This window comes from Heteronotia binoei, chromosome 15 (assembly GCF_032191835.1).
Source record: "Heteronotia binoei isolate CCM8104 ecotype False Entrance Well chromosome 15, APGP_CSIRO_Hbin_v1, whole genome shotgun sequence".
Taxonomy (NCBI): Eukaryota; Metazoa; Chordata; class Lepidosauria; order Squamata; family Gekkonidae; genus Heteronotia; species Heteronotia binoei.
The window spans coordinates 39331381-39475559 of record NC_083237.1 but is presented as its reverse complement, the minus strand read 5'-3'; the positions used below and the strand labels follow the sequence as shown (position 1 = coordinate 39475559).

The 144179-nt window shown below is 44.5% G+C and overlaps 7 protein-coding genes and 1 pseudogene across 7 annotated transcripts; 5 read left to right on the top strand and 3 right to left on the bottom strand.

The window, feature by feature from the left end:
* Positions 1–4293: 4293 nt before the first annotated feature.
* On the bottom strand, positions 4294–5227 carry LOC132584193 (olfactory receptor 13H1-like). The gene has a single exon (XM_060256003.1). The coding sequence runs from the start codon at positions 5173–5175 to the stop codon at positions 4315–4317; it is 861 nt and encodes a 286-aa protein (XP_060111986.1). The 5' UTR covers positions 5176–5227; the 3' UTR covers positions 4294–4314.
* Positions 5228–24954: 19727 nt separating this feature from the next.
* On the bottom strand, positions 24955–25943 carry LOC132584356 (olfactory receptor 13H1-like). The gene has a single exon (XM_060256222.1). It carries the CDS (start codon positions 25926–25928, stop codon positions 24990–24992), a length of 939 nt encoding a protein of 312 aa, XP_060112205.1. The 5' UTR covers positions 25929–25943; the 3' UTR covers positions 24955–24989.
* Positions 25944–75301: 49358 nt separating this feature from the next.
* Positions 75302–81959, bottom strand: LOC132584199 (olfactory receptor 6F1-like). The gene is made up of 2 exons (XM_060256009.1): positions 81948–81959; positions 75302–76210 (listed from the first exon to the last, which is right to left on the bottom strand). Exons 1-2 carry the CDS (start codon positions 81957–81959, stop codon positions 75302–75304), a joined length of 921 nt encoding a protein of 306 aa, XP_060111992.1.
* Positions 81960–90549: 8590 nt separating this feature from the next.
* Positions 90550–91570, top strand: LOC132583488 (olfactory receptor 5AP2-like; annotated as a pseudogene).
* A 9070-nt stretch (positions 91571–100640) lies between these two features.
* On the top strand, positions 100641–101618 carry LOC132583487 (olfactory receptor 10A2-like). The gene has a single exon (XM_060255118.1). It carries the CDS (start codon positions 100641–100643, stop codon positions 101616–101618), a length of 978 nt encoding a protein of 325 aa, XP_060111101.1.
* Positions 101619–107824: 6206 nt separating this feature from the next.
* On the top strand, positions 107825–112421 carry LOC132584485 (olfactory receptor 6F1-like). The gene is made up of 2 exons (XM_060256376.1): positions 107825–108604; positions 112260–112421. The coding sequence occupies exons 1-2, from the start codon at positions 107825–107827 to the stop codon at positions 112419–112421; spliced, it is 942 nt and encodes a 313-aa protein (XP_060112359.1).
* An 18774-nt stretch (positions 112422–131195) lies between these two features.
* On the top strand, positions 131196–132257 carry LOC132583486 (olfactory receptor 6F1-like). Its single transcript, XM_060255117.1, has one exon. It carries the CDS (start codon positions 131196–131198, stop codon positions 132255–132257), a length of 1062 nt encoding a protein of 353 aa, XP_060111100.1.
* A 5991-nt stretch (positions 132258–138248) lies between these two features.
* Positions 138249–139190, top strand: LOC132583485 (olfactory receptor 6F1-like). Its single transcript, XM_060255116.1, has one exon. The coding sequence runs from the start codon at positions 138249–138251 to the stop codon at positions 139188–139190; it is 942 nt and encodes a 313-aa protein (XP_060111099.1).
* Positions 139191–144179: the final 4989 nt, after the last annotated feature.

Here is a 144179-nt window from a genome sequence, read left to right as displayed (position 1 = left end):
GAGTTTGACCGCCTGTCTCTCAGTGACGTGCCGCGCCGGAGACCCCGGAATGTCGATCGGTTCTGAAGGATCTCGGTCTCCGGGTGCCCTTTCAGCCATTCGCTACAAAGCTACCTGTGCTGATAAGCCTTCTGCGGGATCAGTTCCAAAATGTCAGGCATGGGTTCATTGAAGCTCACAAGTAAGCAGACTTTGGTATTTTGAAACAAAGTTGTCTTTATTGGATACTTCGGAGTTACTTCAGCATGGCGGTTATTGGAACTGATGGAGATCAGCTCAGACTATTGGCATTTAAACTTCTACATCAAAGCAATTGTTTCTACCCCCTGATTCCCAAAACAAAAGGTTGCTTTGCATGTGAGACTTTTCCCAACACTTCCCCCCCTTATCTTGTCCATTGGTGGTTACAATTCCCAGAGGCAATGTCCTTGGGCCTCCGGAGAGGAGGTGAGAATTTGGCACATACTATATGCTTCAAAGGGATCTTGGCAACCTTTGATATTCATGGGAAGCGGCCTCTACTCTTCTATGCAGCATTGAATATGGTTAGTAGCAGCATTTCTTAATATTATAAATGAATAGAGCCTGACACCAAATTTGGACCGTCACTAGCCGAGCTTTGGTGCAGCTAGAGCTTGGGGGAGTTCCCCTTCAGGATCCCTTCAGGATTGGAGCTGCTTCCATGGCTGCAGCGCTGGGTTATGGGGGTGAGGACATTCATCATGTGGGGCATTGGATGTCCGAGGCTTATCGATCTTATATTCGGCCGTTACGGCCTTGAAGCCGGGGTCTCCCCACGTTGGCGGTAACCCCCCCCCCCTGCTTAGTGGTGGGGTTTAAGGTTCAATTTTGCTGTTCAATAGTTTTAATTGCTTTTTTCTTCTAGGTGCTGTGGCTGGCGTTGAAAGGAAAAGGATCCTTATATGTGGCCACAGTATCAGGCCCGATGGACGCCAGTTGGTTCGCAGCTGGGCCTGAGTGACAGAGCCGTCATTGAGTGGCAGGGCCGCCAGGGTATGAGGTGGTTGGGGCTCCTGCCACTGCTGTTTGGGGTGGTAGGTCCCCTCCTCTGCAGATTATGGTGATTCATCTGGGAGAGAATGATTTGGGCTTGATGAAGGGGAATGCCCTTTCGATTCAGGCCCTAGCAGATATTGCCTTGATTGGCAAGAAGTGGCTGGGCGTCCTTATCTTGTGGTTGGCCATGTTGCCGCGCTGGGTTTGGCGGACAGCTTGGGACCTAGCAGGTTTGGAGTGAGCTCGGATCAAGGCCAATAGGGCCTTGCGAAAAGCCCTAGGTAGGGGACGGAGTTTATGTGCCTCATCCTTCCATTCATGCTAGCCTTCCGGACTTGTATAGGGAGGACAGGGTTCACCTTTCAGTAAAGGGCAACGAGGCCGTTTTGGCCAACTTATGGCAGGTGCTGGTGCAGGTTTTGAAGTGTTAGTTTGCGGGACAGCGGCCTAAGCAGAGACTTGGCACTGTCAGTGGCTGTTTATTGTTGGGGATATGTTTTGGGGATTGGTGAGCTCCCATAGCACTGCACCATTTGTGGTGAATGGCCTCCCTGGGGGACCGTTAAGCGGTACGGCCCAAGGTCGTCTCCAGGGAGCCTGGGGATCCCGTCACATGGTGACTGTCCACATTCCAGGCTGTACGGCTTTGGGGATGGTGGAACCTTGGTGAGTGGTGATCATTTTGCTGGGCCGGCCAAGTCTGAGCCATTGGTTTGGCTCATACCCGGGGCTTTGGGGCTAGCCTATTTCTTGGGTCAAGGAGGTGGCCTGGCTTGACCCCTGGCTTGATCTGTCCCCATGTTTTGCCCTTGCTGTTAAGTTAATAAAGTGGCCCTTTATTCCACTTCTGTGTCTGTCTCATTATTCCGACTGGGGAGGCAATCCGGCCCCCTCCCAGCCGAGCGGCGAACGCTGCTAAGGCTGGGGGCCGTCCATTGCCTCCCCAGAAGGATCAGAGGCAGTGGACCACCCAATATCCAGGTGGGGGTGAGGCGTGGCTTTAAAAGGCCGCCCCCGCCCCCAGTGGCGCAGTTTAGAACTTGCTCTCAGCCCACCTGCCCGTCATGTAGTGCAGGCAAAGGCTGGTCGCCTATTTCAAGGGGCCAGGTAGAATTTTTTTGCCCCCCGACAAATTGGCCGGTTGGGGAGTGTTTTTGCCTACCTTGTACTGCGGGAAAGGGGTGCTGGCAATTGGATTGGTGGTGCCGTTATATAGGTTGGTCACTGGCTGTTTATTGTTGGGAATATGTTTTGGGGATTGGTGAGCTCCTGTAGCACTGCACCATTTGTGGTGAATGGCCTCCCTGGGGGACCGTTAAGCTGTACAGCCCAAGGTCGGCTCCAGGGAGCCTGGGGATCCAGTCACATGGTGAGTGTCCACATTCCAGGCTGTACGGCTTTGGGGATGGTGGAACCTTGGTGAGCGGCGATCATTTTGCTGGGCTGGCCGGGTCTGAGCCGTTGGTTTGGCTCATACCCAGGGCTTTGGGGTTTGCCCATTTCTCCGGTCAAGGAGGTGGTCTGGCTTGACCCCTGACTTGATCTGTCCCCATGTTTTTCCTTTGCCGTTTAAGTTAATAAAGTGGCCCTTTATTCCACTTCTGTGTCTGCCTCATTATTCCGACTGGGGAGGCAATGGTTCCTGTGTTTAGGAAAGAAACAATAGCTCTGCAAAATGCAAATATTCCACTGAGATGTGGATCCAACTTCTGGCCCTCTTTCAAGGAAGAGAGAAAAAGATTGGACCTTGAGCAGTGGTTCTGCTGGTCATCCAAAAAGCTTGATTTTCCTGCCTTCCCTCCTGTGGCAGCCCAAAATGACCCCTGAAATATTGTCCCTAGGGGTTCTTTCTACCACAGTGATGGAAATTTTGTGATTGTATGAGAGAGGTAGCTGGAAAAATCATGCTCTGTAGGTAGGAGTTTTTTGCCTCTGTGGAAGTGTATAGTCTGGATCCGAACATAGGAAAATATTAAGATACTATAAAGTTGTGGCATTGGATTTTACTAGCATTTGTCCACCCACCCCTTGAATGAAACAGTACACATATTTTGGGTTAAACTGGGAATTTTATTTACACATAAGCTGATCTGCACCAGTACATGAATCCTAAAGCATGGGTTGCATTGAGCTTGCAACGCAAGCTTCCTAACAGGGCAAAAACAGGTCCAGAAGCTTCCCGACCCTGCCCGGCATGGACCACACACCAGTGCATAGAGGGGACAGGAGACCATACCCCTGACCATGACTACAAAGCCTAAAGACTGTTCATATGCTCCACTGACCATGAAGAGTCTTCCAACCAGGCCCCTTGAATTGCCAAGCTTCCAGGGTGCTTGCCAGCTCAAAACCCCTTCAACCCATGCTCTTCCCAATATCTCAGATAGGGCCTAATGTGTGATACCAGGACTATTTATGCCTCACCTCTGTTGACCACATGGAGCAGACAAAAAGCACCCCATGGCCAATCCAAGCAAGGCCTGAAAAATTCCTGCTCAACTCCATAACAGGCAATTAGCTTATCCCACATGGATTTAACAAGAGGGTGGGTGGATGGGGAGCTCACACTGAACGAGAATAATCAAGGGATGGCAGCTGCTGCCAGATGTGGCCAACCCCTTAATGGTTAGTTCTCCCACACTGAGCCTGCATAGGCCCTCTCCACCCCCTGTAATTCCATCCAAGGGAATGGGAGAGGGCAACTGTGGCGGCTGCTCAATCACCCCCACAGGTTTTTCACTGGTAAAAGAGGGAGGAGGAATTACTTTTCATTACCAAAGGCAATAGTGAGTTTGGATCATAAACAAATGATACATTTACATAAACTAAAGACCCACAGAAAGGACTCTACATGAAGGAAGAGATGCTGCATGAGTGGATCCAACCCAGGGTTTGGTAACAAGACTTTCTTGTCTGGAGAGGAGATAAAATAAAATGCGTAGTAAATCACAGCTTGTCTAAAGCCAGTTGGTGTAGTGGCTAAGTGTGTGGACTCTTATCTGGGAGAACCGGGTTTGATTACCCACCTGCTGGAATGGCCTTGCGTCAGCCATAGCTCTGGCAGAGGTTGTCCTTGAAAGGGCAGCTGCTGTGAGAGCCCTCTCAACCCCACCCACCTCACAGGGTGTCTGTTGTGGGGGGAGAAGATATAGGAGATTGTAAGCTCTCTGATTCAGGGAGAAGGGCGAAGTATAAAACTGCAATTCTTCTTCTAAAAAGATTAAAAAAATTGTTCAACAGGAAAACCAGCAACTGAATGTCGCTACCCATCATTTACCTACTGACATACATCACACTTTAAGTGACGACCTTTTTATTTATCAATCTCTTCAATGCTCCCGTGACTTCTTGATTTCTGAGGGTATAAATTAAAGGGTTCACCATGGGTGTCACCACTCCATAAAATACAGATACTATTTTTTCAATGTCACTTGTGCTCTTTGTCTGAGGAAGAAGATAGGTGAAGATACAAGTGCCATAGTACATGGACACCACTGCAAGATGAGATCCACAGGTAGAAAAAGCCTTCATCCTGCCTCCTTCTGAATGCATCCTCAGGATGGCCACTAGAATGCGCAAATAGGAAAAAAGAATGAAGCTTACGGGGAAAACTAATGTAAAGCTGCTAGTAAAGTAAATGCTTATTTGGCTCAAAGATGTATCTGTACAAATGAGCTTAAATACAGATTTAAATTCACATGCCAAACCTTCAACTTCATTGTTCCCACAGAATCTAGCTGGTTTAGCAAGACAGGGCACAACAGTAAGCATAAAGGCTGTAATCCACGTCATGGTGGCTAACACAATACAAACCCTCATATTCATGATGAGTGTGTAGCGCAGTGGGTTGGAGATAGCAACATAACGATCATAAGCCATGACAGCCAGGAGTAAACATTCAGTTGCTCCAAAGCATAAACCAACATAGATTTGGGTGTAGCATAAAGAAAGAGACATAATAGGGCGGTCCACTAAACAGTTAGCTATAGATTGTGGTACCCCATTTGTTATGAGGCAGAGATCAATGATGGACAAATTACAGAGGAAGAAATACATGGGGTTGTGGAGTCGTGGATCGAATACAACCACTAACACGATGAGACCATTTCCAACAATGGTTACTGGATAAGCAATGATCAAGAAGACCATTAAAGCCATTCTTTCCTTGGGTCGCCCTGACCAGCCAATGAGGATAAATTCAGTCACTGCTGTTTCATTTTCTCCCGCTTCCTGCATCAATGTTGACCTGAAGTAAAGGACCTAAACAAAAACAAATATAATGCATTTCTATTTGTGAATTTTGCCCTTGGCACTTTTTTTTGGGGGGGGGGGGTGGCTTTTGGAGCCAGCTCCAAACACAACAGGCAGACTTATGTCTTAAGCTTTAGGATTTGCATTTTAAAGACCATATTTTCTCATTATTATTATCTCAAAAATTTATTAAAGCTCTAACAAAAGTATTGCAGTAAATAGATAAGTATGAGGTAATCCTGGTTGTCATTGCAATAGCAAATACTTAACCGCTAGTCCTAACCTAACTTCTCTCCAATTTATCATAATTTTATTATAACTTTAAAATACTGTTTTTAATTGAATTTTACAACTAGTATACAAAGCAACTAGTTAAGAAATGAATTTATCTGCCACAATTGAATTATATATATATACACCAGCACTTATAAGACCTTCATGTCTATGGATTTGTACATAGTACAACTAAATATATTCTGATGTGAAATGATAAATAACCTTTGTACTTAGGATCACACTACAATAAAATCATTTTTGAAAATACTAGGCAATATTATGAAATTTCTAGCTACCGTTATGCTTTGGTTCCTGAGACTTGTCATGCTGTGCATTATGTAATATCTCAGGGTGCAATTATTTAATAGCTGAAATATACTTGGGCATATTAGACAAAATACACTTGGATGCATGTGTGTGTGGACTTCTCTCACAGGCAGGTGTAGTATATACAAGGGGGGAGGGTAATAGATAGATAGATAAATTTATTGTCATTGTTCTCAAGAAAATGAGAGCAACGAAATGAGGTGCTCTTCCACAAACATACCAACACATCAACACCCACAATAGGACATATACATAGACCATTTAAATGCATCTAAAAACACATAACCATTCATAACCCTGCATTTAGCTTAACCACGGCACTTGGATAGAAGCTGCCCTTGAATCTATTTGTCTAATACAATTGTCAAATATTTCCATTTATACCAAGATATTGCATTGGACCATGCCGTCTTTTCCACTCAATATATTCCAGTTTTTCATTTTATTCCCACCCCCATCCCACATGACTTTTTTCATGCAGGCCCCACAATCTCTGACATCAACTTTTTGGTGGTGTTAAGGGGCTTCCTCCTCTCTTCTTCACAAGCAGAAAATCTGGCAGGTTCCAACCTACTTGACAGATGTAACAACAAACATGCTGGTGGCAGAAAAAAAGGAGCCCGAGTTGTCTTCTAGGTTCCCAGTACAAATCTTTAGTCATTTACTAGCAAATTTACTAGCCTCAGGCAAGCAAAACACACTTTCTGTACCTATTCTCTCAGGTCCCCATCTACAGTGTTGGAACAAAAATGCTGTCCAATATTAAAGACTTGTTGATATGAATACAGAAAGAAAATGTATTTTGAATATCAAATACCTTCACACAGGGCCGGATCTAGGGGGGGCAGAGGGGGGTGCTTGCCCTGAGTGCTGATGGAGGGGGGAGGCGCTAAATTGGGTTTGGAGTCCATTGTATTTTATTGGACCATAAGATAGAATGGTCCATAAGGGGGCATCATTTTTTAATTTTGCCCCCCTCAAAAAACATGTAGATCAGGTCTTGCCTTCACAAATGATACATGAGGTAGATTCTGTTATAAACCTTGCTGTGCAATAGTATAAAACTGAATGTGCTCCAGAATTGTCAGGGGTCACACAATTGATTTTCAAAACTGCTGTCCTTAGTGCTTGTTCATATGCCTGATAATGCACAATAGAATGAATCCCTGTGTCAATCTATTGGGTTGAATTCAATCAGTAGTTACACTTGTGAAGAAGGGAAGAAAAAAGCCCTTTGTCCAACAAAAAGCTATGTGGAGGATCATGAGGCTTGCATGGACAAAAATTTGGTGGCCTGTGGCTGTAATAAGGAAAGCTCCGAGAATGAATAATAATTAAAAAAATGTCTGGAGCCATTGAAATTCACAGGTATGTAAATGATTCCTGATCTAGCAAATGATACAGATGCCTAAGGAATCTGCTCCGAAGTGTGGCTCTCTTAGCCAGATAGGATTGAAAAAAATGTGTTGTTGAGAGGAAGACTAAAGAAAGGGAGGGGGAACCCTTGCCCATCTGTCTCTCTCTCTCTCCTTGGAATCCTATTGGTTTACAATATTAACTTTCCATATTCTGTTGAATTAAAGTGGTGTTTTTTTTTTCTTTTAAAATAAATTTTGCCATGAAAGATTTCTGAGATAGAATATGGACATTGAATCAATACATTTTGCAAGAACACAGTAGTCAAGAATTTACATTGATGCCTCTGGGGATGTTAGATGTACTATGGGATAAAACAATCAAGCCTGTCTCCCTTTTTTTGTTTATACCAATCTGACTAGTGAGCAAATTTAAACTTTTATGTACATAGCTGATACAAATGTAAATGGAGAAGAAAGTCAGGCTCTTATAGTAAATACACTTAAAAAATCACCCTGGTACCTAAGCACATAATAGACTTGTTTTTGTAAGAGGTCTATGCTGATTTTTTTTAAAAAAAAATCTAAAATCTGTGATACTTTTTATTATAGGGAAGGCTATTGGCTTAAGCTAAGACAGAAACATTAAAACTTAGTATATTGTGCCCAGGACAAAATAAATGAAAATGTATAAAATCAGACGTTACTTCTTGACAGCTTATCATTAAATAGAGAGAAAAATAATTAGTAAATGCATTACTTGCCTTTTTAAACCTTTGTAAAATCAGGAAAAAATCATCGTCCTTATCAAAGTAATCCTGATATATTACAGATTCATTGCACTATTGATAATATATCTACTTTGTGTAAACCAAATTACATACAATTGTAAAACTGTAAAATGAGAACCATTGATTTATCTAAATATAATAAACCTTCCAAATAAATACAGCAGCTCCTCCAGAACAACATAGTGAAAGGGCCTCCAGTAGCTTAGTTGTTCACAACTCGGTTGCCATGCTAGAAGAGTTCACAATGGAAGTTCATAAAAATAAATGACTAAATAAAAAAGATAATTGCCCCCCATAGAATTCACTGACTGACATCAGAATAACTTGATGGAGATATTAATATTTTATCTCCAGTGTGGATTTTTTTCAAAATAACAATGGACTCAGTTTAAAAAAAAAATCAAAACCCTTGTATTTTAAAATTCTTTTAGCACATCCCCAAGTGCCTTGTTAACTTCTGAAGTAATTCCATTGACTTCAATAGTCTTTGAAAAGTGTAATTCTTCCTGTAGCATTGCACTTTGATAGTGCAGTCTTCAGAACAATTTCCTGGGAGTTAGTCCCATTGAGTAGACCAGAGTAGAATTCTGGGTGTAATTGTTTTATTGCTCTCAAAAAGACCCAAGACAAAAACACATTCATACAAAATGTTTTGGAATAAAATGAGGAATAGAATGGCCAGAACTTTATTGGTTACAGCTGTAAGAAGACTTGGCACAGCAGGTTCCACTGGATCCTGGCACTGACTGAGTCACCTCCTGGTTGATGTATCCCAGCCAAACTACTAGCAAGGGGTAGAACCATGGGATTTCAGGTTGATGGATTCCACAAGGACGGTCACTACTGAATGGTCTTCCCTGCCTCTGAAGTGTGAAGGTAACTCATTGGCAACCCCCAAGCTGGGCATGCCCTTTAAAAGCCCTCAACCCAAGATCCCTTAACGGGATCTCCATATGATGGGAAAATGAGCATTTAGACCAGTTTTCCTAAAATGGACCTGGCCCCATTCTAATACAGCCCTAAGGTTGTGACAGATATATGCAGCAGAAAAAATTGTAAAACAGAACATAATCCATGCTTCCCCATAATGTAATATCCCCTCCCATGGGGGGCTACCTGCAATACCCCATAAAACTTCTTCCTCTCAAGCACTAACACATAAGGAAGGCTGGATGGGCAAGTGATCCCAATGACCAGGTGAAGTACCCAGGTAGTGCTGTGTGCTTTTTCTGCTCCAGTGGTCCTGCCCCTTTGTCAAGCATGAGATTTCAAAATAACCAGTCCTTGGATTTTGAAACAAAGTGTGGTTTATTGATAATCCATGTGGCTCAGATGAGCTGAGTATTGAGACTGATACTCTGTAACACTAAAATACATGTTTTAAGATGGCACATCAAAGGTTCTATAAACAGTTCAAAGGTTCTATAAACCATTCTACATTCACTTGTTAAATTCACACACTGACTCCCTTATCTCTATAGTGGCCAATGCATCCTGGGTCCAGGCCTGAGAACTGGTCCCAGGAGGTCTTATCTTCAAAGAGTACATTCCTGCATTTGTTAGTAAAAGTGAAAGGAAAAAAGGTGGGGGCTGCTGCTTTGATGTGCCTAAATTTAATTCATGGTTAGTAACAATTCTATATACTAAATACTTAAATAGAAAATAAAGGCAGAAAGATACGATGCTTGACACCCTTCCCCTGGGTCTAATTCATATCCCATCATAGGCCCCCTTCCTACATGCCCAGTTCAAGTCCCATCATAGACCCACCACTGTTGCCACCTGGTGCTGCCATTTTCAGAACCACTTGATGTTTGAAATGCAGAAGGCCTACTACAATCTTGCCCTGCTCTGTTTCCTAGCCTCACAGGAACATCTGCCTGAGTCTTTGTCAGTCTTTGCTAACCTAGCTAACCTGGGTCTTTGCCAGGCCTTGAATTCAGCAGGACCTCACAGGAGCAAAGCTCCTGAACCTTTCTGATGCCCCCCCTCCTCCCCACCTACCTACCTTGTCCATGCAGTTCAGTTCATAGTTTGTGATGGGCAACAAGGCAAACCATGAACCACACTGCCCATTCATGAACCGAACCAATTGTTTTGTTCGTGGTCTGACAAACCCCCTTGAAAGAGACTGCAATCCATTTAAATGGGGTTTGCAGAAAGCCTGAAAAACAGCTGAACACCAATCAGCTATTTTGGGCTATTGTCTGCAGTATGTTTAAACTTCAAAGGGACTGCAGAAGACAGCATGAAACAGCTGATGAGCTAGGAGGCACTCCCCACTGATCAACTGTTTTGGGCTGTCTTCTGTACTACCTTTAAACTTTAAAAGGGCTAGCAGAAGAGAGCATGGAACATTCTCAGAACCACTTGATGTTTGCAATGGAGAAGACCTACTACAATCCTGCCCTGCTCTGTTTCCTAGTGTCATGAGCCCTGATGAGGAGGAGCTGGAAGGATTAACAGACCTGGAAGAGTTGCCAGCCAGTTCCTCAGCTGAACAAACAGCAGCTGCCCATCAATCATTCTCCAGGCACCAGTGTCAGCTGTTGACGATCAATCTCCTCCAAACTCTCCTCCTCCCATCTCAAGAGTTCGAAGCAGGCTCCAGAAAGAACTTTCAGAGAGAAAACATGAGGCATGCTGAGGCTTCAGATCTCTCAGCCCTGAGTTCTAGCAGAGTCACTGCCACCTAGGCAGCAGGCTGATTGAGACTCCCATATAGCTCCCACCCTTGGTAACCTTGTGAAAGCAACAAGTCTATTCTCTGGCTTGCATCTGCACTTCTTCCTGATCCTGACCTGCTTGATTTCCTTGGCACCCTGACCTTTGCCTTTTGGACATTGACTTCTGATTCCAGTTTGTGATTCTGCATTGGTGACTTGGCTCCTGCTTCACTTCCTGGACTTTGACCTTGGACTGGCTTTGGACTCCTGCCTGCCTGCACCCTGAGAACATGACACCTAGCATTATAGGAACATCTGCCTGGGTCTTTGTCAGAGTCTTTGCTAACCTAGCTAACCTGGGTCTTTGCCAGGCCTTGAATTCAACAGGAGCTCACAAGAACAAACCTCCTGAACCTTTCTGACGCCCCCCTCCTCCCCACATACCTATCCTGTCCATTGAAAAGTAGGTGCAGCTGCATAACAATCCCTGGATGAGCACCACCACCTATTTTTCTACAAAACAACCCCTGGTCTTTGCTCAACTAGCAGCAAAATCAGTCTCTAACACTGTCATTATGAAGGAGAACTGACATAGAGTCTAGTAAAAATATAATAGCACTTATGTTTAAGAATGCTGTGAATAGACTACAAACTACAAATCTTCCAGTGAGCTGTGAATGCATACAAGACACAGGGCAGGAGGAAAAATAAAACAATTTGTTGCTTAATAAAGTACTGGTTTAAGGGAAAAACAATTTATGAATAAGTTGTTCAATATAATGAACATAAATGCTATGTCTGGTACACTGGGTTGGGTTCAACAAGCTTTCCCATTCAGTCTTGCCCTATTTTATTCCCTACTACAGCACCTTTCTCAAATGGATTTTGTTCAAGGAGATCCCACAATCCCCAGCACATCCATTTGGAATGGTCAAAGAAGATCCATTATATGGGACCAGCATATCTATAGGACCATCTCTTCCCTTGTGCTACTAGTAGTCCCTGGCTCAAAGGATGTCTGCTTAGTCTCAGCTAGGGCCAGCACTCACCATTGGGGCTTCTGTTGAATGGCTGAGGTGTTGGGGTTTGAGGTTGTCTGGCCTTATCCCACTGTTATTCGAGGGGAGTCCTTTGCCTCATGTGTTGTTGAATCACTTGGTTGAAAATTATCTTAGCCTCATGCAAAGGAAGGCCTTGATGATTCAGACAAAGGCTGAGTTGGAGCTCATTAGGAGCAGACCATGGTGTGCAGACCATGTGGTATACTAAATTGCCCCGCTGGATGTGGTGCAGTGTGGGGGATCTCAGATGTTCAGACAGGGCCTGCTGGAAGGTGAACTGGAACTGAAGAATGCTATGGAGGGTGGTTTGGGCCAATTCCTGCCTCACACCAGGATATGGGACCTGTACAGGGGTGATGGGATACATCTCTCCAAAAAGGAACATTTGTGGCAAGGGCTGCAGGCTGCTTCAGACTGCCTGGTGGTTGCATGATCCTCAGCAGATGCTTTGCCTTGGCAGTGGCAAGTTCATGGAGGTAAGGTAAAGGGGATCCAGTGAACATCATATGACACATCTCTTTGGGGGGTTAAGGAGTCTGTCAGGATCTGTCTTTGTTTTTTTCAGCCCAGAGTGAGGAATGAGGATTACCTTTGGGACCACCTTGGCTAGGCTCCTCCCTCATAAGTTTCATGGCTTGGGAAGAGGAGGGTGACTCACTCTTGGGGTAAAGGTGGGTCATACAATATATGGTAAGGAGGAGGCCTTGGCCTATCCTGCATTCAGTGTTGCCGTTGCTTCAATAGGTGTAAATATTAATAAAGTGGCCTTTTGTTAAACCCAGTCTTGTGTCTGTGTCTTTCTTCTGACCAGGAGATAGGAAATGGATTCAAAGAGGTGTAAGCTAACAAATTGTTTCCTCTTTTTCTTGAATTCTGAGAAGAGAGGCAGAGGGATTCTTTTTCCCCCTTTTTTTCTTTTTTTACAAAAATGGACTACATGTGTGTGCAGGGACCTAAACACTGGCCACTCTCATGCCTTACTTCTCTGTGCTTTCTTACTTCAGACACATTTGCTCCTAGCCCAATTTTCATCTTGTGTCAGAGCCTGGCCAGGTGAAACTGTGGAACACCGCAAAATGGTGTGAAGGTGAAGTAAGAAAGGGGTGACTTTCCTCATGTTTTGTTTAGAAATAGACTCCTCCTCAATTACTGGGAATGAAACTGCGTGCCAAAATATCATTCTTAAAACTTTGATGCAGTCATGAAATTAATAATTCAGAGTCAGATGATCATTCATTTTATAGTTTTTTCTGTGCAGCACATGTATACAAAGAAATCTACAAAAGACTTCTGGTACACAGTCAAAAGATATTATGGCAGAGATCACCAGAGATTTCTGTGAAAATAATGCACATGACATTAAATGGCACAAGTCCCATTCATTGAAAAGGGAATGGTATACCCAAATGATGTTTCATCAACCAGCCAGTTGCTTGCACTGGTGTAAATGAACAGTTTCATTTCAGATTGATAGCCTTGAAGAATTCTGTCACAGAAATTTGTCATTTCTGCTTGCTACATATATTCTACATGATTAATTGATAACTCTATAATTCATTGCTCTTGGTTACCCTAATCCAGAGGAATCACATGCATAGTGAAATAGGTTTCTACATATGCCACAAATTTCTGATATGGAATTTTCAGCATAATTTCAAGTGTTGAAACATACATACAATGGAGCTGTCTAAATTTTCAGTTCTGTTTCCAGTGTGATCATGATACTATTTTTAGACTTCTGGTTCATTCTAGAAGCCTAATCCTATTGCATTGCTTACTGAATGTCCCATTCATCAGTTGTACTGACCCATTCTATATAATCTACCTTGAGTCCAGGTGAGAAAGGCAGACAAAAATAAAACAAATAAAACTGCAGGAATCTGTGAAATTATCTGTGATTAATTCAAACTTGAAATTATGGTTTCATCTTATTTTTCCATATAATATGAGGATTTTTAAAGTGACATTTCACCTATTAAAAGATTTTGAGGGATGTTACATAGGCTGATAAAATTATTGATTTTTTTTCTGAGGGCTTATGTATACTCTTTCAATTAAAAAGTAAATAACTCTGAGTCATGGGGAAGAATATCATTTTGTTTTTAATGATCCATGTTACAAATGGATGACAGATATTTGAAAGTGATGTCCTAAAAAAGTAGGCAGTCAATTACTGTCTTTATGTCCGGCGGGGCGGTGCGGCAGCGTTCTGAGAGAGCTCCTCAGGGCGTGCCGAAATTCCAACCATTAGGGGGGCCCTAGGGTCTGCACGACCTCCAGTCGGAGGAGGGGGTGCGTAAGAAGAGCGTGGTGAATAGTGGGGGCTCGAACGGGTAGCCTCCAAGTGTTCTACCCCTTCTTCAAACACCGAGGTTGGAAACGCGTGAGGCGAATTAGCCCCAGCCACCGGATTAAGGAGGTGAACTGTGGGCGGCGACTGAGGAGAGACTATTGGAGTCAGACACTATCGGGTTTTTTTGTTTGTTTGTTTGTTTGTTTGTTTGCTGCTGCGCTCTGTTTGTTTCGGCGTGTTGGAGGCAGGCTGGTTGGCGGAAAGACCACAAGAGGCGAGTCGGAGAGCCAAGCCTGAGCGAGGCGACGAGGACGCTAAGGTGAAAGGGGCGGAGGTGCCCAAGCCGACCGGCTGGCGGCCAGAGAGAAAGTGCGGCTGAAGCGGCCAGAGAAAAAGTGCGGCTGAAGCTCAAAAGGGTTGAATTCTACGAGGAGTAGAACACGACCGGTTAAAAATTCTTTGCTCCGCGTTCAGAATTGCTGGGGGGCAATGTTTGCCTAATGTGGGAACCCTCGAGGAGGCGAGACTACGGAAAGTAAGGAGTTAAAAAGAGTGGGGCGGAGAAGAGATTTTCTACGCGTTACGCATATACGTGCTACGCTGTGCTGCGCTGACACACTCTACGCCGGGGGCCAAAATAGTAGACTTAAAAACGGGGCAGAACAGTAATGTGGCTGTGCTAAACCCGACGGTCGAACGTTAGAGACCTGAAAGAGATACCAGGCAAATTCGGCTGTACTCGAGGAAAGACAGCTATTGACCCGGAAGTGTCGAAGACGCGGAGGCTCGAAGAACTACTTGAGTTTGGCGTACTGTTTTTTGCGCGGTTTGGCTTGTATGGCTAACTGTTTCTGACATGATAGCTTGAGCAGAGCTGAAAAAGGGAAAGAAGGGGTGGGCAAGCTCGGGGTTTTTTGTTTTCACTGTGGGGGGGGGAGTGGTTATTGTCTATATAGATCTCCTAACAGTTTTTGAGATAATTTCACAAGGGGTACATTAGCTAAAGCTTAATCCTCTGGAAGATCTGTATAATGCTTTTGAATATATGTCTGCTATAAGAAATAAGATAGAAGAGAACAAGGAAAGTTAGTTAGTGAACTGTACAAAGATAATGTCTCAGGCAGGGAAGGTAAAATTTTCGCCTGGTCAACCCAAGGCGGTTGGTGCTGCTTTATCCCAGGATGCTTTAAAAGATATTCAAGTGAACTTCCTAGAGGCATTAAATCAAATGAAGGAGACTTTAACAAAACAGATGGAAGGAGTGGTAGCTAAAATGGAGAGTCTTGATGAGAAATTTGGAGAAACAAGGAAGGATATAACAGAAGTTGTTAAAGTAACTAAATCGATAGATGGTAAACTTAAATTGTTGGAAGGTAAAATAGAAGAACTTGAAGGAAACCAGGACAAATTAGAGATAAAGACTATGCAAATGGAAATGGGGCAAGCTGAATATGTTTTAAGGTTTTTAAATATACCGGAGGAAAAGAATGAAAACTTGGTATTATTACTGACTGAGGCACTCGCAGAACTTTTGTCGATGGAACAGACCAAAACAGAAAAAGAAATAGATTGGGCTTACAGAGTGAGTACCACTCATGCAAGAAGGAATGGTCTTAGCAGAGAAGTTCATGTGAGATTTGTTCGTAGGATGCTAAAGGAAAGGGTTTGGCGGGAAGCCAGAGATCAGCAGTTAACTATAAAAGGAATCAAGATAAAGGTGATGAAAGATATTCCATGGTTGATCAGATTAAAGAGAAAAGGTTATAGGCATTTGGCTCAGGCATTACAGAGAAAAGGAATCTCTTACAGATGGTTGGTGCCTGAGGGCATGATATTTACCTATCTAAATAATAGATTCAGGATAGATTCGACTGCTAGATTGGAGGAGTTTCTTAAAAAGCATAGTTATAATTGGCAAAAAGGGAATTTAAGGGGGGACCAGTCCGAGACCCAGGTAGTATTAATAGACCCACAAAAAGAACATCAGCTATTAGATTTAGAAGAAAGGGAAGAGGGAGAGGTCCCACAAACCAAAGACTTAAAAAGGGAGACTAGGTTGCAGAAAAAGAACCCAAGAGATTAAGTAAGATAACAGTATGTCACTCAACTTAAAGATTATCTCGGTTAATGTGAATGGTCTAAACTCGCCCAGAAAAAGGAGACGAATTTTTTTACAATTAACTAAATTCAAGGCAGACATTGTGTGTGTCCAAGAGACTCACATGAGGAAAAAAGATGACTTCCTTTTACAAAATAAAAAACTTGGTAAAGCAATAATCACCTCGGAGGTGGATAAGAGAAAGAGAGGGCTTGTGACTTATGTTAAGGAAGGTGTGCATGCGGAATTAATTTTTGAGGCTAAAGAGGCCAGAATACAAGGTGTTGAAATAATAAAGGACTCAAAAAAATTCCTTTTGGTTAATCTGTATGCACCCAATGAGAATCAAAGGTCGTTTTTTAAAGAATTATACTCAAAAGTAAGTAATGTTCAATATGAGAATGTTTGCATTATAGGAGATTTTAACGCTGTGGAAAACCCAGATCTAGATCGAAGCTCCGGAAGTAATAGAAAGAAATCTAAGAAAAACAGGAGTAATATTTTACCCGAAAGTTTTCTAAGATTAGCGGACGAATTCACATTAGTAGATGTTTGGCGCACTCTTAACCCTAAGAAAAGAGACTATACGTTCTTTTCAAGCAGACATGCATCCTGGTCGAGGATTGATTCAATTTGGATGTCAACAGGGTTAATGAAATTGGTACGGGAAACAGATATCCTCCCCTCCACTATAGCAGATCACTCCCCTGTTATGTTAGTTTTAAATTCTGGTAAGAAGAGTACGGGCTGGAGAATGAGCTTAAATTTGTTGAAGGAGAAGAATTTTATCCGATATATAGGGGAGGAAATGAAGTTTTTTTTTTAAATAAATACACAGAAGGATGTCTCGCAGATAACAACTTGGGAAGCTAGCAAAGCCTACTTTAGGGGGCTGGTTATTAGTTATAATGTAAAAAAACGGCGCGAGGAGAAGTATAACGCACAAAAATGGACAGACCTAATTAAAAGTCAAGAAGCATTATTAAAGGTAAACCCTTCATTGAAGGAGCTTAGATCGGAGATCAGAAATTTACAACATAAGGTACATCTACTATATTTAGAACAGATGGAGGCAAAGATAGCGTATTCTAAAGCATACTTTTTTGACAACGCAAATAAACCGGGTAAGTGGTTAGCTTACAGGGTCAGGAAGGAGAGGGAAAAGAAACTGATTAAAACTTTAAAGGATAAAAATGGACAGAATATCTCAGAATTGCAGACAATGAAAGATATAGTACAAGAGTTTTACAAAAAATTATACAGCAAAGAGGAAAGAAATGAAGAAGATCAAAGAGATTATATTTTGAACAAAAATAAGACAAAATTAACAGGTGAACAGAGAGATCTGTTGTCGGGTCCGATAGCAATGGCTGAAATCGTAGAGGCTTGGAATAAAATTAAAGGTAACAAGGCAGCGGGTCCCGACGGCATTCTTCCGGAATATTATATAACTTTCAAGGAAATTTTGATAGATGCATTTAAAGGTTTATTAGAGGAGGTATGGAGTAAGGACACAATTCCAGAATCATGGCGGCACAGTAACGTGGTGCTTATCCCAAAACCCGGTAAAGAAACGGATGATATTGGGAACTACCGTCCTATATCATTATTAAATATAGACTACAAAATATTTGCTACAATCCTCGCAAACAGACTTAAATTGATTATGAGGGAGATTATACACCCTGACCAAACAGGGTTTTTACCCGGAAGATATCTCCGGACAAACACTAGAATGTTATTTAATTTTTTGGAGTATGCTGAGTTTAATAATCACAAACCTTTGGCTTTTTTATTTCTCGACGCGGAGAAAGCATTTGATAATGCAGATTGGAGTTTTATGTTGGAATTATTAGAGAAATCTAATTTCGGAGATGTATTTGTAAACAATGTTAGGAAGATATATGACAAACAGTATGCAAGGATAATAATCAACGGAGATTTGACGGAGGAAATATGTTTAAGAAAAGGAACAAGACAAGGATGTCCCCTGTCTCCACTATTATTTATTTTTATTTTGGAATTATTATTACAGATTATAAGGCAAGATGAGAGAGTTAAAGGCATAAAAATCAGAAAGGAAAACTATAAAGTGTTAAGTTATGCGGATGATATGGTCTTCGTTTTGCAAAACCCTTTGGATTCGATGGAGCAGCTTCTAAATCATTTAGCAGAATATGGTCGGGTAGCCGGCCTAAAAATTAATATAAATAAGTCAAAATTCTTATCCAAAAATATGTCGGATCATGAAATTTTAGAGTTGGAAAGGAGATCAGGATTTCAGAGGGTCAGGAAAATAAGATACTTGGGTCTGACAATATCGGAAAAATGTAGTACGTTTTATGAAGATAACTTTGAACCTCTTTTGAAAGAGATAGCTATTTTATTTAAAAAATGGGAAAATCTAAAAATATCATTTATGGGTCGTGCGGCGCTGATGAAAATGATAATTCTCCCTAAGGTACTATTTTTGTTTCAAACGGCAAATTTTGCCGTAAAGGATATTTTTTTTGCAAGGTTGAATTATCTATCTAAAAATTTCGTATGGCGGGGGAAAAAACCAAGAATTTGTTGGAAAAACTTAATAGATAGAAAAGAAAATGGAGGTCTTGGGATCCCGGATTTTGAAACTTATCATGCGGCCTGTGCAGCAGTATGGTTAAAGGACTGGGTGATCCTTGAAGATACACGTTTGTTAACAATTGAAGGCGTTGACCTACAAGCTGGTTGGCACGCCAACCTGTGGTACACCCAAAAGCCACAAAGTTATTTTCAAAGACACTTAGTACGTAAAACCTTACTGAAAACTTGGTTGAAAATAAAAAGGAAAATTTATGATAAAACACCGAGGTGGATATCGCCGGTGGAGGCTACTTTACGACCGCAATTGTGGTCTTCAGAGAAAATATTAAGATATTCGGATATTTTAGACGAAAGTGATAGAATCAGAAAGAAGGAGGATATAGAAGCTAGAGGGTTTTCTCTAGATTGGTGGACGATGACTCAAGTGTTGGCAAAGTTCAATAAGGACAAAACAAAGGGTTTTACAAAATCAAATTTTGACTTTGATACAATTATAACAGCTAGAACTGGAAGAACGATTAAGAAAGTGTATAATTATCTCCTGCATATAAAACTGGAGGAGGAGACTGTTAAGAAGGTAATGATAAAATGGGCAGAGAATCTAGGATTCAGTATTACATTAGATCAATGGGAGATTCTATGGAAGAATAATTTCAAGATAATAAAACCAGTAAATCTGTGAGAAAATTTTATTAAGCTTTTTTATAGATGGCATATCACCCCGTTTTTACTTAATAAAATTAATAAAGTAATTCCACCCACTTGTTGGAAATGTGATGTATCAGTAGGAACGTATTTTCATTTATGGTGGTCATGCAATGAAGCTAAAAAATATTGGAAGGAAATTCATAAAATTCTAGTGGACATACTTAAGGTAAACTTCCCGCTTAAGCCAGAGTTCATGCTGCTGTCTTTAGTGAGAGATTTGATACCAAGGGAGGATGAATTTATCACAATATATATAATAACGGTGGCTAGAATTTTATTTGCTCAGTACTGGAAATCTAAACTTTTACCGGATAGAGATGAAATTTCGCAAAAAATTATAAATGTGGCAGAAATGGATATCTTAGCTAACATGATTAAAGGTAACACGAAGGAAAAAGCAAAGGGAAGATGGAAAAAGGTTTATCTATGGTTAGATTATAATTAAAAAGAAGTTGATAATATTATTTTAGTAATTTATAAGTTATAGTTTGTAAAGGTTTAAATGCTTGTAAAGGAGGACAATTGTTGAATTTTGGTTTATTTACCACAGTTTCACTTCAAAACCTGAAATTTGAATGGGAAATCATAAGAACCTAGCAACGTTTGAGTGTTTAGTTTAAAATTGTTAAAAATGTTTTAAAAATGTTTTGTTTGTATTCAAATATATGTTTCTTTTAGAACTGTATGAAATTATGGGCTAAATAAACTGTGAAATACAAAAAAAAAAATTACTGTCTTTATGAAATAAAGCCTCTGCCTTCAAAATAAGCAAAATTCTGAAATAAATATTTTGACCAGTAAGTCCCACTTGCAGGCCTCCCTAAAACATCTACCAAAATGCCATCAATGAACACAACGCTGGGCTGGATTAAAAAAAAACAACCTGTTATTAAAATCCATTCTTAGAAACAAGATCCATTGTTAATTATTTTCCCATTTCAGATCAAAATGTTGAGCAAATTCAATGTTGATGATGCTTTAGAAGAGTACAAGAACTATGTATGATTGGCATCTCAGATGAATCATGGATTCAGCCAATGATATCTCCACAAGTAAGATAAACCCAAGCAAGAATATTATACAAAGGGAAAATCAGGTGAATACTACTGTACTAGCAGTGTGCACTCAGATATCACTGAACCAACACAATGCCCAAAATGTCTGGGTTAATTTTGGATTGGAAATACCTGCAATGTCCCAACCCATTAAAAAAAAAAAACCCTGGAGAGTGTTTCATATTGTTTGGCTTACAAACTGGTGGGGAAGCGAGAAGAATCAGTTTGTGGCAGCTGCCCTGGATGTGGGCTCCTGCATTCCCTTGCAAACAGCATGAAAAGTAGTAGAAAAAAAGTGCATCCAGTTGACCTGTGGTGTCAATGGTTCTCTGGACCTGTGGAGGATCTTTAAAATAATTTAAATCTTGCAGTTCCACTATTGTGCTGCTGAGATAGTTACCATTGTCTCCATTGATAAAGTTCTTATTGAAGAAACACTACGGTGGAATCTTGGCCAAATACAATGGTTCCTGTGTTTAGAAAAGAAACAACAGTTCTGCAAAATGCAAATATTTCACTGAAATGTGGATCCAGCCTCTGACCTTATTTCAAGGAAGAGAGAAAGGGTTGGATCTTGACCACTGGTCCTGCTGGTCATCCAAAAAGCTTGTTTTTCCTGCCTTCTCTCCTGTGGCAGCCCAAAATGACCCCTGAAATATTGGAAATATTATGATTGTATGAGGGAGGGAGTTGGAAAAATCATGCTCTGTACGTAGGAGTTTTTGCCTCCATGGAAGCGTATAGTCTGGATCCAAACACAGGGAAATATTAGTGTCACAAAGATATTGTAAAGTTATGGGATTAGATTCTACCAGCAGTTCCACTGGTAAAAGGAGGGAGATCAATTTCATCATTGAAGACTATGGTGAGTATAGATCATAGGCTCTACATAGACAAAAGCCACACACAAAAAAGCCCTGTGCAACAGTATGCACTAATGGATGTTGCTTATGCACTAATGGATGTTGCACATTCACCTGCTTTCATATCAGCCTCCATGAAGGCTATTGCCATACAGAGAGACCCTTGCTTAAAGCTCTACAGTGGTTTTTGCTAGTATTAGACCTTTCAAAGTCATCACCCTGCAGTTTTGTTTTCTTGATTACTGGGCAAAATCTCTTCCCATTTCCTGCAGACAAGAACCTACTATTTTAAAAATGTTGTTATAGGAGTTAGCCCAGTCATTTAGTTCTGCTTTTCCCATTTTGATAATTTTGATTGCAATTCATTTCTTGATTCATTGGATTGTATGTTTCATGCTATTGAATTCTGTTCTTTTGAACTATGTTACATACTTTATTATAATTGAGGTTCACCAGTTTGAAAGCATCCTTGAAACATACTGTGTAATTCTGGGGAAGGGGAAAAAAGCTACAAGATGTTATGGCACTCCTAAAAGTCATTTTCTCTGCTTCTCAAAGGTAATACCAGATCAGCCGGTATCTGCCATCTGGAGAGCAGTTGTAATTCTGAGTGATCTTGAGCCCTCACCTGGAGATTGGCAGACAAAATTTGATGTGGTCACAAAGGTCTTGAAATTATGCTTAAAGTGGTGGTTTAAATTCAAGCCTGGAAAGTTATCAGCCTCAATAAAATTATTTTTAAAAAAAAAAAAAGAAATTCCAGATTCTTCTAGTCTAGGCTCAAAGTTTTACTTTACTAACATAACATCATAGAAGGTGTGAGTAAAAGTTACAAAGACTACAGTGACTTTCTAAGTTCCCCTTGTTTTTAAAGGTTTTTTTTTGTTCTTCAATGGCTGTTTTTATAGAGGAAACTTACAAGTTTGGATCTCTAGCATGAGGGCTACTCATGAACCATTTTCATGGTATCAGTAACACAGTGACAAGCTGAGTGCATTAGTTTTCTCTCCCCGCCCCCCCATATGGTAAGCTCCCTATGGAGTAATTTGTTTGAAAGCCCTTAAGCAAGATCTATAGGTATTAAATGCATGATCTATAGCTATTAAGTGGATGAACACAACTTCCTTTAAAAAAACAAAACCGCTGGTCCATTGAATGTTTTGGAATAATGACTTCAAGAACTGTTGTGATTTTATTTTATTTTAAGGGGGGGGGGGCTTTATGAGATGCAGCTGAAAATGTACATTTGAAAACACATTTGACTACCCATAAAACCTCCTTAGAAGTTTCAATTGAGGATACATGTAAGCAGTTATAATCTCCCATCACAACTAGGATATTTCCTCTAAAATTTGAGTAAGATAGAAAAGAGCATTTATGAAGCACACTCTCTGCTTCCCTCCCTCAGATTTTTCCTCCATTTGTCTCTTGGAACAGACTTGGTAAGATGATTTCTTTTCCCTTGAAGAAACTTTAAATGTTCCACCCTGTCCAGCCCAGGAGTCTGAATGAAGATTAACTTAATGAAGATTAACTTAATGATTAATTAACTGAATGAAGATTAACTTAAACCCTTAAAAATGGCACTTGAGAAACTTAAATTTTAAAAAATAGCAAAAAGTTTTTATATAGGGTTGCCTGGCCAGTGGAGGTCTCCTGACATCCTTCCAGGAGACCAGAATTGATGTTGGGCATTTTTGGGCCTACTTCTAGTTTCAGGCTTACTTCTGGTTGGGGGGTGACACTCTTGTTTTTGGCAAAACTCTATGGTAAACTCTGATTCAAACCATGAAGTGTCACCCACATAGGCTTGCCGATCCCCAGGTCCCAGTGGGGGTTCTTCCGCTTTCCCAGGCTTCTTCCCACCCCCAGTCAGCTGGCCAGTGGAGGGAAGTCCTGCCCCCAGAGGACCATTTGCCTTTCCGCCTCTGGAGGCTTCAGTCTCCAATTGAAAGGTTTCCTCTTGGGATGGAAACCTGTGTTACTTTGAAGAAGTTGGCAGCAACTTGTGAGTAGAGAGGCCAATCCCTCACTTCAGAGTTGCCAGAAATGGGGGGAGGGGGGAGGGAGGGAAACATCTGCTGAGCACTTCATTATTCCCTATGTGAAGATCGATTCTCATAGGGTATAATGGGGAATCAATCTGGAGGTTTCGGGGGCTCTGGGGGAGCTGTTTTTTGAGATAGAGGCACCACATTTTCAGTATAGTATCTAGTGCCTCTCCCCAAAGTATCCCCCAAGTTTCAAAGTGATTGGTCTAGGGGGTCCAATTCTATGAGCCCCAAAAGAAGGTGCCCCTATCCTTCATTATTTCCTATGGAAGGAAGACATTTAAAAAGGTGTGCTGTCCCTTTAAATGTGATGGCCAGAACTCCCTTGGAGTTCAATTATGCTTGTCATACCCTTGTTCCTGGCTCCACCCTCAATGTCTCCTGGGTCCACCTCCAAAGTCCCCAGATATTTCTTGAATTGGACTTGGCAACCCTACACCCACAACCAGAAGAAAACCTGAAATCCAGTGTAGGACCAAAATATGTCAGTTGGGGGTGGGACTTACCCTTGCTGACAAGCTAGCTGGTGGTGGGCAAGAACTTGCAAAAGTGTGGGTTCCCCTGCTACCACTGGGGATCTGACAACCCTAGTTTTATTTAACATCAAATCAGGGGTTAGGGGTTGAAATTATGAAGGTAAAACCAGTACAAGCACAGACTTTTGTTCTTATATATCAGACTAATGAGAGGTCCTTAAATTATTCACATTTACTTAGATCTTTATATTGAGAGGCTTTTGTTCCAGTTTTTAACCAGACACTCTAATACACTTTATTTGAGTAATTTCTGATCTTTTTGGTGCCCAGGAGACCGTTACTGTCTTCTTTGTACCCCAACCCCAGTAGTCATTTTGAGTTGCTCACTGACTTTTAATGTCTCTACATGAAGTTTCTAATTAGACCAGGGAATTCTATATTCCTCAAGGATAACTCTTCCTGTTTGATTGGGTAGGAAACCTCCATCTCTCCCTAGAACATTTATCCCCTTCCCCTTGGCTTGAATGGGAATGTCCTCTACTACCCAAACTTCCTTGCCATGTGTCTATATATTCCTTGAAATGTGTCTATATATGTGCTCCTCACTTTAGGTGATTGTATATAATATTCAAAATTTTGGCACAGCCCTAACTCAAATTCTACCTTTTAAGTCCTTTATATATCCCTGATTGTTGCATGATGCAGGTTGATTTTGGGTTTTTTTATATAAAATTGCAAAAAAATCTTTTTTTAAAAAAAACTAGACTTTGAAGTTCCATTATTATTCTGATTCAATTACCAGTTCACTTTTTCCCAGTGATAAAGTTCTTAATGAAGAGACACTATGGTGAGTATGGATCATAGGACCTACAGAGACAAAAGTCACACAAAAAGGAGAAAGGAGTTAATTGGTCAAGACTGATGAAAAAGTCTATGTAGATCCAACCCAGGGTTTGGCAACAAAACTTTTTGTTTTCTGAACAAGAGGTAAAATGGAATACGTGATAAATAACAGCTTGTCTTAGCAGAGGGGGAAAAAAATTGCATAACAGGAAAAACAACTGAATGTTGCTATCCATCATTAAGGAAAGCATATAGCTACTGATATGCATCACATGTTATGTGACACCTTTTTTATTCAGCAGTCTTTTTAATGCTCCCATGACTTCTTGATTTCTGAGGGTATAAATTAAAGGGTTCAACATCGGTGTCACCACGCCGTAAAATATAGATACTATTTTTTCAATGTCACTGACTCCCTTTGTCTGAGGAAGAAGATAGGAAAAGATAGCAGTGCCATAGAACATGGACACCACTGCAAGATGGGACCCACATGTGGAAAAAGCCTTCATCCTGCCTCCTTCAGAATGCATCCTCAGGATGGCCACTAGAATGCGTAAATAGGAAAAAAGGATGAAGCTTAGAGGGAAAACTAAGGTAAAGCTGCTAGTAAAGTAAATGCTTATTTGGCTCAAAGATGTATCTGTACAAATGAGTTTAAATACAGATTTAAATTCACATGACAAATGGTCAACTTTGTTGTTTCCACAGAATCTAGCTGGTTTAGCAAGACAGGGCACAACAGTAAGCATAAAGGCCGTAGTCCATGTCGTGGTGGCTAACACAATACAAACCCTCATATTCATGATGAGTGTGTAGCGCAGTGGGTTGGAGATAGCAACATAACGATCATAAGCCATGACAGCCAGGAGTAAACATTCAGTTGCTCCAAAGCATAAACCACCATAGAGCTGGGTGAAGCACAAAGGAAGAGACATGACAGGGCGGTCCTCTAAACAGTTGGCTATGGATTGTGGTACTGCAATTGTTATGAGGCAGAGATCGAGGATAGACAAATTACAGAGGAAGAAATACATGGGGTTGTGGAGCCGCGGATCAGATACAACCACTAACACAATGAGTCCATTTCCAACTATGGTTACTGCATAAGCAATTATCAAGAAAACCATTAGAGTCATCCTTTCCTTGGGTCGTCCTGACCAGCCAATGAGGATAAATTCAGTCACTTCTGTTTCATTTTCTCCTACTTCCTGCATAGAAGTTGATCTGAAGCAAGAGATATAAAAAAGAAAGAAATATAATGCATTTACATTTGCATATTTTGCCCTCAGCATACTTTTTTTTTTAAACTTTAGAAGCCAGCCCCAAAACACAGCCATATCTCTCAGCCTTAGGTTTGGTTTTTAATGACCATATTTTCTTATTATTATTATCACAAAACTTAATCCTAAAATATTCTTAGTTTCTTGAAATTTCGTTGGCACCCTGACAAAAGTATTGTAGTAGATAAATAAATAAGAGGTAATCCTGATTGTCCTTGCAACAGCAAATACTTAAACACTAATCCTAACCTAACTTCTCCCTGATTTATCATAATTTTATCATTATTTTAAGATGCTCTTTTTAGTTCTATATTAGATCTCATATGCAAAGCAACTGTTTAAGAAATTAATTTATGTACTGCAACTGAATGATGTATATAATATACGCCAGCACTGATAAGACCTTCATGTCCATGCATTTGTATGTAAAATAGCTTAACATGTTCTGATATGAAATGTTAAAAAAAACTTTGTACTTAGGAACACAGAGTCATACTATAGTAAAATCACTGTTGAAAATATTAGGCGCTATGATGAAATTTCTAGCTACAGTTATGCCTTAGTTCCTGAGATTTGTCATGCCTGTCATTATGTAATATCTCAGGGTACAATTATTTAACAGCTATAAATACAGTTGGGCAAATTAGATGAAATACACTAGGACAAATATGAGAGCTTCTCTCACAGTGCAGTATGCATAAGCCTTTTTTCCCCAGTGAAATTGTCAACTACATTAATTTATTTCAAAATATTGGGTTGGATCCAACCATCTTTTTGACTCAAGCTTTCCCTCCAGCACACATGGCTTTTTTTCATGAAGGCTCTGAAATCTCTGGCATAAACTTTTTGATGGTGACAGGGGGCTTCCTCCTCCCTCTTTCACAAGCAGACAATTTGGCAGACTCCTACCTACTAGACCGATGTGACTACAAGCATGCTGGTTGCGGCAAAAAGGAACCCTAGTCATCTTCTAGGTTCCCAGTACAATCTTTACTCTTTTACAAATTTACTAGTCTTAGGCAAGCAAAACACACCATCAGCACCCACGCACTCAGGTTTCAATCTACAATTTTGGAACAGAAATACTGTCCAGTCTAAAAGACTTACTGATTCCTATTGGGAAGAAAATACACTTTGAATATCAAGTGTCTTCAGAGATGATGACTCTGGTAGAAACCCTGCTATACAATAGTACAAAGCTGAATATGGTCTAGAATTGTCAAGGGTCACACCCTTGATCTTCAAAGTTGCTGTCTTTTGTGTTTGTTCATGCACCTAAGAATGCACATTAAAATAAAAATCCTTTTCTCACTATATTGGTTAGATTCAATCAGTACTTACAGTAGTGGAGAAGGGAAGAGAGGTCCCTTTTGTCCACCTAACAGGCTATATCAAGGATCACAGAACCTGCATGGACTAAAATCTGATGGTCTGTGACTCTGAATGGGGAAAGAAAAAGTCTGGATCCATTGAAATTCACAAGTATGTAGCTGATTCCTGATCTAGTGAATGATACAGATGACTAAGGAATAGGATAGGATATAAAATGCATTGTTGAGAGGAAGACAAAAGAAAGGGAGGGGGACTCTTGTCCATCTGTCTTTTTCCCCCTCTTTCCCTGGAATCCTATTTGTACTAAAAAGTTTATATTAAAGTGTGGTTTTTTTAACTGAAATTTGCCATGAAAGATTTGTGAGAAAGAATATGGACATTGAATCAATATATTTTAAAGAACATAATATTCAATATTGTGAGATAAAACAATCAACCCTCCTCTTTTATTTGTTTGTACCAATCTGACTAGAAAGCAAACTTAAGCTTTTATGCAAATAGTTACTTCAAATGTAAATGGGTTGTAAATTCAGGCCCTTATAGTAGACTCAATTTTAAAAAATCCTGATACTCAAGCATACAGACTATGATAAAGAGACTTATTTGTGTATGAGATCTATACTGATTTATTTTAAATCTAAAATATGCATTTTTATACTGGGGGTGGCTATTAGCTTAGGTTAACAGAAACAATAAAACTATATTCTGCACAGGAGAAAATACATGAAAATGTATAAAATCAGATGCTACTACTTGACAGTTCATCATTAAAATGATAAAAATATAATTAGTACATGCATTACTTGCCTTTCAAACTCTTTTAAAATCAGAAAAATTTGTTGTCCCAATCAAAGTAATCTTGATATATTACAGATTCACTGCACTATTGATAATATCTCTAACTGCATACATTGTTAAATTGTAAAGTGAGAACGACTTTGTCCATCCATATAAATATTATAGCAGTTCCTCCAGAACAACATAGTGAAAGGGTTTCCAACAGCTTAATTGTTCACAACTCAGTTGTCATACTCAAAGAATTCACAATGGAAGTTCATAAAATAAATTAATAGATAATACATATAATTGGCCTCCATAGAATTCTCTGATTGACATCAGAATAACTTAATGGAGATATTAATATTTTATCTTTAGTATGAGTCTTTATCAAAATAAGAATTGAGTCAATTTTCTTTTTTAAAAAAACCTCTATTTTTATATTCTCTTTTGGTACATCCCCAAGTGTCTTGTTATCTTCTGGTTATTGACTTCAATTGATTTAGAATGGTGTAATGTTCTTGTAGGATTGCACTTTGACAGTGCAATCTTAAGCACAGTTTTCTGGCACTCTTCAAGTAGATCAGAGTAAAATTCTGAGTGTGGAATTCACAATTTATTTGTATGGCACCAAGTCAGCAAATCAATAATTGCATCGTACATAACCGATATAGATGAATTTGTTAAAATATAAAACCAAAGTATAAAAGAAATTTAAAAATTAAGTAACCTTTTCTTTTTGGATACAGTAGTACGGTAGGTACAAGTCAATACGTGATTTGCTCACATGTAATATAGGCTGAACATCTAGTGAGATTGGATTTTTTTCTCAGTGTCCATTATTCAGAGTGTAACTTTTATTGCTTTCAACAAGGATTAAGACTTTTGCATCTTTTAAAGCCATTTTATTTCATTTTTATCCTTCCCTTCCTCCAAACTACACAAAACTATTGCAAAACTAGCATGGTAGTTTGCATATGAAATCCAATGGAATTTTTGTTTGAAAAATTCTAGCTGCATTGTTATAACCTAGTGCCCATTTAAAAGCAACTATGGAGAAGACCAGATAGCTGTACAGAAGACTGGCCCTGAACCAAAAATTGACAAGCTGAAACCTAGAGGATGGGAAGCAGTAAGGGGAGGAAGATATCACCACCACTACCATTGTCATTGTTGTCATCATCATTATCATCCTCTTTCTGTAATAATTCTCCTGTTACGGTGGGGCTTGGTAGGACTGTATGATATCTGCCTTTGGCTCACCAAACTATTAATCAAAAGTACTTGCATGCTAATGGTTCAGTCTCCTCCTCTCTCCTTCCCAAGTGGCTGTTGCTAGCCAGCAAAGCTGATTCTCTCAGTGAAATGCAACCAGTTCTGGCAGTTACTGGCTCTCCCTAGTCTCCCATTGGCTGAGCCACCTCTTGCACTGATTTACGGAGCAGAGAAAGAAAACCTAATCTATATTGACTGAGAGAGGGAGGAGGAGGGAAACAGCCATATATATGCTTTCCTCGATTGGCTGAGAACTTTCCACCCTAGTCTCCTCTAGAAGAGGAAAAGATGGTATCAGAAAGAGAGTTTTCGTCTGAAAGGTATCATTACAGATTTCTCAGGGAGCACTCCTTGGGCCAGTCCTGACTATGGCTGTCAGTTACAGGCTAGTGGACATTCAGTGGTGGAGTTTTAGAAGGGCATAGGAGTCAGTGCTTCAGAGCAGGGCCTGCCAGACATAGGTTCTTACTGTAGAAGCTGACTGGGGGATTTTGGACTGCTCACAGACTTCCAGCCTAACCCACCACTCAGGGTTGTGAGAGGAGAATTATGTAAGCTGCTTCAGTCCCCTCTCCTGCTGTGAAGAAAGGCTGTCCTTTTCCTATGTAAAGACTGCAGGGAAGGGGAAAGCAATGATCCATTGAAGACAAAGGAGAAGATAAATGAGAGGAGATAGGGTTGCCAACTCCAGGTTAGGAAATTCCTGGAGATTTAAGGGGTAGGGCCTGGAGAGGGTGAGGCTTGAGGAGGAGTGGGACCTTGGACAGGTACAATGCCATGTCCTCATGGAAAACCATTGTTGTCAATCACCTGGTAAAGGCTGGCGATCACTCAGATCTACAATGGCTTTCCAGATGGCAGAGATCAGCTCCTCTGGAAAAAATGACTGCTTTGCAGGGTAGACTCTGTATCATTATAACTGTCTGAGGCTGCTTCCATCCCGCTTTGTCTCCACTGTGGAGAAGGTCTGTCCTTTTCCTACATAGAAGCTGCAGGAAATGAGGAGGGGATGGAAAGCTGATGTAAGATCAATTCCTGTACAGAAAACAGCCATCTTTAGGCACATACTCTATGGCAGTGATGGCAAACCTTTTAGAGACTGAGTGCCCAAACTGCAACCCAAAACCCACTTATTTATCACAAAGTGCCAACACAGCAATTAAACCTGAATACTGAGGTTTTAGTTTAGAAAAAAACAACTCATAGTGAAATTAACAAACTGAAAGAACATTTGGTTTGGATAGCATTTGCTTAGGAAACCAACAAAATAGTAACATGTCAGAATGGGAGAATGATGGTGAGAGTGTCATAAGGCAATAAATGGAGGTTGTTCATTGCTCTGTTCCTTGCAGGTCTGGGTTAAACAGAGAACATGCCTTTCCCAGAGGTGTTCCTGACCACCTAATTTAGTTTTGAACATGTAACATACATTATAAACATCATTCTAGTTTGCTATTAGGAAAAAAGAATACATTAAAATATAGTGTGTTTAGTAGGAGCTGGTTGTTAGGGTGTCCAAATCAGATCTGGGAGGTCCTGATTCATATGCCCACTCTGCCTGGCAGTTTGCGGGGAAACCTTGAACCAGTAATATACTCTGAGTTAACCCACCTCATAGGTTCGTTGTGATGATAAAATAGAAGGGGAGGGTGTGTCAAACCACTTCAGTATCCTTTTGGGGGAGGAAGACAGGGGATACATGATGTTAGTTCATAAGTTGATGAAAGGAGTCAACTGATTTATATGCTAAATCTGAGTCCAGAACAAATCTGAGTTAGAGAACAAGATTTTTGAGAGTCAAAGCTCCTTTTGTCTAATCAAGGGAGCTCTAATGCTGGAAAGCTTGTACCCCCTCCCTCCAAATCTTGTTGATCTCTAAGGTGCTCCTGGGCTTGAATCTAGTTGTTCTACTATGGACCAGCATGGCTGCCCTTAGAAACTTTAGGGATAGTCTGAATTGTATTAATGATTTGAATTGTATTAATGATTATAAATATTTGGATGAAGAATGGAGGGAATGCTTATTAAATTTGCAGAAGATACTAAATTGGGAGGGGTTGCAAACATGGAAGAAGACAGAAACAGGAAACAGGATGACTTTGACAGGCTAGAAAATTGGGCTAAAATCAATAAAAATGAATTTTAACAGGGATAAATATGAAGTTCTGCATTTAAGTAGGAAAAATCCAATGCATGGTTATAGGATGGGGGAGACTTCCTAGCAGTAGTATATGTGAAAAGGATGACAGGGTCTTAGTGGACCATAAGCTAAACATGAGTCAACAGTGTGATGTGGTGGCTAAAAAGGCAAATGCCATTTTGGGCTGTATTAACAGAAGTATAGTGTCTAGATCATGAGATGTGATGGTATCGCTTTATCTGCTCTGGGAAGACCTCACCTGGAGTATTGTGTTCAGTTTTGGGCACCACATTTTAAGAAGGATATAGACAAGCTGGAACGGGCCCAGAAGAGGGCGATGAAGATGGTGAGGGGTCTGGAGACCAAGTCCTATGAGGAAAGGTTGAAGGAGCTGGGCATGTTTAGTCTAGAGAGGAGGTGGCTGAGAGGTGATATGATCACCATCTTCAAGTGCTTGAAGGGCTGTCATCTAGAAGATGGTGTGGAATTGTTTTCTGTGGCCTCGGAAGGTAGGACCAGAACCAATGGGTTGAAATTAAATTAAAAGAGTTTCCGGCTCAACATTAGGAAGAATTTCCTGACCGTTAGAGCGATTCCTCAGTGGAACAGGCTTCCTCGGGAGGTGGTGAGCTCTCCTTCCTTGGAGGTTTTTAAACAGAGGCTAGATGGCCATCTGACAGTAATGAAAATCCTGTGATTTTAGGGGGAGGTATTTATGAGTTTCCTGCATTGTGCAGGGGGTTAGACTAGATGACCCTGTAGGTCCCTTCCAACTCTATGATTAACTAGAAAGTCTGATGTGAGAACGGAGGGCCAGTTTGGTGTAGAGGTTAAGTCCATAGACTCTTATCTGGGAGGACCGGGTTTGATTCCCCACTCCTCCACTTTCAGCTGCTGGAATGGCCTTGGGTCAGCCATAGCTATCATAGAGCTGTCCTTGAAAGGGCAGCTTCTGGGAAAGCTTCTCTTAGTCCTACCTACCTCATGGGGTGTCTATTGTGGGGGAGGAAGATAAAGGAGATTGTGAGCTGGTCTGAGACCCTGAGATTCAGAGTGAAGGGCAGAATATAAATCCAATATCATCTTCTTTCTTTAAACCAAAATGGTAATCCTGTGCATGTGTAAAGAGTAGGTGCCACGGTGCTCACTGTAGATTCCTTCTGAGAAACCATGGAGAGCAAGCCCAATGAGGGAAGGCTAAGGGACCTGGGGATATTCAGTCTGGAGAAGAGGAGGTTGAGGGGGGAGACATGATTGCTCTTTTGAAGTATTAGAAGGGCTATCACTTAGAGGAGGGCAGGGAGCTGTTCCTGCTGGCATAAGGAAAACTTTTTAACAGTAAGAGTTGTTCAACAGTGCAATTGACCCCCTCACTGGCAGTTGTTAAGCAGCAGCTTGTCAGGGTTGCTCTGGAAAACCAGAACAGCAGTGCAACAGTTCAAAAACAGCTTGTCAGCAATTTGCTTTATGGTAGCTTGAAAGAGCTCTGCTCAGATATTGCTATCAGAAGCATCATATTTGAAAGCAAGGAAGCCTGCAGTTCCTCCCTTTCCACTCCTAAACCAGAGGCAATCCCGGTCGCAGTTTCTGCCAGGTTAGTGGGATCCAACATTTCCTGTCATAAATCCACATCCCTTCAAAAATGTGCTTGATTCAAGGTCCTGATCTCTCCTCTCACCCCCCCCCCCCATCCCCACACACCCATTCTCTCTTCTTCCCTTCGGCTTGGACCATGCCACAACTGTTTTAAAATATTAAATGCAACCAGGTCTTGGCCACATGAAAATGTGAAGCTGCCTTATATCCATCTCTCTAGTGCAGGGGTGGCCAAACTGCGGCTCTGGAGCCACATGTGGCTCTTTCACACACATTGTGTGGCTCTTGAAGCTCCCACCAGAGAAGGCATTTGTCTTTTTAAACCACTTCTTCAAGCCATGCCAGCCAGTGGCTTCGAGAATGCACTTAAAGTTCAAGTTGCTTTCTTTCCACCTCTCTCTCTCCCTCCCCACCTATTTTCCTTCCTTCCTTCCTTCCTTCCTTCCTTCCTTCCTTCCTTCCTTCCTTCCTTCCTTCCTTCCTTCCTTCCTTCCTTCCTTCCTTCCTACCTACCTACCTACCTACCTACCTACCTACATCTGATGTTCATGTCTGGTGGCTCTCACACAGCTGACATTTATTCTATGTGAAGAAGAAGAAGAAGATATTGGATTTATATCCCGCCCTCCACTCCGAAGAGTCTCAGAGCGGCTCACAATCTCCTTTACCTTCCTCCCCCACAACAGACACCCTGTGGGGTGGGTGGGGCAGGAGAGGGCTCTCACAGCAGCTGCCCTTTCAAGGACAACCTCTGTCAAAGCTATGGCTGACCCAAGGCCATGCCAGCAGGTGCAAGTGGAGGAGTGGGGAATCAAACCCGGTTCTCCCAGATAAGAGTCCGCACACTTAACCACTACACCAAACTGGCTCTCCGTGGCTCTTATATTAAGCAAGTTTGGCCATCCTGCCCTAGTGGGTCCCATATAACCCCCTCCCTAAAACTGCAGGAACACCTGCAAGGAATATTCCTCTGTGTGTTGTGCTTGGGGGCTGCATTGTGGTTGCACCTCCACATATCAGAATTCCAAAGGTGCCTACGAGCCAAAAAGGTTGGAGTGCCCTGTTGTCTCTCTGAATGAGGCCCAGTTAGGGTTGCCAGGTTTGGGTTGGGAAATACCTGGAGATTTGGGAAAAGGAGCCTGAGTTTGGGGAGAGGAGGAGCTTCAATGAGATATGACTCCTGTCAGAACTTGTGTTTTTTATGCCTGTTTAGCTTTGCTATGTTAGCCTGACAGACTCCATGTTGTAACTGGATACTAACCATTCCTGTTTGTGACCAGAGATACTAACAAAATGCTTTACATTTCAAACGAACTGTAACCACTGAAGGGTGACCGATAGGCTCTGGAAAACATCTGCAGGTGCCCTTTGAAGCCAGGGCTGTTGAAATCTCACAGCAGGACTTCTTCCTCCCTTCGGAGATAAGGAGTCCTGGGAACGGCTAGCTGTCTCCCAAAGTGTGAGAAACGCTTTTATTGTCCTTGTAACAACCGCATAAAATATGTATCAATTGCTGGACTCGTTATCAGTATCAACTTGTGCTTTTCCCTGAACGCTGTTCTCAATAAATGTCCTATACTTTATAACAGAGTAATGGGCCTTGTTTGAAGTTCTTCAAGTTCTGACATTTTGTTACTGATCCACTCTTGGAGCTTATCCGAACTGGCAACTTAGCTGAATGGCAGCAAAGGCTCCAGATAACGGAGAGCCCAGCACTCCACCAAAGGAGAAGCCGGTTGAAGCGGGAGTGACGGTGGTGAGGCGAAAAGTGAAAGAACCGAGGCACTTCTCCACTTTTGTCTTCTCCCCGAGGAGTTGGAGCCCGTGAAAGTCGACCACCCTCATGGACACGGCGGACGAACGCTACAAAGCGCTGGTGACGGGCACCGGGACCGAGGGAGAACCAGACCCCCAGAGGGAAGGGGCCCCGATCCCGCGTGGAGAGGATTACGCTCAGACGCTGTGCAACGAGCTGTTCCAGTGGGTGAGAGAAATCCATGATGAAGTCCATGAGAGCCACATACAACTCGTTGGCGAGATGCACCGGCAGATGGACGCCATCCAGGAGCAGATCCGGGCACTACAGGGAGCAGGGGCGGCAGACGGAGGAGCGCCGACCAGACCCCCCGGCGGGGTGCCGGCCCAACCGGCGCTGCCGCCCGACGGAGCCCCAGGGCAACCGGGGGCGCCGGGCGGGGGGGTTCTAGGCCAGCTGGCCGCCCCACCCAGAGACGGGGGGGCCCCACCGTGCCGCCAGGAGGGGTCCCGGGGGGGCAGCCGGCGGGACCCTCGGCAGGGCAGCCGCCGGCACTCCCGGCGGGTCCGGGCCCGGTACCAGGAGGGCCGCCTGGCCCAATGCCCATGGGGCCGCCCACTCCGGCTGCCCCGCCGGCAGGAGAGGGAGCACGGAACCGGGAGCTCCAGATCACCTTCGACGGGGATGTAGAGGAGGTGGAGTACTTCACCATCCAGTGCAGCACCTTCATGACTCACTGGGGAGCGAGCTTCCCGTCGGAGGCAAGCCGGGTAGACCACATCGCCTCCAAGCTGAAAGGGGCCGCGCGGAGATGGTACGTGGGGCTGTACACCGGGAGAAAACCAGAGCTGGCCACGGTGGTGGAGTTCCTGCAGGCCATGCTCCGGCAATACGGCGACCCGTTCAGGGAGGAGAAGGCCATCGAAGCCCTACAGAGGATCGAGCAAGGGAACCGCACTACCCGGGAGTATGCTACTGAATTCATGGCGCACTGCGCGGTGGTGAGAGGTTGGAGTGAGCTGATGAAGTACACCGTGTTCAAGAACGGCCTCAACGCCAACATCCTCGACCGATGTTACCATCAAGGGTGACCCGACACCTTGGTCGGGTGGATCCAGCTCGCGGGGGAAGTCGAGACAAACCTACAGCACGTGGGGATCCGCCGCCAGCAGCAGCAGTTGGGGAGGAAGGGAAGCAAACCGAGCCCTCCCATCACCAAGCCCGAGGGGAAAAAGCCACCCGCGGCCCCGCCGTCCCTGGGGCCGAACGGCGCAAGGAGATGCTTCCGATGCGGGGACCCAGGGCACCTAGCCGCCAACTGCCCAGAGAAGTCGCGGCTAGCAACACCGCCACCCAAACTGTTCGCGCCCACTCCAAAGAAAGGAGGGGGGCAAGTGAAGGAGCCCATTCGGGGCGCCGTCGCCACGTCCATGGCGATTGACGAGGATGTTATAACCATCGAGGAGTCGAGCGAGGAATCCTGGGACTCCGAGCTGACGGGAAATGACAGCGACCTGCTTTAATGGGTGCCGCAAAGCAGGTCTGAGACGCGCCGGCACCAATGATGGTGAGAGTACCCGGGGAACTGCTATTTATGGCCGTGACTTTGTTAAACCCCAATTTAAAGCGCTTCATGCACGCCCGGGCCCTAATAGACTCAGGGTGCACCAGGGACATCATAACCCCCCGCTTAGAAGCGCTTGGGTTAGCCAGGTCCCCACTGCCCCACCCGATTCAATTCGAGCAGATGGACGGGACAGTGATGAAGGGGGAGCCCTGTATGGAAGAGACCCAAGCAGTGCCAGTGGGGACGGAAGAGCACTGGGGGATAGAAACGTTCGTGATAGCCCCCTCGTCCTCATTCGACGTGGTGGTGGGCGTGGGGTGGCTAGCTAGACACCAGCCCGATATCCAGTGGGAAGTGCAGATTGTTAAATTTCCAGACTGGAGGTGTGAGCACCACCAATGGCGGAAGCAATGGGGACCCAAACCCCCGCCGCAGAACGAGAGACTTTGCCTGACCATAGAGGAGGTTAAATCGATCCCTAGAGAGTACCGGGACCTAAAGCGGGCTTTCAGCTAGGAGGAGGCCAACGAGCTCCCCCCGCACCGCCCCACGGATTGCGCGATTGAGCTAATCCCCGGGCAGGAATTGCCAAAAGCCAAACTGTACTCGATGGGGTGGGTGGAGAAGGCGGAACTAAAAAAGTTCATAGACAAAAACTTGAAGCGGGGTTTCATCCGCCCTGCTATCGCACCCCATGCGGCCCCAGTGTTATTCCGAAAGAAGAAAGATGGGAGCCTGAGACTTTGTACTGATTTTCGCGGGATAAACGGGATTTCTATGTCCAACGCCTACCCGATCCCGCTGATAAAAGACTTGCTTAGTACGGTGGCGGAAGGCAAGGTGTTCACAAAGCTTGACCTCTGGGACGCCTACTTCAGGGTACGGATCAAAGAGGGGGATGAGTGGAAGACCGCCTTTAACACCCTGATGGGACAGTTTGAGTACTTAGTGATGCTGTTCGGACTGCAAGGGGCACCGGGGGTGTTCATGAATTTTATAAATGAAGTGTTAAGGGAGTACCTGTTCAAGGGGGTGGTGGTGTACCTGGATGACATCATTATTTATTCAAAAGACCTAGCATCGCATGTGCCCCTGGTTAGGAAGGTACTAACTACCTTGTTCCAAAACAAACTGTATGCCAAGCTGACCAAATGTGAATTCCACAAGACGGAACTAGACTACTTGAGGTTTCGGGTGTCGGGGGAAGGGTTGGCGATGAACCCAGCCAAAATACAAGCAGTGCTAGACTGGGAGGCGCCCCGAACCCGACAGCAGCTACAATCTTTCCTCGGGTTCGCAAATTTTTACCTCGGGTTCATAGAAGGGTTCGCCCAGGTCCTGCTACCCCTCACGGAGCTGCTCAAGACCAAGGGGAAGGGGGAAGCAGCTAAGAAACCCGGGGCCCGCTTAGACTGGTCGCCCAAATGCCAAAAGGCATTTGACGAATTAAAGAAACTGTTCACGAGTGAGCCCGTGCTAGCCCACTCCAACGAACTCAAACCCTTCATAGTCCAATGCGATGCCTCCGATGTCGCCTGGGGGCAATACTCATGCAGAGGGGCGAAAGGGGGGAACTGAGACCATGCGCGTACATCTCCCGCAAGTTCTCCCAGGAACAGCGGAACTGGTCAGTGTGGGACAAGGAGGCTTTCGCGGTCACGTTCGCCCTAAAAACATGGCGATTGTGGCTGGAAGGCGCGCGAGTCCCCTTCGAAATTTGGACCGATCACAAGAATCTTGAAGCGCTGACCGGTCGACGCAAACTGACCGCCAAGCAAATCCGGTGGGCGGGGTTCTTTGCCAAATTTGACTTTGTGCTAAGGCACATCCCTGGAACCAAAAACTTTTTAGCCGACGCCCTCTCCCGCATGCCCCAACATGACAGTCAAAGGGAGGAGGTGGTGGACTCTCTCATTCCACAAGTGGTGGTGGGGGGTCACCACCAGGTCTGGGAAGAGGACGGGGACCCCAGAACCGAAAGACCGGGAGTGCCTAGCGGACGAGTCAGAGGCGGAGGGGGGAGAGAGACCCGAGGGTGTGGAGAAAGGGGAGGGGGGACTATGGTATTACAACAGGAAAATATACGTGCCAAAGAGCCTGAGAGGGGAAGTCTTAGCGCAATGCCACTCCAGCCGCTTGGCGGGGCACTTCGGCTACGTAAAGACCTTGCACCTACTAACAAGGCAGTTCTGGTGGCCGCTGATGAAGTGAGACGTATCGGAATTTGTAGGCTCCTGCCCTACCTGCCTAATGGCAAAAAGGCGAGGGGGAAAGCTGCCAGGGCTCTTACAGCCCCTACCAACGGCCACCAGGCCTTGGGCGGTGGTGTCCATGGATTTTATAGTTGAGTTACCCCCGTCCCAAGGGAAAACAGTGATTCTAGTGGATACCTTCTCAAAGCAAGCCCACTTCATTCCATGCAAAAAACTACCCACGGCAAAGAAACTGGCCCACCTATTCTTCCACCACGTGGTCCACCTCCACTCATTCCCCAATAAGGTAATTAGCGACCGCGGGCCTCAGTTCGTTGCCAACTTCTGGCGGGAGTTCTGTAAGATCACGGGCATGGAGCAGGGGCTCAGCTCTGCCTATCACCCCCATACCGACGGGCAGACAGAGAGAGTGAACGGGCTGCTGGAGCAATACCTCAGGTGCTATGTCAACTACCAACAAACTAACTGGGTGGAGCTACTGCCGTTCGCTGAGTATGGGTACAACAACAGCTTGCATAGCTCCACCAAAACCTCCCCTTTCCAAATACTGAATGGCTACGAGGGCAAGCCCTTTCTGCTCCTGCCAATGCCCGCAGGGGCTCAAGAGCCAACCTCATGCCAACAATGTTGGGAAGGAATTCGGGAAGGGTGGAAAGTGATTCAGGACAATTTAGAGGTTGCTAAAGAGGATTACAAAAAGCACTTCGACCGAAAGCACTCCCCCCACTGGACTTTCAAAGTGGGGGGGAGTGTGTTCCTCTCGACCAAGAACCTTCCTCTTCATCAGACGTGTCGGAAACTGGCGTACAAATACTTGGGCCCTTTCAAAATAAAACGGGTGATCAATGAAGTGACTGTAGAACTAGAGTTGCCCAAAATGTTTAGTAAGATCCACCCTGTCTTTCATTGCAGCCTTCTTCGCAAAAATCCTGGAGCTACGTCCTGGCACCCTCGCCTTCCCGAGCCTCCAGCTACTCCAGAGAGGGGCCAGAGCCACCATGAGGTGCAGGAGATCTTAGACTCCAGGGTCCAGAGGGGGGTGCTGTACTATCTGATACGGTGGAAGTACTTTCCCCCTAGCTGCGACTAGTGGGTCAAAGCCAGTGATGTGTCTGCCCCGCAACTGCTCAAGAAATTCCACCTACTGCACCCCAACAAGCCCCGGGCAAAAGCTTAGAGGGGGCAGTATGTCAGAACTTGTGTTTTTTATGCCTGTTTAGCTTTGCTATGTTAGCCTGACAGACTCCATGTTGTAACTGGATACTAACCATTCCTGTTTGTGACCAGAGATACTAACAAAATGCTTTACACTTCAAACGAACTGTAACCACTGAAGGGTGACCGATAGGCTCTGGAAAACATCTGCAGGTGCCCTTTGAAGCCAGGGCTGTTGGAATCTCACAGCAGGACTTCTTCCTCCCTTCGGAGATAAGGAGTCCTGGGAACGGCTAGCTGTCCCCCAAAGTGTGAGAAACACTTTTATTGTCCTTGTAACAACCGCATAAAATATGTATCAATTGCTGGACTCGTTATCAGTATCAAATTGTGCTTTTCCCTGAACGCTGTTCTCAATAAACGTCCTATACTTTACAACAGAGTAATGGGCCTCTTTTGAAGTTCTTCAAGTTCTGACAACTCCAGAGCCTCGTGCGGTGGGTGGGGGGGCGAGGAAGCACGGGTGCCCACAGAGAGGGCTCTGAGTGCCACCTCTGGCATTCATGCCATAGGTTCGCCACTACTGCTCTATGGTATACCATAATACAACCAAGCTATGCAACCCCCCCCCCCCCAAAAAAAAAACCCCTCAGATCATGCCACAAGCTCACACTGATGCTAAATGCCACAAGACTGGATATGACAGGGGAAAAAATTCACTGCCACAAAAATTCACTGCAAACATAATGCTGAGTTTCAGTGTCTGAGTGACTGTGTGCCCCCCACACCCCCATACTTATTCTCCCTTATCTCCATTCTGAGCCACTTTCAGTGCTTTGAGCCACCAAAGACATGGGGACACACACACATATGTGGGGGTGGGGAAGCTAGCATCTGTTTCAGCTGTGTGGTGAGTGGGGAGACAGCAAAGGCATGTGTGAATGGATGTCATGAGGGGAGTGGAAAGACAGAAAGGTTGCAGGTGACTGAATGTTACAGGTGGGGGTTAGTTGAGAGAAAAGTGGTTGGGGGTGGGTGGTTTTAGGATGAGGAGTGGTGATGGGAAGTTGGAGGTGGGAAGACACCAAGGGTTGTGGGAGAGTGAATGCTTTGACTTAAAGTCAGCACGAGAGGTGAGCACTACCCAGAACCTCTTTCTAGAGTCCATTGTATTTTCTTCACAACAAGCCTCCTCCTCCTCCTCTCCCTTCTTCTTCATAGTTTTATAGACTGACCTTCCCCAAAGGGTTCACGTTGTGCAACAGGTTAAAATAAACAAAATAATTACCAAATTACAGTAAAATTAGCTGAACTTGATGATGGTGTTAAAATGCTGCCATGGGAGGGTCAGGGACTAGCCATGGAGGAGGCCATGGTGAGGAGGATCCCAGATATTTATATAGAGCCCACTGGAAGGCAACCTTGGAGCTAGGTGGGTGGATTGAGTCAATTCCTGCCTCACCCCAGGATTGGGCCCAAGTGGCTGACCTGTACTGAGGTAATGAGATACATCTCTCTAACAAGGACAACAGTATATTACTGGAGGATTTCTGGCAAGGACTGTAGCTGCTTTTGGTAGTTTGTTAGGTGCAAGATTCTCAGCAGAGGGTTGGCCTTGGTGGTGGCAAGTTTGTGTGAGAAAGGAAAAGGGGATCCAGTGAACATCATGACATATCCTTGTTGCAGGTTTAGAACTCTGTCAGGATCCATCTTCATTTTTTTCAGCCCAGGGTAAAGAATAAGGACTGTCCTTAGGAACATCTTCACTTGGCTCCTCCCTCCTAAGTTTCACAGCTTGAGAGGGGGAGCTTCAGGGTGACTTGCTCTTGGAGCAAAGGTGGGTAACCCAATATATGGCAAGGAGGGGTCTGGAACAACCCCTGGTCTTGGCCTCTTCTGCACTCAGGTTTGCCCTTCTTGTAAAATGTGTAAATAAAGCTGCCCTTTGTTAAACCCAATCCTGTGTCTGTCTCTTTCTTCCAATTGGGGCAGGGCAGGGCAATGGACACAAACTGATCCCTCCTTTCCTTGAATTCCAAGATGAGAGCAAGAGAGATTCTTCCCCCCTCCCCAAACAGACTACATGTGTGTACACAGGGGTCATTTTGTGGAAAAATAGGTGGTGGAGCTCATTAGCATAACTCATTAGCATATGCTGCCCAACCCCAGTCAAAAGCAACCTGACGCAAGAAAGACGAGCCCTGCACAAGCTAGGACTGCTTGTTCTGGCTAGAGATCCAGACAACCCAAGCAGGCCTCACTCACCTGGGGCTCTCCAAGGCTGCACCCCACCCCCCCAGTCAAGAGGCCAGCAAGTCAGACTGCTTGTTCTGGCTAGAGATCCAGACAGCCCAAGCAGGCCTCACTCACCTGGGGCTCTCCAAGGCTGCACCCCACCCCCCCCCCAGTCAAGAGGCCAGCAAGTCACCTGCCACCCAGAATCACATGAAAAGTGGGAAAAGGGTGGCATGGGCTTCTCCTGGGGTTAATGAGGGATGCTGAGGGCGTGACAAAGCCCCTGGTGGTTGACTGGCTGCCCACTCTCCTAATCCAGGGATTGTTATGCAGCTGCACCTCCTATTCAATGGACAAGGTAGATGGGGAGGAAGAGGGAGAACCCTCAGAATGTTTCAGGAGCTGTGCTCCTGTGAGCTCCTGCTGAATCTGAGACTTGTGTATGGGGAGCTAAATACTGCCCACTCTCATGCCTTACTTCTCTTTGCTTTCTTACTTCAGACCCATTCCCTCCTAGCCCAGTTTTCTTCTTGTGTCAGAGCTTGGCCAGGTGAAATTCGTACAATTGAACACAGCAAAATTGTGTGGAGGTGCAGTAAGAAAAGGGCGACTTTCCTGTGTGCTATGTTTAGAAATAGACTTCTCCTCAATCAATGGGAATGGTACTGAGTGACAAAATATCATTTTTAAATACATGATGCAGTCATGAAATTAATAATTCAGAGTCAGATAATCATATTTCTTAAAGTTTATTCTTTGCAAAATATGTATAGAAAGAAATCTACAAAAGAGTCAAAAGACATTATGGCAGAGATCACCAGAGATTGCTGTGAAAACAATGCACATGTCATTAAATGGTACAGATCCCATTTATTTAAAATTTAAAATTTTATGTAATAAAATAAAAATAAATTAAATTTATTTAAAATGGAATGGTATACCCCAATGAGATTTCATCAACCTGCCAGTTGCTTGCACTGGTGTATATGAACAGTCACATCTCAGGCTATTTCAATATTCACAGTTTCATTTCAGATTTGATGGTCTTGAAGAATGCTTTCACAGAGATTTGTCATTTCTGCCTGCTACATACATTCTACATGATTAATTGCTTTAGTCTATGTTTCATTGCTCTTGGTTATTCTAATCCAGAGGAGTCACACACAGATTGAAACAGGTTTCTACATGTGCCACAAATTTCTGATAGGGAACTTTGAGAATAATTTCAGTTCTGTTTCCAGTGTAATCATAATATACTTCCTTCAGTTCTGTTTTTAGATTTCTGGTTGGTTCTAGAAGCCTAATCCTATTGCATTGCTTAATGAATATCCCATTCATTAGTTGTATTGTGTCTGTATCACTCTGTATAATCTGCCTTGAGAAAGGCAGAAAAATAAAACAAAACCACAGCAATAACTGAATTTATCTTCAAATTCTGATTTCTTCTTATTTTTCCAAATAATATGAGGATTTGTTGTTGTTTTTTTTAAATGTGACATTATACCTATTAAGAAGATTGAGAGGGATGTTACACAGGTTGATAAAACGACTGAATATTTTTTGGGGGGAGGGAATCATTTATTGTCCCCCAAGTCGGAATGAAGAGTCGGACACAAGGTATTGGTATAACTAAGGGCCACTTTATTAAGTATAATAATAAACAGCAAGGGCAACCAGAACTGCGGCCTGCTCAGGGCCAGGGGTCTCAATAGACCACTCCCCTGCCATTAGCGGGCAAGAGACCCAGCCCCCAGCTGGAGCTATGTGTCACAGCTCCCACCAGGCCGCCCAGCAAGGAGGCAAGCCCCAGAGGGCCCGACCACCAGACGCACATCTCAATGGAAGGCACCCTCTAGTCGAGCCTCAAGGACGGTCTGCATTCTCCCACCCTGGGTCATCAAACCCCAAGGCTGATCCTGCCAGACCTCTAACTTCCCAAAAGGGGGATGCTTTCTGGTCCTCCCCTAGCCACATAGTACCACAAACTCAGTAAAACCTGCCAAACTAAAGTGACCAACCTATTTAACAGCACCTCCCTATAGCCAAATCCACAATCTACTGACCTGCTATGTAGGGTAGGTGAAAAAATACCCCAGCAAACAGACAGTCAGCTGGAGAGCAAAACATTCCTATCCTGCCCCCCAAACAATGAGGCAACCAGCACTTACCTTTGTAACAAACAGGGTGGGCAGGACAGCCGAACTTCTGCCATGGACTGAGATAGGGGGCAGATGGTCCTGCCATTACTATGGCAAAGCCCCACCCCCTTCAAAGCATGCCCAAACAGGCTGCAAAAGTCCTCCCTTCCCTTGCCAGAGATCTCTCAAGAAAAGCATGTTACCTTTTTCAGAGAGATGCACCCCATCCCCTCTGTAGAGGTCAGGAAATTTCATAGAAATATCCGGGTGGGGCAGATAGTGGCCCAACCCCCTTCCAATGCCTTCCTAATTTCTTTGTTAGCTTTATAACAAGCCCTCTCTATACCTGCAGGGTCTGAAGCACTATACCACACAAGGCGGAGAATCATGGCTGACCAAATTATAGTGGTCCTGGGCTATCTCTCCCTAATGTACCAAAAATCCTCTCAGGCCTGCAAGACTAAAGCCTTGCCTTTTACTAGCCAGAGATCATTCACTCCCAGGTGAATGATTAAAACCTGAGGAGGAGGGCCCACATTCCCATGGAATAACAATGGCAGCAGGCCAGGCCACTGAAGACCCCAGTGCCCACACCATTCAATGGTAACATATTGACTGAGTCCCAGCTGAGAGCCGACCGAAGTTCTCCGAGCCTGATGTGCGGCCCAAAACACATAACTGTGTCCACAGACGAGAACTTGGCCAGGAACAACAGCATCTAAAAAGAAAAGAAAAAGTCAAACTAGAAACAAGAACCATAACATTTCAACTACAACAAATGAAGCTAGGAACTGAGCAGAAGGTGAACATAAGATTTATAGGCTGATGAGCGCCAACAGCCCAGGCGCTGAATGGAGGAGGAAGGATATCCTAGGCCAGCGGCCATAGAGGCCACCCCAATTCTAAAGGAGTAAGTACCAAACTGCACCCCGGACAACCCCAGCTTAGCTAAAGCCCGGGAAGTCACAGCCCAAAACTGATGCTTTGTCTATGGGCTGCCATCAAGGTGATGAAACAAAAACCCATCATTGGTCCCCCAAACTGCCAAATAAGCAGCCAAATCGGAAACCGGGCACAACTCAAGCTCAGAGCACGTTCCCAGCTCCAACACGGTCCCTTTGCGACGCTGGTCAGTCTTAGAGTGTCAAATGGTAATGATTGCTTTACCCTCAACTAACCTCAAGTCTCATAGCAACAAAGCATTACCAGAAAAATCATTTCTGGAGCCTGCCACTAACTCACTAACTCTAAGGGCCCCAAAAAAGGTGACCAAGAAAGCAGCATGGAACAGTGTGAATTCGAAATAAGATGCACGCACTGTGCCCCAAACCCCCTTCAGGCCCCTAAGAATCAAAGGGGAAATAGGCTTTCTAGTATTGATATTAGGCCCAAACTCTCTGGCATATCCCTTCAGCATCTTTTGAAGATGAAAGTCTGCTGTTTCCTCCTTATATACCAATGCCTTGCAAGCAAAAGCCAGAGCGGACAGGCGTCCCCTAATGGATCGCATGGCCAATCCCTTACCTTTTAGAGAAACCCAATAGTGGAGCAACTGCTCCACCGGGAGGGGCCAACAATGCAACACCCTACTTCTGCCCTAAAGTCCTCAAACTGCCGCACAGCACATTCATAAGACTTCCTGGTGCTAGGGTCAATGGCTAGGCCTATTGCTTTACAGGCCTTAGCTCTCTAATCAGCCATAGCTCCTGGGGCATTGGTGCCGGTTCATGATCAACATCTGGGGCCAGCTGACGAAACCTCTTCATCTGTTTATGAGAGAGAGCGTCAGCCACCCTGTTATTCACCCCAGGAACATGCTTGGCTAAAAACGATATGTTAAGCCTCAAACAACACAGCGTGAAGGCCCTCACCAATCTCAAAACCCGTTGAGATTTGGACAAAAGGGAATTAATGACATGGACCACTGCCATGTTATCACACCAAAATGAACTGTGCGATTGGTCATATAATTCCCCCACAGCCAAACTGTAACAAGAATGGGAAAGAACTCGAGAAACATAAGGTCTCGGTTCACATCTGCCTGAACCCATGAATCTGGCCATGTATCCACACACCAATGTCTGCGGAAATAAACCCCAAAGGAAAATCCAGCAGCTCAAAATCAGCTGGATGAACAGGTAGAAGGCGAAACGCAGATTTAATATCGCATTTAGCCAACTATGCCCCCTTACCGCAGTGTCGTACCATGCCCACGGCCTGATCAAAGCTGATATACCTAACTGAGCATAAATGCTCGGGAATCCCATCATAACTGACTTCCCTTTGGGGAAGGAGAGACGGTGAATTGAACGAAATTCACCAGGCGCCTTTTTTGGCGCCACACCCAAGGGCGAAACCCTAAGGTTAGTCACAGGGGGATTAGAAAATGGGCCCAAAATCCTGCCCTCTGCCAACTCCTTGGCAATCATATCCTTAACTACATGCTCTAAACCTTTAACAGAACCCAGATTCCCAGACCGAAATGCGACCTGGGACTTTGAAAAGGAATCCTAAAACCAAACTGGAAACCTTTTAACAAGTAAACACTATCAACCCTTCTCAGATAGCTGGACAGCCAATGCTCAAGAGGTCCCACCTTTATTGGACTGGGCCCCTTTTCCAGCCTGGTAATTACTTCCACCCCCACCTTGTTTCTCTTGGTTCCTACATGGCCGGGCTTTGGGCAGTTACTGAAGGAGTGAGAGCCGCCACACATGGGGCACTCATGCTTGAACTGACAAGCTGTTCTACTGCACACTTCTTGGGAGCTGAACTCCCAGCAAAGCAGGTGGGGCTGAACCGCAAAACTGTCCAAGCGTCGCGACTTAAAACAAATAACTGACTTGCTGAGACACACTAAAATATGCTACCATTGGGTTAATATAATTAACTCCAAAGTGTCATATAAAGACGAGTTTTACACTATTACTGACCCTCCTTCAGGCTTCGCTCTCTTGCAGTCCCTGCACATGCTGCTGCTGACAGACACATCCAAGTCCTCCCAGAAGAGAAAGCATCCTACATCTCTGCCTAAGGACAATAAAGTTGTGGTTCGTTAAGATGACATTCCAATGAATAATGTTCATTACTGTCTCACTAGTTTTTTTCATTCCAGATAACAAGCATTGTTAAGGTCATCACTCAACGTTCACCATTTCTATTTGCCTGCTATATGCCCGTACTCACTGCGTTATTGTGATTTAGCATCAGGGGGAGGGGGGAAGAGTTCCTTTTATGTTTTCTTAACGTTAGTTTATTAAAGTTCCATTCTGTAAAGTTCCAGCATTAGCTCTGTTGGCCTTGAGGGTTTTTTTTTTTTTTAAAAAACAACAACTCTGGGTCAAGTGAGACTTCATATTTACTGTTTGCCGAGTTTCCATTTAGGATAATATAACATATAGCTTCTCATACATATTGTTATTATACCTTACTGTTTTACTCATATAGTCCATTCAGTGTACATAGTTTTTATCACTCTTGACTGTAAAGTTTTAGCTCTTAGAGATAATTAAGATTCTCATAATAGTTTAGTTTAAAATTGATTATATTCACTTAGCTAGATTATAATTAATTGTTGTTGCCTTTCAATTAATTCATTAAGGTTCAATCCACTTTGATTAACAAACTGATTCTACATATTGGGAAAGTTCATCTTATTGCATTGTTATTTTTAAATCAGCTTTAATTAATTTATGTACTAATTGTATTGCTTAATTGATTGGGTAATAACATCTTAATTTTTCTTCTATGAAAAATAACAGTACTTATTACAGCAATTGTCTGTACTACAACTAATTGACGCTCTTGTAAATTGGAAACTTAAGTTAATTGTAACTTAATATTGGTATAATATCAAAGCATTATTTTTCTATCAACACCCGTCAGCTTCTATCCAATTGTTTAATAGTTACTAATCTACATTTCACAGTTGCAGTGAAATTTTGGGTTTCATCTCTGATCTTTTCATTTATTGGTTTTCATTAATTTTCTCTTCAAGACCTGTGTCATGGCTCAACTTCTGATAGCCCTTAATAGCTCTTCTTACTAAAATACCCCTTTCTAAATTTTAACTCTTGTAATCTATATCACACATCTCACATGCCTCAGACTTGGAACATTATATCTCTCAATGCCAGAGGTCTCCACAATCCGGTCAAGAGAAAACACTGTCAAGCATGCGGGTTCAATGACGAGTCGAAGTTGATACAAATACTATGTTTATTGATAGACCGATACTTTTGGCATAGCCAGTTCTTGAGAGTAATGAAACTGATACATAGATACAATACTTTTAAGGCTTACTTCTAAAGGATTCCAAGGGATGGGGCAGCAGGGTAGCATAAACTATGTCTACATTTCCAGGGTGTTATCAGGAACTCATCCTTGCTTTCTCCAGATGTCCCACACTCCCTTAGTGGGCTGTTATGGGGAGGCACTGATTACTTAGTCTCATTCTCACTACTTCTAATTACTAGCCATAAAGCAAAATGGGAAGGGGGAAGGGAAAAAATAACAAATTAACATAGCTGGATCCTTCATGACACTTCCCAGACCAGACTTACACAGGACCCTAAAACAATCTATTACCAATGGAATTCTACCATGCTTGACATACTGCCCCCCCTAAAATCAACCCTGCTGTTTCTGCAGAAATGCTTTGTGGAATTTATTCACTAGGTCTGGGGCCAACACATCTTTTTCAGCTACCCATTCATTTTCACTGGCTGGGAAATGTTTCCATTTGCTCAAATAATACAGTACTCCACGCTTCATCGTTGAATCTAATATCTCCTGCACTTCATGATGACTCTGATTCCCAATCTGGATAGGTTGTGGAGCTGGTGGTCGAGGGTGCCAAGCAGAACTACCAGGGTCTCTTCGCAGAAGACTGCAATGAAAGACAGGGTGGATTTTACTAAACATTTTAGGCAACTCCAGTTCCACTGTCAGCTTGTTTGTCAGCCTCTTAATTTTAAAAGGTCCCAAGAATCGATATGCCAGTTTCTTGGAGGGCTGATTCAACTGGAGGTTCTTTGTTGACACAAATACTGAATCTACCACTTTAAAATCCCAGACTGGCACATGGGATTTGTCATATTGTTTTTTATATGCCTCCTTAGCTGCCTCCAGATTTTCTTGGATCACCTTCCAACCACTTCCAAGTTTTCCCCACCATTGCTCGAATGAGGTGGGGTCATGGGTTTGCTCGCCCCCCTCTGCTGTTCTGGTGAAAACTTTTTAGAAATATAGGCGCAATGTCTCAGCCTCCCCTCCCCATCTTTTTGCATGAGGATGGCTCCAACGGCAACATCGGAGGCATCACATTGCACAATGAAGGGTTTCAGCTCATTGGGGTGGCTTAGGACTGGCTCACTGGTAAACAACCGCTTGAGTTTGTTGAATGCCTCCTGGCATTTGAGTGTCCAATTTAGCTTTGCCCCTGGTTTCTTGGCCTCTGGGCCTCTCCCCTTGGTTTTTAACTACTCTGTAAGGGGCAGCATGATGTGGGCAAATCCAGGTATAAAAGTCCTATAGAAATTTGTGAACCCGAGGAAAGATTGGAGTTGTCTACGTGTTCTCAGGGGAGCCCAATCTAATACTGCTTGCACCTTGCCCGGGTCCATAGCCAGTCCCTGCGCTGATACCCTAAAGCCCAGATAATCTAGCTCTGTCTTATGGAATTCACATTTTGACAGCTTGGCATACAATTTGTGCTTTAGTAGGGTGCTGAGCACTTCTCTCACTAATTTCACATGTGGCTGGAGATCCTGTGAATAGATAATGTTGTCATCCAGGTACACCACCACCCCCTTGAACAAAAAATCCCTCAACACTTCGTTGATAAAGTTCATGAACATTCCCGGCGCTCCTTGCAACCCAAAAGGCATTACTAAATACTCAAATTATCCCATGGAGGTGTTGAACGCCATCTTCCATTCATCCCCCTCCTTGATGCGCACTCTGAAGTAGCATCTCTTAAATCCAGTTTGGTGAATATTTTCCCCTCCAACACCGTGCTAAGCAAGTCTTTGATGAGGGGGATTGGAAGCAGAAATCCCGTTAATCCCGTGAAAGTCAGTACAAAGTCTGAGCGAGCCATCATTCTTCTTTCTAAAGAGGACTGGTGCTGCATGGGGGGCTGTGGCGGGACGTATGAAACCCCATTTCAAGTTATTGTCTAGAAATTTCCACAGTTCCACCTTCTCTGCCCACCCCATTGAGTAGAGCTTAGCCTTAGGGAGGGTCTGCCCCGGGATCAGTTCAATGGCACAGTCCGTGTTCCTATGGGAAAGGAGTTCGGTGGCCCCCTGTTCACTGAACATTGCCCTCAAGTCTCAGTATGCTTTAGGAATCACCTGGACTTCCTCCATGGTTAAGCAGACCCTCTCATTGCAAGGAGGGGGGCAAGGACCCCACTCCTTATTCCAATGGTGGTGGTTACACCTTGGATCATTGAACTCAATTGTTTGATCCCCCCACCGGATGTCTGGCTCATGTTTGGCCAAACAACCAACCCCCAAAACCACATCGTAAGTGGAGGAGGGAGCGATTACAAAGGCCTCCTGGTCCCAGTGGTCTTTTATCCCCACCGGCACCGACTGAGTCTCTAACACACAAGGCTCCCCCCGCATTACAGACCCATCCATCTGCTCGAATTGGATGGGATGTGGTAAGGCCATTGTGGGAATCCCCAAAGCATCCACCAATTTAGGGGTGATTATGTCTCTCGTGCAGCCCGAATCAATCAGGGCCTTCACCTGCACGAATCTCTTGAGCTTGCTATTCAGTAAAACCACTGGTACAAAATAAAGCGACCCCGTTACTCTCACCCTCAGTGGTGCCAGTTCCTCGGCGACCTGCTGGCTGGCACCATTTAGAGCAGGTCGTCCCCGTTTCCTGACGGCTTGTTGGTCCAGGACATCTCACTCAGCTCCTGCATGACGATGGTGTCATCATCCAGCACCGAAGTGGTGGTCACGCTGCTTTTCGCCGCTTCCTTAGGGCGGCCAGTTGGTTTCTTGGGGCCCAGAGTGCTCATCTTAGAGGCATTCGATGGTGGCCTGGGAGGGTTTGGGCAGTTGCTGGCCAAGTGATTCGGGTCTCCGCATCAGAAGCATTTGCAGGTGCCCGATGCCTTCCCACTGGTGCTCCCCCAGTTTTCGGGTCGTGACCCGACTTACTGTTCCGGTGTTGGCATTGCATGGCCACTCTTTTCATGTTAGTTTTCACCTCACCCGCCAGCTGAATCCAACCCATTAGTGTGGTGGGTCTAGCTTGCTGCAGGGCCCGATCCAAGATGCTCGTGTTCAGGCTGCGGGTGAAATGTTCGATCTTCATCAACTCACTCCAGCCTCTCACCTTGGCCACGTTGGTACGGAACTCTGCTGCATACTCCCTGATCATCTTGGAGCCTTGCTGCATGTCCCGTAGGGTGACTAACGCGCGGGTCTGTTGCAGAGGGTCTTCGTACTGAGCCATCAATGCTTGCAGAAAGGTAGCTACATAGTCCAGCTCTGGGCTCATGACCTCGTATAGGCTCACGTATCACCTCTCAAAATGTCAAGCATGCAGGTTCAATGACTTACACAGGATCCTAAAACAATCTATTACCAATGGAATTTTACCATGCTTGACAAATACATTCTAAATAATCTTGCACAACAACGGTCAGATATCATCTTGCTTCAAGAAACTCACTTTAAAAAACCAACCAAACATCTTTGAAAACCAAATGGATTCAATTCAGGTTCATGCTAAAGGTAACTCAAAATCTAGAGGCATTTGGATTCTATTTTCCCATAAGCTAAGATTCAATCATCAGGCAACAAAAGTGGACCCCCAAGGATGTTTTATTTTTGTGAAAGGACTGCTGGATGACCAAAAATTTACTATTGCTTCCATCTATGCTCTGAATAATTCACAATAAGCTTTTTTAGAAGACACTCTCCTTCATTTTCCTCTACATTACACCTGGCTTTTAATACCATATATCTGAGGCTGAGCCACGGCACAGGTCCTTTATTATGATCCGTTTTTAGTTGTTATTTTCATTATTTCCTTCAGCATTTACTCTATTACCATTGTTCTAATTGATCCCAACAGCATTTGTATAGTCTTTATTGTATAACATTAATTAGTAATCTCTATTCTATAATTATTTTAACTTCTCAGCTCACTGCCTTGACACAAATAGTTCAGCAACTAATAGCTGTCAGAATACAAGAGATATCAATCAATTTTAGCAAGGCAATGTCTTACCTCATACCCCATTTCATTATTTATTTTCATTCCCAGCAGCAATTTCAACTCCATAATATAGAGTGTCAGCATTTTGTTTGCTTTGTAATTACTTACTTTCTTGCTTAAACATCCATTTTAGCTAAATGCTTGCTATATGTTGTTTACTTGAAAGAATAACTACAATGTAATCTACAACTAATCAACCCAATTATCATCTTTGAGTACAACTGTGAAGCATTTTGTAAGCATTTAAAATTGTATGCACAAATCTTTCAATAAACTCTTTTATTCAGTTGACAAAAAAAATACTTGGGCTCATTCCGTATAACAAAGTTTGAGTCTAGTGGCACCTTTAAGACCAATGTGGTTTAATTCTGGGTACAAGCTTTTGTGTGCATGCAAAGAATTAAACTTCTTTGGTCTTGGGTGGCAGACAATGGCAAAATGCCATTTTTATAAACACTGTTATTTGAAAGAGATCTTTGAGGTTGGTCACATGTATGCACTTATCGATAAATAGAGGTAAATATGCAGATAAAGAGAAATAACTTCAATGACTTGGAGTTGGGACACAATGGCTTAGTAAGAAGCTTCCATGATATAATTTGCCTAAAAATTCAGGCCTTGAACCAGGGAGCTAGGAGTGCTTTGGTACCATCAATGGACAACTTGTCTTACAAATGATAAGCATATATGGTGTCAGCTCTGAGAATGCTGATTATTATGCATTAGGGAACTATGATAGGAGACACAGTGCCTTGGCTGAATTTACTACCTGAGTTCAAATCACTAACATACATTGCATTTTACTTACCTTTCAGGGAATTGTCTCTTAAAGCAGCTAACATTAGTCAAGAGCTTCCTGCCCTCAGGCTTTCAGTCCATAAAGACAAAGGGATGGAAATGGAGAGTGAAGTTGGAAGATTCATATGCTAATGTCTGTATTTACATAAAGTTTGTGTCAAGGTGATAGTTCCTTACTGGTGCTCTTCCTGGGTGGAAAGATATAAAACTGTGACATAGAGCAATTAAGGCATTGGATTAGAATTCAGGAGACTTGGGTTCAGTAGGTATAGCCTGGGTTTTTTTTCTTAGTCTAACTAAACTCTTGAGTATTTTGTAACATTAAAATGGGAGGCATGCTTTGCTGAGTATGTTGGAATAGAGACAAATTGATGTATGGATGAACAACTACTCAGAAACACTTGAAAGTTTGACCAGTGATGTCTTCCTCCTGGTGAGGCTTTGGGATCTCTCAGAATTTCAACTAATCACCAAATCACAGAGATCAGTTTCCTTGAAGAAAACAGCTGATTTGGAGGGAGGACTCTAAGGCATTCTACACTGCTAAGATCCCTCTACTCCCAAACCCTGCCCCTGCAGCTATTCCTCACCCCCCCCCCCACACACACACAAACACCAATATCCAGGATTTTCACAGCTTAGAGCTGACATCCCTAGATCTCTGGACAACCACCTGCTAGTCCTAGTCAAATAAGAGGCAGGATCTTGAAAAAAAAGGTAGAATCCTTTTTGTTTGACTGCTTGAATTCAGATTGCAATTAGGGCACACTATTTTTAAAATAATCTCCATTGTAAAAAAAAGAAAAAAGAAAGAAAAATTCCAGGCCACATTTTTGGGGCTATTTATATAGAAAACATGTAGTTGAATTGGGAAAAAAGAACAATGTTGTGATAGGATATAATCAACATTCTTTTTTAAATTTACTGTAATAGTAAACTGCAGCAATAATGACATTCGACTCAATCATTTTCATGTTTACTTACTTTCAAGATCCTCTGCATTCAGTAGACCTTACTCCAAGGTAAATGGGCAGAAGATAACAGCCTTAGTTAATATGACTAGGAGAAATAAAACACAGATCAGTTTAGAAAACTTTCTGGGGAAAACATTATAACTAATTGTTGCTTGGATTTGCTGCTACTGAGAGAAAGAAACTGTCATGTCATATTTTGAAGAAATCAATGTATGTTTATAAATCAGATTATTTTTATTAATTATTATATAATTATTAGAATCAGCAAGTAAAAATGCATGAATTGCCTTGCTTTGAAAGCAGTCTTCAGAGCTCACAGACATTTAACGTTCTTCACAGATAATCAGCTTCCACTGGGCATACCTGAATTATTAAACTATGCATCAGTCTGTGCTCAGATTTTCTCTACCCTCTCCAGTCAACAAATGCCTACTCTAACTGAATTTTGCATTTCTTACTTGGTATACAGAACTGGACTGGGGTCATTATCAAGGGGGACTAGATTTGAGTCCAGTGGTACCTTAGAGGCCAACAAGATTTTGTGAGTATAAATTTAATGTTATTTGACAAAGGGAGCTTTGCCTCTTGAAAGCACATACCCCAAAATTCTTTTTGCTTTTAATATGCTACTGGTATCTAATATGCTATCTATATGTAGCCATGGATGAAAGAAAGAGGGAGTGGGGTTTTGTCTATATTATTAGTAGAGAAATTATGACATGAGGTACTAGATGAAGAAGAAATACTGTGAAGAAGAAAAAGAAAAAGTAAAATCATCTGTGGAAAAGGTATTTGAAATGAGCAGAAACTGTTATCCAGATTCAAATTGCTTCAAGAATTCTTCAACACTTTGATAAAAATCCCTTTGAATAAAAATATTAATTCAGTTTTTAATGAGAATTTTTAAATGAGAACTACCCCCCCCCCCAAGAAACAGAGAACACAAGACAAAGTTAATGGTTGGAAAAAATTCTGATTCAAAATCAGTAATCACTCCCTCCTTTTGTATAAGAACATTTTAACAGTTTTAAAAGTATCTAAATGATGCCCTGATGAACTAACACTCAGAATTCTCAAAAGAAAAGAACAACTGGTGCTGGTGGAGCTCCCTAAATACTGGAGAAATAGCTTCCTCATCTTCAGTGGGTGTAAGAAACTTTGAACTTTCTAAACAGCAGTCTCTGTTTGCTAATTCCTTTAGGCACTCCCAAATGGCTTGTTACTTCATGAAGTTGTTTCATATCTAAAACTTCATACCTCAATCACGAAGAGTTCTAATTGTACCTTGGCAGCTAACTAACCACCCAGAATGTACCATTGTAATGAGTTTGGAGAATCTCTTGAGAGAAACTCAGAAATACTTGGATGTGATCAAAATAGTCTGGGGGAGGCATGGAATCGGAGCTGTCAAAAATGGCTGCCTACAGCCTTAGCTCTGATTTTCTCTCCTACTTGAACAGATTAATTGTAGAACTCTAGACCTTATTTTATGAAACTATTATGGGCAAACTAAAATCTGATAATTGTCAAGTACTGCAAGTTCTTCATCAATCAACACACCTTAGTGTCTTCAAAGGCGTTTATTGATAAGCAAGACATGAGTCAGGCAGGTCCTTGCTAAAACTCATATTTGCAGACTTTGCCCACCTATATATACCTAGGGTCCATCCATTACACAGTTCAAATGCAAAAGCACCAAAATCCACTGATCGCCTTGTACCATTCCATTCCCCATTTGCCCAAGGCAAGCTATATGCATCTCTGAGAACTAGATAAGATGACCTTGATGGGCTTGTAGTGTCTAGTTCCAGGGTGGAGAGATGTGTAATGAGTTACCTATACAATATTGCAGTGTATGAGAACAAAGAAATAGCAAGCAAGCAAGCAAATGGAACCCTCAGAGGTTACTACAGGTTATAACCCTTATGGCAAGAGGCACTCTTGACAATCATTCCATTTCACAAACTCGAACTTTGAAGGGAGTTCTGACTTCTTTCCAAAACAAAATCCTTCTTCAGCTCTAAGCAACAGCCTGACAGGGACAGAAAAAATGGTAACTGAATAAAAAACAACTTTCCCACCTTCCTCAGAGCCAGTTTGGTGTAGTGGTTAAGTGTGTGGGCTCTTATCTGGGAGAACCGGGTTTGATTCCCCACTCCTCCTCTTGCACCTGCTGAAATGGCCATAGTTAGCCATAGTTCTTGCATGAGTTGTCCTTGAAAGGGCAGCTGCTGCGAGAGCCCTCTCAGCCCCACCCACCTCACAGGGTGTCTGTTGTGGGGGGGAGAAGATAAAGGAGATTGTAATCCACTCTGAGTCTCTGATTCAGCGAGAAGGGCGGGGTATATATCTGCAATTCTTCTTCTTCTTTTCCTTCTCCTCCTCTTTACTGCCTGAACACATACTGGAGGCTCCAGTCTGTGCTTCAGAATGCCAAAAGCTGATTGATTCCAGGGGAAGACATGGTACCCCCAGGCTCCAGGGGAAGACATGGTACCTGCAGAGGTATTTCAAAGTGGTGGTGCCCTGTTCTGGCCAGACTTTTCTCAGAAATTGACCTCACCTGTACTCTTCCCTCTAACTGGAAACAACATATTATAATCCCCATTTATATATATTAAAAAAGGTAACAGGCAAGATCCTGCAAACTACCATCCAATTAGTCTTCTAGATATTTCTTCTAAACTATATACATGGCATCTATTATTTAAATTGGAAAATTGGGTTGAATCAATAAATATTTTTCATCCCAAAAAAGCAGGCTTCCGAAAGGGTCATAGTACTATTGGTCATTGCCTGACCCTGAAGGCCTAGTACTATTCCAATAATGGCAACAGTCACCTGTCAGACGATGGGATCTCAAATTACCAGACCTTGAATTGTTGCAAAGTTAGGCTTTATTTGATAATCCATAAGCATCGGAATGAAGGAAGATTGAGACTGATACATTGTAGCAGTAGAAGGCATGCTATATTGGGGTACATCAAAGGGAACTATACAAAGCCACAATTCTAAACATTGCTGAGTTGAGGTGCAAAGATTCACACGGTCTCCCTCTCTTATCTTATTGTTACTGTTAGTCTTCTGGGGATGGCCAGGTGGCTGTCCCTGGAGACGCTTTATCTTCAAAGGGGAGTTTTTGCCTTTGTTAGTATCAAGGGGAAGAAATGTTCACAACAAGCATTGGCAACAATCTACAACTTTCTTCTTTGATATGCAAGGTCTTTTCTCATGGTTAGTAACAGCGTTTCAAGATGGCGACAGTTCAGCTAAGACTTTTATTTCAGGAAAGTTACATCAGTTGCCATCACCCTTATGTTGCCTTTGTTCACCTCACCTCAGTCTTTGATTCCATATCGCTATCAAGGCTCTGGTCTAAATTTGCCAAAATTAATATTAACAGAAAACTTCCTAAAACCTTGAGGGAACTACACACTGAACTTTCAGTCAGGGTAAGAGTTGACCCATACAGCTCTCTCATGGACCCCATTCCTTTGAGAAAGGGGGTCAAACAAGGATGTTTATTAGCCCCATTTTTGTTTAATTTCTATATTAATGATCTTGTTCGGGTTATGAATTCCAAGGACTTTTTTCCTCCCTCATTAGTTGGCCGGAAAATCCCTGCTCTGCTCTATGCAGATGACATGGCAAATATGTCATTCACCCATGTAGCACTCAGAAGGATGTTAGTTAAGCTGGTGGATTACTGTGATGGAGAGGAACTGAAAATTACTTACAGCAAAACAAATATTCTGGGTTTTGGTAATAACAGCCCAAAACACAGTTGGAACATTAATGGCCATGAAATAGAGCAATGCTCCTTTTTAGAATATCTAGGCATAGTTTTCCAGAGGTCCCAGTCATGGCAAGCCCATCTTAATGGCACTCTTCTAACTGTATGTTGTACTATGGAAGTTATTTTTTAAATTTTCTTCTCAAAGGGTGGTCAGTTAATACCCCCAGCTTTAAAGGTCTTTCAGAGAATGGTGGTGCCACTGCTTATGTATGGAGTAGAAATCAGGGGGTAAAAAAATAGGTTGCTTACCTGTAACTGATGATCTTCGAGTGGTCATCTGTGCAGTTACACACATGGGTCTTGCCCCGGCAACAAATCTTAACCTTGGAGATCCCAAAAGCTTGCTTAAGCATTTTTTTTCGCACTTTCCAGCTCGCCCTGGGGAGCAGGCATTGACTGCACATGCCTGGAGTGAGCAGAAGGTGCCCCTCCCACTCAGTTTCTTTCAGCAGCTACTGACATCCATGCAAGAAAGAAGCAAAGAGCCAGCAGAAGGGAAGGCTGGGTGGGCGTGTGTGACTGCACAGATGACTACTCGAAGATCATCAGTTGCAGGTAAGCAACCTGTTTATCTTCATCATGGTCTCTGTGCAGTCCCACAAATGGGTGATTAACTAGCTGAAGAATAGGAGGCAGGTGCTGGAAAGTTGGTAAGCAAACAGTAATGCTTACTTCCCATATAGGCACTCACCTGGAGCAGGATCAGTGGAAGATTGAATGGAGGACTGCCTGTCCGAAGGAGGCATCATGTCTTGCATGTATGTCCAGGGCTTAATGAGTGATGAACCTAAACAGAGAGCACCACATCGCAGCAGCACAGATGTCCTCTAAGGATACCCCTTGCAGAAATGCTGAAGAAGTCGAGACAGCTCTAGTGGAATGAGCTTTGAGTCCAACAGGTAATGGTTGTTTAGCAGTTTTGTAACACAACCGAATTGCATTAGACACCCATTTGGAGAGTCTTTGCATGGATATCTTGGAGCCCTTGTGGGGATTGCCATAGGCTACAAATAAAGTTAGGGCTTTGCGAAAAGGTTGTGTACATGCAAGATAGAAGGATAAGGCTCGCCTCACGTCAAGGGTATACAAAATCCTTTGACCTCAGTCCTTGGGTTCTTGAAAGAAAGCTGGTAAAGAGGTTGCACTTGAAAGGTGGAAAGAGGAGACAACCTTTGGGAGAAGAACCACCTTGGAACTATGGAAGACAGTATAAGGTGGATCAGCATGGAAGGCACATAAGTCACTTGCTCGTTTACCCGAGGTGAGTGCAACCAGTAGGGCAGTCTTCCAGGAAAGTAAACATAAGAGGTTAGGGGCTCAAATAGTGGCTTAACAAGCTGAGCTAAAACCAGAGACAAACCCCAGGCAGGGACGATGGGTTTAACCGGGGGATGTAGACATAGAAGTCCCTTGAGAAATGCTTTGGACAAATGGTGAGAAAAGATTGTTTGGCCATCAATTGGAACATGGAACAATGAGATGGCCAACAAATGAACCTTTAGAGAAGAATAACTAAGTCCTGAAACTTGTCGCCACAGCAGGTACTGTAACATGGAGGGAATGGGAGCAATCTCAGCATTAAAGTCATGGGATTGTGCATATGTGGAGAAGCACTTCCATTTTAGAAGGTAAGAATATCTAGTAGAAGGCTTCCTTGCATTGAGAATGACATGTTGCACCTCTGGAGGCAACATTAAGGATGGATCCTCCACATGGTGAGACATAGAATTTGAGGGATGTGGTGTCAGACTTGGCCCTGATGTTGAGGGAGGAGGTCGACTACCAGAGGGAGATAGCGATAGGAGTGGTTGGATAGCTGAAGAAGCCTCATGAACCATGGTTGTCTCAACAACCATGGAGTGATGAGAATGCAGTCTGTTTGATCTCAAATGATCTTGAGGATTGAGCATGTGAAAAGAGGAAACAGAGGAAATAGGTAATGGAGACCTCCTGTCCAAACGTGGAGAAATGCATCATTGCTCCCCCTCACATAGAAACAATGACATTTGGTGTTGACTCACATGGCAAAGACATCTACGCTGAGGTTCCCAAAGCATAGGAAGATGCGTTGAAAATGCACTGGGTCGAGAGACCATTCATGGTCATCCAGGCGAAACTCGCTGAGGGATCCGCTAGAGTGTTTTCTACCCCGGGCAGATGAATTGTTGTTAAGAAAATATTGTGCTTGATGCACCACTTCCAAAGGGCAATGGATAGATGGCAAAGGCGAATTGATCTTGTTCCCCTCGTCTGTTTATATAGAAGACGGTTGCCATGTTGTCTGATGTGATTTGAACATGATGACCTGTTAGAGAAGGAGGAAGGATTGTAGGGCCCTGTGGACCGCTATTAGTTCCAAGCAGTTGATGTGGAATTTCCTCTCTGCAGGAGACCACAGACCCCTGATGGTCTTGTCCTCTAAGTGGGCTCCCCAATTCCACTTCGAGGCATCTGTAGTGATATTTGCAGTAGGGGAAGGCAGGATGAAGGGAATCCCCTGAAGCAGGTTGGACTGAAGGGTCCACCAGTGGAGTGAAAGTAAAACATCCTTGGGTACAGTGAGAATAGTGTTCTAAGATTGCCTGTGGGGGTGGAAGACATGGACAAGAGTTGTAAAGGCCTCATCCAAAGCCTGGTGCACCTGATAATGGACATGGTTGCCGCCATGTATCCCAGGAGACGTTGAAACACGACAGCAAGTTGAGTTGGAGATTGAAGAACAGTAGTGGTCATAGTGACAATTTGCAAGCTGTGGGGTAGAGGAAGATAGACGATCTGAAGATGTGTGCAGAAGGCATCCAGGTATGGGAAGATGATGATATCTCGGAGGCAGAGAGCTGCTGCCACCACGGCCATACACTTTGTAAAAATGTGAGGAGCTGTGGACAGGCCGAAAGGAAGGGCCCGATATTGGAAGTGGTGGTAGCCCATGGCAAATCTTAGATATTTCCTGTGTTGAGGTTTCATCAATATGTGGAAATAGGCATCCTGAAGATCTAAGGATGCCATCCAGGTGTTTTGAGGGATTAATGGTAGAACTGACTGAACAGAAATCATTCTGAATTTTTTGTAAGTTATCTGATCATTGAGTTTCCTGAGATCCAGAATTGGACGTCTGCCTCTGTCTCATTTTGGGACTAGAAAGTATCTGGAGTAAAACCCCATTTTTTGGAGATGGTGGGAAATGGGTTCTTTGGCCCTTTTGCGAAGGAGATCTTGAATTTCCTCGTGAAGAAATGGGGAAGGTGGTGTCAAAATGAAAAGATGATGGTGAGGGGCGAAATGAACTCTATGGAGTAACCTATCAAAATTATGGTAAGTGCCCAGGTGTCTGATCTTTTGCCAAGTCCTGAGGAATGGAAAGAGCCTTGTGTGACATGGAGGGAGCATAGGAGAAAAGTCAAAGAGACTGCTTAGAGGGTGGTATAGTCTTCTTGCTTGGTTGGGAACGTGACTTTTGCTGGTAGGGCTGTTTGGCTTGGTGCCCCTTATGGAGTCAGTACTCTGACTACTTGGGAGAATGCTGACGCTTCAGATAGGGCTGCTTCCAGGGTTGGGAATGGTTGAAAGCTTGAGAATGCTGCTGCTAGGTGACTTCTTGGCACTTAGCACATTTACGGCTATCATCTACGGATGTGAGGACTTCATCCGTAGATGTGTGGAACAACCCTTGACCATCAAACGGTAGATCCTCTATCTTCTGTTTGATGTTAGTCTGCAGGTTGGTAGAATGAAGCTATGTATGGCGTTGAAGAGCTACTGACAACGCAAAGACCCTGAGTGAGCAAGACATGGCATAACAAAGTGTTGATTTGTTGCTTACTCACTCTAGAGAGTTCTTAAACCAACTGATGAGCCAATTTTTGAAAAGCATCTGGTAGGGCATTAGGGGTGTGAACAGGTTGGCAAGGTTGAAAGCATAAGCTGAAAGGTATGCTAAATAATTATTAATTTTAGAGTTGGCGGTAGCCAGGCCATAGATCTTCCGTGATAGGGTGTCGAGCTTATGCCCTTCCTGGTCGGAAGAGCAGGGTGCCTAGAAGGCTTGGCTTTTGAAGCCGAGTGCACAATGTTTTAATTAGGTGCAGGATGAGAGCAGCGAAATTTCAAATCCGGAGCATGGACTCTATAAAGAGAATCAAACTGTCTCGGTGTTGATGTGATAGAGGCTGGCTTGTCCCAGGCTTCCTTCAGTTCCTCAGGGTGAACAGGGAGCATAGGAAACAATGATCCAGCAGGTAAGTTGGCTTGCACTAAGTCAAGCACCCACATTGGTGACTGCAGGGGTATCTGGCAGGACCAGTTGTCCAGGGCTATCGACGAAATTGCACCTCGGCGTCCTCTACGCCCTCGTACGAAGCTGGCGCCATGGTATACCTTGGAGCTGCGCCGGCTGAAACAAGGGCTCAGACGACTAGAGAGGCAATGGAGGCATACTCGGGACGAAGCAACGAGAACATCCTACAGAACGTTTATGAAGTCTTACGAGATGGCAGTCAAGGCTGCAAAGAAAGATTACTTTGCAACCAAGATTGCATCTGCAAACTCGCGCCCAGCACAATTATTTAGAGTAATTGGGGATCTTATAACGCTGCCACAAGGCAAACCAAACGTTAGGGAATTAGAAATAGGCTGTGAGGCATTTGCGAAATACTTTGCAGATAAAATCTCGTTGCTCCGCCAAGACCTGCCTACCACTTTGGATACAGTGAGTGAAATTGAGGCACCGTGCCTGTCTTCGGGTTTAGTGCTGGACCACTTCGACCCGCTTAGCCTGGAGGAAGTCGACAGAATCCTTTCTGCTGCTCGCCCGACAACATGCGATCTGGACCCTTGCCCCTCTTGGCTGATTAAATCTTGCCAGGGGGAGCTTAGTTGTCCTTTACGGGACATCATAAACAGGTCCCTCTCAGAGGGGCAGTTTCCAACACCTCTGAAAGAGGCCTTGGTCCGCCCTCTCTTAAAAAAGCTACAGCAGACCCGGCCGAATTGGCGAACTACCGGCCGGTGTCTAATTTACCGTTTTTAGGTAAAATTATTGAGAGGGCCGTGGCGTCGCAGCTTCAGAGGTTTCTGGATGACGCTTCTGTCTTAGACCCATGTCAGTCTGGTTTCCGGCCGGGCCATGGGATGGAGACGGTGTTGGTCGCCTTGGTAGATGACCTCCAACGGCAACTGGATCGAGGCGGCGTTGCGGTGCTGATGCTATTAGATTTGTCGCCTGCATTCGATACAGTCGACCATCAGCTACTGACACGCCGCCTCGCCGACATTGGGGTTGAGGGGTCGGCCTTGCAATGGCTTTCCTCCTTTCTCCTAGGTCGGGGACAGAGGGTGGCTATCGGGAGTGAACAGTCCCGGAGGCGCACACTGGACTGTGGGGTGCCCCAGGGAGCAGTGCTCTCCCCGATGTTGTTCAACATCTATATGTGCCCCCTCGCCCAGATTGCCTGGCGGTTTGGGCTGGGTTGCCATCAATATGCGGATGACACCCAGTTCTATCTACTAATGGACGGCTGGCCCGACCCCGCACCAGGGAATCTCGACCGGGCCTTACAGGCTGTTGCGACATGGCTCAGGCTGAGTGGGCTGAAGCTGAACCCAGCGAAGACAGAGGTCCTTTGCGTGGGTCGCGGCGCTCTGGGAAGGGAAATAGCTCTCCCGGTCTTCGATGGCGCGCCATTGAAAGCAGCGCGCCAGGTAAAGAGCCTGGGTGTTTTACTGGAGCCTTCACTATCGATGGAGGCCCAGATAGCAGCCACTGCCAAGTCAGCATTCTTCCATCTGAAGCGGGCAAGGCAGTTGGCCCCTTTCCTTGAGCGCCGGGACCTCGCAACAGTGATCCATGCAACGGTCACCTCAAGATTGGACTACTATAATGCCCTCTACTTGGGGCTACCTTTGTGCCGGACTCGGAGACTGCAGTTAGTGCAGAACGCGGCGGCCAGGCTGTTGTTGGGACTCCCAAAACGGGAACATATACAGCCGAGGCTACGTGAACTGCACTGGCTGCCGATCATATACCGGGTCCAGTACAAAGTGTTGGTCATTACCTTTAAAGCCTTATATGGCCGAGGACCTACCTACCTGAGGGACCGTCTCTCCCTGTATGAACCCCAGAGGGCACTGAGATCAGTTGGGAAAAATCTAATGACCATCCCCGGGCCGAGGGAGACTAAATATCAGAATACTAGGGTACGGGCATTTTCAGTCGCGGCCCCTACCCTATGGAACCGACTCCCCGAGGAGGTGCGGGCCCTGCGGAACCTTGACCAGTTCCGCAGGGCCTGCAAGACCGCCCTTTTTAAACTCGCATACCTGGACTGTTAAGAAGATCGGCAATTAAGCACCCGCCAATGCGGTTAAGACCACACCGCTGAATAACTGCACTTACTGGATTGTTTTAATGTTATTAAGTTAATATTTACTGTTTTATATTGTTAAATGTAAAAGTTTTAACCATTGTATGTTTTTATGAAATGTTGTTAACCGCCCTGAGCCTGCCGAGGTGGGGAGGGCGGGATAGAAATAAAATTTATTATTATTATTATTATTATGAAGGCAGGGTAATGTTGAGAGCCTCAGCCATGGTGGAAATGATATTGAGATAGGTCTTGGAGCCATCTCAATGGCTGAGGAGAGGAGTATCGGAGCTGGGGGAGGCTGGAGAATTGGGATGGTCAGAATCAGATGAACTGGAGCTTATGGTCTCTGAGTCAGAGTCGTGTGGAGCAGGTAGAGGCTGTTCCGGAATCACAGGAGACAGCCTTTGTTGAGATCCTCTTTTGGTGGAGGTGGAACTGTGGGAGCTGAAGGCATGTTTGCAATCGGTGAGCTCGGAGTTCAGTTTGGAGACTTTGGAGCCAGAGCTGAGATGGAAGTCGAAGCCAAGCCTTGGAATCGAGGGACATAGAGAGGAGAAGCATGTCGACTCCAAGGATGTCTGTACTCAGCATAATCATGGTACCGAGAGCCCTTCATTTGAAGGGGATCTGGAGAATTGTCTGTAAGCTCCTCGGTACCAAGGAAAAGGGAATCTTGAGGCTGAAGAGTAGTCATAAAAGTCATGATAGTGGTAATCATGGCGGAGTTCTGCACGGATGGGAGAGCAAAGATGCCGATGTAGGAAGTGCCATGGAGGAATATTACTGTAGCGAGAAATAGGTGCCCTGCAGATAAAGTTGAGTCAAGACTTGGGTGGATGATTCACGGAACTCTCTATACAGGGGAGAAACCCCAATGTCTCTAAATGCATTTGGATCCAAGAGATTCCTGGGATCAGGTTCGAAGATGTCCAATGGGACAGTGCTATGGACCGATAGAGATCAGGATGGAATCGGAATCACATCTGCGGGAGAGTTCCAAGTTAGTTGGGGCATCTCAGTGATGACATCGGTGGGAGCCATGAGCTCTGAAGGTAGAAGTGTCAGATTGGTAGCTGTTAGTTGGGTCGAAGTCATAGGATGGGTTGAAGTTATTGGATGGGTCGAAGTGAAAGCCATTGAAGTTGATGGAGTCAACTTGGAAGTGGAAGCCTTGCCAGTTTTGGAAGTAGACTCTCAATTTTTTTTGGAGCCGAGGCAGACGAATCTGAATGATGACTCGGCTTCTTGGATTTGCAACTGGACTCAGAATGTCAGGAAGCAGATTTGTCGGATTTATGCTTTCACAGTGATGCCACAGTGGCCGACACAGCCGAATCTCCCTCTTGAGGTGGGGGAGGCGGCGAATTGCTGGAAGTGGGCATAGCTCAGAGAGACTTTTCTAGAAGAAAGCTCTTTAGTCTGGCAGCTCTGTTCTTTTGCGCCTGTTTGCAAAAGCTGGCACAGTGGGAGCAGGAGTCTACCCTGTGAGCTTCCCTGAGGCAGAAAAGGCAGTGAGGATGACTGTCAGTGGACGGGATTTTAGCCCCACACCTGAGGCACTTTTTAAAAGTAGTTTTCCCTTCCATACGCTCTGGACAAGGAAGGGGGGGAGGGGAAAGGAAAGAAAAGAGCAGAGGTAAGACATTGGATTTATATTCCGCCCTCCACTCAGAGTTTCAGAGCTACAAAGCACGTTAAAAAAACGTTCAAGTGAGCTTTTGGAGTCTCCAAGGTTAGGATCCATTGTCGGGGCAAGACCCATGTGTGGAACTGCACAGCGACCATGATGAAGATCCTCAAGCTCTTGTTGGTTTACCAAGACATGGGACACTTTTATAATAGAAAAGATTACTGGCTATATTCATCAATCTAAAACTTACTCCAGACATTCCCGCTTTACTGGAAAATGGTCTCTGTTCATTGATTATATTGCAACTCACAACCTCCAACCATGAAATCCAGATTATCTCAAACTACTTTATCTTTAATCTCTTCACTCTTATAACTTTTTTTTCCTTTCACAAGTGGTAGTCATGGTCTGAACTCTAACATGGGAATATAACTTTGAGAGTTTTACTTAGTTCAGAATAACTTCATACTCTCAATTTAAGATTTTTTTTATTATGCAATTTATCTTACTGTTTCAATATTCTTCTTGTTATTCCTATGTAATTATGATCTTATTTTGATCTTATTTTGGTTTTCCTTTCTTACTTATTGCTTCGTTATATTTATTTACTCAGTACACTAATGTTATTTGTATTACCATAGTTATTAACAATTCCAACAAAATATTAATTATCAACAAAAGTTGTTTTAGCAAAATTTGCAATATTTTGAGAAGTGAGAGTGGGTCTGTATATGCATGTATTTTTAAAAATTCAATATTTATTTTCATATAAGCTACAATTACAATATAAATACCATTATAAAAACCATTGAACATAGAGATACAATAAATGATCAAAGCAAACATAACTCAAATACAGAGCATACTGCAGCAAGGAAGGATAATCAATGGAAACAAAAAAAGTTTTAAGAGTAGGGATACACATTGGGCAGTATATTGCATTGTGATTCCATGAGTATCATAATCACTGCTATAATTGAGACCATTCAGATGAAATGAATTGCTACCGAGATAAAAATTCCAAGACTGATTACCATTTTTCATCAAAGATAGATCTTTTGGGGAAATATAACATTCTGCTAATTTGGCCAGTGATATTTTCCATGATATATTGGTTCCAAAGTTTTCAAAACCAAACATTTAATGTAGGTGGTGATTAATTTCTCCAAAGGAGAGCAATTGCTGTCCTTATTGAAACTATCAATGTGTCTAGTAGATCCTTGTGTCTCAGGAAGGGAGGATCATGTGACCAATAATTTAGAAACAAGACCTCTGAGAGAAATGGAATATCAACACATGTTCTTAATTTTATATGGGCAAGGACCATCTTAAAAAAAAAATTTACATCACATTGCCACCGACAGTGTGCAAATGTTTCATCTGAGTGCACCATTTCCAGCTGTCAGACCCTGAGAAGACATATGAGAATCCTTGAGGGGTGTGAGGTACCAGTGGGTCATAATTTTGAAGGTTGTAATCTCGTAGAATGTGTAGAGGACAGAAACATTTTGGAGGTCCAAAGTTTGGTCCATACCTTGTCAGTGAGTTGTATTTTACAATCCCTTTGCCAGACATGTTGATAGGATAATTGTTTAGTTTTGTCCATATTTAGAAGAATTCTGTATGTGTGGGATATTAAAACACAGTTTTGGTTTCCATTAGTATGTAAAATATGCTTAAACTAGAAGTAAAGCCCAATGTAGGAAGAAATACAGTGAGCCCTAGAAAAATATTTGGAAGGGGGGCAATGAATGTGTAGGTGGCAGGAAGGAAATAAGGCAGATGAACAGAATGAAAGAAAAAGAAAGAGACAGAGAAGGAATGGTAGAAAAAAGATGAGGAGAAAACAGTGAGAGAAAGAGAAATGGAAGGAACATAGACAGAGGCTGCAATCACACATGTTAAATAATGCAGTTTCAATCCAGTTTCAAAGCACTTTCCATCTGGACTTGGCCAGTTCACACAGTAAAATCCAGTTGGAAAATGAATTGGACGTGGATTGAAAATAGGGTTGCCAATCCCCAGTTGGGGGCAAGGGATCCCCTGGTTTGGGGGCTCTCCCCCCACTTCGTCATCAGAAAGAGAGGAGGAACTGTCTGCTGGGCATTATTCCCTATGGAGGTATAATAGGATATAATGGAGAATTTATTTGTGGGTATCTGGGGCACTAGGGGAGTTATTTTTTGAGATAGAGGCATGGAATTTGCAGCTTAGCATCCAATGCCTATCCTCAAAACACCCTCCAAGGTTTGGGGGGGGGGGAATGGACCAGGGGGTCTAGTTCCATGAGCCCAAAAATAAGGTGCCCCTATCCTTCATTATTTCCAATGAAGGGAAGGCATTTAAAAGTTGTGCAATCCCTTTAAATGTGATTGTCAGAACCCCCTTTGGAGTTCAATTCTGCTTGTCACAACCATGCTCCTGGCCCCACCCCTAAAGTCTCCTGGCTTCACCCCCAAAGTCCCCAGATATTTATTGAATTGGACCTGGCAACCCTAATTGAAAGTGCATTATTTAGTGTGTGTGATTGCAGCCAGAATGATATAAAAACAGAAAGATAGAGATACAGAGAAAGAATGACAGAAATAACAGAAGGGAGGTAGAAAAAAGAGGGGAGGAAGGAGTGAGAGAGAAGAAAATGAGAAGGAAGATAGAATGAAATAAAAAGACAAAGCCCCATTCTCCATTCATCTTTGCTCCAGATCTAGTGAGCACTGAATCTGCCTGCTACAAACTCGCATTGTTCAAAATGCTTCCACATTTAAAAAATGTGCTCCTCACCTTTTGTGGAATTTTAATCGACATTTGCAAAAGAAGGAAGAAAGCCTGCAGGCCCTCACTCCTCCCAGAGGCTGGAGGTTCAATTCAGCTGTCTCTCAAGATTGCCCGGTCATATGTGGGAGTGGGGTTGAAACCCCAGTCAAGTTACTGATGTCACACCCAAACTCATTAACAGTTGTAAGTCCATTTATTGTAATTAATCATTGACTGTGACAAGTATACAGAGGAAAAGCAAAGTAAACTAGATGTTAATCAACATACAAAGTAAAGCAATGGGATGTTACAACAGATGCAATGCAATAGCAATAACAATGGAGATACACACATAAATCTACAAATTATCCCTTCACATTGCCACCTTGGCACATATTTTCTTTGCTGCAAGGGCAAAGACAGAAACTTTCAGGAAGATATAAGCATCAGAATCAGATAAAAGAAATACTATTTTTTTTTCCTCATCTAAATAAGCAGTTAGGCCTGACAGAATTTGATTTAAAAAATTGGCCCTTGCACTAGAATAGAGCAGACAGATATGGGCTTTGCTTTGGGTCTGGTTAGAACTGGGCTTTTCTTTCAGGCGGGGGGAGGAGAAGTGGGAAGAGCCACCAACAACCTGGAGCAGGGGAGAAATGCCACCCCAGGCAAGGACCCCTGTGCAGCAGTGTGCACATTGCTGCCACACACCGCCTCTTTCTCCTTGTAAGGGAAGCTGAGATCAGAGGAGAAGGCATCCCACTTGGCTGCTCTTGCATGAAGGCGAGAGCATCCGGGCAGGCCGAGGGCTCGGTGGAGAGCACTGCCGACATGCCATCCAGCTGCTGTCAGTCGAGAGTGGCGGGGAGGGGTCATCCCATAGGTGAGGTGGTGCTCCAAGCCACTGCCAATCTTGTCTACTCCCATGTGCTGGCCATGGGTCCTGCACATTGTTGCTGTGCACCATCTTTCACCCACCCAGAACCCAGGGAGGTGAAGGGGGCAGTAGGGCACCTCTCTGCCACTTGGAAGGCCTCTTTTCCCCGCCCAGGATGTGCACAGGCTCAGTGCTAGGGACTTGGGTGACATGGGCTGGCATCTGACCCCTCCCCCCACCGCACTCCAACCCACAAAGAGAACAGGTGAAGTGACATGGAAGGAGGGCTGGGCAAGCTCCAGCTGAGCCAGGTCTGCACAGTGTGCTCTTGGAGGCATGGAACAGCCAGGCGGGGTGTGTTATCTGGACCCCACCCAGCTGCCTTTGTCTTGAAGACAAGAACAACTGGGAAGGGTGTGTTCTCCTCTGAAATGAGCTTTCCTTGAAAGCCACTTTTCCCTCAGCAATTATAGTGGAGGAAGTTGCTAATTGGGCTTTCCCCAGCATTGGTGGCAATGGGCCTTTGGGGATCCCAAAGATAGGGACCCCCTGGCCCAATATTTTTAGGACTTGGGGGTTTTGTAGGGGAGAGTCCTCTGCGGGTTCCCTGCAGTTTTGGGGGCTGTTTCTCAAACCCCCTGCCCTTCAGTAGCCTCTAATTATGCCCTATGTTGCCATTGATTTCAGTGGCCCATAGAATATAATGGTTTGGAACTTGGGGGGTTTGTAGGAGACAATCTCCTGCAGGTCCCCTTCAAAATTGGGGGCTCTCACTCAAACCCACTCTGCTCCAGGCAACTTCCAATATACCCCATTTTGCCGTTGATTACAATGGCCCATAGGGTATAATTGGGCTGTATATTTGGAAATAGCCATATATCTCCTGTATATACAGCTATTCTGAGTACCAGTATTCAGAAATATATGGTATTCTGAATATTTTGGTCCCATATATTTCCGAATCGATTTTTTCCGAATTTTTTTTTTTTGGCACACCCTTAGCAACATCCTCTCCCCTGGCCACACTTGCATGAAGTGGCAGGAGAAACCAAGGAGTGGATGCTGTTCCAGATGTGTCCATGGCAGTTCTGGTTACCACAGCCTCAATACACTAAGAATTCCCCAAATATCTGTGTTTGTCACCTTAAAGACTGGGGGTGGAATTCCTTGATTGTCTGGATGTGGTGATGTCTGTTCTGGGAAGTGATGTCACTGCACCAGCAACTTTCCCTCTCCTCATTCTTAACCCCCAGTAGCACAGAACTGGAAACTCTTCTTGTTTATAACGTGTATTTATTGAATCTGATCTGTGACCTGTCTCTCCTTTTTTACATAGAACACATCACTGCTCTCATTGAGAGACCCTGGCATTGTAGCTGGTTTAAGAGGCATGTTTCAGATCCTTGATAAAGTTGTGATCCTCAACATGGACCAGGGCATTCTCTGACCTGGCCCTTACAGTGTAGAACAAGCTTCCACTGGAGATCAGGGCCCTGTAGGGACTGTTGCATTCTACAGGGCCTGCAAGACAGAGCTTTTGAGGCAGTGGGCATTCCATCAACATGCAGCCTCCCTGCTGAAACAGCCCAAAGGGTAGTCATGTGTCTTATGCCAGCTTGGAAGGGAGGGTATTTAGGAGAATACTCAGGATTAAATGCAATTTGATCCCACCATCTATAGTATTTAAGACTTTTTAAAATGTGTAATATGAATCAACCCTGGCGATCAATGGGGTGACAGATGTCACAGCCAGATCATCCTCACATCCAGTATCTCTCAAATCTAATAAACCCACATCAATGCCGTGCTTTTATGTTGGCCAGACTCAACACATTTCCATTGTCCGTGGTCTCTGATAGATATAAGGGTATCCCTTATGAACAGAAACAGTGCAGATGTGGTATAGAACCTGACTCTATATGACACATTCTATTAGACTGCCCGTTACTTACCCATCACCGACACTGCCTGATCAAACCTCTCCTCTTAACCCCAACTTGGTGACAAACAAAAGGATAGATTTTTTGTTGGCTGACAAATGTCCCTCAATTACTCAGCAGTTTGCAGAATTTCTGGCCCTAGCAGCTACATGCACTACTGAGGGAACACCTTCCCTGACGAACCTAGCCGGGTGGACTACCTGGGGTCAAAGCTGAAGGGACCGACCAGAAGATGGTATGTGAGCCTGTACGAGAGCCGAAGCCCAGAGCTCAACAATGTCGAGGGTTTCCTGCAAGCCACGCTGCTCCAGTACAAGGACCCCCTACAGGGACTCGGGCCCTCACCGCCCTGCTTGACATGCAACAGGGGTCGAAATCGGTGAGGGAGTACACGGCGAATTTTAGGGCTCACTGCGTGAAGGTAAGGGGCTGGAGCGAGGTGATGAAGATTGAAGCTTACCAATGGGGCCTCAATGCCAGCCTCCTGGATAGGGCTTTACACCAGGCCCACCCCACCACACTGTTGGGGTGGGTGCAGCTGGCAGGAGAGGTTGAGACCAACATGAAGCGCATAGCCCTGCAACGGCAACAGCAGCAAGGGGGGAAGGGGGGACGTGAGGCTCGGTCAGGCACAAAGCCCGAAGTAAAAAAGGCCCCTGCCCAGGGTGGGACCCCCAAAGTCACCATGGGTTGAAAGTGCTTCAGATGCGATGACCCTGGGCACCTGGCAGCCAACCGCCCAGAGAAAACTTGAGCCCCCCCCTGTACCTGAAGCCGATGGCGGTGGGACCAAAGAAAGCATCAGCCAAGTCCAAGGAACCCAGTCGGGGTAGCACCGCCACCTCGATGGTCTTGACGAGGATACTATAATTGTTGATGACTTGAGTGAGGAATCCTGGGAATCCGAGCCGGCAGGAAACAAGAGTGACCTGCACCGATGGGTGCTGGAAGGCAGGTTGTGGATTTAACAGCACCACTACGGGTGAGAATAACGGGGGCCCTATTCTTTGTCCCTTTGACTTTACTGAACCCAAAGCTTAAATGGTTCATGCACGCCTGAGCCCTAATCTACTCCGGGTGCACTTGGGAGATTATCACCCCTAGATTGGTAGACGCCCTCAGACTGTCTCGGACGCCGCTACCCCACCCGATCCAGTTTGAACAGATGGATGGGTCAGTAATGAGAGGGGAGTCATGTGTAGAAGAGACTCAGGGCCTACCAGTGGGGATAGAGGAGCATTGGGAGGTGGAGGCTTTCATTATCACCCCTTCTTCCTCCTTCGACATGGTGTTGGGGGTGGGCTGGCTAGCCAGACACTAACCGGATATACAGTGGGGAGCGCAAACCATAGACTTCACCGATAAACGGTGCACCCACCACCACTGGCTAGGACAATGGGGGCCCAATCCTCCTCCCAAAAATGAAAAAAAAATGTGTGTGTCGATAGAGGAGATCAGATTGATTCCAAAGGAATACTGGAATTTGCTCAAGGTGTTTAGTGAGGAGGAGGCCAACGAACTACTGCCCTATCGCAGCACCGACTGCGCCATCGAACTGATCCCGGGCCAGGAGCTCCCCAAAGCTAAACTGTATTTCATGGGGTGGGCAGAGAAGGCAGAGTTGCGAAAGTTCATTGATAAAGATTTAAAGCGGGGTTTTATCCGACCCGCTATCGCACCCCATGCTGCACCCGTCCTCTTCCGGAAGAAGAAGGACGGAAGCCTTAGACTTTGCACTGACTTTCGTGGGATTAATGGGCTTTCGATGTCAAACACCTATTCCATCCCCCTGATCAGAGACTTATTGAGCACAGTATCAGAAGGGTCCATTTTCACCAAACTGGATCTAAGAGATGCTTACTTCCCACCGCCCACCAACCATGGTCGGTAGTGTCAATGGACTTTATAGTGGAGCTGCTGGCTTCTCAGGGCAAAACGGTGATCTTGGTGGTGGTGGACACTTTTTCTAAACAAGCTTTTTTTATTCCCTGCAAGCAGTTCCCCACAGCAAAGAAGCTGGCCTATTTATTTTTCCAACACGTTGTTAAATTACACTCATTTCCCGACAAGGTCATTAGTGACCGTGAGCCGCAGTTTGTTGCCAACTTCTGGTGGGAGTTTTGCAAATTGGTGGGCATGGAGCAGGGGCTGAGTTCCGCCTACCACCTGCAGACAGACAGACAGACGGAACGTGTGAACGCTCTTCTAGAACAATACTTGAGGTGTTACATGAATTATCAACAAATGAACTGGGTTGAGCTGCTTCCCTTTGCTGAGTATGGATACAACAACAGTTTGCATAGCTCAACTAAAGCCTCTCCATTTCAAATTGTCAACGGCTATGAAGGAAAGCCTTTCCCCTTGCTCCCCAGCAGCCAAGAGACCTCGCCTCCCACCTCCTGTCAACAGTGGTGGGGGGAAATCAGGAAAGTCTGGGCTATCATACAGGAGAACCTGGAGTCAGCCAAAAGAGACTATAAGACCCACTTTGACAAAAAGCATTCACCCGAGTGGGAGTTCAAAGTGAGAGAAACAGTTTTCCTCTCTATTAAGAATTTGCCTCTACCCCAAACTTGTAGGAAACTGGCATACAAATACCTGGGTCCATTCAGAATAAAACGAGTAATAAGCAAGGTGACAGTAGAACTGGAGTTGCCTAAACTGTTTAGTAAAATTCACCCTGTTTTCCATTGCAGGAAAGATCCTGGAGTTACGTCATGGCACCCCCACCCTCCAGAGCCCCAACCTATTCAAGTGTGGGGTCAAAGTCATCATGAGGTGCGGGAAGTGTTGGACACCAAACTGAAGAGGGGGGTCTTGTATTTTTTGGTGCGTTGGAAATACTTCCTCCCTAGCTGTGATGAGTGGGTCAAGTCATCAGACCTAAGAGCTCCTCCCCTACTGAAAAGATTTTACCTACTGCACCCAGACAAACCCTGAGCACGAGCTTAGGGGGGGGCAGTATGTCAGCCGATGTAACTTTACTGAATAAAATGCTTAGCTGGACTGTAGCCATCTTTAAACTCTGTTACTAACCATGAGAAAGAGCCTTGCGTATCAAAGTAGAGAATGCAGATGTTACCAATGCTCAATGTGAACATTTCTTTCCCTTGATACTAACAAAGGCAGAAATTCCCCTCTTTGAAGATAAGGCGCCTCCAGGGACAGCCGCTTGGAAGACTAGCAGTAACAATGAGATAAGAGGGAGAGACCGTGTGAATCTTTGCACCTCACCTCAGCAATGTTTAGAAATGTGGCTTTGTATAGTTCCCTTTGATGTAGTCCAATATAGCCGGCCTCCTAATGCTACAATGTATCAGTCTCAATCTTCCTTCTTTTAGATACTTATGGATTATCGAATAAAGCCTAACTTTGCAACAATTTAAGGTCTGGTTGATTTGAGAGTCCATCGTCTGACACCATTGACAAATGTATACAATACAATGGTAGCCAGCAAAGAAATAAGGAAACAAGCAAAAATCCATATGCAATTTTTGTACTCCCCTATAAAAGTCCCAACAAAATTTAAATTTAATTAAAATCTCCACATCCTGTATGGCCATCAGTTTACATAATTGATATAAATGCATTTAATACCACACTTCTGTCTTTCACTTATGTTCTTGGTCAGAAAGACTAGGGCTCACTAAGAAATGTCCAGCCAAAGTCTGTATAGTTTATGCAGAATAATACATAATATTGCATAACAATCCATACCACATAAACCATTCTTAATTCATTTTCAGTGGAAGCAATTTCTTAAGGCTTCCTTCACATCTTTGTTTCTTAGTGTGTAGATGAAAGGATTCAGCAAGGGAGTCACTATAGTATTCAGGATGTTCACAATTTTGGTCATCTCTAATGATGTCCCTTTGGAAGGCTTGACATACAATAAGACGGTGGAGCCATACCATATCATCACAACGGCAAGATGGGAAGAGCATGTTGAAAAAGCTTTTTGCTTTCCTTTAGTGGAAGGGATGCGCAGAATGGTGGAAATGATGTATATGTAGGAAAGAAAGGTTATCAGGCAGGGGCACAAGATGACAATGATCGATATCACAAAAGCTGCTATCTCCATGACATACGTGTCAGTACAAGAGAGAGCTATCCAGGAATCAATGTTGCAGTAGAAGTGGTTGATCACATTCGGCCCACAGAAAGACAATCTTGTGATAAGAAAAACTGGTATGCAAATCACAAGGAATCCACAGAGCCAAGAGCTGAATGCCAGTTTCCCAGAGAGGGTGAGGTCCATTATAGTTCTGTAGTGCAGTGGGTGACATATGGCTAAATATCGGTCATAAGCCATCACGGATAGCAAGAAATTTTCTGTGCTGCCAAAGCCAAAAACAAAGTACATCTGTAGGATGCAGCCAGTGAAAGAGATGGTTCTGCTTCTCCCCAGAATGATGGCAAGGGTCTTAGGAAAAATGGATGCGGTGTACCATATCTCCAGGAATGAGAGATTGCAAAGCAAGAAATACATGGGAATGTGGAGGTGGTGGGTTTTTAGCACTAGAATAATGATGGCTAGATTTCCCATTATTGTCAGGATATAGATAATTAAAAAGAGTATAAAGAGGGACATTTGTAGATACAGAGACCCAGGGAAGCCCAAGAGGATAAAATCCAGCACTCTTGTTCCATTCTTTCTACCCAGGCTATTCTCCCTCATTTCTCTCTCTCTCTTTTTTCAACCTGTTGAAGCAAATAGCTAAATTAACATACAGGCATTAATAAATTATTTTTTATATTTATGAAACTGAAGTAAAGCATTATCTACCAAAACTTACTCATAACTTTACAGAGTCTGCTTTAACCAAATTAAAAACATATAAAAAGAAGAGAAGAAGAGATTGGATTTATACCCCGCCCTTCACTCAGAGTGGTTTACAGTCCCCTTTCCCTTCCTCTGAGCATAACATGGTGGGCTGAAAAAGCTCTGAGAAAACTGCTCTTGAGGGAATGGCTGTGAGAGATCTGTGACTGGCCCAAGGTCACACCAGCATGTGAATGAGTGGGGAATCAAATCCAGTTCTCCCAGATTAGAATTCACACACTTTACCACTACACTAAACTGGATCTCTGAAGAAGACAGGGTTGATGCTTAATGGATTTGTAAGGTGAACATCTGCAGGTGATGGTGTTGCAAGCATTTATTAGATTACCAGTAATATTTTCATTAGGGTAAAGTAGGGTGCCCTGACTTGGATGGCCTAGCCTAGTCCAGTCTCATCAGAAGCTAAGCGAGGTAAGCTCTGGTTATATACTTGGAAGAGTAAATGACTTAGGAAGTTCAGGGTCACAACACAGAGACAGGCAATGGCAAACCACCTTGGAATGTCTCTTGCCTTGAAAACACTAATGGGGTCTTCATAAGCCAGTTGCAACTGATTTATTTCTATTATTGCTGTTTTTATTGTTTTAAATTTTAACACAAACACACACACTTGGTGATGGTCAGGGCCGGCGCATGGGAGTAGGGGGATAGGTGGCAACCTCAAGTGCTACCCCGCCTGGGAGTGCTACGAGGTACCCCTTTACTCTCCTACACTCTGAGAACATAGTTTCTCAGCGGTGCCCTGCCATTTTCAGGTTGAATGAAATAACAGCAAAAAATGTGGAAAAATAACAAGAGAATCCTGAAAATACTTAACAATTCAACAATATATATTCAATGGAAATTCAGCATTGTTACAATACAATTCATTTTTGTAGAATAGAATGAACTTTTGTAGAAGCATAATGAATTGAGGACAGCCAGATATCCTTCAGGCCAGGGATCACCAGGAAGTTATTGCCAGAACATAATGCTTATCCCATAGATATTCCCTGAAGAGCATTACACTCTGGAGATGAGAACCTGGTTAGTACTTGGATGAGTAAATTACTGAGGAAGTTGCATAATGTTGACTTAAATATATTTTAATATCTGAACTTAATGGTTTTATGCTCTTCCCTTTAGATAGAAATATCTCCTTCAAATGGAAAGCTACTGATGGCTTATGAAAGGAATCCTGCTCAGCCTTTCTGTTGAGCCACTGGGAGGGACGGTGGCTCAGTGGTAGAGCATCTGCTTGGGAAGCAGAAGGTCCCAGGTTCAATCCCCAGCATCTCCAAAAAAGGGTCCAGGCAAATTGGTGTGAAAAACCTCAGCTTGAGACCCTGGAGAGCCGCTGCCAGTCTGAGAAGACAATACTGACTTTGATGGACCAAGTGTCTGATTCAGTGTAAGGCAGCTTCATATGTTCATATGTTCATATGTACTCCCCAAACCTCTAGTCCTATTGGCAATACTGGTAATGTGGAGCACCTCTCAGAGTTTATAAACCAAATCAATAAAATAGAGACACTTACCAAATATATGCTGATTCATTCCACTGGAGCAATATGCCAAAAATACAACTTTGATTAACAGTTCATAACGGTCCATTGTTTCCTCCATGGGATAATTAACACACATACACTTCTGGTCTCCATTCTTCTAAGGATTTCTGCATTGATTGCATCTGTCATTTCTTTTCACCTAGTCTAAACCATGACTAAGAAGGTCCTCTGACACTGTGGTTTCTAATTGTGTAAGGCCTTTTATATTATTTTAACCAAATGTTCCCTTAAGAGGTTATCTCCAAAGACCTCATCACCTTTTGAAAGTTCTAACAGTTCTTGCATAATTATGAAAAAAATAAATTTCCCCAGAAAGCGCTGAAGTCTTCTGAGCTGCATTGTCTCCACAGATCTCCATTTAAACAATACAGACAAAGAGGATGTCCATGAAAATTAAACAGTAAATAGATCATCTGTGGCAAAGTATAATCAATCTGTTAGCAAGCATGTCTGGCTCATAACTGTTGGAGTAGTTTGCATTGTTAAATGCTATTATAATACAGTTGGATGTAAATTTTATTTAATTTGCCAATCTACCATATTTGATTCATTACCATCCTTGATTTGAAAATTCTATTTTGTTTTGTTTCCCAATTATTATTTTTTAAACATTATTTATCAAGCACAACAGGACAATACATGTAAGCTCCAAAGAAGAAAATCAATGTGCTAGCCCATCCAAGTACAAATAATGATTTCCCTATTGCCCCCCCCCCAGTCAGAATGAAGAGGCTGACAGTGTTGGATGAAAACTGGGCCGCTTTATTAAACATAACTTGAACGAGCTAGATTAGCAAGAGGTCTAGGCCTAACAGGACAAGCCCTGGGGTCAAACCCAGAACCCCGCCTTGTCCTGGGAGGGCGAGCCACCCTGCCCCCAGCACAAGCCCAATATCATCTGGCTGGTGCTGAGCAGCCAGGCCCAAACTCCACCTCCACTTAGGCCGGCATCCAACCCACTGGAAGGATCCGCCCCGGTGAGGCTTTGTCGTGATCTGCACTCCCTGTATTGAACCGTAAAGCCCATCTGCAGTTTGTACAGACCACCAGCACCAACTGGTGCAGAGCCATAGGTGCTCCCCTCAAATACTGTAGCCAATACCTCATCCTGCCAAGCGTCCAAACTAACAACTCCTCCCCCAAAATTCTATGCTAACCAGCAGTACAAAGTAGGCAAAAAACAAATTCACTTATGCCAATCCAGTGAAAATGAAAAAAATCCTACCTGGCCCCTACTAAGGCGACCGGTAAAAACCTGTACTGCATAGGGCAGGTGGGTGGGCCGAGAGCCAAAAATAACTGCATTGTTCAGGGTGGGGGTGGGGCTTTATAGCCCTGACGCCATTCCCCCATGGCTTCCCGTATGTCGGAGAGCCGAGGCCAGCCTTCCCTCCTTCCAGGAGGGCAAACCCAGCCACCAGCCTGAAAGTGGCATTGCAGTTCAGCTGGGAGGAGGCCAACGTGCCCCCCCAGTCGGAATGAAGAGGCTGACACAGTGTTGGATGAAAACCGGGCCGCTTTATCAAACATAACTTGAATGAGCTGGAATAGCAAGAGGTCTAGGCCTTACAGGACAAGCCCTGGGGTCAAACCCAGGACCCCGCCTTGTCCTGGGAGGGCGAGCCACCCTGCCCCCAGCACAAGCCCAATATAATCTGGCTGGTGCTGAGCAGCCAGGCCCAAACTCCACCTTGACTTAGGCCAGCATCCAACCCACTGGAAGGATCCGCCCCCGTGAGGCTTTGTCATGATCTGCACTCCCCGCATTGAGCCGTAAAGCCCATCTGCAGTTCGTACAGATCACCAGCACCAACTGGTGCAGAGCCATAGGCGCTCCCCTCAAATACTGTAGCCAATACCTCATCCTGCCACCGCCACCGCCAATGCCAAGACTCTGCTTAGGCATTCGCACCCACCGGGCGGCCCAGAGCCGACCGCAAACCCCTCCTTAGCTCATCCAAAAAGGCCCGGTTTCCCAGTTCAGATAAATGAACCCCATCCGGCCTATACAGGTCAGCATTCTCGACCCATATTGCCGGATGGGGAAGGAATATGCCCAAGCCCCCTTCCATGGCCTTTTGCAAGGCCCAGTTGGCCTTGCATCTGGCGTGCTCAATTCCCCCAGGATATAGGGCAGACCGCCAGACCCTACGGGGCAATATTTCTGACCAAATCAAAAGGACCCCTGGCCATCTCCGCTTGATGGCTTGCAGATACTCCTGCGCTTGCAAGGAAAGGGCCTTCCCCTTCATAAAGTCAAGTTCTTTCCCACCCAGGTGAATGACCAGGATGTCCAGAGGAGGCGCCCTCCTCCCACGGAACAGTAGCGGCATAATGCCCGGCCAATGCAGGCCTCAGCAACCAAGCCACTCCACTGTTGCCCACTCGCTGAGACCTAGCTGTGTACCAATTGGGGATCTCCTAGCCTGGTGGGCTGCCCAGAACACCATACTGTGCCCGCAGATGAGGATGCGACGCCTCGCACTACGAGCCACAGCACCTGAAAAACAGAAAAAAGGTCACATCCCGGAAATAACATGCCAACGAGCAACAGCTGCTAATACATCCCCCGAAACTTATTTAAACCAACGGACACACATATGACTTATAAGCTGATGACCACCACCAGCCCATCTGCTGTATAGCAGGGTGTGTGTAACCCATTGCAGCCACCGTAGATGCGGCTCCAATTCGGAACTAATGGGTCCCAAATTTGACGCCCCCCAAGCCCAGCTCAGTCAGGGCTCTACCGGTCACCGCCCAAATTGATACTTTGTGAGGGGAGGGCCCTCCAGATGCCGAAACAAAGGGCCATCACCCTCACCCCTGAGTGCAATATATTGCTCCAAAGCTTTGACTGGGCATAGCTCAGCTGCCGCACACTGGCTGATCACAATGACTGTCCCTTTCTGATGTTGGTTGGTTTTTGACCGCCGGACTGTCAGCTTAACTTGCCCCCCTACAAATTTTACATCACCAGCGCACAGAGCCTGGCCTGTATGATCTGCCTTCAACTGCACCATCACCTCACTGATCCGTAGCACCCCAAAAAAGCAACCAAGGAGGCCGCGTGGAAAAGAGAGGCCTCAAACGAAGAGGAACACACCTCAGGCCAAACCCTGTGAAGCCCCTGCAGCACCAAAGGAGATATTGGCTGCCAGGCATCTGCCCTGGGCCCCTGCTCTCTTGACCAGCCCTCCAACATCTTCCTAACCCTAAAATTGCCGGTGCCCTCAGTAAAGCCCTGTGCTTTACTAGCAAAAGTCAGCGCAGCCAATTGACCCCTGATGGATTTTAGCCCTAACCCTCTTTTCTTCTGGTAGACACAAAATTGAATAATGTGAGTCACTGGTACCGGCCAGCTGTCCAGAAGCCCAGCCACCCTCCTAAAAGCCCGGAACTGTAATTCTGCCCTCGCATAGGCTTTTCGGGTACTAGGTGCTAGAGCTAGTTGAATTGCCATACTGGCTTCTGCCTCCCAAGCTGCCAAAGCTCCAGTGGCATTTGTGCTGGTCGCGGGTCCGCTTCCAGAGCAAGCAGGCGAAAACGCTCCATCTGTTGGCGAGACAGAGCGTCTGCCACCCCATTACAAACTCCCAGAACGTGCCGGACAAGAAATGGGATATTCAGTCGGGGGCACGCAATGTAAAAGATCACACCAAGTTCATTACCACAACTGATTTTGATGACAAAGAATTAATAACATGTACAACAGCCATGTTATCACACCAGAAATGCATTGTATGGTTGGCCAACTGATCTCCCTGAAGCCAGATGGCTACCACGATGGGAAAAAACTTCAAAAAGGTTAAGTCCCGACATAACCCACTGTCCAACCACACCACGGGCCATTGCTCAGCGCACCAATGCCCCCTAAAATATATTCCAAAACCTGTGGCCTCCGCCGCATCCGAAGATATCTGGAGCTCCGCTTCTACCTTCAAGTCATCATGCCAAAATGAAATTCCATTGAAGGAACACAAAAATTCCTCCCATACTTCCAAGTCCATTCGCATACCAGCGGTCATTCGTACTCTGTGGTAAGGAAGCCTCAGGGACCCCATGGCATCACACAGGCGTTGCAAAAATGCCCTCCCCGGGGATACAACTTTGCACGCAAAGTTGAGATGCCCCACCAGCTGCTGAAGCTCCAACAGCATCACCTTGCACTGCTGTTTAAGAGAAGCCAACCTGACCCTAAGGCCCGCCACTTTGTCAGCCGGCAGCCTTGAGGTTTGCTGCGTGGTGTCCAACTCAATGCCTAAAAAGTAAGGACTGAACTGGGGCCCTCTGTTTTCTCATGAGCCAATGGCACCCCATGTTCCTGGGCAAGGTCCTTGAATGAATGCAACAATCTGGCACATTGTCCGGACCCGACAGGACCCATGAAAGGGTAGTCATCCAGGTAATGAATGGCGTCACTCGACTCGGGCCTTGCCCGCAGTGCCCATTCCATAAAAGAACTAAACCTTTCAAAAGCAGCACAGGACACTGAACAGCCCATGGGCAGGGGCCTATCCATGTAGCACTTCCTCTCAAATGCAAAACCCAGTAAATTAAAGTCCTCTGGGTGTACTGGCAGAAGACGAAATGCAGACTTAATGTCGCATTTTGCCATTTCGGCCCCCACACCGCAACCCTGAACCACTTTGATCGCTTTATAAAAGGAGGTGTACCTGATGGAACAAAGAACTTCCGGAATGGCATCATTCACTGATCCACCCCTGGGGTAAGACAAATGATGTATCAGACGGTATTCCCCCGACACTTTCTTAGGCACCACTCCTAAGGGGGATACCTGTAATGTGGGTATTGGCGGGGTCTCAAATGGGCCAATGACCCTCCCTTTCAAGCATTCCTTAGCTATTTTTGCCCTGACCACGTGTTCCATCCCTATCACCAAGCGCAGGTTAGGGGCCAAAAAAGGGACCCTAATGTCAGAGGGTGGAACTTCAAAATAAGCAGACTTCCATTTGTTACAATGTTAAGGCTTTATTTGATAGTCCATAGTTTCTGAGCATAGATACATTGGAATTGATACTCTTTTCCTAGAGCCTAGATGTTTTAACTAAATGCACATCAAAGGTTTTCTAAACAAAACTACATTCCCACACTAGAGTGATACATTTCACACATTTGCTTCCCCTTATCTCATTATGGTTCCCATTCTCACAGGAACAGCTCTGCTGGCTTCCCTGAGGCATTTTATCTTCAAAGGATTGTTGCCTTTGTTAGTATCAAGGACAGGAATTTACAGTAGGGTAAGTAACAGTTTCTTTTCTACTTTGATATGCAAGGTTTCCATTTGAGGTTAGTAACAAATGTTAGAAAATGGAGTCAGTTAAGTCAAGCAATACATTGCAGTTTGCACACGTCATCATATAATATCATGAGAGCGTTCCAGTGTCTGACATACTGCCCCCCCTAAGCTCTTGCTTGGGGTTTGTCTAGGTGCAGTAGGTAAAACTTATTTAGAAGGGAGGGGGCACGTAGGTCTGATGACTTGACCCATTCGTCACAGCTTGGTGGGAAATATTTCCAGCGGACTAGGTAGTACAGCACTCCCCTTTTTATTTTTGAATCTAGAACCTCCTGCACCTCATGATGACTCTGACCCTTTACTTGAATAGGAGTGGGCTCTGGAGGGTGGGGGTGCCATGACATAATTCCAGGGTCCTTTCGAAGAAGACTGCAATGGAAAACAAGGTAAATTTTACTAAACATTTTAGGAAGTTCCAGTTCTACTGTCACCTTGTTTATCACTCGTTTTATCTTAAATGGTCCCAGGAATTTGTACGCTAGTTTTCTACAAGTCTGTGGTAAGGGTAGGTTCTTGGTAGAAAGAAACACACTCTCTCCCACTTTAAAGTCCCATTCTGGAGAGTGCTTCTTGTCAAAGTAAGTCTTATAGTCCTTTTTGGCCCTCTCCAAATTTTCCTGGATGGCGGTCCAGCCCTTTTTTATATCTTCCCACTATTGCTGGCAGGAGGAAGGTGGCGCTGTTCCCTTGGGACTCGGCAGTAACAGGAAGGGTTTCCCTTCATAGCCATTCACTATTTGAAATGGTGAGGCTTTGGTGGAACTGTGCAAGCTGTTGTTGTACCCGTATTCTGCAAAGAGGAGCAGCTCCACCCAATTGGACTGTTGGTAGTTCACATAGCACCTCAAATACTGCTTGAGAAGACTGTTTACGCGTTCTGTCTGACCGTCCGTCTGAGGGTGGTAGGCGGAACTCAGTCCCTGTTCTATGCCTGCCATTTTACAGAACTCCCACCAGAAGTTGACAACGAACTGCAGGCCGCGGTTGCTAATGACCTTGTCTGGGAATGAGTGTAGTCTAACAACGTGCTGCAAAAACAAGTAAGCCAGCTTCTTGGTGGTGGGGAGTTGTTTACAAGGAATGAAATGCGCCTGCTTGGAGAAAGTGTCCACCACCACCAAAACCACCGTTTTTCCTTGTGAGGCAGGGAGGTCTACGATGAAGTCCATTGAGACCACCGATCATGATCTAGCGGTGGTGGGGGTGGGCTGAAGGAACTCCAGTGGTTTCCCCCCCTCTGTTTGGCCATAATGCAAGTGGGGCATGATCCTACAAATTCAGAAATGTCTTTTTTCATTTGTGGCCACCAAAACTGGCGATTTATCAAGTGTAATGTTTTTACATAGCCAAAGTGGCCTGCTAGTTTGTTGCAGTGGCAGTGCTGCAGGACTTTGGAGTGGAGTGTTTTGGGCACATACAGTTTTCCCTCATAGTACCAAAACCCTCCTTCTCCCTTCACGATTCCTTCCGGCCTCCCATCTCCCTCTTTTTCAGTCTCTGATTAATCAATTCCCCCTCCCCAGGGCTCCTTTTGCCCCGTTTTCTTTCTGGAACGGGTAGTCACTCCCCCTGCAATCGTGAAGGGGGGAATGATCGAGTCTATGATCTCTTCTCTCTGGCTTTCGTGTTGGAGCAGGTGGGACAGGGCATCGGCCAAGAAGTTTTTCAAGCTGGGGATGTGTCTAAGGACAAAGTCAAATTTTGCAAAGAATCCCGCCCACTGGAATTGCTTAGCCATTAATTTCCTCTGGCCCGTGAGGGCTTCTAGATTTTTGTGATCAGTCCATATTTCAAATGGCACTCTCGCCCCTTCTAGCCAGGACCTCCAAGTCTTAAGGGCGTACGTTACTGCAAATGCCTCTTTGTCCAAGACTGACCAGTTGCACTGTTCGTGCGAGAACTTGCGGGAGATGTAGGCGCAAGGTCTCAACCTCCCCTCCTCGTCTTTCTGCATCAATATGGTTCCGACAGCTACATCGGAAGTGTCACAATGGACCACGAAGGGTTTTAATTCATCGGGGTGGGAGAGCACTGGCTCACTAGTGAACAGTCTTTTGAGTTCATCGAAAGCAGCTTGGCACCTAGGTGTCCATGGCAGCCGGGCCCCTGATTTTTGGGCTTCTGGCCCCTTCCCCTTCGTTTTTAGCAAGTCGGTCAGGGGCAGCATTACCTGGGCAAACCCCTGAATGAACCCCCTATAGAAATTAGCAAACCCGAGGAATGATTGGAGCTGTTTGCGTGTCCTCGGAGGTTCCCAATCCAGCACTGCTTGTATTTTGGCTGGGTCCATTGCTGAGTTTTAACAATTTATTGATAACATATGGCTACAAGTCTTAATTATAGATTTTCAGTACTAACCCATATGGCATTTCAATCCCCCCTCCCTCCAATATTGACTTCCCCGAAGTTATAGATTCAAGTTTAATACTAAAGGTACTACTAACTGATCAAAGTTCAATATATATATATTTTTCCTCATTAGTGCTAAAAAATTGTCCAATGTCTTTTTACATTCTACTCTTTCTCCATATATCCTTTAAATTTCTTCCACTTCTTTTTGAATATCTCTAAATCATAGTCTCTTAGTGTTCTAGTTAGTTTGTCCATTTCACTCCACGATAAAACTTTCATAGTCCAGTCCCATTTCTCTGGTATTTTTTTCTTGCTTCCAAAGCTGCACATACAGTGTCCTAGCAGCTGATAGCAAGTACCAAATTAGAGTCCTGTCTTCCTTTGGAAATTTTTCTAATTGTAATCCAAGCAAGAACGTCTCTGCAGTTTTCTTAAAATCGTAACCCAAAATTTTGGAGATTTCTTGTTGTATCATCTTCCAGTACTCTTTCGCTTTTTCACAAGTCCACCACATATGGAAGAAAGAACCTTCATGTTTTTTACATTTCCAACATCTATCCGACATTTTCTTACTCATCCTAGCCAGTTTTTTTGGAGTCATATACCACCTATACATCATCTTGAAACAGTTCTCTTTTATACTCTGACAAGTTGAGATCTTCATTGAGTTCTTCCAAAGGTGCTCCCATGCATCCATTTGTATTTCTCTATTCACATTAATTGCCCATTTAACCATTTGAGATTTTACTACTTCTTCTGTAGACCATTTCAATAATAATTTATATACTTTTGATATCAATTTTTCATTGTCTCCAAGCAGGACCCTTTCCAGTTCTGTTTGTTCTCGTCTGATTCCCTCCGATTTGATATCATTTTTCATCAAGCTTTTGATTTGTTGCATTTGGAACCAATCGTACTTATTATTTAACTCTTCTGAGGATTTTAATTCGATTTTGTCTCCTTGTATCTTGAGCAGTTGATTATATGACATCTCTCTTTCTTCATCGGATTCAGCTGTTATTTTTATTACTTCTGCTGGCACTATCCATAGCGGTTTTCTCTCGTCCCCATATTTCTTATATTTTATCCAAGTATTTAGTAAACTATTTCTGATGTAGTGGTGAGAGAAAAAACCATCCATTTTATTCTTCCCATAATACATGTATGTGTGCCAGCCGAATTTATTCCCATGAGCTTCTAACCATAAAGGTTTTTTATCTAACAGCATTATCCAATCTTTGATCCATGTCAAACAAACTGTGTCATGATACAATCTTAAATCCGGGAGTTGAAAACCCCCTCTCTCTTTAGCATCTATTAAAATCTTCATCTTAATCCTTGGTTTCTTTCCGGCCCAAATAAAGTCAGAAACCTTCCTTTGCAATTTGTTAAATTGTTTGGCATCTTTTACAATCGGGATAGTTTGAAACAAATACATTATTCTTGGCAAAATATTCATCTTGATTGCAGCTATCCTGCCCAGTAAGGACAAGTTAAGCCTATTCCATTTCATCAAATCTTTGTCCATCTTACGCCACAGTTTTTCATAATTATTTTTGAATAGATCAATATTCTTCATTGTTATCTCTATTCCAAGATATTTGACTTTAGTAGTGACTTCACAACCCGTTGTCATGGCTGGGGCCGGGTCAGGCAAAGTCCACTCTGGTTACCAACCCAATGGGGGATTGGCATCCCTAATGGCATTACAGGTAATGTGGGCCACCTCCCAGAGTTTGTTTGTAAACCAAAGCAATGAAATAGAGACACTTACCAAAAATATGCTGAGTCATTCCACTGCAGCAATATGCCAAAAATACAACTTTGATTAACAGTTCATAACAGTCCATTAACACATTTAAAATTTCCAATGTCCATTCTTTAAGGATTTTTGCATTGGATGCAACTGTCATTTTTTTTTTTCACCTAGTCTAAACTATGAGTAGGAAGCTCCTCTGACACAGTGGTTTCTAATTGGGTTATATTACTTTGGCCCTTTATTATTACTTTGACCCAATGTTCCCTTGAGAGGCTAACTCCAAAGTCCTCACCTTTTGAAAGTTCTAAGAGTCTTTGCATAATGATGAAAAATAAAATTCCCCAGAAAACACTGAAGTCTTCTGGGCTCCATTCTCCCCATGGATTTGTATTTAAACAATACAAGCAAAAAAGAGAAATTCCTATGAGAATTAAACAGGAAATAGACAATCCAAGGCAAAGTATAATCAGTCTGTTAACAAGCATGAGTAGTGCATAACTGATAGAGTAGTTTGCCATATCAGAAGACATTATAATTCAGTTGAATGTAAATTTTATTGAATTTGCCAATCTACCATGTTTGCCATGATTTGAAAATTCTGTTTTGTTTCCCCTTTCCTGATAGTTAAAAAGTCATCAAAGTTAAAGCACCACTTATCCTCAGTGTAGTTCAGATAATGCAGTGTAATTTCTACTCTTGCAGCTTTAACTACAGACAGTAGTACTTGGGGAGTATTTAAGGAGTAATGGGCAGTTGATCTGTTATTACCACCAGTCAGGGTGATCTAGATTAGCTTGTAATATGGGTTAGAAAATTACAAATGTCACATAGTGCTATGTATGGCAGGATGTGTGCTAAAATAGCTGTCTGTATCTATCTGCACAGATCTTGTAAACTAGATGAGTTTACACTAAGATTTGAGTCCAGTAACACCATAGAAACCAGCAAGATTATTGGGGCATGAGCTTTTGAGAGTCAAAGCTCCATTCAATCTGATAAAGAAAGTTTTCTGATAAAAGTTCATATCCTGAAACTCTTGTTGGTCTCTAAGGTTCCACACGACCTGAATCTAGCTATTCTGCTGCAGACCAACATGGCTACCCTCAGCAACAGTAAACACTAATGGGTGTTATACATTCACCTGCTATCATATCAGCCTCCATGAAGTTTATTACCCTCCAGGGAGGGTCTTGATAAAGGCTCTACATTGGTTTCTGAAAGAACTAGACCAGGGGTGGCCAGATTTGCTTAACGTAAGAGCCACAGAAAATAAATGTCAGATGTTTGAGAGCCGCAAGGAAAGAAGGCAAATGGATGGAGGAGAGATAGATAGAAAGAAAGCAACTTTAAATGCATTCCCCAAGCTGCCAGCTGGCTTGGCTTGAAGATGTGATTTAAAGAGACAAATGCTTCTTGAAACTGGCCGACGAGGCAGTAGAGGCTTTGAGAGGCACACAATATGTGTAAAAGAGCCACATGAGGCTCCCGAGCCACAGTTTGGCCACCCTGCACTAGACCTTTCAAAGCCATCACCCTGCAGTTTTATTATGCCTTCTTGCATGGTGATTACTGGGCACAAGGAAGAGGAGTTCAGAAGCAGAGGACTTACTGTACAAGCAAGAGATCCTAGACTCAATCCCAGCATTTTTGGGCAGAAACAGGTGAGACAAAGACCATGACTTTTGTCTGATCTATAAAATACACAATGCAGGCTTGCACAACCTCAGTTGTAAGAAAAGGAGAGGGTGTTTAGCCCTTCAGCTTCCACTAATTTTTGCTATTCAAAATTAAGCTCCTAGCTTAATTGTTGACATTTAAAGGGAAATTGTACAGTGAGGCTAGTTCTGAATAATAAAACTGAACAAAGATTCTTCTCTGAAACACCACTAAGGCAAACTGAGGCTGCATAAATCCAGGTGGGTAACCATGTTGGTCTGAAGTAACAAAACAAAGTTAGAGTCCAGAGGCACGTTTAAGATCTTTTTTTCCCCCCAAGGTATGACGTCCATGTGCATGCACACTTCCTCAGATACATAGAAATGGATGATAATTCTGAGGCTGCATAAGCCTTTGATACAACACACTTTCCATGTTTTCTGATGTACAACAAAGATAGTATCTGTTTTGGGAAGGAGGAAGGCCTCTTCTCAGCCAGAGATCCTTGGGAGCTATTGTCAGCCAGAACAGACAATGCAGAGCTACATAGACAGATGGTCTGATTTGACACAAAGTCGACCAGTATTTTCATATAACAAACTAATTTGGGGATCTGTTTAAAATAAACATAAGTCTTCCTGAAGTTTATAGTGTACATGTGAGATTTACAAAGCACTTATGTAAACATCTCCTTGGAGACAATGTTAAATACAAACAAGCATGTAAGGATAAAAATTGGAAGTGTCATACGGTTGCCTGGATAACAAACACACATCCTCCACTAATTGTTTGGTAGAACAGAACATCAGTGATGTTGTTGTAGATATTTAAGCCATTGTGTTACAAACTGCCATGATATCTGCATGTGAGTAAACAATTCTAGAGAGAAGAAAGATTGAGATTCTTTAAAATTCTGGTTAGCAGCTGGAAGAGATGGTGAAACTGTATTATTTATGAAGGTAAGTTGTCAGTTTTATAAGTGTTTTGTAAGACACATCTTATGCAGAATTCAAGCATTATGGTACAGTATATGGCTATAGCTAATATCATAATAGTTTTCTTCCATTCCTGTTCTGCAGTATTCTTCTGTAGCCCCTGCCCCACAAATGTTTCAGGAATTCCCTTTAAAATATATTACTGTTAACAGCTTCTTCCAGAATATGTGCACTGTAATTAAACTTAGTGGTTCATCAGTATCCTAATATTCCACTTATCAAAGTCTGAAGACTTCCTCCAGCATCAGAAACATTTCTCCTTCAGAAAGAGGGAGAGCCATGAAAGTCAGAGGAAGGGCCCTTGGTTTTGAAGAAGGATTCAGATTGTGTGTTCAACAGAGTGGTAGGATATAGGCAAATACCATATTGTTGTTCCCTGCTGCTAATGCTATTATTATTATTATTATTCTGCCCATTCCTCCATAGGGGCTCAGTGTTCATCCAGTTCATCCAGATGAACACAGATGGCTATTATGTGTGTTTTCTAATGTCTTTAAAGCCATTAACTATCCCAACACATGACCTTCACTTTTCCAGAAAAGCAAAAGGAAATATTTTCCATTATAATGAACAACAACAAAGGAAATGTGTCTTACCAGGTGGAAAATCAAAGAGTTACCACTGAATTCCTCCTCCTGGGATTTGGAAATCTTCACCATCTGCACATCCTTCTCTTTCTGCTGTTTCTACTCATCTACATTGTAACGGTTACTGGGAATCTCCTTATCATTTTTCTGGTTGTGGCTAATCAGCACTTGCACACCCCTATGTACTTCTTCATAGGAAACCTATCATGTTTGGAAACCTGCTACAGCTCAACTCTCCTACCCAGGATGTTAGTCAGTTTCCTTAATGGGGACAGAACCATTTCTGTTAGTGCGTGCATAGCACAGTTTTATTTCTTTGGTTGCTTGGCGGGAACAGAATGTTTTCTTTTATCAGTAATGTCTTATGATCGGTATTCAGCAACATGAAATCCTCTCCGATATCCAAATATCATGAATAGTAAGATGTGTTTTATTTTAGCTTCCAGCTCTTGGATTGGTGGCTTTGCAGTAAACTCAGTCATCATATCCTTCATATCCCAGTTAACTTTTTGTGGGCCCAATGAAATTGATCATTTCTTTTTGTGATTTTGCTCCATTGATGGAGCTTTCATGCAGTGATACATAACGGATTACATTAGTAGATCTCTCATTCTCTACAGTTTGTGCTCTTCCTCCTTTTCTTTTGACTCTGGCTTCCTACATTTGTATCATTGCAACAATTTTAAGGATCCCATCAACCTCAGGCAGGCAAAAAACATTTTCTACTTGCTCCTCTCATTTAATTGTAGTGACATCATTCTTTGGGACTCTAATTTTGGTCTATATTGTTCCATCTTCACCCTCAACCATGGACATTAAGAAAATATTATCTGTTTTCTATACTGTTTTGACACCACTGGTTAACCCTCTTGTATATAGCTTCAGAAATAAAGGAGTGAGTATTGCCTTCAAAAAGTTCACTAGCAAATATATACATTTCCAAAAGAAGTGAAGATAATACTTTTGTCTCTATGAAACTTGTGCAACAATTATTATTTTAGTGTACAGAAAAAAGCATCAGAATAGATTTCTATCTATGGGTTAATCAGTAGTATCATTTGTCATGAGGGTTAGATCTGACATAAATGAGAACTTGTTGGGCCAAGCCATGACTGTCATAAAATGTAATGTCAGGTAGTGAAAATACAACCTTTATGAAGAACACCTGCAAACAAAGATTTTTTTAAAAATAAAACATGCTTAAAACATTAGCAGTCTTGCAATATTTTGTTTATCTAACAGTATCTGTTAACTGATACCTCTTGCTTTGAATTATTGCATCAAAATATGAAGATGATGTCTGTGCTATAGCAATCTTGAATATGTTGTTCAGGTATGTTTCTGTAAGTTCTAAACCTATTTTTGATTTGTTGACATTCATTACAGAAATCTCATGGTCAGTGCTCTGAGTCTAAAATGCAGGGTAAAACATTAAATGGCTGGGCACTGCAATCTTTTGTAAGTATGTTGCTTAGTGTACTGGTCAAGAATATGTGAAGGCACTATGACACAGACTGAGAACTATATGTTTGTCTATGAAACTATACTCTTATCCTGAGAAATAACTACAACTCCTATGAGGCAGTGCAAGAGTAGAGAGACAGCAATGTATAGTGGTCATTATCAGCCTACTATATGGGAAGTCTGAATCCCCAGTCTACAGAGGAAATGTGATAGGTGAGCTTGGTCTGGATGAACACTTTCAGCCTATTCCACTTCAGTAGCTTGTAGTCATTTGTTTTCTTACTGAGAAAGACTGGATCATGAGGATAGGAATATAGTGAAAAAGATAATCCAATTGTACCCAAGAGAACTCTGGCATAACGAGCCCAACAAAACTCTCTCTCTCTCTTGGCAAAAAAACTCATACCTTGATTAAAACTTTGTTGGTCTTAAAGGCGCTTTGTAGCTCTCCTGTCTATGGAAGTGGGCAAAGTAAGCTCTTGCTATTTCTCTCCCCACCCCCTCCTGTTCAACAGCAGTCTCCCCATAACTGCCAGTGTGCTATAGTGGTTGGAGTTTCAGACAAGGATTTGGGAGACTTGAAACTAGATGCAAATGAAATATCCAGTCTGCCATGATGCTCATTGGGTGACTGACTTTTGCCTAATCATACAAACTCAGCCTAATCTACCTTGTTGCAAGGATAAAATAGGGGAGAGAGTAATGATGCAAGGTCCTCTGAGTCCTCATTGTGGAGAAGGGGGGGGGTACAGAAGAAGTAAATAAATAATAAATATAGCTGAAGGTGGGGGCAGAGAAAAGGTTGCTTGCTTGGTTGGTAGGTGGGAAGAAGAAAAGGAAGGATAGATGAGGAGACAGGAGTCTGCCAAGAGAAGAGAGAGATGAAATTGTGTGGGAAGGGGATACAGGGGAAAATGAGGTACACCCTGCAGATTACCCACTACTAACTGGACCCAGCCAGCAAGCACTGCACATTTTGATTAAAGTTTTCCTAAGCAGAGGCTGCCAGAGGAAGGGAAGGAGGAAAAGCTAAAGCTAGCGGGCAGATAATAGGTTGGCTGCTGAAGGAAAGGGAGAGAAGGAAGCAAAAAAGAGGAGGGGCTATAGGGGCTTTCAGGAAAGAAAAAAATAGCGGGCAAGGGACAAATAAGATGCCCCCTCCCACACAAGTCTTTGCAAGTCCAATTGCTTTTCTCTCTTTGCCTCCCCCAGTTGGAATGAAGAGGCTGACACAGTATGTTGGGTATAAAAACCGGGCCGCTTTATTGAAACCAACTTGATCAAACTTATAACTGGCAGGGGTAAGGCCTAGCAGGACAAGCCCTGGGGTCAACCCCCTGACCCCGCCTTGTCCTAGAAGGGCGAGCCACCCTGCCCCCAGCACAAGCCTCCGTATTCTGGCTGGTGCTGAGCGGCCAGGCCCAAAGCCATCCTCCACCTGGGCTAGCATCAATCCCCCATGGAAAGATCCGCCCAGGTGAGGCTTTTCCGTGATCTGCATTCCCCGCACTGAGCCGTACAGCCCATCTGCAGTTCATACAGACCACCCGCACACCTGGTGCTGAGCCATAGGTGCTCCCCTGAAAACACTGTGGCCAATACATCCTCCAGCCACCGCCAATGCCAAGCCTCTGCTTAGGCATTAGCGCCCCACCGGACGGCCCAGAGCCAACTGCAACCCCTGCCAAAGCTCCTCTAAAAAGGCATGGTTGCACAACTCTGAAAGATGAACCCCATCTGGCCTATACAGGTCCACGTCCTCGACCTGTATGGCCAGATGTGGGAGAAAAATCCCTCAGCCATTCTCCGTGGCCTTCTGCAAGGCCCGGTTGATCTTACGCCTAGCGCACTCTATCCCTCCGGGGGAAAGGGCAGACCTCCAAACCCTGCGTGGCAATATTGCCGACCATACAAGGACAACACCTGTCCATCTTCGCTTGATTTCCCGAAGGTCAGCCAGCGCCTGCAGCGAGAGGGCTTTCCCTTGCATGAATCCTAAGTCATTACCTCCCAAGTGGATGACTAGGATGTGCGGAGGAGGCGCCAACCTCTCTCTAAACAACAATGGCATGATCCCTGGCCAACGCAGGCCCCGGCGACCCAGCCACTCCACTGTTGCCCACTCGCTGAGGCCCAGTTGGGTGCCCACTGAAGACCTCCTGGCTTGATGGGCGGCCCAGAATCCCATACTGTGCCCGCAGATGAGGATACGACGCCTCTCCCTACAAGCCACGGCACCTGAAAAAATAGAAAATTGTCAACACCAAAGAATATGCCAACGGGCAATAAACACAATCGCACCTCCATAAAGCCCTCCTATGTGACCAACAGGCACACATAGGATTTAAAAGCTGCCGACCGCCACCAGCCAATATGTTGTATGGTGGAGGGTGTGTAACCCATCATCGCCGCTGTGGAAGCAGCCCCAATCCAGAACGAATGCGTTTTGAACTTGACACCCCTTAACCCCAGCTTCTCCAGGGCCCTGCTCGTCACAGCCCAAAATTGATATTTGGTAAGGGGGGGGGGCTTACAATGCCTAAAAAAGGGGCCCTCGCCGTCCCCCCTAAGCTGTGTATAGTGCTCCACGGCCCTAACTGGGCACAATTCAGGCAAGGCACACTGACCAATTGTAATGTTTGTCCCCTTCTGGTGTTGATTCATTTTGGACCGCTGAACTATCAAACGAATCTGCCCCTGCACAATTTTAACATCCTTGGTGCAAAGCGCTCAGCCTGAGTTGTCAGTCCTGGACTGCACCACCAACTCACTAATAAGCAAGGCCCCAAAAAAGGCCATCCAAGAGGCCTCATGAAACAGCACAGTCTCAAAAGAAGAAAATATACCCATCCAAATCCCGAACAACCCCTTGAGTACTGAAGGGGATATGGGTTGCCGGGTATCAACCCGCAGCCCGCACTCCCTAGCCCAGCCCTCAAGCATCTTCCTAACCCTAAAATCACCTGTATTCTTCGGGAGCCCCTGAGCTTTACTAATAAAAGCAAGTGCCGCCAATTGACCCCTAATTGACTTGAGCCCCAAGCCTCTCTCCTTCTGATATACTCAAAACTGCATGATATGCGCAGTAGGAGCCGGCCAACTATCATGAAGTCCGGCGGCGCTCCTAAATGCCCGAAATTGGGATCCTGCCTTATCGTAAGCTCTTCTGGTGCTCGGTGCCAATGCTAAATGAATGGCCCTACTGGCTTCTGCTTCCCAAGCTCCCAGAGTTCCTGAGGCATTCGAGCTGGCCGCGGGTCCGCTTCTGGAGCAAGTTGACGAAAACGCTCGATCTGTTGGCGAGATAGAGTGTCCGCCACCCTGTTGCACACTCCCTGAACATGCCTTGCCAGGAATAGAATGTTCAACCGGAGGCATCGTAGTGTAAATGACCTCACCAGGTTCATCACTAATACAGATTTGGAGGACAAGGAGTTGATAACATGTATGACAGCCATGTTATCACACCAGAAATGAACAGTATGGTTGGCCAGCTGCTCTCCCCAAAGCCATACAGCTACTAAAATGGGAAAGAAATCCAAAAAGGTAAGGTCCCTACAGAGCCCGCTGTCCAACCATTCTACAGGCCATTGTTCTGCACACCAATGGCCCCGAAAGTACACTCCAGATACTGTGGATCTGGCAGCATCCGAAGATGCTTTAAATCTTCCTGCCAAAAGGAAATTCCATTAAACGATTCCAGAAACTCCTCCCAAACCTCAAGGTCCCTACACATGCCAGCGGTCACTCGGACCCGGTGGTGAGGAAGCCGCAACTGCCTCATAGCATCACAGAGACGTCTCAAAAAGGCCCTACCCGGTGCCACCACTTTGCATGCAAAGTTGAGGTGACCCACCAACTGCTGGAGCTCAAGCAGTGACTCCTTACGCTGCTTCCTCAGTGAGGCTAACTGAACCTTAGGATCAGCCACCTTATTCTCAGGCAGCCTTGAAGCTTGCTGGTTAGTATCGAGCTCGATACCTAAAAATGTAAGTACAGAACTGGGCCCCTCGGTTTTTTCATGCGCCAAAGGTACTCTGAGCTCAAGCGCTAGCTCCTGAAATGACTGCAGTAACCTGGAGCCTTGCCCAGTGCCCAATGGGCCGACAAAAAGATAGTCATCAAGGTAATGCACCGTGTCACTAAGCCCTGACCTGTCCCTTAGCGCCCATTCCATAAAGGAACTGAAACGCTCAAATGTGGCACAGGATACCGAACAACCCATAGGTAAGGCCCTGTCCATATAAAATTTCCCCTTGAAACTAAATCCCAGGATCTTGAAATCCTCCGGATGAACTGGCAAGAGGTGAAATGCCGACTTAATGTCGCATTTTGCCATCTCAGCCCCAACACCACATCCCCTAACTACTTTGACCGCCTGGTCAAAGGAAGTATACCATACCAAACATAATTTGTTGGGGATGGCATCATTCACAGATGCCCCTTTAGGGTAGGACAAGTGGTGTATCAAGCAATATTCCCCTGGTGCCTTCTTGGGCACAACCCCCAAAGGAGATACCCGCAACGCGGGTACAGGCGGAACCTCGAAAGTTCCTAAGACCCTCCCTTCCTGACACTCCTTGTCTATCTTGGCCCTAACCACATGCTCCAAACCCACCACAGAAGGGAGATTAGAAGACAAACAAGGGACCCTAGGTCCCACGTATGGAATCCGGAACCCAACAGAAAACCCACTCTATAAATACTCACCATCAGCTTTATTGGGATATCTTCTCAATAAACTACTGAGCACCCTCAGACGAATGGGGCTGGGTCCCTTTTCCAGGTGGCTGCTGGTTACCCTTACTGCCGGGGCGTTTAACCCGACTACATGCAGAAAGGGCTTGAGACCCGCCACAGAGTGGGCACTCGTGCTTAAATTTATAGGGTTTCCTAGAGCACACGCCCTTTGATGTAAACTCCCAGCACAACAGCCGGGGTTGAACCATCTGGCCCGCCGAAACGCAGGCCCCTGTAGCAAGCAGCTGCTTATGCACCAAATGTCCACTATCTGATCTGTCACCTAAATTCGGCTTTGCCGGGGACATCAACTGCAGCCAAAGCTGCTGGTTAATCTGGTCCCATGGCAGCCCCGGATTGACGGCGGCCCTCATCCGAAAGGCCTCGTCGTTTTGCAGCCAAGCTGCACCGACAAAATCCATGTAAGCCCGGTACACAATATCACAATACTGAAAAAGCGCAGCCGCACGAGACGGCTGTGCTCTTCCAATGACACCCGCGTAGATAAGAAAGCCGGGCAGCCAATTAGCCCAAGTTCTGTCCACTTTTCTACGCTTCAACTTCTCCTTTTCCTTATCGTCGAGTTCCTCCTTATCCTTCTTCTCTAGTTCTCTGAAAAGAAGACTAAAAAGTCTACATATTCACCTCGTAAAATCCTATCCCGTGTAGCCACCAAAAGATGGTCTCCCAATGGCAATGCCGTGTTGCCATATGGGAGCACATGAAAAGGGATGGTCGCATAAGGATTTGGTGGGTAAAACCACATACCCCTCTGATAACCCATCCACGCCCCATACATTTGAAGGTGTTGCTACCCACCCCAAGGTAGCACACCAGGCGGGGCCTGCTGTGCAGTAACACCCTGCGACACAGCCGGGGCAACCGTCTGGCCAGAGGCCTGTAAAACCAGGCTACCCACACCTTGTCCCTGAGGAAATACGCCCTGAGGGAACCAAGCCCAGGATGGCCAGCCCCACAATGGTTGGCAGAAGGTCCACTCTGCCCTGAAACCCACGGCACTCCCGCCTCTATAGTTGGGGGAGACGGTAATTGTGTAGGGCCCCATGGCCACACCTGAGACTGCTGAAAGGAGTGCTTACCAATGTCCCCAGAGGGGATAACTGTCAAAACTTGTAACTTTTACTTTGCTTGCTTTGACCAAACTGACTCCATGCTGTAATTTAGAGTGCCTGACAATGGTCATTAACCCTGGCCCCTCTGCTATGCCAAATATTTAGGGCAGTAGGGCAGGCGGCAGATAGTCTCTGCTTAGCATCCACAGGTGCCCTTTGAAGACAGGCCGTTTGGCCTTCACAACAGGGGAGCATCCTCCCTTCTGATAACGAAAGCTGGGAAGACGAGACAACTGTTTGAGACCGTGTGAATAATTGTTTTATTATGCTTTGCTGCTGGCATAAAATGTAACCAACTGCCAAGAGTCGCCATTACTGTTATTTCGTTACTCTAGCACTGTAGTTCTTCAATAAAGATCCTAACTTGTAACAAGTATCGGACTCGACTGAAGTTCATCCAAGTCCTGACAATAACCACCAATGCAACCACCGGAGGCTGCTGCACGACCTCTGCAGACGCTCCACCATCTGAAGGTTCCTCAGCTGGACCCTCGCTCGGGCCCAGGCCTTCTTCCTGGTCTGGCTCCTGTTGTGGTTCAACCCCGGGCACTCCTCCCTGTAAAGCAGACAAACGGGCCAGTACCTCCTTCTCAAAGGTTAGACGTGATGAGCGCCCAGTTGCTCTGCGGCACCCTTCCCATATGGGAGCACCTGCAGCCGCTCTCTGCTATTCCAGTGCCTCCAATTGACCCATAATAGCTAGTCTTACTTGGGCCTCCTGCCCCGTTTCCTCAGCAGGACCAGGTTGCTGACCCCGCCCCTGGGGGGGGGGGTTGGGCAGGTTGCTTACCTTTAGAAGTGCCCTGACCCTTTCTTGGTGCCATAATGATGTTCCCCCAAAAGAAACCCACAGGCCCGCACAGGACCCAAGCCCACTAAAAACAAATCAGTCCCCAAAGACCCTAATATATTCCTATTACAGCCTCACCACCAAACCATGATGAGAGGGGGGGCGGTTGGGGAGTGATATAGGAGAATGAGGAGCAGAGACATAAAAAGGGGGGGGCGGGCTCCAGCCAGGCACCCCAGACCCCACTGTTGAACACCAATATTTTGCTGGGGGAGGGTGGGCAAAACCCACTTATTGCACTCCCTACGCTCCCTTAATTATAATAACATTGGGGGAAGGGGGGAAGAAAAACCACTCCCTATACACCCAGCTGGGTGGGGAGGGGGGGACACTAACACCCATTCCAAACACCCCCACGCAAAGACCACCTTCCAATGGAGGGCTTCTGGGCTTAGCCGTCCAGAAGACCGCGTCGCTGGAAAAATAGCCGCCGCTTGCGCCTCTGTGAACACTGCGCACACGACTCCCAACACTCCGAGGCCTTCCGCTGGTGCCGCACCCCACTCACGCGCAGTATGCTCCGCATGTGGCTCTCCCTCAGAGAGCCCGAAGCAAACTGCATGCTTCTGGGCAGGGCCGGGGCTTATATAGCCCCGACGCCGTGCCCAGAAGAAGCACCTGGATGGACTGGGCTGGCCCCCAGCCTGAACGCTGGCGTTGCCGGCTTGGCTGGGAAGGGGCTGGACCTTCTCTCTGTATGTGTATGAGTGTTTGTGTATAAAGTCAGGGCTTTTTTTGTAGCAGGAACTCATTTGCATATTAGGCCACACACTCCTGATGTAGCCAATCCTCCAAGAGCTTACAGGGCTCTCAGTACAGGGTCTACTGTAAGCTCCAGGAGGATTGGCTACATCAGGGAGGTATGGCCTAATATGCAAAGGAGTTCCTGCTACAAAAGAAGCCCTGTATAAAGTTACATATATATGTGTGTAGCATTCTTCTCAGAAGCAGATTCAACAAAAGATTTCCAGCTAGCTTTCAATAGGCTTTCTGTTGTCTCCCATTTTACAAACTATCAATTTTTGCATGCTTTCAGAGATTAGAAAACTACCAAACATTGTTTGCCCATTATAACATTTTTATCCTATCTTTCCTCTATAGAACACAAGGTGGCATGCATGTACATGACTATCCATTTTATTCTGAGCCCTGTAATGTCAGATAGCCTAGGGAATAATGGTTGCCCTTTGATCAAACTGTGCAAATCATACCTGGGCAGAAACTTTATCTGAGGTTTCCTGGTCTAATTTCATCATTCTATATTTTATAAAACCTAGGTTCTCATATATGATCAGCATATTTTTTCTCAAAAGATTCAATGATTAATACTCTCCAGAGCCTTATTGTATAAACATCTCTTTTTCTCTATGTAACAAATCTCTGGTGCAATTCTTGACAACATATATAACAAAATTCCAGAGGCATTGGTACAGTTACTTACAAAGATGTAAAAGAATCATTGCATGCAATAAAATAGAGGGAAAGTTATTGGGGATGGTAAAATGGGAAATTCATATCATTGAGTTGAACGAGACAAGGAACTATGGACACTTGGCAATTTCAGAATCCAAGTAAGAGTAGAAGCCTGAAAGCAGTAGGGATAAAATACTTAGAAGAAGAATATACATTTACAGATGTTGGATAAAAGACATAGAAAGGTAACATCGATGTCATACTCCTTTCTGTTTTATCTTTCATTTCCTTTTCAGTCATACACTGTTTACAATCCGAAACTAAAGTTGAGGTTATCTACATTAAGAAATGCATCTGCATCGAGTAAAATATTTGACTGACTTTAAAAAACAAACATTTTCTCCTCAAATTAGGTCTACCTAATGGAAAATTATAGGCAACACAATGGAACAGCAACAAACCTATTAATACTCCTCAGCTTTGGGAATCTCCAGGAATTGAAACTTTTAATATTTCTCTTGGTTTTGGCAGTGTATATTATAACATTGGTAGGAAACTTTCTCATTTTAATAGTTGTGTCCATGGATAAGAAGCTTCATACACCCATGTACTTCTTTCTTGGCAACCTCTCTTTCCTGGAAATATGGTACACTGCAAACATCACCCCCAAGATGCTGGTGGATTTATTGAGGAAGGAGAAAACCATTTATTTGGTGGGTTGTTTTATACAACTGTACATTTTCTGTGCCTTAGGAACTGTCGAATGCTTTCTTCTGTTGCTGATGTCCTATGATCGCTATCTCGCCATCTGTAATCCTTTGCACTATGTCAAGTTGATGAATTGGAACTACTGCTTTAAGCTAACTGCTGGGACCTGGTTATGGGGTTTTCTATTAGCTGCTGGGTTGAACTTCATTGTATCCACATCCTTAACCCTTTGTGGCCCCAATCAAGTTGATCATTTCTTTTGTGACTTGACACCCTTGTTGAAACTGTCTTGTTCTGACACCCACCCAGCAGAGGTGGCCATTTTTGTAGCATGCTTTGCAGTATCATTGTTTCCTTTTCTCCTGACCATCACATCATACATAAATATAATCTCAACTATTCTCAAAATCCCATCTTCCTCTGGAAAGACAAAAGCCTTTTCCACTTGTAGTTCTCATCTAATCATTGTAACCATTTTCTATGGGACTCTTGCAATTACATATATTGTCTCTGTAGGAACTCAGTCAGTGGAATTAAACAAAATCCTTTCCTTACTGTATACTGTTCTGACCCCTATGTTTAATCCTATTGTATACAGTTTAAGGAACAAGGATGTTAAAGAAGCCCTAACAAAATTCTTGGGTAAAGTTTCAGATTTCTCATACTGGGCAAAAGCTTTTCAATTATACTGAATATTGCCATGTATCCAAATATGTAAAAAGGGATAGTAAAACTTGAATTTGTTATGAGAATCCTGAACAATCAAAATGAGATCATAGGAAGATGGAATGTATAAGCACAAAAGAACTCTTGCTATATGTGGAAGCCCTGTAAGAAATTTTGTTATTTCTATCCAAATGGGTGGGTTTGGCTTAGAAGAAACATGTACAATTGCTTCAGATGCTTCTTTAAGTGAATAATGACGAGAAACTAAGAATTTCCAGAATCCTAGAAAATGACGGATGGTCAAATTGCACTTTGCTCAGTATAGAATTAGGCTTAGCCATTCATGCATTTTTTTTTTATTTTTAATGAAAAATATCTCAGCCCCCCCCCCCCCCTCCACACCATCCTTACTGCAAAATTCAGTAAATAAATTGGCAGCAAGAGGAGACTGATGGTGATTCTGAAAGCATCTTCCCAAGCTTTCATACTAGCTGCTTCATCAGCTGTATTATTTTTTTTCAAAAGTAGGGGAGGTGAGTCCTGCCTCACTCCAGCACATTGCTTCTCTGAAAGAAGTCAGGTAGTAGATCTCCAGTGAAATGTAGTTTCCCTAGTATACCATATAGGAAAAGGAAAGGTTCCCCGTGCAAGCACCAGTTGTTTCTGACTCTGGGGTGACATTGCTTTCACAATGTTTTCATGGCAGACTTTTTATGGGGTGGTTTGCCATTGCCTTCCTCAGTCATCTACGCTTTCCCCTCAGCAAGCTGTGTACTCATTTTACCGACCTCAGAAGGATGGAAGGCTGAGTCAACCTCGAGCCAGCTACTTGAAAACCCAGCTTCCACTGGGGATCGAACTCAGGTCATGATCAGAGCTTAGGACTGCAGTACTGCAGCTTTAACACTCTGTGCCACAGGGCTCTTAATACCATATAACCTGACCAATAAAAGATCATTAGACCTAATGGATAATGCAAAAAAATATTTCATTGCTGTTTCATGTGGGATAGTTGTGTTGCAACATAACAATGAATTTTCATAAAGCTTGTAACATAATAATGAAATGGGATGTGCGGATCATACTGTGGAAAAACAAAAAATATCATGGCCTAGTGAAATGGAGGCAGTCCACAAATTTGCCAATAGGCTGTTGTTCAGGAGACTTCCTGTGAGACAACGTGGTCTGGGTAGACAAGGATATTCCAGCTTGGTTTTGTTGGCAGAAATTACCTTTCAGAAATTATCCTTCAGAGACCATATGTCCTTGACCTTCCTTGACAATACATGTATTGGCCTGCGGATGAGAAAGATAGCTTGTTGGACTGCTGCAAATCAGCTGGTAGCTCTGTTGTCCAGGCTTGTTGCTTTCCCAACTGCTATGGGAATTCTAATATCATCCCCCCTTCCTTTGTCCATCACGCTTATGAAGATAAAGTGTCTGCCCTTCAATCAGACAGGAGTCTGTTATAAAAAGATGTTTCTGTACTTCTCACAGTGGGAACCTCCAGCTGAAGTTTCCTTGCACCAGAGAAAGGGTCTACCATTGGTGGAAAACAACTTTTCAATCCAACTCATCACACTTATTTCTTTCATAATTTAAAATTCCACTTAATAATGTCAACTCAGATTCCAGCCATTTCACGAATATTGTTTTCATACATGAGGATTTTGTTCTGTTCTTAAATGATCTCTCTGCTGCCTAAATTAAGGTAATTAAACCAGTTTCTTATAACTAGTACAATGTACCTCACCTTCAGTCTTCATGCTATTGTATTTTATTTTGTTTTGTTTTAATTTTTCATGCTATTTTATTAAAAGATTTAGTAAACTTAATAGTAAAAGCAAATTCCTAGAGTGGTTTTATTTTTTGGGGGGAGGGATTCATATGTGCATGAACCAAACCACAAGCATACAATAGGCTTAAAAGTATATCTTCCCACCCCACCTCTATTGAAAACTTCTGTTTTTCTCAACCAGCTTTTCAACTTTCTCACCCTCCAATCTGAGCAAGATTGAAAGTGAGACTGTGCATTATTATCTCAAAAGACATACATACAGTCTCATACAGCTCCTTAGATCACAAAAGCTCCTGGGAAGACCAACATTTGCTAGCTAATCTCAGCTAAGCATAGCAATCCCACAAGTCATTTTTAATTTTGATGCATTCTGCACAAATTCATGGGACCTCATAGGGAGGGGAGGTAAGAGGACACAGACAAAGGGGTGTTTGATATAGAACCGGTACAAACTTGCAAAGTCAGTGGTGTGGATCACTGAACCTCTCTTCCCTTTGGGGACACGTGGACCATGGATGCCTCCTACATCAGCAATCTTGAGATAGTGCTCATCACTCACTCTGAAAATTCCAAAGATGCCCTCAGGCTCAAAACAATTGGGGATTCCTGGCTATGGATGCTTACCAGCTATCATAGAGAGAATAGGGATGTGAGGAACTTAGGGACCATATTTCTTCCATCTACTCTGGGTTCTAATTTTTTACCAGGCTCATATTAAGGTTACAGTATTGACATTTAAAGTATGTTGGCCCCTATACAGCTGGGGCCAGCATATCTTAAGGGCCAGTTTCTCCTATATAAATCTACCTGTCCATTCCATTCATCTTCAGAGGCCTTGCTTTGAGTGTCCCATCACCTGAGGCTAGATCGGTGGCAATCCAAGAAAGGGCCTTTTCAGTTGTGGTGCTCAAATACTGAAACTCCTTCCTCAAGGAAATTAGTCTCCCTCCTGCAATGCTTGTCTTCCACCAGTTTAGTGTAGTGTTTAAGTGTGCAGACAGTTATCTGGGAGAACTGGGTTTGATTTCCCCTCCTCCACTTGCAGCTGCTGGAATGGCCTTGGATCACCCATAACTCTCGCAGAGTTGTCCTTGAAAATGCAGCTTTTGTGAGAACTCTCTCAGCCTCACTGACCTCACAGGGTGTCTGTTGTGGGGGAAGAGAATAAAGGAGATTGTAAACTGTTCTGAGACTGATTCAGAGAGAAGGATGCAGTATAAATCTACAGTCCTTTTCCTCTTCTTCTTCATCACCTTTTCCTCCTCCTCCTCTTCCAGCACATGAAGACTTTTTTTTGTAATGGTTAGCATAACTTCAATTATTGTTGTTGGCTCCCCACCACCACCAGTTGTTGCTGTGAGAAGATTCATGAACTTTTAGTTCAAAAGAGGAGGGATGAACTAAGAGTGGAGAGAACCTGTAAAATGATTTCTAGACAGCTTTATTTTTTCTTTAATCCATACCCATTCCTTTAAACACATATGCATACACGCGCGCGCACACACACACACACAAATGTATTGCTTTAGGGGCTCTATTTTTCTGTTAGGAAAATAATCTGATTAAAAGATCAATCCCTTTTTAAAGTGGATGATTTGGCTAGTTCAGGTAAGGTAACTAGCTAGCATTTGTGGTTACCCTTGCTCCTGACTTTCCCTGCCTCCCCAAAAGGAACAACTATGACAAGAATGTTATGTACTACCTCTTTAAGAGGCTAACCCAGAAAGCCTTGGTGCAAAGGAGAATAGGAGAGATACAGACTGATCCTTATTGGCATTTACTCCACCCCTAGGCTTCTGCTTGAGCCAGCTCAAGTGATTGATTCCCCACCAGTTACTGCACTGGTGCTTTTTGATCTGCAGCTACCTTGCATTCCTCTCTCAGTGACTGGATCTCGTTTTTTGGAGATCTGGTCAACCTGAGGAGAATGGGAGGTAGCCATGGATCAAAAGGTCCTCGTGTAGCAACTGGTGGAGAATTAATCCCTTGAGCTGGCTAAAGCAGAAGCTTGGAGGTGAAGCAACAGCTGATGAGGAATCAGTCACAGTTTCATTTTCATTTTCATATATATATATATATATATATATATATATATATATATATATATATATATATACACACACACACACACACACACACACATTTATAGTCCACCTTTCATTTGCATATTAGGCCACACCCCTGGCATCACCATTGTTTTGCACAGAAAAAAGCCCAACAGGAACTCATCTGCATATTAGGCCACAGACCCTGACACCAAGCCAGCCAAAACGGCATTCAAAAACCCTGTCTTTAGTACATTTGCTGCTATTTTCTTTCCAGATCCAGTCTGAGGGTTTTTTGTAGGGATGGCAGGCTCCAGAAGGGCTGGGATCTTGGAATTACACCTCATCTCCAGACTAGAGAGATCAATTCCTCTGAAGAAAATGGGCCATTTGGAGGGTGGACTGTATACAATTATAATCCGCTGGTGATTGGAGGTTCCAAGCACCCTAATTTTGGGTGCCCTAGGTGATTGACCAGCACTTGACCATTTCCCACACTTCAGGGAAGATGCTGCCATCAAGCTGCCTTCTTCTGTGTTGCCTAGTAGTGACACCTGCAGTTAGGTGCTGTGTTGGGGACAGCAGGCAGTCTAGCTGCATTGGCAATGACATCACAGCCTCACAAGTGGAGTGGGAAAGGAGAATGGTCTGGAAAGGACTATACTTCCCAGGCTCATCCACAGCCCTACCACTCCAAAGGAGAGAAGGCAAGCCAGCCAGCCAACTTGTCTGTCTGATGAGCCAGTCTAACATGCATGAGCCCGATCTCCTTAATGGAAAGAATGAGGAAGTTTCCAGACCCTACCTGTCATGGCCCACACGTCAGCATGTAGAGGGGATGAAAGTGCATATCCCTGGCCCACGACTGTGAAGCCTTAAGGCTGGTCATATGCTCCCCCAACCCTGAAGAGGCCCCCAAACAAGCCACCCGGACTGCCAAGCCTTTAGGTAGCCCAATTGAAGACTCCACCATTGTTGTTATTTCAGGGTGCTTGCCAGTTCAAAATCCTTTTAACCCGTCCTTTCCCCACCTTCACAGTTATGGCTTAACCAGTGACACCAGGCCTATTTATGCCTCACCCCCTCTGACCATTTATAGCAGATGAAAAAGGCCTCTTCTCTGGCCAGTCTGAGTGAGGCCCAAAAATTCCTGCTAAGCCCCAGCACAGGTGACTAGTTAATCTCACATGGTCTTAACAAGAGGGCGGTAGGGTGGGGAGCTCGCGCTGGCAGAGACTGATCAGGGAATGGCGGCTTCTGCTTTACGTGGCCATCCAGCCGTCCCCTGATTGGTTAAATCTCCAGCTCTGAGCTTAAATAGGCTCATCCCACCCTCAGTGCTTCCTTTTGTGGAATTGGGGATGGGCAATGGCAGCAGAACCTCAATGGATCCCACTGATTATTTAGGGCTTAAATATAGCTTTGATAAATTAAACAGAATTCTCAGTGAATTTAATGTCAAGAACTTCTCAACAGTAAAAAATACCCTAGTGGTTATGAAATATACTTTTATTTACTGAGGTTTGAATTACAGTAGATACTAATTTCTTTTTCAGTGCTGCCTGATGAACTTTTTGTACCCTGTAGGACATCTGATTTGAGAGCCCTGAAGTAATCTAGCAGTAAAAATCCATAGGGAGAATGTGTACAGTAAACATTCAGAAACTTTCGTAATTGTCTGAGAAGATTTCAAAATCTGAAGAAACCTTTGGAGAGGAAGCCTCAAGGTAGTTCTTGGTTATGACGATAAAGATGAACATTAGTGACCATCATTCTTCTCATTCGAAAGAACTGCACAGAACAGGGGAGATTTCTTGCTATTAGAATGACTGAATAGAACTAATAAGAGATCCAATCAAGATAAAGTCTTGAAAGGTGAGAGAGTGAAGTTTCATAGGAGGGTAGTGAATGGATGGATGGAAAAGTGTGACTTCAAAGTGATACTGTTTTATGATTCACAGAAATAATGAATCCAGAGGAGTTAGCCATGTAAGCTTACTGGACTCTTTACTATTTTTAGAAAGGATTAATGATCAAATAATTGGTTAGTGACTTCATTCTTTTAGAAGATGTACAACTTTAGCTGATTGATATGTTATGTGATAGCTTGAATCTTAGGCTTTCATTAACTCTTCCTTCAATCAAAACTTTAGGTTATGTTTCGTTTTGAATAGTTAGTGTGTGGTAAATGGAAGTGCTGAATAATCATGATAATGCTAACAATATAGCCCAAGGGGTAAATGTAAATTTTGTTTCTTTTCAAATAGGGAAAAGGATATAGAAAAAGGTTGCTTCTGTCCTGCTGTGCTTTCTCTATTGGAAGGACAACACTAATACTAGTTTCTGATGAAGCTTCTTACATTTTGTTTCACTAGGTTAAACTGGAAAGATGGGAGAAAACCAAGTGGGGCAAAATGAAACTCGAGTGCAAGAATTCATTCTTCTCACTTTCCCTGGGTCTCTGTATTTAAAGACATCCATCTTCACTCTCTTTCTTCTCATGTACATCCTGGCTATTTCTGGAAATCTGGCCATCATCATTTTAGTGTTGACAAATGGGCGCCTTCACACAGTCATCTACTACCTGCTTTGCAATCTCTCTTTTCTGGAGATCTGGTACACAACAACCACTATCCCTAAGACCCTTCCTATCTTACTAGGGAGAAGTCAAAGTATCTCCTTCACTGGCTGCCTTTTACAGATGTACTTTTCTTATTCCTTTGGTTGCATTGAATACTTCCTCCTTGCTCTCATGGCTTATGACCAATACCTGGCCATATGTCACCCACTGTGCTACAATACCATCATGGACATCAGCTTGTCTGGCAAACTGGCTGCCAGCTCTTGGTTGTGTGGATTCCTCATTCTTTCTGTGCCAGCATATCTGATTGCAAGATTATCCTTCTGTGGTCCCAATGTGATTAATCACTTCTTGTGCAGTGTTGATTCCTGGATAGTTCTCTCTTGCACTGAGACACATGCCGTTGAGGTATCAATTTTTGTCATAGCTGTCATTGTCATCTTCAGCTCCTTTTCAATAACCCTCCTCTCTTACATAAGCATCATCTCTACTATATTGCGCATCCCTTCCTCAAAAAGCCTGCAAAAGGCCTTTTCTACATGCTCTTCTCATTTTGCTTTTGTGGTTATCTGGTATGGCTCTACTAGGGTGACCATAATGTCTGAAGGCCAGCCAGGGACACCTTGGGGGGGGGGGTGGAAGGTAGGGGCGCGTGCGCGCGAAGCGCGCGTGCCGCCGGAAACAGGAAGTGACGTCATACCACCGCCGGAAACAGGAAGTGACACCACTTCCTGTGACATCATTTCCCCGCGTCACCTGCCGGAAATGGGAAGTGACATCACTTCCTGTGACATCACTTCCCCCAAATGACATCATTTCCCCCAAATGCCACTGCCGGAAACAGGAAGTGACTTCACAGCACTTCCTGTGACGTCCCCAAAAATCCCCCAAATATCACCGCCGGAAACAATTTTGTTCTCAAATCCTGTATATACTTCATCAGTATATGGGATAAGGCACTTTCTCAACTGTGCTGCATAATGCAGCCTATTTATTTTGTCCTGTTTGCTCTGTTGGCTCTATCTGCGCCACCTTCATCACTTTCGGTGTGTGGATCCCCCAGTGGGGTGGTCTCGCGACTCCCTCCTCCGGCTGTTTCTGATAGCCCTGCGCCCCCTCTTTCATTTGATATGTGTCCCGTGCGGGTGCCACCCTCCCGCCAGGAGATGCCGCAAAATGAGCCCCCTTGAGGCTTATGGCGGCAGGGCTCGGGGGAAGCGAGCTAGACTGCTGTTCTTTTGAGGGGTTATAGAGTGTTTCGAGCCCGTCCCTGTGGCATCGGTCCCATCATTGTGGGACCCAGGGGGCCGGCGCAGCAGCACGCCGAAGCAGCCTGTCACAGGTCGAGATGCAGGACAGGAACCCGGAAGTGACCGACAGGCTGCTTCAGCGTGCCGCTGCGCCGGCCCCCTGGGCCCCACAATGATGGGACCGATGCCACAGGGACGGGCTCGAAACACTCTATGACCCCTCAAAAGAACAGCAGTCTAGCTCGCTTCCCCCGAGCCCTGCCGCCATAAGCCTCAAGGGGGCTCATTTTGCGGCATCTCCCGGCGGGAGGGTGGCATCCGCACGGGACACATATCAAATGAAAGAGGGGGCGCAGGGCTATCAGAAACAGCCGGCGGAGGGAGTCGCGAGACCACCCCACTGGGGGATCCACACCCCGAAAGTGATGAAGGTGGCGCAGATAGAGCCAACAGAGCAAACAGGACAAAATAAATAGGCTGCATTATGCAGCACAGTTGAGAAAGTGCCTTATCCCATATACTGATGAAGTAAATACAGGATCTGAGAACAAAATTGCACCAGAAGACACAAACACAAAGCTCCCTTACACTGAATCAGTGCTTGGGTCCACCAAAGTCAGTATTGTCTACTCCAGTCACAAACACAAAGCTCCCTTACACTGAATCAGTGCTTGGGTCCACCAAAGTCAGTATTGTCTACTCCAGTCACAAACACAAAGCTCCCTTACACTGAATCAGTGCTTGGGTCCACCAAAGTCAGTATTGTCCACTCCAGTCACAAACACAAAGCTCCCTTACACTGAATCAGTGCTTGGGTCCACCAAAGTCAGTATTGTCACATAAGAACATAAGAGAAGCCCTGTTGGATCAGGCCAGTGGCCCATCCAGTCCAACACTCTGCGTCACATAAGAACATAAGAGAAGCCCTGTTGGATCAGGCCAGTGGCCCATCCAGTCCAACACACTGTGTCACATAAGAACATAAGAGAAGCCCTGTTGGATCAGGCCAGTGGCCCATCCAGTCCAACACACTGTGTCACATAAGAACATAAGAGAAGCCCTGTTGGATCAGGCCAGTGGCCCATTCAGTCAGGAAGGGAGGAGGGAGGGAGGGAAGGAAGGGAGGGAAGGAAGGAAGGAAGGGAGGAGGGAGGGAGGGAAGGGAGGAGGGAGGGAGGGAAGGGAAGGGAGGGAGGGAAGGAAGGAAGGGAGGAGGGAGGGAAGGAAGGAAGGAAGGAAGGAAGGAAGGAAGGAAGGAAGGAAGGAAGGAAGGAAGGGAGGGAAGGAAGGAAGGAAGGAAGGAAGAAAGGAAGGAAGGGAGGAGGGAGGGAGGGAGGGAAGGAAGGGAGGAGGGAGGGAAGGAGGGAAGGAAGGAAGGGAGGAGGGAGAGAGGGAGGGAAGGAAGGAAGAAAGGAGGGAGGGAGGGAGGAAGGAGGGAGGGAGGGAAGGAAAGAAGGAAGGCCAGCCGCCCCCCCCCCCGCCAGCCGCCCCCCCCCCCCGCTTTTGGCTTACCTGGATCCAGGGCGGTGGCGGCCTCTCCTCCGGGCTGCTGGCGGGGCTGGCGGCGGCTGCGGAGGCCGGAGAGGCCGGCGCTGGTCTCTGGAGGCCTCCAGGGACCAGCGCAGGCCTCTCCACGATGCCTCCGCTGGCCTCTGGAGGCCTCCAGGGACCAGCGGAGGCCTCTCCATGAAGCTTCCGCTGGCCTCTGGAGGCCTCCAGGGACCAGCGCATGCCTCTCCACGATGCCTCCGCTGGCCTCTGGAGGCCTCCAGGGACCAGCGCAGGCCTCTCCACGAAGCCTCCGCTGGCCTCTGGAGGCCTCCAGGGACCAGCGCAGGCCTCTCCACGAAGCCTCCGCTGGCCTCTGGAGGCCTCCAGGGACCAGCGCAGGCCTCTCCACGATGCCTCCGCTGGCCTCTGGAGGCCTCCAGGGACCAGCGCAGGCCTCTTCACGATGCCACCGCTGGCCTCTGGAGGCCTCCAGGGACCAGCGCAGGCCTCTTCACGATGCCACCGCTGGCCTCTGGAGGCCTCCAGGGACCAGCGGAGGCCTCTCCACGAAGCCTCCGCTGGCCTCTGGAGGCCTCCAGGGACCAGCGGAGGCCTCCGCACGAAGCCTCCGCTGGCCTCTGGAGGCCTCCAGGGACCAGCGGAGGCCTCTCCACGATGCCTCCGCTGGCCTCTGGAGGCCTCCAGGGACCAGCGGAGGCCTCTCCACGATGCCTCCGCTGGCCTCTGGAGGCCTCCAGGGACCAGCGGAGGCCTCTCCACGAAGCCTCCGCTGGCCTCTGGAGGCCTCCAGGGACCAGCGGAGGCCTCTCCACGATGCCTCCGCTGGCCTCTGGAGGCCTCAAGGGACCAGCGGAGGCCTCTCCACGAAGCCTCCGCTGGCCTCTGGAGGCCTCAAGGGACCAGCGGAGGCCTCTCCAAGCTGCCGGCGCTGGCCTCTGGAGGCCTCCAGGGACCAGCGGAGGCCTCTCCGCTGCCGGCGCTGGCCTCTGGAGGCCTCCAGGGACCAGCGCCGGCCTCTCCACTCTGCCGGCGCTGGCCTCTGGAGGCCTCCAGGGACCAGCGCCGGCCTCTCCGCTGCCGGTGCTGGCCTCTGGAGGCCTCCAGGGATCAGTGCCGGCCTCTCCGCTGCCGGCGCTGGCCTCTGGAGGCCTCCAGGGACCAGCGCCGGCCTCTCCACGCTGCCGGCGCTGGCCTCTGGAGGCCTCCAGGGACCAGCGCCGGCCTCTCCGGACCCCGCGCGCGGGCGGGGAAGGCGGGGAGTGAGGCAGCCAGCATCCCTGCGCGTGCGCACACCGCTGTGCGCACGCGCAGGGACGCTGGCTGCCTCACTCCCCGCCTTCCCGGCCCGCGCGCGGCCCGCCGGCTCCCCACTGGCTATACCGGGACTTTGTAATGGTCCCGGTATAGGCAGCCCGGGAGCCGGGAATTGGTGGCCAGAACCGGGAAAGTCCCGGGAGACCGGGACGGTCTGGCCACCCTAGATCTTTCTGTTTGTCAAGCCTTCTAAAAGTAGATCTTTGGAAACCACCAAAACAGTGAACATACTGAATATCATTGTGACTCCTGTGCTGAATCCTTTCATTTATGCATTAAGAAACAAAGAAGTAAGGGAGGCTTCCAGAAGTTCCTTGCGCTGGAAATGAAGCAAAAAATGTATTGTGTGATCAGAAAGAGCAGAACAATCATGTAGCCATAATCAGCATAAGGTATGAAGGATTGTGGAGAAGATATTGTACATGGTTATTTCACATACTTTACTTAAAGTGTCAGCAAACTTCAGCCTCCTGTTGGGATGAGATGTACAAGGCAAAAATCTGGTTTTAAATGTCAATAATGAATGGTGGATTTTCAGTTGCCTTTACACTTCCTATTTATTTGACACCACTTTTGAACATGTGATCTATCTTTATTTCAGATTTTAGATTTTGATTCCTCCCTACCCCCCTTTCAGGGAACTGATCTCTGTGGGTTGAAGATCAGTTGTAATTCTGGGGGCTCTCCAGGCCTCATCTAGAAGCTGCCAACCCTAAATAATATATATTAACCCATTTTCAAATGATTATTGTATTGGTTAAATATGACCACATGATTTCATCTGGTAAAAGTTTGATAGAGACTTTGTTTCTCACAGTGTACACATTTTTTTTTGCGGGGGGAATGCTGTGGAGGTGGCAGGAGCCCTTCCTCTTCCCCATGTCATTTCAAGCCCAAATGGGCTCTCCTTTACTTTAAAACAAACATTCTGTGTAGCTGCGAGGACTCTTTAACAAAGAGTACGACTACTCTTTGTTAAACAAAGCTAGAACAATTCCTTTTTTTTTTGTAGCTGCCTTAACACATTCCTCCAGCAATAATACTGGATCAAAACTAACACCTAGGTACTGTCTAATAGGGACAGTAGGATACGTCAGCTAGACTCCATCAAAAGTGGGAAGAACAATGTCCTTCAAGATCTCAGACTTTACACTAACAATACCTTGGTCTTCTCAGGATTCAGATTCAACTTTTTCTCTCTTAGTCATTTAACCAAAGCAGCAAGGCACTCGTCCTGGATCTTTGCACTGTCACTGGGTGATTTAGAAAAACAGGCATAGAACTAGATGGCATTTCTATATTCATGCCATCCTAAAGCAAAACCATGAACAATATCACTGAACGGTTTTACATAAATTGAATTGCATAGTGGGGTGGAGCATAAAACAGAGCCTTGCAGAACACTGCATGCAAGCCCCAAACTGATGGCATCTAGTCAACCCCATCAATCCTTTATGTCCTGCCTACAAATAATTATTTAAACTAGTGATATACACCCTTTAATCCCTGCTTCTGCCTCCAAACCTCTCAACAAGATGGGGTTGTCCACAATATTAAAAGCTGATAGTGTCAGCGCAGGGTTCATCGAGGCTTCAACAATGATAGGACTCTTTTCTTTTGAAAATAAGTTTCATTTATTGAATACAACAATGTTACTCTTGCAGAAGGTCTTTGAGAGTGATAACACATAAGAAACAAGCACTAGCATTTATGGGGATACATCAAAGCCTAGGGGGTTTAAATCATTCTCATAATAAGGTTACATTCTGCCTTTCAGAGGTGTTTGATTCACACGCCTGTTATCTCCCCGGTTGAGCTACTTCCACTCCCCCTTCTAGCTGATGTCCTTGCTGGCACCTGGGAAGCGGCCTTGTATTCCTGCACTTCAAACACCCTTTATGGCTCTTGGCACCCAACTCCCTCCTTCCTTTCTTTTCCCCCCTCAGGCATGCCTAGAATTCTACTGGGGTTAGTTACAAGTAAATAAACACTGCAGGTAATGTGGTTAGTATCAATAGAACACAAGCTGACATACTGCCCCCCCTAAGCTCTTGCTCAGGGTTTGTCAGGGTGCAGTAGGTAAAATTGCTTAAGTAGTTGAGGGGCGTTGAGATTGGAGGCTTTCACTCACTCATCGCAGCTGGGCGGAAAGTAGCGCCAGCGCACCAGGTACTGCAAAAAACCCCTGTGCACTCTAGAGTCGAGGATCTCTTTCACTTTGTGGTGTTTCTGACCCCGCACCAGAATAGGTTCCGGCTCGGGGCTCCGGGGATGCCACCTCGAACCACCCGGATCTCGTCGGATAAGACTGCAATGGAAAACAGGGTGTATTTTACTGAACAGCTTGGGCAAGTCCAGTTCAACTGTCACTTTATTAATCACTCGTTTTATCTGGAACGGTCCCAGAAATTGATAAGCCAGCTTCCAGGAGGTTTGGGGTAACGGGAGATTCTTTGTTGATAGAAATACAGTCTCTCCGACTTTAAAGTCCCACCCCGGGCTATGTTTTTTTTGTCAAATTGTGCCTTGTAGTCCTTTTTTGCCTCCTCCAGATTTTCCTGGATGGCTTTCCAGGAGCTCTCCAGAGTTCTCCACCATTGCTGGCATTCAGGGGAGATCGGGGGGAGTATTGCCGCCTGGAAGGGTTGGGAAAGGCTTCCCCTCGTAACCGTGTATGGCCTGGAAATGGGAGACCTTTATGGAGCCATGCAGGCTGTTATTATAGCTATATTTGGCAAATGGTAACAGCTCTACCCAGTTAGACTGCTGGACGTTCACGTAGCACCGCAGATACTGTTTGAGAAGCCCATTAACCCTCTCGCTTTGACCATCCGTCTGTGGGTGGTAGGCTGAACTCAAACCCTGATCCATGCCCATCAGTCTACAGAACTCCCACCAGAAGTTGTCAACGAACTGTGGCCCGCGGTCGCTAACGACCTTGTCCGGGAACGAGTGGATCCGGGCCACGTGCACGAAGAATAAGTGGGCTAGTTCCTTGGCCGTTGGGAGTTTTCTACAGGGGATGAAGTGGGCTTGCTTGGAGAAGGTGTCCACCACCACCAGTATTACAGTCCTGCCTTTCGAGGGGGGCAATTCCACTATAAAGTCCATTGAGACCACCGACCAGGGTCGTCCCGCCGAGGGGAGGGGTTGAAGCAAGCCCGGTACCTTCCCCCCCTCCTTTTCGCCATGATGCATGTTGGACATGTTTGTACAAATTCTGAAATGTCCTTTTTCATTTGAGGCCACCAGAATTGTCGGTGTACCATGTGAAGGGTTTTTACATAGCCAAAGTGGCCGGCCAGTTTGTTTTTGTGGCAGTGGTGAAGGACCTCCACCCGGAGGGACTTGGGGACGTAGATTTTTCCCTCATGGTACCAGAACCCCCCATCCCCCTTCTCTACTCCCTCGGGTCAGTCCTTCCCTTCCACTTCGGCTTCAGAGATCAGCTTGTTCCCCCCCACACACAGGCTCTTAGGCTGCGCCGCCGCTTTAGAGCGAGTTTGCATGGCTCTGGCCACAGCCTCGGGCGGGATTAGAGAGTCTATGATTTCTTCCCGCTCGCTCTCATGTTGGGGCAATCGGGAGAGGGTGTCCGCTAAAAAGTTCTTGGACCCGGGGATGTGGCGGAGGGTGAAGTCGAATTTGGTGAAGAACCCTGCCCACCGTATCTGCTTTCCCGCCAGTTTCCTGCGCCCCGTGAGGGCTTCTAAGTTTTTGTGGTCGGTCCAGATCTCAAACGGGACTCGAGCCCCCTCCAGCCACGATCGCCATGTTTTTAGAGCGAACGTGACCGCATAGGCTTCTTTGTCCCACACCGACCAATTCCTTTGCTCGCTCGAGAATTTTCAGGAAATGTAAGCACAGGGTCTCAAACACCCCCCCTCGTCTTTCTGCATTAATATTGCCCCCACGGCCGTGTCGGAGGCATCACATTGAACCACGAAGGGCTTGAGCTTGTTTGGGTATACTAGCACGGGCTCGCTCGTGAAGAGGCGTTTCAAGGTGTCAAAAGCCTCCTGACACTGGCTAGTCCAGTTCAGTTTCGTGCCCGGCTTTTTTGCCTTGGGGCTCTTTCCTTTCGTCTGCAACAGGTCGGTGAGGGGCAGGGCCACCTTTGCGAACACCTGTATGAACGTTCTGTAAAAATTTGTGAATCCGATGAAAGATTGGAGCTGTTTACGTGTCCTCGGGGGTTCCCAATCCAACACCACCTGTATTTTCGCAGGGTCCATGACTAATCCCTTCCCCGAGACCCGGAAGCCTAAGTAGTCTAGTTCCTCCTTGTGGAACTCGCACTTGGACAATTTTGCATACAGTTTATTCTGATACAGGGTGGTCAGGACCTCCCGGACCAACTTCACGTGGGAGGGCATGTCTTTGGAATAAATAATGATGTCATCCAGGTACACCACCACCCCCTGGTACAGGTACTTTCGTAGGACTTCGTTGATAAAGTTCATGAAAACCCCGGGAGCCCCCTGAAGCCCGAATGGCATCACCAAATACTCAAATTGTCCCATTGGGGTGTTGAATGCCGTTTTCCACTCATCCCCCTCTTTTATCCTGACTCGGAAATAGGCATCCCACAAATCAAGCTTAGTAAATATCGACCCTTCTGATACAGCGCTCAGCAAGTCCTTGATCAAGGGGATGGGGGTAGGCATTAGACATTGAAATCCCATTAATTCCGCGAAAATCTGTGCAAAGTCTAAGACTCCCATCCTTCTTCTTGTGGAAGAGGACCGGGGCCGCGTGCGGCATAGTAGCCGGGCGGATGAAGCCCCAGCGGAGGTTCTTGTTGAGGAACTTTCTCAGCTCCTCCTTCTCCGCCCACCCCATGGAGTAAAGTTTGGCTTTGGGCAACGGTTGGTCGGGGATGAGTTCTATGGCGCAGTCGGTGGCCCGGTGAGGCGGCAGCTCATCCGCCTCGATCTCGCTGAATGCCCCCCTCAAGTCTTGATACTCTTTTGGGATGGTCCTCACCTCCTCTATAGTCACACACAGTTTTTCGTTTTGGGGTGGGGGTCGAGGCCCCCAGGATTCCCGCCATAAGTGGGAGGTGCACCTTCGGTCCAGAAAGTCTATTGTGTGCTCTCCCCATTGAATGTCCGGTTGGTGCCTAGCCAACCACCCAACCCCCAACACGATATCAAATGAGCACGAGGGGGCAATTACAAAAACTTCTAAGTCCCAGTGATCTTCCACCCCCATGAGTATCCCTTGTGATTGCTCGGTGCACGGTTCCCCCCTCATCCGGGTCCCGTCCATCTGCTCAAATTCGAGCAGCTGGGGAAGGCGCTCCCTGGCCATCTCTAGCATGTCCACTAATCGCGGGGTAATAATTTCCCGCGTGCACCCGGAGTTTGTAAGGGCTCGGGCGTGGACAAATCTCTTTAGTTTTACGTTTAATAAAGTCAATGGGATAAACATCAGTTCCCCTGAAACTCTCACCCATAGTGGTGCCGCTTTCTCCAGGACCTGCCGCTGGGCACCCTCTAGTGCAGGTCGGTCTCGTTTCCCGCCAGCTCGGTTTCCCACGGGTCTTCTCCGAGCTCCTCTAGCATTATAGAATCCTCGTCAAGCACCGCCGACAGTGCGGTGCTGCTACGACCCGACTCTTTCGGCTTGCCTGGCTTCTGGGGCTTGCCTGGCAGCCCCTTCAAGGACGGAGTGCTGGTGCGTGTCTTCTCTGGGCAGTTGGCGGCCAGGTGGTTGGGGTCCCCGCATTGGTAACACTTGCGGGTCCCGGCAAAGACCTTTGGGGTAGCCCCCCCTCCTATCTTCCTCACCTCCGTTTTCAAAGCGGGTCGCGTATCCCGGCTCGGCTTCCCCTGGAGCCCTTGGCGCTGGATTGCCACCTCTTTCATGTTGGTCTCGATTTCCCCCACTAGTTGGATCCACCCGACCAGGGTGTCTGGGAGAACCTGCCACAGGGCCCGATCCAGTAAGCCGGGGTTCAACCCCTTCTTGTATGCCCGGATCTTCATGGCTTCACTCCATCCTTTGATTTTGCGGCTGTGGTTTCGGAACTCCAGGGAGTACTCCCGGACAGATTTGCTTCCCTGGCAGAGCCCGTCTATTGCGGCGATGGCGAGGGTCTCCCTCAGGGGGTCTTCGAACTGCTATAGAAGCGCTTGCAGGAACCCGGCCACCGTGGTTACTTCTGGGCCCTTAGTTTCAAAGAGGGTCACATACCACATCTGAGCCTCGCTCTCCAGCCTTGATCCCAGATACGCTACTCGGCTCGTGGTGGAAAGTAGCGCATGTAGCTGTTGGCTTGAATGACGAAGTATTCCACCTTGTCTGTGCTTCCGTCGAAGGTGGCATGCAGCTCTCGGGTCTTCACCTTCTCTCCTGGGGCGGCAGGGCCCGCGGGCCATGTCGGGGCTGGTGGTATAGCCGGCTGGGCGAGGATTGGTGTCGCCGCTCCGGCCGCCCCCCCTGCAATGCCTGCGATCGCCCGGTCGACCTGCTTCTGTACTTCGCTTAGTGTCAGTTTCATGGTGATGTCCATCTCCCGTCGGAGGTCGCACCCCAATATTTCCATTTCCCTCCAGAGCTCCTCCATCATGTTGGGTTTCGGGGAGGAAGCCCGCGAGTCACCCTTGTCCAGGGAGTCGCCCTGCTGGCCGCTTGTCTTCTTCGGCTCCGTGCTTCCTCCGGGTCCGGCCGCTCTGGTGGGCTCCCCGGCCATGTCAGGTGAGCCTCCTTGGTCCTCTGGGTCCCCGGGGTTGCGGAGGATGTTAGCGTGTCGTTGCATGGCCTCGTCCATCAGCATGGTGGAGGTGCGGTGCTTCCACATCTTCGGGGTGATAAAAAGCACCTGGCTGCTCACTTTCCTTGGTTTTCGCTGTTCTGTAATGTACCACGCCGGGGACCCCGGTAGTTCAGGAATGCAGGGCTCTCGGTCGTCGGGTGCTTCTGTTGCCATTCGCTAGAAGTAACTCGTGCCGATAAGCCCCTTTTAAGGGCTCACTCTCAAAATGTCAGCGCAGGGTTCATCGAGGCTTCAACAATGATAGGACTCTTTTCTTTTGAAAATAAGTTTCATTTATTGAATATAACAATGTTACTCTTGCAGAAGGTCTTTGAGAGTGATAACACATTAGAAACAAGCACTAGCATTTATGGGGATACATCAAAGCCTAGGGGGTTTAAATCATTCTCATAATAAGGTTACATTCTGCCTTTCAGAGGTGTTTGATTCACACGCCTGTTATCTCCCCGGTTGAGCCACTTCCACTCCCCCTTCTAGCTGATGTCCTTGCTGGCGCCTGGGAAGCGGCCGTGTATTCCTGCGCTTCAAACACCCTTTATGGCTCTTGGCGCCCAACTCCCTCCTCCCTTTCTTTTCCCCCCTCAGGCATGCCTAGATTTCTACTGGGGTTAGTTACAAGTAAATAAACACTGCAGGTAATGTGGTTAGTATCAATAGAACACAAGCTGACAGATAGTATTGTCCACAGTATTAAAAGCAACACACAGAGACAGTCCTTGTCTACACTCAGATGGAGATCCTCAGCGAAGGCCACCAGTGCCGTCTCTACCATGTAGACCTATCTGAAACTAGAATGAAAGGGGATGAAGGTAGATGAATTATCTAGCAGTTGTTCTGCTACAGCACTTTCTATCATCTTGCCTAGGAAGGGAAAATTACAGACTGGGAAACAATTGACTGCATCATTCTTCTCCAGAAAAGGCTTTTAAAGTAGTGTTTTAGAAACAAAAGAATGGTGCCTTGAGTAAAGATGGGAATTTTCCAGAAAAAAATGACAGCCCACGAACGTTCAAGGTCTGGGGTTTATGGGCCTCCAGACCATGAACCTCCATGTTTAACAGATTCGGTCATGGTCTATTTGGTCTGCGATGTCACATGGTTTACCAGGAAATTCAAAGGGAATGTGCTCCCTTTAAATGGCTTTTGCAAAGATTCATGGCTGTGAATGAAAGCCAAGTGGCAACTTCACCCTCTTCTGGTTCACTTCCGAGTGAACGATAGTCTTTTTTATATCTATAGGGAACCTTAGCTTCCTGGAGAGTCAATTTAGTGTAGTATCTTATCTGAGAGAACTGGGTTTGATTACCCACTCATCCACATGTATCTTCTGATGATGATGAAGAAGAAGAAATTTGATTTATATCCCATCCTTCACTCTGAATCTTAGAGCGGCTCACTATCTTCTTTATCTTCCTCCCCCACAGCAAACACCCTGTGAGATAGGTGGGGCTAAGATAGCTCTCACAAAAGCTGCCATTTCAAGGACAAGCTCTGCGAGAGCTATGGCTGACCCTAGGCTATTCCAGCAGGTGCAAGTGGTAGACTGGATAATCAAACATAGTTCTCCCAGATAAGAGTCTTCATACTTAACCACTACACCAAACTGGTTCTCTTGAGTCAGTCACAAGTTCTCACAGAACTGTTCCGCTCAGGAGCAGTTTCTGTCAGAGCTCTCTCAGCTCCACCTTTCTCACTGGAAGGGGAAAGAACTCCTTTTGGCAGGGTATAAATCCAATCTCTTCTTCTTCTCCTTTCTCACCAACAGAAAAGTGCTTTGAATCCAGTTGAGTGGGTTCCACAGCAGCAACTGAGGAATTACCCTATGATCACATGACCTTAATTCTAAAATAAGGTTTTAGCCACTGCTGTACAAGATATTTCAGCTACTTTTCATATTAAAGTTGTCTTGAGCCAATCTTTATTGCGGGAGGCTTCATCTGTGGACACAGAAATATTATGAAAAGGAGAAAGATACCTTCCTGCATCTACTAGAGCAACAAATACTGCTAGACCACCCATAGCTGGGTAATTCCTAACAAACTAACTTTCTGCACCCGAGTGCTCCTTTGAGGAATTTGCCTTGAAATCTTATATACTACTGTATAATAGTAGTATTTTTGTAGATATAATAAAAGCACATTCCTCATTTTTTTATTGGAAGTTGTGGAAACAACAGGAATGGCCTTGTACTCTATGTGTCCCCACTCCCCCCGTCATTGGGTAGCCTCACTGTGACCCACCTATTGCCAGCCCTGTCAGGCCAAAACCCCATGTGACGGCCACTGACCTTTGAGCGACACAATTCTCTGCTGAGAGGTTCTCCTGAAGCCTTACAGATCACTACTGCCACTCCCAGGGCCTGTTGTAAGATGTCTGGAACAGTCCATCTACCCCACCCCCTCAAACAATGCTCCTGCAAAGCAAACAGTAAACTGTGAGATACATGTTCCTCTGCCCCCACCTACTCAGACCAAGGAAAGTTAACAGTCTTACCTCAGAGACAGCCAACTCTTCTCTGTGTCCTCTCTGTTAACCAGCCTCAGAAAGGGCTGCCGGGGGGGGGGGGAGGGGAGGAAAGTTGTTGTCTGTTTCAGGTATAGAGTGGGTGGGAAGGCAGCAAGGATGAGGAGCAGTGTTTCCGCTAATCTGAATTAATATGAGGAAGCTCACATATTTTTAGCCTCCAGCTCACACCTTTTTGTCTTAGCTCAGGAAACAATTAGTCCCAGAGCAAAATAATTGATGAAGTAACTCAATACTTTAATGCCAGGAGCTCATGAAGTAGAATTTTTGCTCACAAGACTCTGCAGCTTAGAGGGAACATTGGTGAGGAGGTGAGTGAAAGCCAAGGTTGCAGGGGGGGGGGGGCTTCAGAGCAGGGTCTGCCAGACCCAGGTTTTTGCTATGGAACTGACTGGTTGATTTCGGGCCAGTCACAGTCTCTCAGCTTAACCCAATTTACAAGGTTGTGCATATCAAAGTGGGGAGATGAGAATGATGTAAGCTGCTTTGGTCATCCCCCCACCACCATTGTGGAGAATGATTGTTCTTTTCCTATGTAGAGACTCCAGGGGGAAAAAGGCAATGGAAAACTGAAAGAGGGACAGATAAAGGGACAGAGATACAGTTAGGAAATTCCTGGAGATTTAATGAGTGGGGTTTGAGGAGGGATGAGACTTCTGACAGATACAATGCCATTTCCTCCTGGTAAACCACTGTTGCCAATCTCTAGGTGAGGGCTGGAGATCATTCAGAATTACAACTGCTCTCCAGATGATAGAAATCAGCTCCTCTTAAGGCGGGGGGTGGGGAGTGCATGCCTTCACCACTTGGATGGGTGGAAGATAGCAAGGGCGGGGGGAGGCGCACACCCAGAGCCTTTCTAGAGCCCGTTGTATTTTTCTTCTTATTACTAGTAGTATATAAAAGTACATAATAGTTCCTTGCCAGAGATGCTCTGAGAGAAATCTGTATATGAAATGTTTAATCATAAAACAAATTAGTATTACCCTATGAACTCTGAAAAAAATAAAAAAGTATGATTTTTATGTCTTGGAGACGAGAAACAGCATAAGAACATAAGACAAGCCATGTTGGATCAGGCCCATCCAGTCCAACACTCTGTGTCACACAATGGCCAACAAAATTATATATATATATATATATATATATATATATATATATATATATATATATATATATATATATACACACACACACACACATATATATATATATATATATATACACACACACACACATATATATATATATACACACACACACACACATATATATATATACACACACACACACACACACATATATATATATATATATATATATATACACACACACAAACACACACACACACACACACTGATGGACCTCTGCTCCATATTTTTATCTAATCCCCTTTTGAAGCTGTCTATACTTGTAGCCGCCACCACTTCCTGTGGCAGTGAATTCCACATGTTAATCACCCTTTGGGTGAAGAAGTACTTCCTTTTATCCGTTTTAACCTGACTGCTTAGCAATTCATCGAATGCCCACGTGTTCTTGTATTGTGAGAAAGGGAGAAAAGTACTTCTTTCTCTACTTTCTCCATCCCATGCATTATCTTGTAAACCTCTATCATGTCACCCTGCAGTCGACGTTTCTCCAAGCTAAAGAGCCCCAAGCATTTTAACCTTTCTTCATAGGGAAAGTGTTCCAACCCTTTAATCATTCTAGTTGCCCTTTTCTGGACTTTTTCCAATGCTATAATATCCTTTTTGAGGTGCGGTGACCAGAATTGCACACAGTATTCCAAATGAGACCGCACCATCGATTTATACAGGGGCATTATAATACTGGCTGATTTGTTTTCAATTCCCTTCCTAATAATTCCCAGCATGGCGTTGGCCTTTTTTATTGCAATCGCACACTGTCTTGACATTTTCAGTGAGTTATCTACCATGACCCCAAGATTCTTGGTCAGTCTCTGCCAGTTCACACCCCCATCAACTTGTATTTGTAGCTGTCATGCCTGCCCCTGACTCAGCACCTGCTAGCTCAGAGCAGGCGCCTTTAACAGCCCTGGACGTAAGTCCTGAGGAGGCAAGCCGGCAGCAGGAGCCACCTGGAACTGATCAGGCCACGCCGGGCCCCAGCTCATCCCCTCCTGAATCTCCACCACCTGTTAGCCGGCTCCGTGAAAGGAGACGGCAGGAGATTAGAAACAGAAGGAGTGAAGCACGCATGCGGGGGAGAAGAGATCTAAGCCCGGCATACTAATGGGTTAACAAGCCAGCACAGTATATCTGCAATCCTGGCCCTTTGGCAAACTGTGCTGGCAATGAACGATCCTCCTGGGACGTGACCACGCTCTGCACCCTCTTGACTCCTGTGAGAACCCGCATATTTCTGACCCGGCTTGGACCTTGGACCTCGGAACTCTGGACTGTGACTTTGCTCTGTGGACTTGCTTTGGTAATTTGACTTCATTCGGCTTTGCTCTCTCTGGTTACCCGACCCTCGGCATTCCTGTGTTTACGCTCTCTGTCTCATCCCTTGGCTCGGACTGATTTATGGTTTTGACTAATTGGACTGTTTAAGATAACGCCTGTGCTGCTCCCTGAAAACCTCAGCCGGCTGCAAGAGTTCTGGCTGACTGCCGGGACGCCAGCAGCCGTTTCCTACCTGAGGCTCGAGTCGTGACAGTAGCTGAGATTTTTGCACTTTGCACTTGGCCACATTGAACCTCATCTGCCACATTGATGCCCACTCACCCAGCCTCAACAGATCCCTTTGGAGTGCCTCACAATCCTCTCTGGCTCTCACCACCCTGAACAATTTAGTGTCATCTGCAAACTTGGCCACTTCACTGCTCACTCCCAACTCCAAATCATTTATGAACAAGTTAAAGAGCATGGGACCCAGTACTGAGCCCTGCAGCACCCCACTGCTTACCATCCTCCACTGCAAAGACTGCTCAGATTTCAATGAAAGATTACGTATTTTTGTCAGAAGATCTTCAAGTTCAACTTTGAGTTCTTTCATAACTCTTGGATGTATGCCATCCGGACCTGGTGACTGATACGTTTTTAGTCTGATCGGTTTCTGGAAGCTGTTGGGTTGATACTTGGATGGGAAACCACCATAGAAGACTCTGTAGTGGAAGGCAATGGCAAACCATTTCTGTTTCTCACTTGTCTTGACAGCCTATTCCTGGAGTCACAATAAGTTAGTTGTAATTCAACATCACTTACGTACATATTTAGAACAGCCAGGTCTACCACTAGAATGGTTTTGTAGTTGTTCCTCATGTCAATTATGTAATCTACCCTGCCCTTCCTCCAAGGAGCTCAAGGTATTTTCCTCACAACAATCCTTGAATCCACATTCCTATTGTCACATTCTCAGGGTGCAAGCAGGCAGGAGTCCAAAGCCAGTCCAAAGTCAAAGTCCAGGAAGTCAAGCAGGAGCCAAGTCACCAATGCAGAATCACAAATTGGAATCAGAAGCCAATGTCCAAAAGCTGAAAGGTCAGAGTGCCAAGAAAATCAAGCAGGTCAGTATCAGGAAGGAGCATGGCTGCAAGCCAGAGAATAGACTTGTTGCTTCCACAAGGTTTCCAGGTCCTGGGTGGGAGCTATATAGGAGCCTCAATCAGCCTACTCCCTGGGTGGCAGTGACTCTGCTAGAACTCAGAGCTGAGAGATCTGAAGCATCAGCATGCCTCATGTCTTCACTCTGAAAGTTCTTTCTGGAACCTGCTTTGAACTCTTGATATGGAAGGAGGACAGCTTGGAGAAGATTGATCATCAACAGCTGACGCTGGTGCCTGGAGAGTGATTTATGGGCCAGCTGCTGTTTGTTCAGCTGAGAAACTGGCTGGCAACACTTCCAGGTCTGTTAACCCTTCCAGCTCCTCCTCGTCAGGGCTTATGACACCTATGAGAAACTTAGTGCTGAAAGATCAGAGGAAGAATGACAATACAGATCCATAGAGAATATGGAGTTCAGAAAATACAGATGTTCTTCAGTAATAGCTGCTCTTAATTTCATAATTCATAATTGCATAAGAATTGTTAGAAACACTTTTCTAAATTGATGAATACTTTGGAGATGAAATCGCAAGGGAGATTATGTTTATGATAATCTAAAAGACATTTCTGAATCATCTGCAAGTTAGTTATCAACAACTATGTCAGAAAGCCTTCTTATCCATATTTTAGATTGGTGGGGAGTAGGAATATGAAACCCAATAAATATAAAGCTGCTGAAAACTCAGAGTGATTAAGTATCTATATATGAAATATTGAATGAATATGTGAATAAGTATGCAGATTGGCATATTGATCAAAGGGAATGAAGGAACAAACAATTGGTAAGTGGCTCTGTTTTTTACCTCCCCCCCTTCCCAAATGTACACTCAGAGAAGTTTCAGAGTTACATGTTTCACCAAAAGCAATAAAGCCAATGAAATAGATTGATAGATACAGATATGATAGATATAGATGTATACCTAAATAAATAAAAGCATGTGATGAATTCAGGCAGCTTTTTCATTAATTCTCACCCACTGATCCTGCTTATTACTTTTCCCATTACAAATAGCTCTTGTCCATGCATGTCGTATGATCCCCAGACCCCATTGTAGCCACTGCTGTGAGTATGAGTCACAAGAATGATAACTCTCTGCTTGTCTCTGCTTTAATTGGTCCAGATCAACCCCAACAACAGCCTCGTCAACAATAACAGGCCTCTTTATTTGTAAAATTAGACAGCAACAGTAATAACTTTTTGATTACTTGGGATTATATATTTAATGAAAGAAAGTGTAAAGTTGACAACACAAGTTTTTATATATTTTATTAGGGATTTATTTATGATTAAACAACAACAACAAAAGCACACACACAAGTTTAAATTACCAACAAATTAGAGTAGGTCTTCATGATTTGTGACTCTCCTAGTTCAGCATAGCACATCAATCATTTAGTATGACTAGGTGCTTTAGACATAGCAAACAGTGTGCATTAGTGTTGGACTTGCAGAAGTGGGTTAGGATTTCCATTTGAGCCATAAAAACTCACTTGGGAATCTTGAAATACATGAACTCTTATCTCACAGCCTTGCTATAATTAAAGGAATGAATATTCGCTTTCGTATATGCCACACTGAGCTCCAAGGAAGAAGGGAAATATATAAATGTGAGGAATGAATTAATGAAATATGAAACCACAGGGAACTATACTGTATGTTATTTACTGCCCTAAAGCCTCTGTGCTACACCTCAGTGTATTTGAACAGCCTAATTCTATACAGGGATAATAGCGATTTTTTCCTCTTCTCAGAAATGATGTAAGAATGATTATGTGAATAAGATCAATATCTATGTAAAATACTATTTGTTTACAGAACACTTAAGGTGGAATCTTGCAAGGAAATCTTAAATGGTATTCAGTCTGAAAATTGGGATATCATAAATGACAGACTCATGATTAATGACAGGTGAGGAGGAACAATTTGAAAATATTACCACATTCTCACAAAATCTCCATCCCTCATTATTCTAAATGTTCTTTGGCATTTGAGCAGATGATCTCCTCATTCCTTTCCACTTTTTCTGACTCTTTACCTGATCTCAGTATAAATAAAATTTCCCCTCATACTTTAATTTCTTTTCACATACTTCTCTGACACCTTTTATTAGACAACATTGGTGTCTGAACTTAAAATGAATATTGGTTTTTTTCCTTTGTCTGTAGATTTGTTTTAAATATTGGTCCTTTTTTAGGGGGTCCTCTTTACATATTCTGTTTTGTTTAATGTAATTTATTCAGTGAATTTTCTACATTGCTTTGTATTCTTCTCCTACAATGCAGGCAGACATTTTCCTCACAGTAATGGTGTAAGGTAAATTAGGCTGAAATGCATGACTGGCAAAAGGTCACTCAGTGAGTTTCATAGCTCCAGACCTAACTAAAGAATACTCTGTTTATGGGTTCATGCTGTTAACCTAAGGGGTTGTGAGGGTTTCCTGAGTTTGTTGGGGGAATTAGCTAGGAGGCCCAGACAATACGAGAGGGGGTAACAAGCAGGACCTCCACCTAAGTTTACGGGGATTTTTCCCTCAGTAGAACTCTCAAATGAACCAGGTCTTAATTAATGAAATGATTTTTATTAATAAAAGTTAAAGAAATAAAATAAAAACTTATTAGTTGAAGAACACTTTAAACACACATACAGGTTCAGAAAGTAAAGGTAGTAGCTTATAGAGACAAAAAGGAACTTATTCTATGAGACTATATTACCTGTCCAGAGAAAACAGATCCAAGTAGAAGGATGAGTAAAATAAACCAGCGTTCCATTCAAGTTTACCCAACCTTGTGGCTGGGGGTGTAAGTCCGTGGATGTCCAAACAAACACACACACACACACAATCTTGGACAGAGGGTGGTTGATATAACTTTGGTCTAACAATAGTGTGATTGCTCCTAGAACAATGCTGTGATGGTGTAAATGAAACATTGGCCGTTTTCGCACTAGCGTTTACTCCGGCGTAGCACCCCATTTACCTCCGGATCTTTTCCTGGTTTTCCCACCTGTTGCTCCGGCGCTGCGGTTTGCTCCGGCGCTGCAGGGGTTTCATGCCGGAGTATCTAGATCCACCTCCTTCCGGAGTTTTTGAAAACCTCCGGATCCACACCGGATCCACTCCTCGGAGTTTGCTGTGGGAAATCCATCCACGTCGGATCGACTGCTTTGTGGGCGTCACCCTCTCCCTTTCCGTCCTCCCACCCCATCCACCCCCTTGGCCAATCATCAGCCTTTCGCGGCGCTTCCCCAAAGTGCCGGCACGACCATTTTTTTTTTAAACTTCACAGTTTTGCGTAATAGCGATATTTCGAAATTAACAAATAGAAAAAAAAAAACCCTCCTGGAATAGCCTCAATTGCCACTTCAATTGGTTTCGTTAGAATTTTTTTATTATTATTGACTTTAGTTGCGTTATTTCGCTGTTGCGTTATCTCAATAATGCGAAAACGACCATTGTTGGGGGGGGGGGGAATCTAGTGCCGGTGCGGGCCAAAGCGTTCATGTGTGTGTGTTTTAAAAAGGGAATGCCTCCCTCAGCTGTGTCACCAGGATTTCTGGACCTGCACAAAATCGCCATGTATAAAATGGGAAGTTGGAGTCCTGCATTCTTCTCCCTGGCTACATTCCGCTCGGTTAGAAAATAGACGCGAGCTCGCTCTTCACATGCGCCACAGAAGGGGAAGGAGAGAATGGGGCGGGGGGGGGAGCTCTGGCAGCAGGAATCAGTCAGGTCCCCGTTGCAAGCGCCAGCCGGGGAGGGGAAAGAGAGCGGAGGAAATCCCAGCTTCGCCACCCGGGAGGGAGCGAGGCTGGGAAAGGAAGAAGCTGCCACACACACACACACACACACAACCCCCTCGATTTCTCTCTCTTCGTTATTGCGATATTTCGCAACTTCAGAATTTGGGGGGGGGGGAATCTAGTGCTAGGATTCTCCACTGTGAATGCTTCTGTTAATACATAAAGGGCTGTGGAGGATTCTACAGCTGCAGCCAATCCATAAGCAGCAGCAGCACACGTGATGCGGTTTGTCCACGAAAAGAAGGGGAGGGAACATCTGTGCCTGCTCTGATGTTACGTTAGTACATTAGTACGTCCTTACGCAACCAGACTTGTGCTTAAAAAAAAATGATTGACAGGGCATCGAACTCAAGTCGATGCCAGTGGGAAAACGATTTGAGCCGGGGCTTCAGGGAAGGTGACTCCGCAAAGAGTCACTAGTGCGAAAACGAGAAAAATGATCCGGACATAATTGCGCCGCGGAATAAGGGGAGCAAACGCTAAGTGCGAAAACGACCAATGTATCTGAACCAGGGAAGCTGCATAGCTTTCCCATGGCATGTGAATGCAATGTAACATTCATGCGAAAATGTCTATTGTACTTGGTGACCTCTAACAGACAGGACAAGAGAACTATTACAAAGGGGTATTATGGGATTAAAATGGTTTTGACTATAGACTCACATAGGATGAACCAGGTAGGGGGAAAATCAGACAAGGTAGGGGAATTAGTTAGTTGTACTGCCTTTTCTGGAAATTAATCTTTGACACTGATGTGTTTAAAAGAGGGAAGAGAACTGCCAAAAGCCAGACCTTTGCATCTTTAGAATCACTTTTCCCAGACAAGCCTCTGACCAGTATTTGATGACACACATTCCATGTGATTGTAGGTCCTATTTTGATCCTATTTGCAGACCAGGTAACAGTCTAGAGGCATGACCCTGTGAGATGTTGAGAAAAAAGGTTGCCTGCATCACCTTGTCCAAGGTACCAGACTAGTCCTTTGAGGGAGGAGGGCCCCAGGCATAACAATGCCCAGGTCTGTCAACACAACAGGGGAACAATAGTTTCCATGGCTATTTCAGGTCTGGAAAAAGATGCAGGTAAAATATTAAACCTCCCATTTCATGCCATGGTCCTGATCTGAATTGGGTCTCCATATTCACACAGCTAGGAAGCACTGAAGCCCCAGAACACATCTGTCAATCAAACCCAGGGACTGAGCATTGTGTCTCCTCTAAAGAGAAAGGTCCTTCCTTCCTTCCTTCCTTCCTTCCTTCCTTCCTTCCTTCCTTCCTTCCTTCCTTCCTTCCTTCCTTCCTTCCTTCCTTCCTTCCTTCCTTCCTTCCTTCCTTCCATTATGTTTTGTTGAATAAATTTGTGGTTATATTCCCTCTTATTAATAGGCATTTGTCTCAATTCATGAACAGTTCCAAACCACCAGCTGGCATCTCCAGGAACTTCAATAGAAGACTGATGGTCAAAAAATGTTGTTCAGTGATGTGTGGCATCACATTCATGCAAAAACCTGGGTGTGATGTAAGAGCACTGGGGAATACATTGGCCGTCTTCACGTACCCATGGTACTCCATGAAGATAGTTCCAGAGGATAGTTTCTTTTCAATTCTCACCTTCTGACTGGGAAATAAGTATTCAGGGATCTCAATTCCTTGTATCCGACAAAGGGAGCTTTAACTATTGAAGTTTATTTCTTGACAATTCTGTTTGTCTCTGAGGTACTAGATTACTCTAGCTCGGCTGTGGCATTCCAAGGGTCAGATGTCTCAAAATGTCAGTTCTGACTTGGGCCCTTTTTTTCGGCTGACCAGATGAGCAATGATAAGAGGAAGTGCCTGAGCAGTAGTCAGACTCCTGCTTTAACCAGTGATGGCATTCCTTGCCCATAATCAGGACTTTTCTTCTGGGGGAACACAACAGAACAGAGTTTTAGAACCTCTTTGTGGAAACAAATTCTCAAAAAATATTTCTCCTTCCATTCACCCATGTTTCACCTTCATTTCCCTCTTGAAAGTTCCAGCATCTCCTTTTCCAGATAAAAAGCCCTGTCTATAACCATTGTTGCCTCTCAGAAAGGGTTAATAAAAGTAGAAAACAATAATTCACTCCCAAATTCAAAGCATCATTTTTGTCTTGGATAACACACAGGCTGGTTAGAGTTATTACAGCAGACAAGTGGTCTTCACAAACTTCACAATGGAAAAAGGACAGTTTGGTTTATTGAGTTTGCAATAGGGGATGGGTTTGATTAAATCTGTTTTTCTGCCTGTGGAAAAGAAGTAATGGTTCCTTCTGCAGAAATAAAATCTGTGTGAGATAGGGGTGTTAGGAAGAGGACAGAGATAAACAAAAAAGTTGACTTATCCTACCTAATGTTTAATGTTTGATGACATCTTTAGGAATCTTTTTTTTTTTTCAGAAGGGGAAAAAAGGAGAGATGGGAATTTACAATCCAGGAGGAAAAAATGGAACAACTGTTATGGAATTCATCCTTCTTGGCTTCCCTGGGTCTCACTATCTGCAAACAGTCATGTTCATCCTCTTTCTAATTATATATATCTTGACAGTTTTTGGAAATGTGTCCATCATAATTTTAGTGAAAATCAATCATCAACTGCATACTCCTATGTACTTATTCCTTTGCAATCTTTCTTTCCTGGAGGTATGGTGCACCACAGCCTCTATCCCTAAGATCCTTGCCATCTTCCTGGGGAAGAGCAGAAGCATCTCTTTCATAGGCTGCATTCTACAGATGTACTTTGTTTTTTTTTCATTTGGGAGCACTGAACAATTCCTGCTTTCCATCATGGCTTATGACCGATATTTGGCCATATGTCACCCACTGCACTACAATACAGTTATGGACATCAGCTTCTCTAGCAAGCTGGCATTTGGTTCTTGGCTCTGTGGATTCCTGGTTGTTGTTACACCTGCCCTTTTGATCCCAAGGTTGTCCTTCTGTGAATCCAATGTGATTAACAACTTTTACTGTAGCATTGACTCTTGGATAGTTTTGTCCTGCACAGACACCTATGCAATTGAGATAGTTTCTTTTGTCACTGCCATCATTGTCATCATAGGTTCATGTCTGATGACTTTTTTATCCTACATATACATTATCTCCACCATCTTATGCATTCCTTCCACCAAAGGACGGCACAAGGCCTTTTCCACATGCTCTTCTCATCTTGCCAATTTGATTATTTGGTATGGCTTCACCATCTTTCTTTTTGTCAAACCTTCTAAGCAGGCATCTTTAGAAATTACCAAAATAGTGAACATCCTCAGCCTTATTGTGGTTCCCTTGTTGAATCCTTTCATCTACACACTAAGAAATAAAGAGGTAAAGGGTGCATTGAGAAATTTATTGCACTGGGGATGTGACAATAATATTGTGTGGCTGAGCGATAAAGAGAAATCATCACATAACAATGGGGATAGATTATACAAACTCAGACTACAGATATTTAAATTGTTAAAACAGCTGAAATTTATCTGAAAGAGGTTTCTGTTCCCCTGGTTTAGTTGTTTTTTATCTGCCTTTCTCCTATCAAGAACTCAAAGCAAGATAACAGGATCGGATCTACAAGTTTTGAAGGAGGGGGGGGGATTAAAAATGGTGCCCCCTTATGAGCCATTCTATCTTATGATCCCATAAAATACAATGGACTCCATACCCAATTTGGCGCCCCTCCTCTGTTGCATGGCAGAGAGGGTTAAAGCTGCAGTACTGCAATCCTAAACTCTGCTCACGACCTCAGTTCGATCCCCGGTGGAAGCTGGGTGGAAGCTGCTAGTGGAGCAAGGTCCTCCCTGGATAGTAAACTTTATGGAGGCTGACATGAAAGCAGGTGAGTGCACAACACCCATTAGTGTACACCATTGCAGAGGGTAGCCATGTTGGTCTGCAGTAGAACAGCTAGATTCAGGTCCTGTGAAGCTTTAGACACCAACAAGATTTTCAGGGTATGAGCTCTTGAGAGTCAAAGCTTTCTTTATCAGAAATGGATGAATAGAGCTTTCACTCTCTAAAGTTCATGCCTCAATAATCTTGTTGGTTTCTATGGTGTTACTGGACTCAGATCTTAATGAATACAGTTCCTCATCCAGTTTATGATATCTGTATAAAGAGATACAGACAACTATTTTAGCACACATTCTGCCACACATAGCTAGTGGCATCATTGGAATTTGTAATTTTCTGACTCTTATTACAAGCTTATCTAGATTGCCATGACTGGTGAAGATAACAGATCCATTGCAGTCCTGCAAGAATTTTTCACCAGGCAGGACATGGACCTGGCTTGCGTGACGGAAACCTGGGTGCGGGAGGGGGAGACAGTTGCTCTCTCCCAAGTTGCCCCGCCTGGGTTCTCTGTCCTTCACCAGACCCGGACTAGCGGGCGGGGGGGGGGAGGGGTGGCTTTTTTCATACGGGAGGATTGCTCCTTCAGGATACTTCCGCCGCCAGAGATCAAGGGTGTGGAGTGTGTGGGCCTGGTGTGGGACGTTGGGGAAAGTTTGGCAATCTGGCTGGTGTACCGTCCGCCTAACGCACCGGCCAGTGCCCTGCCGTCCCTGATGGAGGCTGTAGCAGGCTGGGCATTGGAGCACCCTCGACTTATAGTCCTGGGTGACTTCAATGTCCATGCTGAGGACGCAGCTTCCACTCGTGCGACGGACCTAGTGCTGGACACACACTAGACCTGATCTTTGCGGCGGGAGTAGTAGTGGGTCAGATATCTGCCGACGTAGTGCCATGGTCTGACCACCAGGCCCTGAAGGCCCGTGTGGACATGCCACCCCTGTCCCGTTTAGGCGGTGAGCAGATTTTGGCTCGCCCGCGTAGTCAGATGGACCCGTTGCAGCTTCAAATGGCTATACGGGATCCTTGGCCCACCGGCGACTCGTTGGATGAGCTAGTGGAGACCTGGAATAACCGGCTCTCCGAGGCCATCGACGAAATCGCTCCCCAACGTCCTCTTCATCCTCGATCACGATCCGCTCCGTGGTATACCCCGGAGCTGCGATCAATGAAGCGACGATTAAGATGACTAGAGAGACAATGGCGCCACGCTCGTGACGAAGCTATGAGAAATTCATATAGGTCATTTATGAGGACCTATGAGATGGCTATTCGGATTGCAAAGAAGGATCACTTTGCGTCCAGAATCGCATCTACGACCTCGCGCCCAGCACAATTGTTTAGTATAATTTGGTCATTAACAGAATTGCCGCAGGGCAAACAAAATAATAGAGAATTGGAAATAGGCTGTGAGGCTGTTGTGAGCTTTTTCGCAGATAAGGTCTCGTCGCTCCAACACGACTTACCCGCTATAATTAATACAGTAGATGAACTTGGGGCACCAAGCATGTCTTCTGGTCCAATTCTGGACTCCTTCGGTCCACTCAGTCTGGAGGAAGTCGACAGGATCCTTGCAGCTGTGCACCCTACGACCTGTAGGTTAGATCCGTGCCCATCTTGGCTTATAAAGGCCAGCCAAACATGGCTGCGTGAACCACTATAGGACATTATCAACAGGTCCCTGATCGAAGGGATCTTTCCCACACCTCTTAAAGAGGCAGTGGTCCGTCCCCTCTTAAAAAAACCATCAGCAGACCCGGCCATATTGGCGAACTATCGGCCGGTGTCAAACCTTCTCTTTCTGGGTAAGGTCATAGAGCGGGCGGTGGAGATTCAGCTGCAGGGATTCCTGGAGGACACTTCTGCACTGGATCCATTCCAGTCCGGCTTTAGGCCAGGTCACGGGATGGAGACAGTTCTGGTCGCTCTCATAGATGACCTTATGCGACATCTGGATCAAGGCGGCTCTGCGGTGCTGTTATTATTAGATCTGTCAGCTGCTTTTGACATGGTTGACCATCAGCTACTGACTAGCCGCCTCGCCGATGTGGGGATTCGGGGATCTGCCTTACAGTGGCTGACCTTCTTTCTCCAAGATCAGGGACAAAGGGTGGTGATAGGGGAGGAAGCACCCCAGAGGCACTCTCTTAGTTGTGGGGTGCCGCAGGGAGTGGTCCTATCCCCGATGCTATTTAACATCTATATGCGCCCCCTTGCCCAGATTGTCAGGAGGTACGGACTGGGTTGCCATCAATATGCAGATGACACCCAGCTCTATCTATTGATGGGTGGCCAGTCTGACTGTACCCCGGAAAATCTAGACCTGGCGTTACAAGCCGTGGCTTCTTGGCTCAGGCTGAGTCGGCTGAAATTGAATCCGACGAAGACGGAGGTTCTCTACCTGGATCGGGGCGATCCGGGGAGAGAGATCCAGCTGCCGGCTCTTGACGGGGCACCACTGATACTGGTCCCTAAGGTCAAGAGCTTAGGCGTGCTTCTTGAGTCCTCCCTTACAATGGAGGCTCAGGCGGCAGCCACTGTTAGATCTGCCTTCTTTCATCTTCGGCAAGCACGGCAGCTGGCTCCTTACCTGGAGCGCAACGACTTAGCAACGGTAATCCATGCTACGGTCACCTCAAGAATAGATCACTGTAATGCTCTCTACATGGGTCTACCCTTGACGCTAACCCGGAGACTACAACTAGTGCAGAACGCTGCGGCACGGCTGTTAATGGGGCTGCCGCGACGGGAGCACATTCAGCCAGTGCTGAGAGAGCTGCACTGTTGCCTGTTGTGTTCCGAGTTTGCTTCAAGGTGTTGGTATTAACCTTTAAAGCCCTCTATGGTCAGGGACCTGCCTATCTACGGGACCGCCTTTCCCCATATATCCCCCAGAGAGCACTGCAATCAGGGACAAAAAATCTGTTGTCTGCCCCTGGCCCAAAAGAAGCCAGGCTATGTATAACGAGATCCAGGGCTTTTTCGGTGGCAGCAGCAGAATTTGGAACACCCTCCCAGAAGCTATAAGGGCCCTGCGGGATTTGTCTGCGTTCCACAGGGCCTGTAAGACCGAATTGTTCAAACAGGCTTTTGCGGTTTGATTGAAAAAAAAGGCTGCCACCGGACATCCTACAGAATGCTGGCGATCTTGGTCGAGAAGTCAATACCACCATACTGGACTGAAATAGCGCTATAGAATGGTTTAAAGTTAAAATATGTAAATTATGGTTTTATATGTTTTATTGGATTGATTGTTTTTATAATGTTGTAAGCTGCCCTGAGTCCGCTTGCGGAGAGGGCAGGATATAAATGGGAAGTAATAAATAAATAAATTGCTCTTTAAGTACTTCCCAAGTATTCCAAGCTAGGGCACTATTGTTGTGGCTAAAGCTGTGAGAGTAGTAAAATACACTGCAGCATCTAAACTACACCAAGGATAAGAAGTGGTGCTTTAATATTGGTGGCTTTTTTAACTATTGGAAAGGGGAAACAAAAAAACAAAACAAAACAGAATTTTTGAATCATGGATAGTAATGAATCAAATATGGTAGATTGGCAATTAAAAAAAATACATCCAACTGAATTATGATAGCTTTTAATAAGTCAAACTACTTCAACAGATATGAACTATGCATGCTTGTTAACAGTGATTATACTTTGCCTCAGATTGTCCATTTACTGTTTAATTCTCATGGGTATCCTCTTTTTTTGTTTGTATTGCTTAAATGCAAATCCATGGAGAGAATGGAGCTCAGAAGACTTCAGTGCTTTCTGGGAAATTTTATTTTTTCATAATTATGCAAGAACTGTTAGAACTTTTGAAAGTTGATGAAGTTGTTGGAGATAACTTCTCAAGGGAACATTTGGTTAAGGTAATATATAGGGCCTTAACCAGTTAGAAACAACTGTGTCAGAAGTCCTTCTTACTCATGGTTTAGGCTAGGTGAAAAGAAATGACAAATGCAAGCAATGCAAAAATCCTTAGAAAAATGGAGACTGGAAGTGTTTATGTGTTAATTATCTCATGGTTGGAATAATGGACCATTATGAACAGTTAATCAAAGTCGTATTTTTGGCTTATTGCTCCAATGGAATGAATCAGGATATATTTGGTAAGAGTTTTTATTTTATTGCTTTGATTTCTAAACTCTGAGAGGTTTCACACATTACTAGTAATGCCACTAGGACCAGAGGCTTGGGGGAGGGACAGAAATCCAGTGGCCCAGCTGAAAGGTTCAGCAGAATTCCCTCCATAAGCCATCAGTAGCTTTCCAATTGAAGTAGATATTACTATCTTAAGGGAAGATAAGTCCAGAAATTAAAACATATTTATACCAACATTATGCAACTATCAGTTGTAAAATGGAAGACACCAGTTTTCCTACCCTATCTTGGTGGTGGTGGAAAGTGTCAACAAGTTGCAACTGACTTTGCCATTGCTTGCCTCTGCAGTGTCCCTGAACTTTCTTAGTGATCTACCCATCCATGTACTTACCACGGTTGTTTTGCTTAGCTTCTGAGATCTGATGATGTTAGGCTACCCTGGGCTATCAAGATCAGTGCACTCTAATAAAAATATCACTGATAATCTAATAAATGTAACCAGGACAATATAAATAATACTTTTTCTCAACTGAATTGCCATATCTGTCTGAAGCTAAATAATCTGACATTTTGTGTTATTAAAAAACATGATGATAAATTTAATATCCAGTTTAATCGGCATCTGTTTTCTGAGATATGGGAGGGGCAGAATCAAGAGAGTCTGTATATATAGAATGGTAGAAGTTTATGCTGTGGTACACTTAAACTGTAGCAGTCCTTTCCTGTGCTGGCATTTCCTTCTCTTAGATTTTTTTATGTTTTCTGTATTCAAAACTCTATGTGCTAAAATAATCTTTCTTTCCAGTTGCTATCCTCATGTCTGCCATCATTTCTGCTTTAATCTATCACTTTTATTTTTTCATAATAGAACCTCTAGTCTTCATGCTTCACCTCTATTTTGCTTCTAATCATGTGTTTCTCTTGCTATATGAATGCTCCCCAAAATCATATCTAGGTATGAGAGTTTTACAAATCTTTCAGCTGAAAAGTAAAACAGCATTCACAACATGAACCTGGTTTCATTAGGGTGACTGTATTGGTCTCATATCCTCACAAAACTTCTGGCATGTTTTGGTCTCATATCCTTACAAAACCTCTGGCATATATGAGGAAGCTTGCCACAACATAACCTCTATTCAGAAAGAGGTTTTGAGTTCATGTTACAACTGGAGACTAAGAACTCAGAAAGCAGTGACAGCATTCACATGGCAAGAGGAACATTTAGATCAGATCTGAAAATCCTCTGTCAAGTTTACCTGGTCTATCAATGTTTCATTTCAATTTATCTACTAACAGCAGATGTTCAGTTTTGGTTTTAGAGTTTATTCATTCGTTTAGTATCAACTCTATCCATTTCATCATAACCTTGTGTTTTTAATTTGTTTAAAGCAGACTCTGATCATAAAGTTATGAATAAATTTTGGTGGTGAATGCTTTACTCCAGTTTAATGACTATAAATATGATTTATTAATTAATCTGTGTTAATTAAGCTATTTGTTTCAACAGGTAAAAAGGGGAAAATGAGGGGAAACAGCCAGGGTAGTCAGAATGAAACTAGAGTGTTGGATTTTATCCTCCTTGGCTTCCCTGGGTCTCTGTATTTACAGATGTTCATCTTTACACTCTTTTTAGTTATGTATATCCTGACAATAATGGGAAATCTGGCCATCTTTATTCTAGTGATAACAAATGGTCACCTCCACATTCCAATGTATTTCTTCCTTTGCAATCTTTCATTCCTGGAAATATGGTACACCACATCTTCTATTCCTAAAACCCTTGCCATTATTCTGGGCAGGAGCAGAAGCATCTCTTTCATTGGCTGTATCCTACAGATGTACTTTGTTTTTGCCTTTGGGTGCACAGAATATTTCCTGCTGTCTGCAATGGCTTATGACCGATATTTGGCCATTTGTTACCCTTTGCACTACTGTGCTATAATGGACCTCAGCCTCTCTGGTAAGCTGGCACTTAGTTCTTGGCTGTGTGGATTCCTTGTGATTTGCATACCAGCTTTTCTCATCACTAGACTGTCCTTCTGTGGACCCAATGTGATCAATCACTTCTACTGCAACATTGATTCCTGGATAGTTCTCTCTTGCACTGACACATATGCCATTGAGATGGCAGCTTTTGTGATATCAATCATTGTCATCTTGGGCTCATGCCTGATAACCTTTCTTTCATATATTTACATAATTTCCACCATTCTGCGCATCCCTTCTAGTAAGGGACAGCAAAAAGCCTTTTCAACATGCTCTTCCCATCTTGCTGTCGTAATGATATGGTATGGCTCCACCATCTTTCTGTTTGTCAAGCCTTCTAAACGGACATCTTTGGAGATGACCAAAATTGTGAATATCCTGAATACTATTGTGACACCTTTGTTGAACCCTTTCATCTACACACTAAGAAATAAAGATGTGAAGGAAGCCTTGAGAAATTGCTTCCACTGGAGATGAACCAAAAATGTGTTATGTGGTGTGGATTCTTATGCAGTATTATGTATTAATAACCTGTGTAAAATTACACAGACTTTGGCTGGGCATTGCTTAGTTTTTTAATACTAGTTCCATACACATCTTAACATCAGTCTTTCTGTCCAAGAATATAAGTGAATGACAGAACTGCAGGATTAAATATGTTTATATCACATTTGTAAACTGAAGGTCATTCAAGATGTAGCCTTTTTAACGGTATTGAAACCTTGTTGGGACTTCGTTAGGGAGTACAAGACCCAAATGCACAGCCCTAGTCATATGTGCAGGATACATACTACAAGATTTAGCTATTAATGTTATCTTGTTATCTTGTTACTTTGTTCTGGTGATGATGATGATTACAAACAAACAAACAACAAACAGCAAGCCCTTATTGGCATAAAACAGATTTAGCAGTAAAATAGCAATATAAATAATATAAAATCCTAGATTATAGAGTGCATAGGGAGCTAATATACATAAAATAAGTAAAATATATATGAATCGAGTTTAGCCAAATTAAATAATTAAAACAAATAAAATGTGGTCATTCCAGAACCATTCTCTGTTGTATTTCCATGACCTGTTGGAGAAATCTATGCTAAACTTCAATGGGAGGAGCTATACCTGGTCTATACCTTTTCTGTTACGGCCCCCTCCTGGTGGAACCAGCTGCCGGAAGAGGTGAAAGCCCTGCGGGACCTTGCCCAGTTCCGCAGGGCCTGTAAGACAACCCTCTTCCGGCTGGTTTATGACTAGCTGGTACAAGAAACCAAGTGTAGTTATACTAGATGTCTGCTGTCCCTAATGTTTTAAATAGTTTAAATGTCTTAAAATTTTAAATGTATTAATTATTTTAACTGTTTTTATGCTTAAATTCTATTTATGTGAAACTTTGTGTTGTGAGCCGCCCTGAGCCACTTGTTGGGAAGGGCGGGATATAAATCATAAAATAAATAAATAAATAAATTCTATTATATAATCTATAGTCTATTATATATTCTGGTCTATTGTATCAGGTGCCCATAGAGTTGATGCCCCTTCTATGTCTGCCATTTCCCCCAATGTCTGGTACCAATATTTCTTCTCTATGTTCTCCCAAAGTAAACTATATACTTATAGACCTTTTGAACTTTCTCAGGTAGATCTTCCAGAGTGGCCCTCTGTGACTTCTGATGAAGTTAAAGATCTAATTCTGCAATTTAAATCAGGTAAAGCTGCAGGACCAGATGTTATTCCCTCTGAAATCCTAAAGTTAGATCCAGATTGGTGGGCTACTCCGCTCGCATCTCTCTTTACTAGTATTGACAGAACAGGCATAATTCCTAAAGCCTGGCTTAATTCAATAGTGGTTCCAATTTATAAAAAAGGAGATCCCACCATTCCAAATAATTACAGGCCGATTAGTCTCCTTTCCACCACTGGCAAATTATATTCTAAGTATCTGCTGAGGAAACTTGAACAATGGATGACACGAGAAAAAATTCTTGGTCTGGAACAGCTGGATTTTTGTAAAGGCAAAACTACTCTCGATCATTGTAATACTTTGTCCCATCTAATTTCCAAATACACTATTGGGAAAAAGATGAAATTGTATGTAACCTTTTTAGACTTAAAGGGAGCATTTGATTCAATTGACAGAGACCTGTTGTGGGATAAACTGGAACAAACAAGTATTGATAAAAGACTTCTTATGCTCATTAAAAAATTATATACTTTCAACTTTTGTCAAGTCAAATGCTCTTTATCAGGCAATCTTATGTCAAAAATCCCGTTAAGAAAGGGGGTTAAACAAGGTTGTGTGTTGGCCCCCTTTTTGTTTAACCTCTTTCTTAATGATCTTGCTCCCTTTTTGTCAGATACTGACCACCATAGTCCAAAACTTGGTGCCAGACATGTTCCCTTACTGTTATATGTGGACGATACAGTCTTACTATCTTGTTCCAGAATTGGATTAAAGCGTTTGCTTGTTTGTTGTATCACCTTCCTTAACAACAATAAGCTCCTATTGAACTATGACAAATCTAAAATTGTTGTTTTTTCCAAATCTTGGAAACCGACTAAATGGTCAATAGGCGGCAAAGAGATAGAACAAGTAAAATACTACAAATACCTAGGAATTCATTTTCAATATAACACACTTTGGACTAATCATCTTAACTGTATAATTAAGTCAGTCAATGTTAGCGTTGCAGCTATCCAGCGCTTCTTTTACAGCAGAGGCAATCAGTTTATCCCAGCCGCGCTAAAAATCTTTAAGGCTAAAGTGATACCGCAGCTTTTATATGGGGTCCCAGTGTGGAACACAGCCTTGGATAATAACATTGAAGGTGTCCAATCAAAATTCCTACGGAAAATTCTGGGATTCCCAAAGTGCGTACCATATGCAGTTTTGTGTTTAGAAATAGGGACGAATCTTGTGGAAACACAAGCATGGCTAATGTCATTTAAATACTGGCTATGGCTACATTTCCACTCTGACTCAGAGAGCCTTTTATATCAACTGCTCTCAGAATCTAATTTGTCAAATTGGCTAGTATTTATTGAGAGGAAAATTAAATCTATGGGCATTGATTTAGATTCACTTCTTATGCTATCCTTAAAAGATGCTTTTTTGAAACTTAAGCTCAGAATTCTAGATATTGAAATGTAAACGTTATATAGCCTGGCCAACAAGTCTTGCTCCCCACTGAATTTCGAACTTCCTCTCTCAGTAGGGAAATTAGCGTCGTATTTCTGCTCTCTACAAGCTCCACAGCACGGCGTGCGTTCTCGTTAACTAGATGTAATGCATTACCATCTGCTATCCTATTTGGTAGATTTAACAGGATTGAGTACTCTAATAGACACTTTGTAATTCCAAGTGTATTGAAACTATTTCCCATGTATTATTGAACTGTCCTCTTTATGATGATGATTAACAAAATGCATGTTACTCTGATCACATTGATCTGTCTGGTCACCATCTTTTATGAATGCATATTGAACTCTTGCATGTAAAATGGTTACTCTTGTGTCTCTCAGGGGACTAACCTAAAACTAATTTTAGGAACAAAGTCTAGATTTGCACATAGACACAAAAATAAGCTGGTGAAACGCTAGGCAAATCAAGGACCACAACTTTACCAAGGATATGCAACATGCCTCTTAAACCAGCTGATCCTCTAGTTCTCTCAGTGAGGGCAGTGATATGTTTTAAGTTATAAAGTAGAGATAAGCCACTATCATTTCTTCTTTTGAAGGAACCCTGACTGGTAAGTTACCTTGCGGTCAAACATTGTCCTGAGACACCCACATCTCTCTCACAACTAGCTACTAACCTTTAGGCAAAGAAATCATGCCTTCCCAAAGGAGTTCCTGTTCAATTTCTTTGAATTAAGATAGACCTGATCCACTGATCTGAAGAAGTCTCAGCACAATTGAACAGATATCTCAGGGTACTCATGAAATTTTTCTGATCTAAATTATATGAATTTATTTACACAATGGTTCTGCAAATGATGACCATTTAGGATATGACCTATAAATACTACCAGCACAATATACTTACAGTTACATTAGAATAAAATCCATCCTGGCAAACCATTTGTAATGGACTTTTTTCATTTGTGATGAAGGAGGAATAAATACACCTGAAGGTCCTAATATGTTACTGTGAAAGAGTCTAGGGAAAGTACAGTATAAGAAAGTACACATACATAAATAAAATGAATATGTTTTGCTTCATAAATGTTAATTAATGTAAATAATTATGTTTGATTTACATACTTTCAACCAATCTTTCGCTTTTTGCCTTCTTTGTAGCATTTTAGCTGTTCCATCTTGTAATGAGCATATCATGATAGCTTGAAAAGCAGACTTTTTGGCTTGTTGAAAACCACTGACCAGTTTAGGTCTGTCTGAGTGGCCAGCAAATGTCTCCTTTTGGCATCCAAAAGCATAGCAGTTGATTGGAAACAGATGGGGACAATGCAAAGATGCCAACTATTTGTCAGAATGATCTCCCGGATAGAAATATCGGGAGTTTCATGGAATGGTTACTACAAGGGATCAGTGACTACGATTTTGAGATAAGATTAGAATGTGAAGAGGGAGTGAGCTGTGGAGTTAAATTAGTTGACCAAACTTAGGAGACATCTACTCTGATGAGAGAGTCAGTTTGAGAAGTGGTTAAGAGCAGTAGACTCTAATCTGGAGAACTGGGTTTGATTCTCCACTTCTGTACTTGTCATATGCTGGGTAGCCTTGGGTCAATCATGGTTCTCTGAGAGCAGTTCTCTCAGAGTTCTTAAAGCCCACCTACCTCACATGGTGTCAGTTGTGGGGAGAGAAAGGAAATAAGATTGTTAGCTGCTCTGAGACTCTAAGTGAAGGGCAGGGTTTAAATTCAACTCTTCTTCCAATCAGAACCATCTAGATTACTTGACAAGGTATCAATAATCAATATCAATAATCAATATCATAAGAAGGAAGGATTTTTTCTTGTGATTTCTCCCTAACATTGACATGAGATTGTCAAAGTTGAGGATACATCTCAGAAGTATATAAAAGATGGCTCACATACTAAAATACATACCTGTTCATTTAATTGTATTCTCTATCCTTCTGTGAGGAAAAGCCCCCTTTCCGAACATCATAGTCACCAGTATGGTTGCCAGGGTGCCTGGAGAAGTGAGCTCGCACACGTCTGGCCACAGAGTGTGGGCAAACCTATCCAGGGACATAAGGGACTTATGTGTACAAGCAGCCACAAGTTATACGGGCACTCTAAACCGGTACAGAATGCCTGCTAGCACAACGGACGTCTTCCCCGTCGTCGCGTATGCCAGCCATGGAGCAAAAGAGACTGCGCTGCCAAGGAGCTATCCAGGCGAACGGTTATGAAGAGCTGACCATGGAATCCACCGTGGAAGGCTAACATCACACGTAGCCATCTTCCCACCAGGCTTGACTCCATTTCATCGTAACAGA

Bases quoted from the DNA above. Each gene is read 5' to 3' on its own strand.
- LOC132583485 (XM_060255116.1), top strand. From the start codon at position 138,249: ATGAGGGGAAACAGCCAGGGTAGTCAGAATGAAACTAGAGTGTTGGAT.
- LOC132583487 (XM_060255118.1), top strand. From the start codon at position 100,641: ATGGAAAATTATAGGCAACACAATGGAACAGCAACAAACCTATTAATA.
- LOC132583486 (XM_060255117.1), top strand. From the start codon at position 131,196: ATGGGAATTTACAATCCAGGAGGAAAAAATGGAACAACTGTTATGGAA.
- LOC132584356 (XM_060256222.1), bottom strand. From the start codon at position 25,928: ATGCAGGAAGTAGGAGAAAATGAAACAGAAGTGACTGAATTTATCCTC.
- LOC132584485 (XM_060256376.1), top strand. From the start codon at position 107,825: ATGGGAGAAAACCAAGTGGGGCAAAATGAAACTCGAGTGCAAGAATTC. The intron at 108,605-112,259 runs GTGACCATAATG...TGGCCACCCTAG, and splicing joins TCTGGTATGGCTCTACTAGG to ATCTTTCTGTTTGTCAAGCC.
- LOC132584193 (XM_060256003.1), bottom strand. From the start codon at position 5,175: ATGGCTTTAATGGTCTTCTTGATCATTGCTTATCCAGTAACCATTGTT.